Source organism: Plasmodium malariae (assembly GCF_900090045.1).
Source record: "Plasmodium malariae genome assembly, chromosome: 9".
NCBI classification, from domain to species: domain Eukaryota; phylum Apicomplexa; class Aconoidasida; order Haemosporida; family Plasmodiidae; genus Plasmodium; species Plasmodium malariae.
Genome location: NC_041783.1, coordinates 2141082 through 2245949, shown reverse-complemented (window position 1 = coordinate 2245949; position 104868 = coordinate 2141082). Strand labels below are relative to the sequence as shown.

General features: G+C 25.4%; 20 protein-coding genes across 20 annotated transcripts; 14 read left to right on the top strand and 6 right to left on the bottom strand.

Annotated features, from left to right (window-relative positions):
• Positions 1-2682: 2682 nt before the first annotated feature.
• PmUG01_09056000 (dynein light chain, putative) lies at positions 2683-3391 on the top strand (the record flags this gene model as incomplete). Its single annotated transcript, XM_029005275.1, has 4 exons — positions 2683-2812; positions 2923-2992; positions 3171-3234; positions 3338-3391. The coding sequence occupies 4 exons, from the start codon at positions 2683-2685 to the stop codon at positions 3389-3391; spliced, it is 318 nt and encodes a 105-aa protein (XP_028861880.1).
• A 4293-nt stretch (positions 3392-7684) lies between these two features.
• Positions 7685-17916, top strand: SLARP (sporozoite and liver stage asparagine-rich protein, putative; the record flags this gene model as incomplete). The annotated part of the gene is made up of 3 exons (XM_029005274.1): positions 7685-17061; positions 17211-17427; positions 17599-17916. The coding sequence occupies 3 exons, from the start codon at positions 7685-7687 to the stop codon at positions 17914-17916; spliced, it is 9912 nt and encodes a 3303-aa protein (XP_028861879.1).
• A 782-nt stretch (positions 17917-18698) lies between these two features.
• PmUG01_09055800 (protein YIPF6, putative) lies at positions 18699-20255 on the bottom strand (the record flags this gene model as incomplete). The annotated part of the gene is made up of 7 exons (XM_029005273.1): positions 18699-18808; positions 19002-19138; positions 19297-19416; positions 19575-19617; positions 19709-19790; positions 20089-20144; positions 20243-20255. 7 exons carry the CDS (start codon positions 20253-20255, stop codon positions 18699-18701), a joined length of 561 nt encoding a protein of 186 aa, XP_028861878.1.
• A 2250-nt stretch (positions 20256-22505) lies between these two features.
• PmUG01_09055700 (conserved Plasmodium protein, unknown function) lies at positions 22506-31846 on the top strand (the record flags this gene model as incomplete). Its single annotated transcript, XM_029005272.1, has 2 exons — positions 22506-23775; positions 24012-31846. The coding sequence occupies 2 exons, from the start codon at positions 22506-22508 to the stop codon at positions 31844-31846; spliced, it is 9105 nt and encodes a 3034-aa protein (XP_028861877.1).
• A 1602-nt stretch (positions 31847-33448) lies between these two features.
• PmUG01_09055600 (kinesin-like protein, putative) lies at positions 33449-36895 on the top strand (the record flags this gene model as incomplete). The annotated part of the gene is made up of 9 exons (XM_029005271.1): positions 33449-33713; positions 33894-34048; positions 34159-34216; positions 34374-34477; positions 34592-34639; positions 34729-34835; positions 34976-35044; positions 35162-35363; positions 35531-36895. 9 exons carry the CDS (start codon positions 33449-33451, stop codon positions 36893-36895), a joined length of 2373 nt encoding a protein of 790 aa, XP_028861876.1.
• An 822-nt stretch (positions 36896-37717) lies between these two features.
• On the bottom strand, positions 37718-42316 carry NFYB (CCAAT-box DNA binding protein subunit B, putative; the record flags this gene model as incomplete). Its single annotated transcript, XM_029005270.1, has 4 exons — positions 37718-37987; positions 38133-38185; positions 38356-38431; positions 38654-42316. The coding sequence occupies 4 exons, from the start codon at positions 42314-42316 to the stop codon at positions 37718-37720; spliced, it is 4062 nt and encodes a 1353-aa protein (XP_028861875.1).
• Positions 42317-44740: 2424 nt separating this feature from the next.
• On the bottom strand, positions 44741-45670 carry LRR10 (leucine-rich repeat protein, putative; the record flags this gene model as incomplete). Its single annotated transcript, XM_029005269.1, has 1 exon — positions 44741-45670. One exon carries the CDS (start codon positions 45668-45670, stop codon positions 44741-44743), a length of 930 nt encoding a protein of 309 aa, XP_028861874.1.
• A 2218-nt stretch (positions 45671-47888) lies between these two features.
• PmUG01_09055300 (conserved Plasmodium protein, unknown function) lies at positions 47889-48734 on the top strand (the record flags this gene model as incomplete). Its single annotated transcript, XM_029005268.1, has 1 exon — positions 47889-48734. The coding sequence occupies one exon, from the start codon at positions 47889-47891 to the stop codon at positions 48732-48734; it is 846 nt and encodes a 281-aa protein (XP_028861873.1).
• Positions 48735-50497: 1763 nt separating this feature from the next.
• Positions 50498-51499, top strand: PmUG01_09055200 (conserved Plasmodium protein, unknown function; the record flags this gene model as incomplete). The annotated part of the gene is made up of 2 exons (XM_029005266.1): positions 50498-50895; positions 51397-51499. 2 exons carry the CDS (start codon positions 50498-50500, stop codon positions 51497-51499), a joined length of 501 nt encoding a protein of 166 aa, XP_028861872.1.
• A 512-nt stretch (positions 51500-52011) lies between these two features.
• Positions 52012-53788, top strand: PmUG01_09055100 (conserved Plasmodium protein, unknown function; the record flags this gene model as incomplete). Its single annotated transcript, XM_029005265.1, has 8 exons — positions 52012-52137; positions 52231-52292; positions 52541-52635; positions 52901-52925; positions 53142-53172; positions 53393-53485; positions 53608-53677; positions 53766-53788. 8 exons carry the CDS (start codon positions 52012-52014, stop codon positions 53786-53788), a joined length of 525 nt encoding a protein of 174 aa, XP_028861871.1.
• Positions 53789-55147: 1359 nt separating this feature from the next.
• RSA4 (ribosome assembly protein 4, putative) lies at positions 55148-57130 on the top strand (the record flags this gene model as incomplete). The annotated part of the gene is made up of 1 exon (XM_029005264.1): positions 55148-57130. One exon carries the CDS (start codon positions 55148-55150, stop codon positions 57128-57130), a length of 1983 nt encoding a protein of 660 aa, XP_028861870.1.
• A 359-nt stretch (positions 57131-57489) lies between these two features.
• On the bottom strand, positions 57490-59996 carry PmUG01_09054900 (conserved Plasmodium protein, unknown function; the record flags this gene model as incomplete). The annotated part of the gene is made up of 11 exons (XM_029005263.1): positions 57490-57556; positions 57770-57831; positions 57930-57958; positions 58164-58246; positions 58450-58492; positions 58662-58702; positions 58831-58892; positions 59008-59073; positions 59217-59315; positions 59474-59805; positions 59975-59996. The coding sequence occupies 11 exons, from the start codon at positions 59994-59996 to the stop codon at positions 57490-57492; spliced, it is 906 nt and encodes a 301-aa protein (XP_028861869.1).
• Positions 59997-61477: 1481 nt separating this feature from the next.
• PmUG01_09054800 (conserved Plasmodium protein, unknown function) lies at positions 61478-65032 on the top strand (the record flags this gene model as incomplete). Its single annotated transcript, XM_029005262.1, has 1 exon — positions 61478-65032. One exon carries the CDS (start codon positions 61478-61480, stop codon positions 65030-65032), a length of 3555 nt encoding a protein of 1184 aa, XP_028861868.1.
• A 669-nt stretch (positions 65033-65701) lies between these two features.
• PmUG01_09054700 (bicoid-interacting protein BIN3, putative) lies at positions 65702-67012 on the bottom strand (the record flags this gene model as incomplete). Its single annotated transcript, XM_029005261.1, has 1 exon — positions 65702-67012. One exon carries the CDS (start codon positions 67010-67012, stop codon positions 65702-65704), a length of 1311 nt encoding a protein of 436 aa, XP_028861867.1.
• Positions 67013-68864: 1852 nt separating this feature from the next.
• Positions 68865-71351, top strand: PmUG01_09054600 (conserved protein, unknown function; the record flags this gene model as incomplete). Its single annotated transcript, XM_029005260.1, has 3 exons — positions 68865-70757; positions 70962-71104; positions 71324-71351. The coding sequence occupies 3 exons, from the start codon at positions 68865-68867 to the stop codon at positions 71349-71351; spliced, it is 2064 nt and encodes a 687-aa protein (XP_028861866.1).
• A 201-nt stretch (positions 71352-71552) lies between these two features.
• Positions 71553-74766, bottom strand: ABCB3 (ABC transporter B family member 3, putative; the record flags this gene model as incomplete). The annotated part of the gene is made up of 3 exons (XM_029005259.1): positions 71553-71596; positions 71781-71943; positions 72376-74766. The coding sequence occupies 3 exons, from the start codon at positions 74764-74766 to the stop codon at positions 71553-71555; spliced, it is 2598 nt and encodes an 865-aa protein (XP_028861865.1).
• Positions 74767-79034: 4268 nt separating this feature from the next.
• DYN1 (dynamin-like protein, putative) lies at positions 79035-82307 on the top strand (the record flags this gene model as incomplete). Its single annotated transcript, XM_029005258.1, has 4 exons — positions 79035-81331; positions 81519-81652; positions 81934-81980; positions 82281-82307. 4 exons carry the CDS (start codon positions 79035-79037, stop codon positions 82305-82307), a joined length of 2505 nt encoding a protein of 834 aa, XP_028861864.1.
• A 994-nt stretch (positions 82308-83301) lies between these two features.
• On the top strand, positions 83302-84351 carry PmUG01_09054300 (cysteine-rich PDZ-binding protein, putative; the record flags this gene model as incomplete). The annotated part of the gene is made up of 4 exons (XM_029005257.1): positions 83302-83362; positions 83671-83728; positions 83930-84004; positions 84273-84351. 4 exons carry the CDS (start codon positions 83302-83304, stop codon positions 84349-84351), a joined length of 273 nt encoding a protein of 90 aa, XP_028861863.1.
• Positions 84352-89183: 4832 nt separating this feature from the next.
• On the top strand, positions 89184-95843 carry PmUG01_09054200 (serine/threonine protein kinase, putative; the record flags this gene model as incomplete). The annotated part of the gene is made up of 1 exon (XM_029005255.1): positions 89184-95843. One exon carries the CDS (start codon positions 89184-89186, stop codon positions 95841-95843), a length of 6660 nt encoding a protein of 2219 aa, XP_028861862.1.
• A 4172-nt stretch (positions 95844-100015) lies between these two features.
• On the top strand, positions 100016-103177 carry SEC21 (coatomer subunit gamma, putative; the record flags this gene model as incomplete). The annotated part of the gene is made up of 1 exon (XM_029005254.1): positions 100016-103177. The coding sequence occupies one exon, from the start codon at positions 100016-100018 to the stop codon at positions 103175-103177; it is 3162 nt and encodes a 1053-aa protein (XP_028861861.1).
• Positions 103178-104868: the final 1691 nt, after the last annotated feature.

Genomic DNA, 104868 nt, shown 5'->3' with positions numbered 1-104868 from the left:
AATTGATAAGAACAAGATATGATATATAAAAAATGTATGAAAAGGTACGATACAATTGAAATTGTAAGAGAATAAAACAAAAACAAAACAAAAACAAAACAAAAACAAAACAAAAACAAAACAAAAACATAAAATAAAAAAAAATTTAACAATAAAAAATATAACCACAGAAAATATAACAAAGTTAAACAAAACATAGTAAATGAATATATAATAAAACTAAGCCTAGCTACTTCAAATTAATGTAAATTGTGGAATGCACGAAAAAAAAAAAAAAACCTTTTTTTTTAGAATTCCATGAACTTACATTTTAAAACAATTTTAATTGAATCTTATCTTAGTTATGTTTTTACGTCCTCAAAATATAGTTTTTGAAATAAAGACAAAAATATATGAAGCCTTATAATTTCCAACATTTCACACTTACAAATATATACATATACATACATGTTATGAAAAAATTTTTAATGTGTGAGAAAAGGAGAAAATAAGTTACATTTTTAAATATTGTACCTATTGATTGTTCGTGGGTCTTTCTTATCACATATGTAATATACTCATGATGAAGATTATTATAAATATGCGCAAATACAGAATAAGGACCTTGGGTACATCCTCAAAGAAAAGAGGAAAGAAAAATGATAAGATATAGAAAAATAGACGTGTACATACAATAATGTAATTGTTATATAATAATGTAATTGTTTAATTCAATGAAAATGAGAAAAAAAACAAAAAGAAAAATTGATTATAACTTTTTATTTTGTAAAAAAATATATATTCTATATGTTTTTATGCTAGATGTAAAATTAAACATTTAAGACACAAAAATTGAAGAACAACATTAACTTAATAGAAGTCTAAAGCCTATAAGAAAAAAGTTCAATAAAATAATATTACACCTGCATATATAAGTAGACCACTAAATTCTTACAAAACAAAAAGAAAATAAAAATAAGTTATATAATCTTGTTAATATATATATATAGAAATCACCATAAGAATTAAAGATAATTATTGCAATATTACCTTAAAAATAAAAATTATTTAATTAAAAATTTGATAAGAAATGATGCCTGCACTTTAGTGCAAAAAAAAAAAAAAAAAAGAGGAACATAAAGGAAAAATAAAATTTATAAAATATTTAAACCCAATGCATCAATATGTATATAACTTAATATATAAAAATATATATATACTTCAACACATATATTTACCCTTATTATAAAAAGCAAAAAAAAAAAAAAAATTATTTATAATTTTCACAAAATAAAGGAATATTTAATCTTAATTTATTGCATGACTGTTATCATATGAACTAGTGTCAAAAGCCCTGTATAGTCTTTTTTGGCATATATTTATACGTTATACTGAAGCTTCGTATACTTATAATTTATGTAAACGGTTATAAGCGCTTCTTCTAAAGGCGTTTCTGCCCTTACTTGTGACAATATTTATTTTGTAAAAGTACATTAACGCTCAAAAACACTTTAAAAATATTTATCATGTTTGTAAAGCAATTTCAGAAATCTAAATGTTATACACTTTTTTTTTTTTTTCCCAACTTAAATGGTATCACTAACAATCCTTTTACATTATAGTTTATCTTTAATACACAATGAGAGAATAATAAAAAGGATGTTTTTTTTTCTTGAAATTTAAGTGATACATTTTTTTGAATTTTTTCTTAACTTCATGCTTAAAAAATTTCTCCTAGAGTAAATACATGTATATTCATATACACATATACGCTTATACATACAATAGGCACAATTAAAGAATGTTTAAATTTTTTTTAATTTATTAAAGCTTTTTTTATAGCTAAATTAAATTTATGCTAATAAATAAAAAAAAAAAAAGGAAGAAAATATCTTCAAGCGCACATATAAAATATGTATTTATTAATTGTCCTTTTATATAAGTTTAATTATTTTTATGTGTTATATCACATGAAAAACATTAAAAATATATTCTACCTTTATTTCACTTAATTTCATATTTGACAAATGAACTTCAGTCTCCTGTTATGAAAGTTTATAATCATACTTTTAAGCAAAAATAAACCATACATACGTATATATATATTTTTTTTGTTTTTCTTTTTTTTTTTTTTTGTATATAATTAAAACTTTAATAATTTGTGTACATGTTCAGACGTATTAGTTAATGTAAACTCTTTTATTATATAAGAAAAAAAGCCAAAATAATTAAAAAAAAGAAAGTATAAAAACAACATACTATTGGTATACTCATTTATGTGAGCATACGTAATTTACTTTTACAAATGATATTTTAAACTGAATTACAAAAGAGAAAAGGTACTGGGAAAAAAAGAAATCATTTAAATATATTCGTAAAATGGATAAAAATAAGTAAAAAAAAAAAAAAAAAAAATAGCACTGCGCAAAAATAAGTAACGTACTTTCGTAATATGTATAATGTATACATATATATACATGGACGTATTTATAGATGAATGTATCTATATATAAAGTAGTTTTTTAAATGGAAGATTATGCATTTTGTAAAAAGGAACTATGTAATGTATTACAACTATTCAAGAATTGGTAGTGTGTATATATGGGTAAGGAAAAGGTTACCAAGTCATGGACAAAAAGGAAAATAGGCATAATTACATTTCATATTTCGTATATAAAAATTCATACATAATATTTCGTTAGGATGAAGATGGAAATTATCAATTCCTTAAAGGTATTAGTTAATAAAGATATAAAAGATAATTTCTGTAATTACAACAATAAGAAGGATATCACTAATGATATTTCAAATCTTATTAAAAATCACTTGAAAAGTAAAAAAAAAAAAAAATAATAAAATAAAAAACAAAGTAGTAGTTACATCAATGAATCCTAAAAAATACTTGAATTATAATTTACTAAATTTATATTACTAATAATTCAGGTTTAACTGCAAATAAATATAAAATTATTGTTGAAATTCTTCTAAATGAAAACAAAGAACAAGGAATTAAGTATACACAATAAAATACATTTTTTATTTAATTATTCATATATAGTAATACTATTTTAATTTCATTATGATATAATAATATAAACATTCAAAGTAAATGAAACTTTTGAAAGATTTTATTGTTAAGTAATTCATAAAATAATTTGTTTTTTTTTTCTCACATCGTATACCTGTAACAGCGTTTCTACTAGGTTATTTTACAACAAGCAATCTGATTTCCTTTTTAAAGAAGTTATTGATATTGTAATAATTCTAAAAAAAAAATTTTAAATAAAAAATATAAAATTTGTGAAAAGTTACTTTAATTAAATTAAATAATATATATTGTTGCGCAACAAAATTATAGATAACTCCAGAAAAATATTACAAAATATATTATAGTATAAACGTGCGTATATAAAGATATGATGAAAATACAACTTATTTAATATTAAGAAGGAATATATTACAAATGTACAAGCTAAAAAAAATTCAGTCGATGTATACAACAAAATAAAAAATATATTATGTACAATGCACTATGTATACTTAAGATTGCAAATATAAATATATGAATGAATATATAAATATATACATACAAATATTTGTGCACCAATTTTGGAGCAAAAACTTAATGCTTGTAATGGCATTTTTAGAGGCATACAATGAATTAATTTTTCTTTTTAAAAATATTTTATTCATATACTTCTAAAACATTTTTATTTAATTTATTTACAATATTTTATAGGATACCTATTATTGTTTAATAGTAGTTTATTTAATTCAACTATAATGCAGCATTGAATAGTAATTAATTAAATTACGTTTTGTGTTTGTGTAACCATTAAAGGAAAAAGAAAAAGGATATTGAAAATTTACAAGAAAATAGCATGCTTGTTTAATAAAGTGGGAAATAGTAAAATAAGATAAGATGTTTTAAGTTTATATGTATTCATGAAGTCGCTCTTATGTACATACTTACATTAGCTCACATATATATATATATATATATATATATATATATATTTTATTTTTTCTTTTTTTCATTTTAAATATACTTAATAAACACAAATAATAAAACTTAATGGAAAAAAGAAATTAAATATTTTGTTATGCTTATACTTAAATATTTTATTTGTTACTTTTACTATATTTAACTAACCATAATAAGCTTTTTTTATGAATGACATGGAAAGTATTTTCCCTTCATAATGTGTGTACCTACATGTATATTTACATATTCATATTTCCCTCTTTTTCACTTAAATACAATCATTAAATTTGTGAATTACATACCTCTATAATATTTAAATTAAAATAAGAAGAAAAAATTATATTTCGTCCATATAAACTCTGTGGAAATATAAACTTTTTTTATAAATAATAAAAACTGAACATCCTCCTTGATAAAATTTCAAAAAAGAAGTAATATATGTATAACGACAGCCAACATAAATGATAAAAAAAAAGAACTGTAAATAGTAAAAAAAGTATGACACCAAAAATAAAAAAATAAAATTTTGTTCAATTATTTTTTTTCAATTATATATAAGAGAAATAAAATTATAGAGAGCAATTCGTTAATTCTGAGCAGTTCTAAGAATGCTGACTGCACACTAATTTGCTGCCATATCATTTATCTTTTGCCCTTTTATATAATAATTTAAAAGTATAATTTATTCATAGATGTCACATATACATATATATATAAAAGTATGAAAATGAAATAATTTATGTTTTATGTTATTATTACCTTTTAAAAAATTTCCAAATGTATACCAGAAATAAAAAATAAAAAGGTACTATTCTTCGTAAGATGTAAAAAAATATCAAGTTACATAACTGTAACTCATATTTTTATATCTGTTTCTTTTAAATCATTCACACACCAAGTTAGGGAGCGATTGTACCATAATTCTCCATTTAATATCAAATATATTAAAAACAAGTTATGCTTTAATCCATATATTTGATTTTTTCAAATTTTCTCCATAAATGGCTAAATAAATTTATGAACTACGTTACTTATAAAATACAAAAACAAATAAAATAACATTATTTTCTTCTTTTCTTATTACCTTTAAAAAAAAAATAATTAACCATTACAAATATACAAAAATGTTGCAAAATTTCACTGAATGTTTAAGAAAAAAAAAATTGTAATTTTCACTGATATAAAGGCACAATAATACTGCTGCTATTCAGGGCTAATTAATATAACACTGCCAAATGGTTCATGGGCATTTATATTTTATCACTCAATGTAACATAACACAATTTATGCGGTTTAACAAAAAAACTTGAAAATTATGATTTTATAAGCTCGATATATTTAAAATATATACCATTTTATACAAATTAATAAATATCAGTTAAATCAGAAATAATTCTTTTTCGCATGCCTATTCATGTGTGCATGAATACATTATATTTTTATAATTGTTCAAATATGTAAATATGCTTATAAGCATATATGTAGTGAATTATGATCATATTTTTTTTTATTAAATTTGAAGTCTACAAAAGAAATTGTTAAACATGCAGATAATGCATAAATAAAAATTCATACACAAATAGATGCATCAAAAAGAAACAAATTTATATATAAACATAAAAATTGAACTCTTTAATGAAATATTTTAAAGCTTTGACGTTAACATTTTAATGTCATGTAGATGTAATAATGAGATAAAAAAAAAAAAAAAAAAAATATATATATATATATATATAAGTGGATTTTTCTGCATGTAACATTATTCTCTAACAGTAACATGTAAAAAAAAAAAAAACAATTTGTATGAAAAAAGAGACTTCAAAATGATCACAAAGCAACAACACACACAAACAAAAATAAAAATTATACACATAACATGTAGTAATAAAAAAATAAATATGTAAAATACAAACATTTATATCTTTTTAAAACTTTTCCCTAATGTTATTAAATTATTTTTCTTCATTTTTCATTGTAAATATTTAAGTGGTCTCACTTTCACATGCATATAAATAAAATAATTTTTTTTAATATTTTTATAGCTACATGCTAGATTAAACCTAAATACATTTTTAATAACCTTAATGCACCAACATATTATATATTTTTTTTTATGATTAATTTTTCACTCATAAATATATTTTTTGCATGTTGCAAATCATAAGTTCAGTTTGTAGATAAATACAAAGGTGTAAAAAGAATATCATATATTATTAGAAGAAATATATGCTTTAAATTTATATATATATTTACGTATAAATTCTATACCTCTTATTAATTAACGATATTGTAATTACAACGTAAATACGTAAAATATGTTTTAATATATTAAAAATATATATATATTTATTCATACATATCCATAATTTTTTTTCTTTCTCATTATAAAAAACAAGTTATATGAGTAATATTTTGAATATGTATGTATGACCATATAAGTATATAAGAGTATGTGTATACAATCTTCCAAATATGTATTTATCATACAGAAGTATTATTGCATATTCTTTAAAATTAATACAACATTTTATTTAGTTCTTTTTATTTTTTAACTCTTTTACGATATTATTAATTTTTAAGTTTTTATCATTTAGTAAATTTTTATTCATCTCTCCTTTTCTCCATGTAATTTTATAATATATTTTCCCTTTTTATTCATATATAATATTCTATGCTATTAAATTAACATAATAAATAAAAATTTATACATATTTTTATTAATATCACTATATCTATATATAAATAATTATTATTTAAATATAGATTAATAATTTATAAAATTTAATTTAATTAAAAATTAATAGAAGCATTAACAGTTGTTAAGATACCTCTTCCAAGAGCACAACTTTATTCTTCAGTGCACATTTCACAAAAATACACTAGCGGATATCTAAAATAATTTTAATCTATATAATATATCGTTTTCGAAACTTCCTTATTTATTATTAATATTTATATATATATCTATATCTATATATTTTTATTATTATATCCATAGCCCATAACCTGATGTTAAAACTGGAAAATTATTAGATGATTAAACAAAATACCACATCCATAACAGTAAATAATTTCCTATATGTCGGGTCATAATTAAAAATGAAAATATTCTTTTTACATATCTAAAGAAATGATAAAAAAAAAGTAAAATAATTTAAAATACAAGGGATAAATATATATATACGGGTTCATGGATAACACACATAAAAAAAATGAACATGTTTACGATATATGTCTATAGATATATATATACATATAAATAAAATATCCTTAATAAAAAAAAATATATAAAAATAAAGTGTATTTATGTTTAAAATTCATCTCATTTTATCCATATTATACATTAGAGTGAATAGAATGAGAAACGACAAAACAAGAACAATTATTCACACATTTAAAGAAGATTCAATACGTCCCTTCTTGCATTCATCGCAAATACATTATTTATTCACATATATATATATATACACAAATATATATGTATACGTATATGTATGGGTAAATACTTCTATATACTTCGAAGTATTTATACGCACGACGCAGAATCATCAATATTATTACATATACCCTTTTTCCCATTCATATGCATGCTGCACCCCTTCCAAATAAATTTTAACTTATACATATTTCTCCAATTTGTAGATTTGTATATGATCTATTTTTTCAATCTTCCACTTCTTTTCATTTCTTTTCTTTTTTTTTGTTTTAAAAAAATAAACAATGAGAAAAGGCAAACCAAGGCATGTACCAATGTTTTTGAGAAGTGAAAATAAAAAAATATTTTTTACATTTTTTTCATATTTTATGTCCAAAAATGACTTAAATTTTATTTTTGAGCATTATGATATTGGATTAATTGTTCTTACAAAAATTCACAACATACGGAAGAAATACGAAGATGAAAAAAATAATATGCAAAGAGAGGAGAATAAATTGGATATAGAAGAAACAGAATTATTTGACGAAAAAGTGAGAGCATTCTTCTTAAACTATAAAATAAATTCTACTAATGGCGAAAAAGTTGATGATAAAAAGGGAAAAAATGATAAAAATAAAAAAAACAAAAAGAATGATTTAGATAATGAAAAAAAACAAGAGAACTCAAATAAAAGATCCAGTATCCAGGATAATTCTAGTATTCATGAAAATTCAAAAATAGAGGAAAATAAATCACCTAGCGATTATAATGAATCGCATTATCTAAAGATAAAGGACAAAATAAATGATACAATAAATGACAAAAACTCCAGAAATCATAATGATAATAATGATATTCAAAGATCCGAAGAAGGTATTGATAATAAGAAACTGTGTATAAAAAATGTAAAATCAGAATTGGATAAATGCAATAACACAAATCATTCTTTCACGCAAGACAAATATGAACATTCAGACAACAGAAATGGAATTACTGAAAATAAAAATGCACTGTCTAACATAAATAATTTAACTCAAGAAATCTACGAACAAGTAGAAGAAAAAAATAATAATGAAAGAGTAAATGGAAATAATGTAAAAATAGAAAAAGAAGACAAAAACAAAGAGAAAAAAATTATGGTAAGTAGAGACGAAATATCCAAAAATATAAATGTAGAAAAACAGGAAAATGAAGAAATAGTAATGAACAAGGAAGACATTGACAAAAAACAACAAGAATGTCATCATGATCCAATACATCAGATGATACAACATGTTAAAAAGGAAAGTATTATAAATGGGTTAAACATAAAAGAACATAATAATAACAATATAAGGGAAAAGGATATAGATCAAGAAGAAATAAATATAGAAAAAGAAGCAGATGATGTTATCTTTCCTATAAGAAAACAAAATGAAACATACAAAAAATTTAGCAAAAGGATTAACAGAAAAAAAATAAATGAATTTATAGATTATCATGATGAGCACTGTTTTTACATTACTGATTTATGTAAAAAAGGTACGATGCTCTCATTAAAGAAAAATGAGTTAATAAATCATAAGGGCAATAAATATAAATTTTCTTTATACCCAAAATTTATTAATACATTAGGAACTAACCAAAACATCTCATTTAATAATGAACTGCAGGCATTAAATAACAGGTTCATGAATGCAAAACTATGTAAAAGACAACTTAACGAAAAAAATTTTAATGAATTAAATAACATACAAATGAATAAAAACAAAATATCCAGTCATTCATGGACTCCAATTAACGAACATATTACTGTACAAAACCTTTTACAAGCATATGATAACTGTAATAATAATGCTTATAGTAACAATAACAATAACAATAACAACAATAGTAATAGTAGTAGTAATAATAGACATGTATACAATTTAAATAATGTAGAAAACTTGCTATATGCATACAACCACTTAAACGGAAAAAGTTTACATAATGCCATTTATACTGCAAATTTAGAACAATCATATACGCGAAATCCAGTCATTGAAAATGATACAAGTTATATTAACTTAAACTATAGTAACGATAACTATTTTAGAAATCAATTAGAAGTAAATTCAGAAGAAAACAATTCCGATCTTCTCTGTAACTCTCCATATATTGTGAATGATAAAAGAAAATCCTATTTAAAATTCGAAATAACAGAAAACGCATTTCCAAATAAATATGAAAAAAAAAATAAAACTGAAAATATCACAAAAATAGAACATCAAAATGAACAAGACGAGGAAAAACAGTACAATTTTATGAATTATGAAACCAGTAAAGTCAAAAATGAACATATAAGCACAATTGGTAATTATAGTCAAGATACAACAAATAATGTAATCGATCGTAATTCTGATTCAAATGATATTGGAATGGTACAAAATTATTTTAATGAAGTGCAAAGTCTCTACACAAATGCTAATTCGGAAAAGAACATATACAATAATATTAATAATAGTAGTAACAATAATAGTAATAGTAATAATAGTAATAGTAATAGTAATAGTAATAGTAGTAATAGTAATAGTAATAATAGTAGTAGTAATAATAATAATAATAATAATAATAATAATAATAATAATAATAATAATAATAATAATAATAATAATAATAATAATAATAATAATAATAATAATAATAATAATAATAATAATAATAATAATAATAATAATAATAATAATAATAATAATGGCAATGGTAATTGTAATGATAATAATAGGTTTAACAGTAATAACGAATATGACCATAATCCGAGTTTCCAAGGAACTACAGAAACAAATGCCTACAGTAATGATAATACTAACGTTAATAATAATCAACTAATGAGCTCAGATAGTTTAAATTATAAATTTAAGAATATGAGAATAAATTCAAATGATAACAGCTCAATAAGCATACATAATAGTTCTAATATGAGCACACCCAGTAATTATGTAAAATATATGAATAATACTAATAATTACTGTAATACTAGCAATCACTTTGTTAATCATTTTGTTAAAGTAAACATGAATAATGAAATTTCTTTTAAAAGCAATAACATGAATTCTAGTTATTTAAGGAGCGCTATAGACGGAAAAATTTATTCACATAATAATTATAATTATGATGACCATAATAACCGTATTGATAACAATTTCAACCACAAATACACAAAAACGAATAATAGAAGTAATAGTTATACCAATGGAAATATAAATAATGCAATATATAGTGGTAGCAATGAACATGCAAACATACTTTCAAAACGAACTACAAAAAATAGTTCCCATGAAAATATATTTAATCACAATACTTCTAACATATTTGATAACAATACTTCTAACATATTTAATAATAATAATTCTAACGTATTTAATAATAATAATTCTATCATATTTAATAACAATGATTCTAACATATTTAATAACAATACTTCTAACATATTTAATAACAATACTTCTAACATATTAAATCAAAATCCTTCAGACATATTATATCAAAACACTTCTAATATATTTAATCATAATACGTCCAACATTTTTAACAATAATATGTCCAACATTTTTAATCATAATAAGTCCAATGAATTTAATAATAATGCATCGAACGTTTTTAATCATAACACGTCGAATATCATTAACTATAATGTATCTAACATTTTTAATCATAATATTTCCAATATTCTTAATAATAGTGACAATTTAAATGATTTTTCTAACAATATAAATACCGTTATGTATAGAGATCTCAATAATATAAATAACATTTTTAATATACAAAATGGTGATCAAAATGAGTTAAATTATCAAAATTCAGTATTTAGTAATAATAGTAAAATGCAGAATTCGTCTCATAATAATAGTAATACAAGTAGTATATATAATGAGCATTTTCATCACATAAATGAGAACAAGGTAAAAAATCAGTCTACTCTTTTAGAGAATGTAACAAACAACTATCAAAATATATATGAACAACAGATAAATAGATTGGAAACCTTTTTAACGAATGCCCAAAATAATAAAAATGTTATATATAGAAATAATGTATTTCCGAATAATAATAATTATTTTAGACATCAAAATTTAACCACTAATTGCATTAACTATGAAAATTCGTACAATAATAACACCAATAATAGCAATGATAACAGTAACAGCAGCAGTAGTATTAACCACTTAGAATATATCAAAACCCTTAAACAAGAAATAAAGGACCCAGATGATAATGCAGGAATTTTAAATCACGTATATTACATGAAAAACAATGATATTTTGGATAATCAAAATTGTAATAGTAATAGCAATGATAGCAGCAGTAATAATAATAATAATAATAATAATAGTAGTAGTAATAATAATAGTAGTAGTAATAATAATAGTATTAATAATAATAACAATGGTAGCAGTAATAATAATAATAATAGTAGTAGTAATAATAATAGTATTAATAATAATAACAATGGTAGCAGTAATAATAATAATAGTAGTAGTAATAATAATAGTATTAATAATAATAACAATGGTAGCAGTAATAATAATAATAGTAGTAGTAGTAATAATAATACGGAAATAATGCAAATTGTTCCTAGTAACTGTTCCCAACATATGGAATACAATTATGGTGTTTTTTCCTCAATTAACATTGACGAAATGAATCAAAACGTAAATTTAAATTATTTATTAAACAATTCATTAAACAAAGGAAAAGATAACCAATCGGGAATTTTACAAAAAGAAATTTATACAAAACAAGATCAAATAAATTATGTTTATGATGAAAATACACAAGAATATAATAATTTAAGAAATGCTATTAAAAATGAAAATACAAATATGTATGGAATGAATACAAACAACATAAATCCGCAAGATATAGAATTAAATGATACTTCTAATAAAAACATTTATAATATTAGCCCCATAGAAGACTCTGATATTTCTATAAAAAAAACAAATTATTTTTTGAATTATAACAATAATATTTATTATTCCACTTTAAAAAATAAGTATAATAAGAATGGGGTAATCCAAATTAATGATCAATATCAATATGAAGAAAATGATATAGAAAAAAAAAATAATAAAGTAATTCAACACATGTCTCACCATAAAAAATTTCCATTTTATCAGTTCAAAGGAAAATATACATTTGACGATGTAAATTCTTTTAATAAAACATATCAAGAAAATGAAAATTATCTTAATTACGTTGTTGATTCGAATAATTACGTACAACTACCTAATAACAAAATAAATGATAAAAGTTTGGATAATATCTATGAAAGAAAAAATCTATATTTCATGAATGATCAACCTCCCGTATTATACAAAAGCGAAGAATTTAATAAATACCTAACCTCAAATAATAATGAGAATAAAAATGGAACAGACCATAATGAAAATATAAATATCATAAACCTTAGAGAAAGTAATATGTATGACTTTGAAATAGATAATCCAAACAACATTTACGCAGAAAATTGTAATAAAGTTAATAATATTAACAAAATTTTAGTGGAAAATAGTAAAAGTTACATTATGACAAAAGAAAAAAACAATAGATATGATTATAATAATTATTATCTAATGTTACCAAATTACAATAATGTTCATACTCTGAATAATCACACAATAAATAATCACACAATAAATAATCACATATTGAATCATCACACACTGAATCAACACACAAACAATTTTCCACTTTTAATTAAAGATAATAAAGATGACAATTTTTATGGGGAAAACAAAATTTATAATGTTGACAACTCCAAAGATTTAATTAATAACAGGAATAATGGCAACACTTGTATTAACGACATCATCAACGGAAATAATAGAAACTGTACGAATATGTATAATAACAATATTACAGATACGGATGAAAGTTTAAATATCAGTAGAAATTATTTAAGTAACGATAATATAAATATTAACAACTCTATAATATGTGATAATTTTGCATATTTACAACATTCCAAAATTTATACACAGGAGGATAACAATGAAACACAACCCTTACCAGAAATTAATGATCATTATACATCAAATAGAATATTGTGCTTAAAGAATGGAAAAGATCTTCAGGCTAGTGATATTGAACTAGTGAAGGATATACAAAATAATAATAAAGAGATATGTACTATTAAAAATATAAAAACTAATTGTCTAGATGTGAAACGAACGCAAGATATTGATAATTATATTCCTAATAGTTATAATCATAATCAGCAATTTAATAATAATATCTCCTATTATGGTAAATTAGAAAATGTTAACCTAGTTAATGATGAGGAAAAAAATAAATATGAAAACTTTTACATAACAAATTATTCTCAGAATGATAACTATAATGCAAAAAATGATGACATGCATTATGATGATAACGTAAACAAAAGGTATAAAAATAATGTCATCGATACTTTTGCTTTTTATAATTCTTCAAATAAATTTGCAGCTGGAAATGATATAAACGATACAAATTATAAATATATAAAAAACGTAGACAATATGTCGTCTGTATACAAAAATTTTAATAATATGAATTTTTATCAAGGAATGTATAATGAAAATAATAGAATAACTACGGAAGCATCAAAAAATTTTCATTATTCTATACCTACTTTATATAAACAATGTGATAATAAGACAGATATAGAACCTTTAAACGAAAATAACCAAATAGATTATCAATATATTTTGAATAACAATTTCAATAAAATAAATAAAAGATATCTCCAAAAAAATATAGAGACTTATGACAGCATATATAACAACATACATAAAAACAATATTAAAAATAATTATACAAATGAACCTCTTTTGAATGGAGGTGATGAAAAGTATGATCAAACACTTAGTTTAACATCAAAAAAATCACCTTTTTATTATATGAATGTCTTAAGAGACAAGAGTTTTATACGCAACCTCAAGGTTAATGATATTAGTAAAAAGACAAATTTTAATAATATTAATAATGTTAATAATATTTGTACAATTTTTAATTCTGATGATATTATAAATATTTTTAACAATAACCTAAGACATACCTGTAACAATAATACTATCATGGATCTCAATAATTCCACGTTTAATAATACAGATAATTATAATTTCCATAATAATTTTAGCGTAAATAACATTAAGAATGAAACCAACATTCAGAATGCACAATATAGGAATAATGACGATTCAACCGATAGTATTACTAATTGTTATAATAATAGAAATTCCAGCAATGCCATTAGAAGTTGTACTAGTAATATTACCACTTATAGAAATAACATTAGCGAGTGCATTTCTTTTGATAATTGTAAAAATGTACCTTTGTACGACAATTTTTTCCTCGAAAAAATGAAAGACATGAATATAGGAAAAGACAATTATACGAATGATGTGCTCATTTTTAATAATTTAGTACATGATCATTCAAATGATGATAGTAGAACAAATAAAGGATTTAACAGAATGATTAACAATAATGCAAATAATAATTCTTTAAAAGAAACAAATATGAATGATTTTTATAAAAGTAAGAATGTAAATGAGGGGAATAATATACCGTACAACATAGAAAACAATAGTTATCACACACTAAACAATATTAACAATATAAATGATTCTAATTTGTATAGTGATGATTATAGATACACATACAGTGTGAATCACCAACAAAATTCATACAGTGATGAAAATAATGCTTACGAAGATAGAAATTATTTAAATTTCAAAAACACGAGCAATTGTACTGAGAATAATTCTTATATCCTTGAGAATATGTGCTTATGCATGAACAGAAATGTGAACCTTGAGCAAGTTGATACATTTAATACGTGTGATGTAATTAAAGAAGTTAGCAACGACGTGAAATATGATACATGTAGTACCTGTCATGAGAATACTAATAACAATAATAATAGCAATAAAAATCATAATAATAACAATAATAATAATAATGATAATGCAAAAATAAAAAATCAAATAATTTTACCTAATTTACTTGAAAATGGAACTTTTGAAAATTATAACAATAATTCTTCCTTAATAAATAACTTTAATAAAAATAAGTTCACAATTACTCCTCATCAAACTGATAACACAAGTACAAAGGATAAGTTAAGCAATAATATTCAAGAAGAATTTAAAAATTCAGCTAATCCTACAAGTAGTAAATGTTTACAAAATTTTGAAAGAAATACCTTGAACATAGTAAGTAATAATTTAATTAATTTAAGTGATTCAAAACATATTAATGACATAAATAATAATTTCAATAATTCAATAAATTTACAAGAACTAAAATCAAAAAATAAGTCTATCACAGATTATAATAAAAGTAATTGTAACACAAATAATGCAATTGATTTAAAATATATAAACGAATTAAATAAGTGTCTAAACGCAACTACCAAAAATGACACAAAAATGGATAATATAAATTCCCCGTTGGACAACGTTAATATGACTAATAATATAATCAATAATGATATTTTAAGTTCTTGCATAAGCAGTAATATAAATAAGGAAGATAATGCTAATAATAATAGTAACAATTATTTCGATCTTCAAAACTCTTATAATATTTTAGGTAATAATGGAAATCTTGCTATAAGGGAAAATTCAGAATTTGATACCAATGGTAATATGAATTCTTTAAAGAATAATAACGTAAATAGTTACTCTTACTTATTGAAACTTAATAGAGCAAAGGAATATTACAACTCCCTCAATAATAAAAATGTAGACGAAAAATTCAATTATAATTTAAATGCAGTATTACAACCAGACTATAATAACATAAGTAGAAATTACACAAATCAAAACAAATTAGAATTTGATAAAATATGTTTGCATTCATTTGATAATAATAATAATAATATTAATGGAAACAATGTTAACGCTAATGGAGTGAACTTAAATTGTGAAAAAGGCACGGACGTTGTAGGTAAATACTACAACCCCTCACTTTTTAACATCCAGACACATGATAAGGAAGCTTATTTAAATACATCGAAAAATAATATAACTTATAATGTAAATAATTATAAAGAATCACTTTATCCATATAACGACAAACTTTGCAATATAGATCCTAACAATAATGTAAATAGTGAAATTAATAAATATATTGAAACCTATCAAAATCAAATAAAACATATTAACAAAATTAAGGAAAACGTAATTAATTATAACGGGTATAATTTAAGCATTTCCAACAAGAACTGTTCCTCTAACAATTCTTTAGATTTACTAAATTATAATTCCTCAAATAATAATCCTATATATAAGAATATATTAAACAACATTTATTATGCCAATGATAATAATAGTAATACTCAAAATACAACTGAGAATTATAAGTTAACATTAAATGATAATAAAATTGAAATCATTAACAATATTAATAATATTAGTGCTAATGAATTATATCAGTTAAAAAAAATTTTCCAAAATGAAAATAGGATGATAAAAAAAGCTAATCCTGGGCACAATCCTTTAGGAAATTATTATAATTTACAGCTGTTATTAAACTTCCTAAAGGGAAAACAATTATATAATACCTATAATCAAGGTAATGTAAAAATAAATGATAATAATGATAATGAGGTAAAAAATGATAGTAAAAGGTGTTATTCCATATCTTCAGTAGGGTTCAGTAATAGAAGCAAGAGGTAATTACAAAAAGAGTATATTCACACCTATGTAAAGGACGCATTTATACATGTTATATGTATTACATATATATATATATATATATATATATATATATACATATACATTGAAACTCCAGTTACAACTTTTTGTTTCTTTTTCTTCTTAGATGGACTATTTGCCCTTCATACATATGTTGTAACAGCGCGTTGTGTAGGTTTAAGTTAACATGTAATTTCAAATTTTTACAATTTAATCAAGCCTATAATACTTTTAACATCCCATTTGCCATTTATAACTGTTACAAAAATATTATGAATAATTACAATTATTTCACGTCGACCTTATGTCCTCAACAAACATATTTATCGAAACACTTAGCTCAGGTAATCCCTTCATGCTTAGTTTGTTTTATTTATTTTTTTTTATTAATAAATATATACTATATATTATTTAGACACACTATTTTGTGTTTCCCACATACATAATGACTTATGTTTACATACAATAATATTCGCATTTTATTTTTTTTTTCATTTTGTTTCTTTATCTCTCAGGAACATGAAACTATATTCAACGTTTACTGGCATCTGTTAAATAAGGAAAAGTATAAATATATACAAAATATTATATTATTTTTAGATAGTAATTTATATACAAGAGCAGTTTGGCTATTAAAAAAAGGATATAATATGAACGATTTTGAAGTTCAAAAAGCGGAAAAGAAATTAATAAAATTAATGCTTTTGGTTTTTAAATTTACATATGATTATAAAAACGACGGTAGCAAATATGAGCATATAAAATCCTTTTTATACTCGTTAAAGAATACCCATGTAAATTTTGAAATTATGAATCGTTTCTTATTTTATTAGAGGACTTTAGCACACAGTATATATATATGTATATATAATTATGTATATAAGCATATGATATCAGTGAAATTGTTTTATAGATTTATCCAAAATTTTATAGATAATGAAGTAGGATTAACCATTCCCTCAGTGTTTTTGATACAGTTTTTATTAATTTCTCACACATATATATGCCAAATTATTCTTAATACCTCGCATCTACTAATTATTTCTAAAAAATATATGCACATATATATATATATATATATATATATTTATTTATTTATACATGCTGAGCGCTTATGTATCTACCCATACATATTTCTAATAAGTTTATTATACCCATGTCTGTCTTCTAACAACGCAATATCTCTCCTATTTTTAAGAATATAATAAAATATATCCATAAATATTTAACCATAAAAATTGTACTTTTAATTTTCAGAACAAAGAATTTCAAAAGTGGTGTTCAAAAGACATACATTGTTTTTATTCTAATACATAAAAGCGATACTTCTCTTACCCCCCTTTCATTTTCAATTTTTACCCAATTTCCACAATATTTGATTGAATTTTTTTTTTTTTTTTTTTTTTGTTACATAAGTAATTATAAAGAAATATTAACTTAATTTTCAGTTTAAACTTCTTTTAAAAATAGTATTTGATTTTTTTCATATAATTTTTTTTTTTACACACAGTATCAATTTTTTTAAAAATATACAAAAAAAAAAGTGTGAGCATCATGCAATACAAAGAATGTTATTTAAAAAATGGAAAAAACAAAGAGTAAGAATATTTTAATTTTATTTAATCAGTAATAAGGTTGCCAAAAAAAAATGTAATAAGCAAATGGGGAAAATAGAAATTAAAAGTCTATTGGGTTTTATAAACTTTGCTAATATAAGGATACAATCTAAAAGTAAAAGAAAAATAAAAGGAAATGTCATCAAAATAAGTACATATATATACATGAACACATATATATATGTGTTGTAAAAAACGCAAAACTATTAGTAATATATCAAAGCATTAAAGCATGGAATGCTTTCATTTATTTTATAATTAAATAATTTCTCAACTTTTTGATTCATTCGTTTTATTATTACTGTATGAAGACCAAACGGTGGACAGCATAGAAAATAGAAGCCTCAGCATTCGACAGGATATAAACATATTCATAACGGACGAAAATACCAGGGGGATTAAGGAATAGTTAACAATGCATAATGACTGGAAAAAGTGTCTACAATGAAGATAAGTATAAACATATATATATTCTCATATACAAAAAATTTTACAAGCTCCAGCTGCAAAAAGACAAATAATATTGAATATTAAATGATAAAACACACAAGATGAATCTTTTAATGTTAATATAACGAAGAAATAAGATCTTCTTACATATTTATATGTAGTAATGACAAATTTAAGGATACTAAAATATGACCAACAAGAAAGATGACGAAAAAATAGGCAAACGTATTTTTCTTTTCCTGAACTTCCTTATCTAGAAATATAATTCTATGAAAATAAACAAATCGAAGGATTTATAAGTATATGCCTATATATATATACGTACATACATGCGCACATCATGTTAAAAAAAGGAAAATTTTTTTGTTATATCTTTTCCAATATTCAAAATTATTGTTAAAAATATATCTATTCCAAAAAATTACACTGATAATGATATGTAAACAATAAAAGATCCCCATAAATCCCCTTGAACATAAAAAAAAAAAAAAAAAAAAATAATAAAGTAAAAAATATTCTACAACTTATTTTTCATATTTTTATCTTATTTTTTTATTACATTTTTTTATGGTATTGTCTCCATCGTATTGATGAAAACAAATATGTAGTATCTTTTGGTAAATACTTTTAGCGTCACGTATCTGAGGTGGAATTACAATAACAAAAGAAAAATATATTATAATGGTATAAAAAATAAAAATAGCATTGTTGGATATCCCTACGGTTCATGTTGCTTTAAAACTTATTACACAGTAAATAATAACAACGCTATGAACAGATAACAATGATATACCATTGTACGGTTGGCAAAAGGGGGTGAATAGTAATGTACATATATAAGTTAATATACATATATAATTATTTATATAAATATATTCAGAATTTAATGTTTTAAAAAGTCAAATCATTAATTTTTAACTTTTTGAATGTTATTCAAACCACTGTGTCCTTAATTGGCTCATCCATGGTGAACTCATAATTTGCGATATGTAAAGCTACATAAAATAAAAAATTTAATATATACAGTATTAGGTCTAACAGTTCTTTCTAAAATAGAAAAGCCCTTCTTCAAGGCTACGCTATTTATCTTTACCTTGCGTCGTCATATTATTTCCTTCTGTCATTTACTCCTATTTAAAAATATGTCCTTCCAAGAAATGTTTTCCTTTATAAGTATATATATACTTTTATTAATTCTTTTTCTGTTAAATACTTTGCACGTATATATTTAACATAATTTTCTTTTTTTCTTAAACCAATTTCACTTTCAATTTTACATTCTTTTTTTATATTTAAAATATAAATTTTTTTTCATTTTATTATGCCTTAACTTTTATAAATGTCCTCCTTATTTCAAAAATTTGTTCTTTCTTTTTCGTTCTTTAAGATTCCATTTATGCCAAATTTTACGTTCTAATAATGCTTTGTTTTTGTTTTTTTTTATACATTAACTTGTTCCTCTTTTTAATACCTCTTTATTTTTTTTTCATTTGTACCTTATGTTATTTTTATCTTATTTCTGGATCAAAATTTTCTTTTTATTATTGGGAACTTACATAATTTTAGTGACGAATTTTTCTTTATTTGGCATAAGGAAAAAATTATAAAAATTTTTTTTTTCTTTATTCATATTTATAAATACATATGGACATAAATAAATACATGCAGATATGTACATTTTACATATATACATATATTTTATTAAATTTTAAGAAAAAAATTAAAGTACATATTATTCTTAAAAATGATAAATACAAATAACCAGAATTAATGGTACAAAATAAGATTGTTATAAAGTAGAATTTTGTTTTTCTTTTTTTTTTTTTTTTCCTAATATTCACCTTGAAACAATTATTTTCATAATACGGAAGCTAGGCTTATATAAAATGTATTCAGCTGTAAAAATATATGTACAAAGTGTTCACATGTAAATATATTTATGTAAACAGAAGCATATTTTCTGTATTAGCAGATTTTATTTTATCAGGCTTTGATTAAAATAGTAACTTTTAGCTGTTTATTACGTTAGTGAAAGTCCTTACTTGTATAAGTGTTTATACACATATATACAAGTATTAGTGGGCATCATGTTTCCATATTTTTCCAAATGCAATATTTTACATATAGAAAAAACAAGGTAGATGCTCGTATTTATTTTTAATATAAAAAATTAGGAAAATCGTAATAGGAATAGGAATAGAGAATTAACTTTTGTTGTTTGTTGGAGAACTTAAAATTATGATACAGTTTTATAAGTACAAAATGATACATAGCTCGTTCATAAAAATCTAGATTAACATTAATTTCATTTATCATACTCTGTATCACAACAAATAATGCAATGTTCTTTGCTCAATTATTTAACATATTTGAGAAAAATTACTAGTCCTTTGACTAACAACTAATCAGTAAAACATAATGGAAAAAAAAAAAAAAAAGGGATCAAAGGTAAAACGCTTGTTTCGCTTGAATAACAAATTGACCTAAGGTTATTTTAATTCAAATGTATATGTAGATATACGTATATATATATTATGTTTTCAAACATCTGAGCAAAAAATTAAGAGGGTACTATTTCTTAAGAGGAAAGGATACATATTACCATATTTTATTTTCCAAAAGATCCTACTATGATGACCAAATTAATTGGAAAAGCTATATGATAATACGTTGTTATATTTTGAGCTCATAGTCATATTTTATTTTTTATTTTTTTTTTTTAGGTGTATATACACCTAACAATTATACACACATTTCTATCGAAGGAATAAAAGAAAATGTTTTAAAAATGTGTGAAGTCAATATATTTTTTTTAATAATATAATCTATTTTTTTTTTTTTTTTTTATTTGAGAAAGATTAAAATTTTCTTTAAGTGTACTTGTATTTTAAATTACAAAAAGATTTGTTTTCACCTTATTGTTTGCTTTTGTTTGAACAATCGCGGATACAGTGTAATTACGAAGATTTATGTGTATTAAAACACGTTTGGGCATACATATGCATATGTATGTTTAAGCATGAAAACACGTGGGCATATATTCATATTTATACTTTTCGTTTTCATTCCCTTTATAAAAATATCAAACCATTTCTATATGTTACAGAATGATAGGTTATATTAAATTTATATGAAATATAACATTTAGTATCCCATTATATTCACCTGTTAACATGTGTCTAAGTAAGAGCACATATATTACATATATAATTATTTATTTATTACTTTTATTTTCCTTAAAGAACTTTTTTACCACTCATACAATGATCACTCAGAGCTCTGCTTGATCTTGTTATATATTATTTTATTCTATTACTCTTTTTTCTTCTTTCTTCTTTTCTTTTTTTTTTTTTAAAATGCACTTCGAGGAAGAAAAAAACAAAAATGATAACCCAATAACAGTTTATAATAAGGGTGAAAAAAGGAACAAAAAAAAACTGTCCTTTTTTAACGGTTTTGATGATTTTAAAATTAATTATTCCTTTCGTAGAAAAAATAACTGTTCTGACACAATTAAAAATTCTCTAGAAAGTGATAATGATAGTGGTACTAGAGATAAAGAAGATGATATAAAAAAGTTAATTAAAATAATAAAAAATAGCAACATTGACAGACATTTTTATTTTAAAAAATTAAGTAAAAATGATTTGTATAAAATATTTGTCTATTCAAATTTTTTAACAAAATCATTAATTTTATATCCTCCTTTGATTCATCATTTTGAAAATATTATAGAGAAAATTAAAAAAATAAAATATGAAACAAATTTTCCAATAATAGATAATCAATTAATATTTCCCTCTTTATCAAGTATAACCAAAAATGAAAATCATCAAATTAAGCAAAATTATAATGATGAAAAAGATATAGTTGATAACTATTCTTTAACTAAAAATGAAAAGATGAGAGACCATTCGGGTGAAAAGAAATGTTTTTTAGAAATGGAAAAAACAGTATCCTTGTCTTCATTAAATAAATGCTTGAACGAAGGGGAAGATAATTGTAATAATAAAATTCTATATCTAAAAGAGCAACTGGATAGTACTTTTAGTAATAATATTGAACAATCGAAGAACAATGTGACGTTAAATGCTAACATTAGCCCAGACACTTCCCCTAACACTGAGATTAACCCTAACATTAACACCGATTTCCACACAAACGCCATGAACTATACGAACAATACGAGTGGCAATAATAATGACAGTAACAATAAAAGTAACAAAATAAAGAATGTGCTATTTGATGAACATAACTACTCTGGTAAAAATATTAATAGTTGCACTTTTGATAAAGAAATAATGATACAGGGGAAATGCCAGAATTTCTTAAAACATAATTTTCGTTCTAATTGCGAAAATAAAAATGCAGATAAACAAAATGTTTTTCAACATCCTGATATAAATATGAACAGTGCATATTCCATCAATAATATGCATGTCAAAGACCCAAACCGTGAATACAACTGTAACAGTTTAAATCATCCCTCAAATAACGATACAACTAATACGTTAAATGTATCGTTAGATAAAAATGTCCGTGTTTATAAAAACATAAATGAGTACGATATTATAGAACTGAAAATAAGTACCTCCTTCAACAATAAATACATATGCAGATACATAGGTAATCTTAATACTCTTTTTTTTTTTTTTTTTTTCATTTTATATATTCTCCTCGACTTTTTTTTATTTCTTTATCGTGCACATTTCAATCCGACATTTTTTTTTCATTATGAAGCACATTTTACTTCGACTTCATTGTTTCACAGTTGATCACATTTCACGTCCAGTTAATTTTTTTTTTTTTTTTTTCACCAAACGCATTCGTTAATTGCCTTATCATTTCTTTTGAATCTTCAGGTATTCATAGCGGTATGACATTATACAATATACACAGATGCATATGTATATGTTTAGGCATGAAAAAAGAGGATACGGATAATTATTTGCATGTTTTTATATTAAATAATGGAAATATATATGGCAGCGGGAAAAAATGCAGTGTTAGCATTATCAGAAAAATTCAAATAAATACTGATCGTCACATTACTTTTAAGCATATAATAAAAACTCCATTATATCTTTATAAATCGAAAGATGGAAATAATAATACTTTTAGGAATCAATTTCCTACGAATAATACAAATTCTTTCGATGCTAAAACCTTCGGCAATCATGAGCATCATTATAGTAACTTGAGCAGTGTAAACAGTAGTAACATGGACCTGAATAACGTAAACAGTAGTAACGCATACGTCAGTAACGTAAAAAACAATAACATGGTTAACATAAACATGAGGGACATAGGAATGAATGGCACAGCATCAAATGACATAAAGGGTTACAACTTAGAAATGGGTAACTTAAGCATTCATAATATACATATGAACAGTTCAAACGTGAATAATATGCATTTGAGTAATGACACTCATTTAAACAATTTAGAAACTATTAAACATTCAAATGATGCACAATGCTTTAACGAGTTAAATGGTATGGATGATAATTATGATATGGCAAATAAAACTAGAAATGTTGATAATTTGGATAATATGGATAATTATAATAGTATAAAAAATCTAGGATTCATTAAAAACATAAACAAAATATGTAACTTAAACGACTATTCCAATAACCTGATCAATAACATAGATATAAATATGAGTAATAACCATACTAATATCTCGAAAAGTAACTGCAGTGATGGTCTAAACAATATTACTTGTAATAATAATTTTTTTAACAACAATTACATAAATCAAGTAAATATGAATGAATATTTTACCAATAATTCATGTATAAACAATAGTAACAATATTAATATTTCTAGTTTTAATTACAAATGTGCATACAACCTAAACGTAAATAGAATGAATGTTGTTAATAACAACTTTAATCAGAATGAACATATGAATGAAAGTACCCCCAATAACAATTTTCGCATGAATGAATTCAGCGAATCATATTCAGAATTAAATAATAATAAAAGAAAAACAAATTTTAATTATAATAATGTTTTAAATGATTACCATGCTAATAATAATCGCTCAGATAAAGACCCACAAATATTAAATGATGTCACCATAATGAAAAACATGAGTAATAGCATTAAAGACAGTGGGAAAAAAGATTGTATAAGTATGAAGGATAAAAATGGCAGTAATCAAGGAGATAATAGTAGTAGTAGCAGCACAGTTAATGGCAATAATAACAATGACGAACCATCTTATGATTTCAATCCTGTTTCTAGTGAGTATTTCATAAAAAAACAAAATGATGTATCATCTAAAATGGCCGTATTTGATGGAAGTAGTGGCCCTTATTTCAATGGGGAAAATATGAACCATATGATTAATACTCCATCAAATGATAATATCCCACACAATAATATAGTTTCTGATAAGGCTGACATAACAAATAGTACCATTTATAGTTCAATTGATAATAGTATGTATAATCTACAACCAAATGATGTAAATAACCCCTCAAATAACATGAAAATAAATCATCAAAATCGATTTATAAATTCTGATATTAATTCTAATTATTGTTATTTTATAAATCCATCGACCACTTTTAACGATCATATAAATCATGACACTTTTAATGTAAATAATATAAATAATATAAATAATAAAAATGATTTTCTGAATAATAAAAATATGGAAAATTCGAATTATTCAACATTAAATAATAATAACTATTACACAAGTAAAAATTCATTAAATAATTCTATTTATGTAAATAATTCAAGACATCCCAATAATATACTTAACCTTTCAACGAATATGAAGCCTTTAAATACTTCATATACATCTTTCTATAATCAGAAGAATCATATTAGTGCATATACCAATCCCTTTAAACAAACTTACACGAATATAACGAATAACGAAAATAATGAAGCTTATGATGATACTAATAAAAATATCATGTATGGAAGTTTAATGAACAGTACTTTTAATGAGCACGATATTAACCTTTCCAATTGCTGCAATTCTTGTGGATTACTTGATGATACCTCCTCCATAAACAACACTTCTTATTTTAGTGAACATATGAATAACGAGGTTGTGAGTGACCCAGTTGTAAGTAGCCCTACTATGAGCAACTCTATTATGAGAAACGCTAATATGAATAACCCTATTATGGATATCCCCATAATGAGCAACCCTATTATGAATGGCATAAAAGTATTTAATACCCAAGACATAAACGACTATTTTGGTAAGGTAAAATATGAATCTTTTAGTCCAGATAAAAATATGAAATCTAAAGAAAATATAAGAAATGTTCCGGAAATAAAAAACAAGGATGTTCCTAGTACTCGTATGAGTACCTGTACTGTAAACTATGATGATGTCACAAATAAACTACTTAATGATAGTAGAAGCATGAATAATATAGATAATATTAATAATGAGAATAATAATTTCCCTTTGCAATTACAATTAAATGACTCTTCTAAGGTAGAAAATATGAATCAAGAGAATCCTCGAAACAACAGAAAAGAATCAGCTGAAGAGCAAAGAGCACAAGAAATCAAAAATTCGAATGAAGATGACTTAAATCAGAATGGTAAAATAGAATTAATGTGTGAACAAAAACTAGATCTAAGCGTAGAATTTAATACAATAGCCCAAATAAAGGGGATGAACGAACTGAACAAAAAAAATAAAATCGAACAGAGTGCTTCAAAAGAGTATTTAATTTTCCATGATAATGACCATGCGAATTATGAAAAAGAAAAAAATAATGATGATGAGACTGCGGAAATGGCATGTGAAAATGTTTCGAATTTTCCTGAAGGTGACAAATATATCGAAACAGAACTTTATGGTGAAATAAAAGATGAAATAGCTCAAAATGACGATATAGCTCGAAATAATGAAATATCTCGAAATGAGGGGGAAAAAATTAAAAAAGGAGAACTTCAAGAGGAAAATCAAAATTTAAATTCAAAATCAAATACGATAAAAAGAAAAAAGGAGAGTACTAAAATTATGGAAGACTACAAGGGGCATGTTTTTAAATGTAAGAATATACCCTCAGAAGTAATTAGAAATAGCGGAAAAAGTGATAAATTTGATTCATTCGATAATTACAGTTGTAGCCATGGCAGTTGCAGTGACAATGAAAAAATGAATACCCTATTGATCAACAATACATGTGAAAAGGATCCCAGTGATATTGAAAACGGAAACATGATGTATTGTGACATAAATACAAAATTTGAAAATAAAGCAATAAACAGTATCTATTCAGATAAAAATTTGAAGACCCTATGTGATACGTATGACAAGTATACACTTGCAAACACAAAAGTAAACAAATTTTCAAATATGGATGATACATATAGTGGTACTCCAGAAAAAAATAATTGCGATAAAAGCTTTCATCGGCTTTCATATAATGATTCCGAAATTTTCTATATAAAAGAAAAAATTATTGATAATCATTATTTTCCTTTTTCAGAAATAGGAAAACAAAAGACTTTAAACAAGTGCATGACAACAGAGATAAGTAGTAACAATTCTACTATTTTGGATTCATTACGAAATAAAAAAATAAAAAGAAATTTTACATATAACTACGTTCAAGAGATAAGTAACGATTCACTTTATGTTGTCTCTGAGGGGAAGGAAGTGGATGTAAAAACGGACATGTTCCAAAAGACGAATGAAAATGTAGCTAAGACGGAATTATATAATTCTTCCCATTTTAATGATATAAAAATTCAAAATGAATTAGATCCAGCGAGTGAAGAAGACCTCCTGGAAAAGGCGAAAAATAAGGACATGAGAAATGATAACAAAAACGAAGACGGATGGAAAAGTGGAAGTAATAACGGAAGTAAGAACGATATCGAAAATGAAGGCAAAAACGGAAGTAAAAACGGAAGTAAAAACGAAAGCACGAAAAATTCCCACAAAAATAACAGTACTCATTACGTTGATAAACTGATTCTTTTCCCCTCATTTCAGGGAATGAATCTTCCTTTAAACAGTTTTAATGCAACAAATAATGCAATTTTAGATGAAGAATTAGACTTAAATAAAGAATTTAACGGTCAAGAAGATGATCACCTTATGAATGAACGGCAGATATATATTAAGTGTATTAACAAATATATCACAAACACAAATAATGTGAATTTCAATAATAATCATACATATAACATAAAAAATAGGAATAATTTATATAGTACAAAAAATATGAATTATTATAATGATCTTGCTCCTAATAAGACAAATGGACCATATAACACAAATGAATTTCCAACATTAGAAATAGAAAATAATTTCAATTATGATAAACAAGAATATATACAAGAAAATGGTCAAATTGGAAGTTCTAAATTTTGGAGTGAAAATTATTACTTAGGTAATAAAAGTAGTGATATAGGTAAGACCAACCATATCGTTCCATCATCATTTGAAGATAATACTATGCCAAAAGAGCATTCTGAAAATATAAATAATACGAATTTGTATTTATATTATAATAATTACAATAAATTTACTAGTAATATACACGATGATAACCAGAACGCATTTAATGCACAAAACAAGCTTAATTTATATAATAATTCATCATTCTATTATAGAAATGAAAATAGCCAAGTAAATTCACAATACATACATATAGACAATTGTGAAAATAATATAGGCAGTAATAGTAACAATTGTCAAGGTTATATAAACAGCTATCGAATAAACCAGCAAAATGGCATAAATTTTGATAACTCAGGTAAATACTTCGTAGGAAAAAGCAGATTTCATACGCCTTCCAACAGTTTTATGACCACAGATAATGCTGTCGATAATGTTATTGATACTGTTGTTCACACAGATTTCGATACAACTGTTGATACGGTTGTCAGAGACATCGTCAACCCTTCCCCTAATACCTTTAATCATACGTATAATGATAATTTAATTGAAAAAATATATCCTTTTTATATTTCTAATTTTAATTTTACAGAACCAGTTAGAGAAAATTACCAACACCCTTATAATAATATTATACCAAGATATAAAGCAGCACAAGAAGAGGACGTATATTTCACTGATCCAGATAATACGCATAAAGAATCTGTTGAAGAAAATTACAACCACCCATTACATGAGTATGATGTTAAAAATAAAATAGAGAAAATGAGTATTGGCTTGAACATCAAGGAAAATAATAATTCAGATGTTGCACACAGTACCAGTGTTAGCAATAACGGTAATATTAATGGAATGCTTACCATGAGCAATAAAAATTACTACAGAGCAACTACTGACATTAGCGCTGTTAATACTGAGAATTCTTCCAACATTTATATGCCACCTAGTAGCACTAGCACTGGTTATAATAACGACTACAACAATAGTAGCAGCTATGAATTATTTATTACTCAAAGAAACAACCAATACAACTTATGTAATGATCTATGTAATATATCAGGAAACAAAACTTATCTTTCCTCTTTAAAAAATGAAAATATAATAAACAATTACAATGATTATGCATGCAATAATACATCATTCATGATGAACGAAAATGTAAATGATGATTTATCAGGGAAATGTACTATTAAAAATATTTACAATGTAGGTAATAACTTCAATCAAAATTATTATTATAATGTAAATTCAGGAGGTTATTTAAATACGAATAATTCAAATCTGGGTGAAAAAGATTTTATAGGTAAAAAAGAAATGGAACAAAAATGTTTCATTAGCACAAATGATATAAGCTCAAATGATTACGTGAAAAACGATGGTATGCCTAATTTGAGAAAGGATGATAAGCAGATAGATAATGATAATAATATCAATGATAATAGTAATGGTAGTAGTAATGGTAATTATAACAGCAATAGCAGTAATAATGATAATAATAACAGCAATAGCAGTAATAATGATAATAATAACAGCAACAGGAACAATAATGCTGACGTTAATAACCACAATGATGAAATTAATAATGAAAATAATGATGACAATTATGATGAAAATAATGATGAAAATAATGATGAAAATAATGATGAAAATAATGAGGATAACAATGAGGAAAATAACGAGTATAATAATGAGGATAATTTAAAAAATATGCAAGAAGATAACAGCACAATCAATGATTATTCAAGTTCCGTTGATATAAATGAAGAGGATATAAGCAATTTCGAAGAAAATAAATCAAGTTTTTCTATGTTATATTTGTTTGGAAAAGTTAAATTTTATATTAGTATTATTGACATTATTCATAATAAAACCAATTCTCATGATCTTCTTTGGGTACCTAGATGTTGTAATGGTAGCTATGGGACATTTTTAAAAAATAATTATCTAAACTCTAACGAGATAAATAAGTATATTCCTGAAGATAATATTGACATTGATTGTATAAATCTGAAATTGATGGAAACGAGGTTTAGTAAAAATGTTGCTAGCTCAAGGACAACAAAAAGAAAAAGAATGATTGATATTGATAAAACTGTTTTACATTTTTATAAAGAACATATTAGTGAATTTTTCAATAATAAAAACAAAATTATTAGATTAACTAAAAAATTATGCAAATATAAGAAAAAAAGAAAATATAACAATAGCCATAACGAAAGTAGCAAAAATGGAGTACACCACAGTACCTATACTTATGATAAGTGTAAAAATATAAGTAATTCAATAAATAATGCAACACTATATAAGGGGAAAAAAAAAAAAAATCAAAATACTGTTTCTAAGGGTTCTCTTAAGAGCACAGCGAAGAGTGCAGCAAGAAACTCTTCTATTAATCCTACTAATAATACCTCTATTAATACATCAATGAATGGTACTAACAATGTCAATGATACCAATGATGATAACGACAACTATGACAATTATAAGGAAAATTACAGTAACAATGGTGAGGGCAACAGAGATGACAACAATTACGATAATAATTATGGTAATAATGACGACAGCAGTTGCGACAGTGGAGTGCCTAAGCCAAGTACCCTCGAAGGTAGCAAGGTTTTGAATCAAAATTTAATTAATAACAATGGTGTTATTAATGAAAATTTAACAGGAAATACAAACAACGCTATATATAAAAATATATGCAACAACCACAACTTATTTAACGACAGTTTTGTTAACAGCAGCATGCATAGTGTTGTAACAAATAGAAAATTGATTGGAAATAATATTTTGTCTAATATTATTTGCCAAAGTTTTAATCAAAATGATGAACTTATTATCAATCAAAATATGACTGAAGAAGAACCTTCTTTTGTCGATCATGTCTCAAATAGTAGTGCATCACCTAATACTTGTTATATGAATTTCAGTAATAACTACTACTGTAATGACAGCGGTAGTAGTAACTGTAATGGTATTAATAATAATTGTAATAATGGTTATAGTAGCAATAGTAGTAACAATAGTAATAGTAATAATGGTAATACTTCAAACTCTTTTAATCCAAATTATTATAATAATCCAAAGAACGGTAGAAGAACAAATGATATCAAAGCTTACACGAACTCATATAATAAAAACACAAGTACCAACACCTCATTAAATATATCTCAATTAGTTGAAGGCAATAATAATTTTATAAATATTTCCAATACATTTATCAACACGAATTTTGCAAAAGAGTTTCGTCAAACGAATGACTTACTGTTAAAGCAAAAGAATTTCGATTTAAATATTCAATAGAATAGTATTACTTTAAGTTAGTGTTTACACAGTAAAAAATAAAACACATTAATATAAAATATAATAAAATAAAATATAATAAAATAAAATATAATAAAATAAAACAATATAAAATATAATAAAATAAAATATAATAAAATAAAATATAATAAAATAAAACAGTATAAAATAAAATAAAAAATAATTTTTTCGTCTTTTCAGTGTAATCCATAATTTTGAAATAAACACTAAAATATGTATGGGCATTTCTTTTATATATAATAATTCCCGCACGTATTACGTTTGTTTTATTTTATTTATTTCTTTTCGTTTATTTTATATCATTTATTTCATTTCATTCATATTATTTCATTTTTTGTATTTTGAGCAAAACTAATTTATTTTATTCAATAAAGGCCGTTAGTCTTCACATCTCAGTATATTTATTGGACTTATGGTGCATCATTAATTATGCCCGCACAAAATTTACAATCCTGTTATAGATACATATACATTATTACGACATACATACGCACAAATATGTAATACGAGTAAGCGCGAGCACTTTATATATAGTATATAAATACACATATTTTAAATTACCTTAGCCCCTTATATGTAGGAAAAGTTTTAAATCTTATAATTATCGAGGGTTTCACTAAATAAGTCAAATATAACATATTTTCAGAATGCAATAAAAAGGGAAAACTGCAATGCTATACAATATTATTATTCGACAGACCTGAAAAATTATGAACAGTGGAATGTTTTAGGAAAAGCTACACTTTTAAAATATCAATAAAAAGTTATTTATTTGAACAGTTAAACTTTAATCTTAAAATTTAATAAATTAATATATTTTTTAAAATACATTAAAGCTGTTTATTAACATATTATTATTATTATTATTTTTTTTTTTCCCTACCACGAGAACATTATTTCATGAAATTCAATAAGACATACTAAAAAAAACAAAAGAAATGAAAATATATTTAAATATATTAAACTGTATAAAAGTAAATTAAAATGTACGCAAACACATTAAAATGTACGCAAAAATATTAAAATGTACGCAAAAATATTAAAATGTACGCAAAAACATTAAAATGTACGCAAAAACATTAAAATGTAAGCAAAAAAAATTGAAATGTTTGCAGAAAAAATTAAAATATATGCAAAAAAAAGTAAAATGCATTAAAAGAATATAAAAGAAAAGGAAAAACACTTTAGCTAATATAAAATGCACAAGGTACATAGGAATATTGTATAAACTAGCTAGGTTTGTAGAATTAGTATGTTTTTTTACACATTTTATTGTCTAATAAAATTATATGCAGCTTCTACCGAATTAGTGTTAACAACAAGTCCTTTTCTGATATTACGCTTTTACACTTATATGTTCACATGTTTTAGTTTATGTGTGCATATTCATATATATAAATATAGATATGTAGATAGCTAGATATAGATAAATATACAGATGCATGTTGAATGAATTCTTCTCAATCACTCCTTGTACAGTACCCTCAGTCTCTAATTCGTCTTGTCCCCTTTAATCACTAATATAATTAAGGCCTTTATGAAAACCATAAAATTATAGCACAAAGATAAAAACCTTTAAATATGCAGGAAAACATTAAGGTTTTTCTAAGAATTAAACCTAACGTGGAAAATTTGTCTGAATTAAAAAATGAAGATTGTGCAATATATAAAGTTAACAATAATCAATTACATTTATTCGAAAAAAAAAAAAACTACAATGATATGAATGAAGTGAAAACTAAAATTTTCAATTTCAATCATATTTTCAATGTTGATACTAAGCAAAATGATATATTTGATTCATTGGGAAAAAGCTTAATAAATAACTTTATTAGTAAGTATCCATGTAAATGAGCGTGCACAAGTTAGTATATATATATATATATACATATATATATATGTGCTTGTGTAAGTATGTGTGTGTACATGTATGTATGTATGTATGTATAGATATGCACGTACGTAGACATATAAATTATACTCAGATTTCACAGTTTTCGCCTATATCTGCGTTTTTTATATTAAGACGGTTATAACAGCTCCATATTGGCTTATGGAAACACCAATAGTGGAAAAACATATACAATATATGGTGATGGATCTAATTCAGAAAATAAAGAAAATAATGGACTAATTTTCTTTTGCATGAATTACTTTTTTGACTTGAAAAATATAAGTAAGGTGTGTAAAACATATAACTCTTTTTTTATTATTGTAGTGTATAGTATTGTATTTTTTTTTCCTTTTATTTCTTTTTTCAAAAAAGATGAAGCCTCATTTATTATTTTCAGAACGCCGAAATTTCTGTGTCAATAATTGAAATATATCTAGAAAAAATTAGAGACTTGGGTATGTACATGTGCCCAAACAGAAACATTTATATTCGCACATATACATACATACATACTAAAATGTACATGAACAATACAAAGACAAAGTAATACAAAACAAAACAAATATGAATTGTATTTATAGATCATTGCGCATTTATCCCCCATTCTTTCAGGAAAAATATTTCAACTTTCTCAGTTATCAACAACCACTGATGACATAATCAAGTATTATTCTCAATTTCATGATAATATAATTAGAGAAGATGAAAAGGGGAATGTTAAAAAGAAAAAAAAAAAGAAAAAACAAGAAAAAAAAAAAAAAAAAAAAAAAATTTTTTTTTTTCATATTTTAGCTTATACTATTTTCTATTGTTTCCTGCAACAATTGTAGACATATGTGGAAAATATTACAATGCTACCCATAAAGAACATTGATGATGTAAAAAAGAGATTATTATGAAGATTTCATTTTAACTAATATATTATGACAATTTATCATGACTGTTTTTTCTTTCCATTCACTTTTAGGTTACAGATATCATTAACTTATGTTTTAAATATAGAAAAACTCATGCTACAAAAAAAAATTTGGTGTCCTCGAGATCCCATTGCCTTTTGACTGTTTATCAACACAGGTGCCTCAAATATAGTGGCTGCAGGATGGATGCAATTATAAGTTCGCCTATATGTATATGTGCATATGTACACATACATAATATATATATATGTATACGTACGCGCTTATAAATTCTAACATATTCTTACATTTTTTAAGGGAAAAGCAACTTATTTCTCAAATAAATTTTATCGATTTGGCTGGATCCGAAAAATTTAACGATATAGAGTTAGGATTATTAGAAAAATGAAAAAAAAATAGCATGGCGTTAATAATAAAATGTTATTCATATATGCTAGTGTACATACACTAATACAACTTTTGTGTCTGTTCTTTCTACTAAAGGATGGTTAACAAAAAGGAGCTGATAAATATCAATAACACTCTGTCTGTTCTAAATAGAGTTATAATTGCTTTAAGTACAAAGAATAGAATCATTCAAAATATGGAAAAAAAAAAGGAAAACGAGATACTAAAAAATGAGGCCATTTGCTCTGCCAGTGTTCATGTCCCGTATAGAGATTCTAAATTGACAAGACTGCTAAAGGTGCTGTCTTTTTTTAAAAAAAAAAAAAAAAATTATAAAACTATTCTAAAGTAGCAAAGTTAATTTTTATCTTTTCTTGTTATATAGTTTGCTATAGTTATATACAACAAACATACCATGGCATATACACCGCTTCCTCACAACTCTCATTACATCTCCCTTTTTAGAACAGCCTAAATGGAAACTCTTTCACTTACATTTTAATTTGCTTAAATTTGAATAGCTATAAAATAGACGATTTTATAAATAGCTTAATTTTCGCAAAAAGATGTAAAAAGATTAAACAAAGAATTAAAAAAATTAGTAGAAGTAAACATTCATCAAAGTCTGAAAACTGTAGAAACGACTCTTCTGATGATAATAATACTTATGAAAGTTTTGATTCGAATACTGAGAATTTTCAATTTCTGGTAGATGAAAACAAGGGTGATGACCCCCAATTTTTTGAAAAACATCTTATACATAATAAAAAAAGAAATGTATTAAAAACGTTAAACCATACTTATAATACAGTTATAAATAAACTCTTAGTATTATTTACTCATGCTATTCGAAAGAAGTTTTCTGATATAGTTAAAGAGAAACGATCCATCATAAACAATTTAATTAAAATTATTAAATCTGAAGAAAATAATAAAGAAGAATTAAAAAGATATAAAAATTACTTAACCAAAATATTAAAAAAGAAAAAAAAAGATTTAATTAATAATGAAATATATTTAAATGATCTTATACATTCAAAACGAAATGAAACGGAAACAGGTATTCAAAATTATTATCCTCATCAACTATGTACAAATAAAAGCTTATCAATATGTCAAATAAAAGATCATACATTAAACGATTTAAGCAGGTTACCTATAGATCTCTGTCAAAAACAAGATTATTCGTCTACTTCTAACAAAATTGAAGAGGATGAATTTACGCGTACTATAGAAAATAATACATTAAAGCAATACCCCGAGATGAGTGCATGGGTTGATAATGCACCTTCACAGAAGAATATCAGCCGGGGAATTTCTCAAGATATAAGTTCAAACTTTATATCATCCAAAATATTAGAAAAGAACGAATTAAAAGATGATCCATTTTTACTCCCAATGTATAAGACAATTTCTATTTATGATAAACAAACAAAGGATGAACACGACATTAAACATGTCTATTTAGATATTGATGAGATATACAAAATAGAATTAAATCAATTAAACGAAAAAATTAAAATCATGATAGAAATAAATTTACTAGCCATTTCTTTATTTACAAATGTAGAAAAACTAGCCAAAATTCTGAAAAACGTGTACAAAAAAAAATATAATGTTATATTAATGAATGGAAAAAAAACATTAAATATACCTAACTATAACTATAAAGAATTCAAAAAAGTATATGATTTCAACCATCCCCAATTAGAGCAAAGTAGCCAAATGGACAGCCCTTGTTTATTAATAAAAGATATGGATAAAAATATAGTTTCTTTGTATCAGAAAATAAATGAAAGACAAACATTGCATAAGAGCAAGAAAGGTTAAGCTGCATATTATCCCTTTCCCCGTAAAAAATATTTGCACAACATTTACTATGTTTATATGGTGTTTACAATGTAAATAATATCCATTTTATGCTATATTACTCCAATTTTCTCCGTTTTACTCCTTTTTAATCCTTTTCATTATTTTTTTAATATTACATTTTTGAAATTCACTATAGCACATCTTTCCATTTTCCGAATTTTATCAATGCATAATATTTTCATTTTGAATTAAATCGACTCTTTCTTTGAAAACCCTTGGAATTCCTTTATCTTATTTTGCACACTACATAAACGTAAAAATAGACACTCCCACATTGAGCAATTTTATATCAAACTAGTTGTTTTTCCATATTCACTTATTAGAATACTGCAATTCTGATTATTTTAAAAATAAATGAAAAAGGGAATTATGCTTATGCATATACATATATATGTACATATATATATATATATACGTACGCAAGTTTGATGTTAAAAAAATAGAGAAGTTTTAAATAACAATGAGATCATAATTAAATAAAAATGTTTACAAAAACATGGGCTCTGTTGCGATGTTGCATTAAAAAGTAAAAATATATAAAAATAAAATAAAATACAATGAAATGTGATATAATATAATACAATTTTTTTAGATTGATAAAATATAGGCCAAAAATAACAAAAATGTGTTAAATGAAAAATTAAAAATAGAAAACCATAAATCATAAGTTTTTTTTTTTTCTTAAATAAATTAATAAATACTTTTATGCATTAAAAAATAAAGTTAAAAACAAGTATGTGCGCATTCCTACGCACTTGCATAGATATATTTTAAAAAATATCAAGCCCTGTTAATGAAATCATTATCTGTAGAATTAGAATAGAGCTGATTCAAATTACTGCTAAAGATCTCATTTGGATTACTGTAAACCGTGTTCATCAAATCATGGTTTTCCTTAGAGTACATGTGCTCCCCGTTGTTGTTAATTCCATTGTTTTTTGCATTACCTTCGTTTATGCTGTTATTAAATATACAATTCTGGTCTTGCGAATTCCTCAAATTCTGAAATTTTTTTTCATGATTACTACTAAGATTGTTCAGTCCCTTAAGCTACGTAATGCATAAAGTTTCAAAGCAAAATTTATTTTTAATCATTATTATGTTCATTATGTATCATTTTTATCATGTATCATTTTCAATTACAAAAAATTATATTCTAATCCTTTTTGCATTCTTAAATGATTATCTTTCTTACTTGTTTCCATTTGTTTAGGTATTTAGATAGGGGCTCGATATAATCGCTGAATCCTTTTGTACGAAGAAGGAAAGATGAAACGTAATTATATATTTCTATGTATACCCATAAATATATATGCATATATATATACATAAACATGTAACCGTAAAAACAATAATGAGAAATGCTTTCTCCAAGAAAAAAAAATAGAGTAAAGAAAAAAAAAAAAAAAAATTTAAACCTAGTTTTTCCATGGAAAATAAGATATCTTCTCCGCTGATAGTTTTCCTCCGTTCTCTTAAACATCTATCACTTGCCTATTAGGGTGGGAAAAACAAAAAAAAAATAAATAAGTAAAATAGGAAAATGCGGAAAACAAATATGTAAATAAACAAATAAGCAAACAAAGGATAAACAAATTTATAGATGAATCCTTCAAATTAGCAACACAAATATGCAAATAAATGAACATCACATCACTATTTATTGCCACCACCTAATTGTGGCTACAATTTTTTTAACTACATTCATTTTCTTACTTCGCTAGTTAGAAATTGTATGAACTCAGTAACACATTCCCGTATTATATCTTTACTCTCTTTAGCCACTTTTGCTGATGCAGGCAATATTCTTTTCATGATTCTGCTAATATTTGCTATTGGTAATAGTGTCTCATTGTCTAATTTGTTTTTTTTTTTGTCATTTAAGTCAGAATTGTTTAGATTTTTCTTTTCTGAATTATCATCGCTTGAATTCTTACAATCATCTGAGGCATTGTTATTCTCGTTGTCTATATCTATGTATTCATCATAATTTGCATTTGAGTTTTTCGTTGACAATTCTATGTAAACTGAATTGTCGTTTATATTATCCCTAATTACACTCATATGGTTGTTGTTATAAGCATGATTATTTCCTCCATCATCGAAGTAGCTTCTATCATTACTACCATCAATGTTGTAGCTTCTATCATTACTACCATCAATGTTGTAGCTTCTATCATTGCTCCCATTAATGTTGTAGCTTCCATTATTACCACAAATGTCGTTGTCGTTACCATTCATGCCACTGTACATTGCATTATTAATATCCTCATTTACATCTACGTTATCTCGCATTCCGATTCTGTAAGCATTTCTATAATCATTGTTATTGTTTTTATTTATATTTCCATCATTATCTAATATATGAGTATTACCATTTATACCACAATTCAAAAAAGGTGCATTACTTCCATTTTGCAACAAGTTATTTATCGATTCACTATTTCCATTCATTAAAGTAAAATTATCATTGGGATCATTTGATGTGTTTATTTCATTTTTACTTAAATCATTAGTACTACTCTTTAAATTAATATTTTCCATAATTTTTGTATAACTTTCATATTTTATTTTATTTACTTTTGTTGTCATATTATAACTATCATTGTTATACTTATTATAATTCATTTTTATATTGTCATCACCACATTCATCCACCGTTATGTCTTCCATATTTAATTTTCTCTCCTTTCTTGTTTCATTGCTAATAATACTACTTCTTCTCCTTTTGTTATAATCATTACAATTACTCATTTCGACGTATGATTTTTCTCTTTTGCATTCATCTGTTTTCTTCTTTAGTAGATTCTCTTTCTCCATTACATTACTTACATTTGCATCATTCTCACTGCTAGCAAAGTTATCAGTACTTCCTATTTTATCACTTCCCTCATTATTTATCATCTCCTCTATAGCATCATCCCCCTCGGTACATAGATAAGTCTCATTATTGTCATCTATTCCATCTGGGGAAATTAAATTAGGTAAACTAACATTATTTACATCATCATTCGTAACATATTCATTATTTTTAAGATTACTTTTGTTTTCTTCACTAGGGAAACAATGGTCACTACTTTTGTTATTATGACCTACATTATTAATATTCGCCCCTTTTTCATTTAACCATGGCATATCATTATATGATAATTCAATATTATTAATACATGAACTGTCATCTAAATTTAGAAGAACTGACTTATTTATATCATTGTATAATGCTAATTTTTCAAATTCATTATTTATATCCTTATCCATCGCTGTCATTGCTTTTTCTTTACTATTTTGGTTACCATTATTATCATCATGGAATGAATTGCTTTGCATATAATTATTTATATTTTTATCTTCATCAATTTTACATTCATTATTAAAATCTTCCTTTATCTTTTCTACAAGCTCAGTTGATAAACTGGAATTTCCTATGTGGGTCTTATTTAGCTTATAAGAATCAGAAAAAGAAGTTTTTGTACTACTAAAATTTACGTCATCGTACGTGTGATTGTGCATATTCTGATAGTCGTCACTATAATTGACATTGTCATTCTCGTTGCAATTTTCATTATCATTATCATTGTCATTGGCACTGACGTCATACTTCTCAACCTCCTTATGAATATTGCTTGTACCATCGTTATCGTCGCCTAAATTTCCGTTCTTCGATTCATCAAAAAAGCTCCTAAACATATTACCTAATTTGAACTTCATACCAACCCTGTTGCTGTTACTGCTACTTTTGTTATTCATTCCCCCTTCAATCGTATTGTCTCCGTTTGATTTTTCTGTCTCCATAAAAGTATTTTCTTCATATAAATGGGCCACTTCATTTAATTCTGCTTTTTCTTCATATACATCATCTTCTTTATTTACGTTACTACAACCATGAAATTCGTTTTTTTCATCTATGCTTGTCTTTCTATTTACATTTTTAATTCCACTTACATTATAATTTTTATTTAAAATAATATTATTACTATTTAAGTTATTACATTTCCACAATATATTCTCAGATTCTTCAAAATGGTTGATATTTGAATTTGACTCAATATCAATATGATAGTCTTCATAACTATGTACATTCGTGATGTTAGTATTATCATAATTTGTAGCAGCGGAAAATGAGTTAATCTCATTATTTTTTAAATTCGAAAAATTTGTTTTTCCACTTTCATGCGATTGTGGAAGTATGTTCGCTGTAACATCTTCACCATTTTCGTTATTTTCATCATTTGGTTCATTTGCATCATTTGCGTCATTTTCGTTACTTTCATCATTTTTACAGTCACTAGGACTTGATACCTTTTCTTCCATGGAGTTATTTGACGAAAATGAAATAACGTCTGCATTTACATCATCGTTTTCATTGCCAATTCGATCGTCTTCTTTCTCTATTACTCTCTCCCCTACTCCAAATGGTTTATGATTATTACTATACTTTTCATCCCTATGCTTACTGTTGTATAAACTTTTTTGATTTAATATTAATTTAATGTCTTCTCGATTCAAAATATCTTCATCAATCTTTTCTCGTTTATCAAAAAAGGAATTGTCATTTTCATTTTCTTCTATTATTTCCTTATAATACATTCCATTATTATTTGAATTATCATTGATATTTTCCTTCTCAACATTCGTGGAATTGTTTATGTAGTTACTCTCGACTTGTATATTTGATAAGTCAGAGCAGTTGTTATAATTTTTTTTGTTATTATCTCTTTCCGTCTTATTAATGCCCTTATAACTATGTTCATTAATGTCTCCGTAATTATAAGTCCCCTTGCTATAAGCATCTGTATAATTATTTGAATTATCACCATCGTAATTATTACCAACGCAGCGGATGTTGCAATAACTATTATTATTGCTATTACTATCGATATTACTGTTGCTTTTACTATTGTAATTACTACTGATATTATTATTGTTGTTATTATTACTAACACTATTACTGTTAGTGTTATTACTTAAAGATTCCTCTCCTTTTATACTAAGAAGACTATCATCCCCCATATAATTAACTATGAGTGAGTTCTTTGTACAATTCATATTTGTATTTTTAGCTTCCTCTGAAATACTTTGTAATGCATTATCCTCCATAATATCATTATAACATTCATAGCTACATTCATCACTTTGCTGATTTTCCAATCTTATTGTTGATATATTTTTATTGTTAAAACTATTATCCTTATCAATTATTTTACTTCCTACGTTGATATTTGTATTATCCATATTTTCATTTTTCTCATCAGAATTATCGTTAAATATTATTATTTCAGTATTTAAAATAACGTTTTCTTCTAAATTATCATCTGAGCTATTTAACACATTTTTATCATCGACATTTCGAGATTTAGCGTAACTTAAATCATTCTTCATTTTTCCTTCTTTTTAAAAAAAAAAAAAAAAAAAAAAAAAAAAAGGCAATATAAAACATACAAAAAGAATGAGAAATATAACGAGAAAACGAAGGATTAAAAAAAATAGTATGAGAAATAGTAAGAGCACGAATGAAAAGCAACAAATACAAGAAGATGAAAAATGATAAAGACAATATATTTGTAAAGCAAAGAGTTTACATAAAAAAGAAATATATCGTTATCTAAACAATTAATAAGTAAACGAATAACATAATATATACACATACATGCATACATACACATCCGTAAATATAAATTTGACAGATAAGATATAAATTATATCTGTGTGTAAAAAAAAATTTTACAACGTTTTATAAAAAACAGTAATATCATGAAATGGAAAAAAAAAAATTAATGTAAGCGAAAATAAGAAATGATTAAATAAAGACTATATAATTTTGTTTATAAATTTAACTCATTAAGAGGGGAATAAAATAAAAAAAAATATATTATTTATATATACTTATATACACTAATACATACGTAAATTATAATCAAAAAAAATTTAATGAAAATTATTTTTTAATTTTTTTTCTTCCCCTCTCCTTCCATACTTCATATCTATATTTGCTCACTTTTTTGTTCACTTTTTAGTTCATTTTTCTGTTCAATTTTTTGTTTACTTTTGCTCATTTTGTTAACTTTGTTGTTCATTTTTTATTATATATATATATATATATTTTTTGTAATTTTGTTATTTCGTTTGCTGTTATTTGTTTGCTACTATTTGTTTGTTACAATTTTGTTTTTCCGTGTTTTCCTTTTCTTTCCCCTTTTTACTTCTGCTTCTTATTCTTTTTCAAATTTCAGTTTTAATTTACAAAAGAAAACGAACATTTTGTTCATTGCATGATTCCGTTTTTCATAAAACATAAATTTTTTTTCTTTTAAGCAAAATTGAAACACGGCAGAGTTTAAAAACTAATTGAAGGTACAAGTAAGATATTTACACACGTATATATAACAAAAATTAAAATTATATGCATTCGTTTTTTTTCTGTTTTATTTTTTTATCTTCTTTTTAATTGTGAAAGGTGTGTGTATTCAAAAGTATATGTACATATTCACGTATACATATATATATATACAGGAAAGTATATACCTCTTTACATACCTCTTTATGTATCTATTTATATGCATACTTACACATTTATTTATATTATATTTTTTATAACGACAGTATGGTAATTTTCACTTATCACTATTTTTAATTGTTTGGCAAAATTGAGATATATATATTCTTAGCATGTTCAGGATATGTTGTAAAAATTGTTACTTATACATGTATAGGTATTTTTTTTATTTTTTTTTTTTTACTTGCTACCACTGTATTGGGCTAATACACAGTCTGTACAAATGAAGCTAAAGAAGAACATTGGTTTTTGCATTTGTGCACATCTTTGTTTACCCTCATATTTACGTATTTTGAGATTTAAAAATAATAATGTAAGCTTACTAAAACAACAAAAATAAATACTTTTTTCATATTTCAGAACAGTGGTTATCATTTTTTTTTTTTTTTTCTTGAAGAGACTGATTTATTTTTTATACAGTTTCTTAATATTTTTACTGTTCTTTTACTTTAAAGTATTAGAGATAAAAAAGAAAAAAAAAAAAACTTAGAAAGCTGTCTTACTTTTTTCTTGTAAGTATATGCTAAAAAAAAGAGGTAACGAAAAAATAAACTAAAATTTTTAGGAAAATTGCTTCACTGTAATTAGTAATATTATGATGTTTCTACCATTCTGCCAAAGATACCTTATGAATTGTTTTAACATATCCTTAAAGGTCATGGGTTGATACAGCGTGTGCGCATACACCCACCCATCTACATGCATGCATACCTATATATATACCAGTAAACTCATACATATCTAAGTGGATATATTCATGTACACCCACGTACACAAGGAAGTACAAAAACCTGAGAGTGTTTTCCGTGCTTTTTAATAATATCTTGTTTTGTTATTTAAGCGCTGTATGGTTGAAGAGGAGTGAAATGAAAAACATTTTTCTATGCCATAGACCCGTTTATGAAATTAAACAACACTACTAGGTAACTTTTCCTTTATCATACATTTTTTTCATGCATACTATTATTATTTCCTTGAAATGTAAAGGCTATTGTTTAAAATTTTTGCTTCCTTTTGATTAATTTTTTTTTTTTTTTTTTTTTTTTGGTTTTATCCACAAAGAATAAGCAGCTTCATGGGATGTAAAAAAAAAAAAAAAAAAAAAAAAGAAAAAAAATACGGTAAAATATGTATATATATATTTATGTATGTATGTGCTAAAAGAAAAAGGAATAACTTCTTAGATGTTCTTCACTAGAATAATCTTGCATGTGCTGGCCTCCTCCCACTTCTTTATTTTCGAAGCATTATTAATTTTTCATCATTTTGTTGACAATACGATTGCCATTAAATGTTAATAAGTTAATATCTTTGGTATTTTCTAAAAGAATTTGCTTTACTTCTTTATATGATTTGTCCTTGAAATAGAGATAATTTTCCATGTCTAAATGTTTTAAGAATTTAAGATTATTTAAATAAATCAACTGGTTCATTTGTATAGTAGAATTATTATTTATTTTTAAAACATTTATGTTGGGTGTATCTTCATAAAATTCTAGATTTTCAATAGGATTAGAAGATATATCTAAGAATTCTAAATTAGGTAACATGTTTTTAAAACTTAATTTTTTAATATTATTATTAGATATAATTAATTTTTTTACTGTATAAGAGATGTGTATGTCTAGTCTATCTATATTATTATATGATAAGTCAAATTCAAGTATGCTTTTCAATTTTACGTCTTCCACATTTTTAATTATGTTATGAGACAAGTTTATGTATATACAATTTTTTAAAAATGTATTCTTTAATTGTCCTATATTTTTAATTAAATTATATGATATATCTAAAAAAATGACGGAAGGTAATTGATACAAATTTGTAATATCTTCAATTTTATTGTGAGACATATTTATATACTTCAAGTGTATGTATTTTTCTATTTCTTTTGGAATAGAGCTCAGGTTTTTATTTTTACAAATTAGATTGCTGAAGGCATACCCCTTACCACATAGTGTTTTTTCTAACTGCGTCAATCCTTCCTTTATGTTAAATAAAGGATCATTTGCATTCTCATCACTACTGTCATATTTAACATCACTATTATTCTTACTAATATAATTTTCATCGTTAAATTCTTTCACATCTTCACCATTTATCTTCTTGTTTTCATAATTATCTTTATTGCTTATCTTTTTCGTATTATTTATGTTTCTATTTTTACTTGACTCTTCCATTTTTCCTTTTAAATTTGAAGTTAATTCGATATATGAAAGCAGTTCATAGCAGAAGCGCGATCCTTTTCTTTTTTTTCTATTATTTCTATTTCATTTTTTCTTTTCTGTCTTGCTATATTGTTCTTACTTTCTTTTTTTTTTTTTTTTTACTATTTTCCACTTTTTATAATTTTATTTTTTATATTCCACCTTAAAATAATAAATGTGGAAAAAATGGAAAAAAAATATACGTAATATTCCAAATAGATATAGAAAAAATTGTAAAAATAATAGCAAGCAAATAAGCATAAAAATGCAAGAAAGTATAGAAAAAACAGCAGCAAAAAATAAAATAAACAAGCTCTACGTAATTTTAGCTACATGGAAAATTATAACTCCCATTATTAATTCATGAAGCATTATTATATCAAAATATTTAAATAAAACATTGCGAAGGATTTAATAATATTTTAATATCTTAATATCAATTATGTCATATTTGTGATATATATCAAAAAAATACCAACATCGACCTATAAGTCTTTTAATATTGTTTAATTATAGGAATACATGTATACATTTCCTCCTTTTTATAGTTACGTATATTCTAAAAACCTCTGTACACACAGGTGTATGTTCCTAAATTTTTATATGCATGCATATATATTTACTCTCATGTATTTCCTTTTCCTATGAGCTTCATTTTTAACGCTACCTCTAACCGCATATATAAAGTTTTTGTTTTTCGAATAATCAAAGGGTGTATAACTTTGCGTCATACATTTTATTGCTATTTTTTAAAACACTCTTATTTAACGTTTAAAAGGATCAGTACATATAAAAATTCTTTTATTTTTAATCTTCAATTTGTCAAATATACATATGTGTGCACAAGAAATGTTTGAAAATTTTATAAAATACCCACATACAATAATTAGAGCTTATTTTAATTGTAAATAAAAAATTTTTCCTTTCTTTTTTTTTTTTTTTTTTTTATTTATATCTCTATTTTTTTTTAATTTGTAATTTTTATAAATGTGCATAAGGTTTAATATTTAGACGTTCAAATGTACATATACTTACATTTTTACATATACTTATGCATTCATGTGTATTCATTATATACAACTGAACTTAAAAAATGTTTTAAATATCATAAAGAAAGGTATATTTTCCTTGTAGGTATTAATTGTCTATTTGAAAACCGCTTCTACATTTTAAGCCTAAAAAAGTAGCTATATATTTACACGTTCCTAAATAAGTGTTTCCATAACATTTTTTTTTTTTACTTGTTCTATTTTAATCTGTTTTGTTCTCTTAATATGTAGAAATAAACATACATTTGCAACCATTTATTTGTATATAGATATATATACTTAAATGCTTTAGGAAAAAGTATAAATTACTTGTTTAGCTTCCAAAAAAGTAGGTGCCTTTAATATATTTTTTATTTTTAAAAATTAAAATGCACCCCTTTATAAGCCCAAAAAAAAAAAAAAAAAGGAACAGAAAAGAAGGCGGGAAAAGAAAAAGAGGAAAAATGGAAAAAAGGAAAAAAAGAAACAAACAAAAAAGGAAACAAACAAAAAAGGAAACAAACAAAAAAAGAAACAAACAAAAAAAGAAACAAACAAAAAAAGAAACAAACAAAAAGATAAAAAAAGAAAATTAAATGAAAATTTTTATGGAAAAATAATTTGGACTTTTCATGTACATTAACATTTATAAGTACATCCTGCTTATACGTAAACACAAATGTATATAAATGCATACATGAATGATATATATATATATATATATATATATATATATATATATATAGATAGATACATACATACATAAAGAAAATTCTGTTTTGCTCTGTTGGGTTTTTCCTTTTTTGCCTTTCTTTATTTCTCATTTCCTTCTTTTCTCTTTTTTTTTTCTTATAAGTTTACTTTGAGGTGTTTATTTAACAAAAGCCTTTTGGAAGCGTAAATTATAGCATTATACTTAAGTTTATAAACTCACACAAGCATATATAAACTCACAAACACACACACGTATATATTTACATATACATATTCGCCATATATTTTAATTCTTTGTATGTATATTTGTCGACTTGATCTTGTGTTACATTCCTATTTTTAGCGTACACACAAATTATAAAATATATTAAGCGGCAAAGACCTGCAATTTTTTTTTTTTTTTTTTCCTTTTCTCTCTTAAACTTATAACATATTTTATACTTAACAAAATGGAAAATGTTACAACAGCTAAGCACTCCGAAGGAAATGTGCTAATTAGTTTTTTCAAAATTTTCTGTTCATTCCTTTATAAAAAGATAAACAATATAATAGATATAAGTGCTAATTATACATTCAAATTTACAAATAAATGGAAGCACTTAAAAGAAAATAACGAAAAGCTACTATATATCATAGTAATTAATCTTTTTATATTCTTATCTGTCTGTTTGTTTATAATTAAATACACAGGAAGGAACAAAAAACAAAATCCGCCAAACATATCTACTAATGTTGCATATAAAAAAAAGGAAAAGGAAGAAAAAAAAAATATTCCCAAAAGAAAGGGATCATCGAAAAAAAAGGAAACTCAAGAGACAAACAATAAAATGGAAAACATAAAATATGATGAGCAGCAATATGTAACGGAAACAATAAATGACTCAGCTAACGATAGCAACTATAAAAAAGAGATTAGTGAAAGTGGAGAAGATTATAAATCAAAAAAACCAAAAAAAAAGGGGAAGAAAAAAGTAGAAAAGAAAAGGAAAAAAAAGGATATGCCTCTTACAAAATCTTCAACGACAAACTCAATGCCCTATGTGGATGTACCACTTTCCAACTTGAGTTTAAAACAAAAGGAAAAGGAGAAAGCAATATTAGATCAAAAAAAAAAAACGAAAGGGAAAAGGGGAAGAGCTAAAAAGAATCTAACTGCTAATGAAGAAACCGATGAACCACATAGTAGCAGGTTCGCAATAAATACCACTTATTTATTAATAATACATAAAAGTGTATGTTCCTTAATTGTTATTCTATTTGTTCAAATTATACATTTTTGCATAATGCCCCTTTAAGAGATGACGCTTTTTTCTTTTCTTTTTTTTTTTTTTTAATTAATTTATTTATTTTCTTTATTTTCTTAATTTTCTTTATTTTCTTAATTTTCTTTATTTCCTTAATTTTCTTTATTTTCTTAATTTTCTTAATTTTCTTAATTTTCTTAATTTTCTTAATTTTCTTAATTTTCCTAATTTTTCCTTTTTTATATTCATTTATTTATTCTTTTTCTTTTTCTTTTTTTACTAATTTTTAGAAGCCGCATGACGACACGCAAAAGAAGATAAATGTGCATAAAGAGTAATTATGACGAAAAAAAAAAAAAAAAATTTTTACAACACAAAATGCAGACACAATATTAAAAAAACATACCTTCCTTATCTGTCAATTAATAAAAAAAGTAAAATCTATATTATTATTATTATTACACTTTTTTTGTTGCCATTTTTCCATGCTATTTTGTTTTCTCAAAATTATTCAGAATTCAATAATTTATAAAATATAAGCACATAAATGTATACATATATATACATATTTTATAAAATTCTCTTTATAATTTTTACTTTTTAGAACTTTTCATCTTGAAAAGTACATCATATTTGAGTTTCATTTATTATCATTCCTTGTAAAGTTTGCATTTCATTCTCATATATGGAATTCTATATATAATTAAAATTATATTCGTATGTAATTGTCATATATACTATACAGTTGGTTCCCTTGTGACACATAAATTTTTTTTTTTTTTTTTTCTAACAGTTTGTCGTTTTTTTAACTTAATTTTCTAACCTGTCAATTTTCCAGCTTATTTTTCCTATTTGTCATTTTTCCAATCTTCCTTATTACATTTCTCCACCGCCCCACCTCCTCCTCATTTTGTCAGCTTAATTTTTTTATTATTTATAATTTTCTAAAATTCTTCTTTTTTCCTGTTAACCTTTCTTTCTTTTTTTTTTTTTTTTTTAACCATTATTGTTCTAACATTTTTTTTCAGATTTACGCACCTACGTACTTGAATATATAAATATATATACTTTTGTTAATAACCCTTATATTTTTTCCTCTTCATCATTAAATTAAAAATAAAGAAAAACTCCCTTTGCAATAGTTTCCCTTGGAATAAAGTAGAAACAACCTTTTATAAAAGAAAACTAGTTCATTTTTACTTAACTACTTTTTAGTTGTTATAAATATTTGTACATTCTAAAATAGTATAATATATATTTATTCACAGAGAAAAGTCATTAACACTCATGCTCTTACCAAAATTTACTATGCTGTACGTGTTTAACGTATTATTACCATAATATCAATCAATAGATAATATCAACGCTTCTATAAAAAAAAAAAAAAAAATGACGTTTATAAATTGAACCAAATAAAATACATCACGTCAAAATTATTAACTTCTTCACTCTTTAATTATAAAATTCATTTTGGTGTATTACCATTACATTTTTATATTCTACAACATATTAATAATAGAAAAGTTAAGATCTATTATTCATATTGTTATCAAGGAAGAAGAATAAAATAAAAATAAATAAAAATTCAAATTACTATGTTTGCAGTAACTAAATTTATCTACATGATATATACGTAGGAAGGCATATCGCAAGTAATACAACCCCTTGTTATTAGCTTTTGTGCTTACGTGCTCATGTTAAACTGTTTACATGTTAATGGGGGCGCATATGAGCAATTTAAATAAATTTACACATATATATATACATATGCATATATATATGTATGTATGTTTATGCATATTCTCCCCTACAGGATGAAAGAGAAATTGCTAGAATCAGACGTTTTAGAAGAATACAGAAAGACTCACAAACAAAATTATGAACAAAGAATATTAGAGGAAAACGAATTAATTGAAAAACGAAAGACTGAAGATATGATAAATGAAATTATTAAAAATGAGAAAGTATATAAGCAATTACAAGTTGAAAAAGATAGAGAATACTCCATTCAATATTACAATGAAATAAATAATATACAACGCTCAAATACATTAAATGGGGATAGCGATTTACCTATATTAAATAGTTACACAGAGAGATTAATAAATACACCATATCACGCCTACATGCAGAATGACACGACTAATACGAGAAATAACGACTCATATGCTTCTTCCTTTTCACGAAGAATCGGAGACTTTTTTTTCAGAAAGTAACAAAACAAATTTTTTTACATTTTCACTTGTTCATGCTCTTTAAATATATATATATATATATAAATGTATATATGCATAAATGTATATATGTATGAATGTGTATATGTATAAATGTATATATGTATGAATGTGTATATGCATAAATGTATATATGTATGAATGTATATATGCATAAATGTATATATGTATGAATGTGTATATGTATAAATGTATATATGTATGAATGTATATATATATAAATGTATATATGTATGAATGTGTATATGTATGATTGTACATACGTATAAATGCATGTACGCGAAAAATTATAAATTAATATAGTTATACGTACATATATATATATATATATATATACGTATGTGGACTATGCGTAAGTTCATTCGTAACTTCACGTATATTTACCCGTTTCTTAGTTTATATATAAGTTTCACATACTCCATGTATAATTAAGTCATATAATGTTATATTTTTATATTTTTTCTTTCCACCTTTTCCAGCTATACAAGGCAGTACTTCGGATGTAGCACATTTCAGGCTATTTGTAACATTTTTCTTCTAATTTTGTTAATTACATTTATAGTTATTTTAGTTTTCTTATAAATTATGAAAACGTTATGGGGTATGTATTTTTAATTTTAGTTATTACCTGATTGTATCTATTTATTTTATTTGTTTTTTGTTGTCGTTCTTAACGTGAATCTTTCTTAATACATATCAAGCTTCGCTTTCAAAAAATATAAATATAATTTTGTTAAAATAAAAATTAAAACAAAAGAAAAAAAAAAAAAAAAAAAAAAAAAAAAAAAAAAAACTGTATGTACATTTTAAACAAACATACATAAGAAAAAAGTTTTAAAAATAAAAAATTTATTCCTATTCCGAAGGGCAACAAAGTTCTAAAAAAATATATTACGTATGATTGTAAACTTATGAAGGCTATGAAAAGGGAAATATAGAAAGAAAAAAATTATATACGTATATATTCATTAATTTACATAAGTACAGCCAAATATATAAATGTACATCTATACATATATATATACACGTATATGAACTCATAGGTTTTCCCTATTATGCTGTTTTTCTCTCACTATATTTGAAAATAAGATAAAATGAAATTTTTAATTTTTTCCTTGTCTGTCTTTTTATCTTTGGCTTATACTTTTTGTGCAGCACAAAATGACCCGACATTTTGTAAAAACACTCATAGGGGAGTTTTGAGATATCATCAAAAGAAAGTATTAACTAAATAACATCAGTTAGTTTTATATATTTGTTAAGTATATACTTATTGTCAAAACACTTGTTAATTTTATTACATGTTATGATAGGATAAAAATGGATACTTTACTGTGTCAGCTGTTTTGAAAAGTGACACTCTGGAGTTATACAAGTACCTACTTATAAAGTTGTACACATGTATATATAGGTCTATGTATATATATATATATGTACATATGTGTATGTATAAGCTTACATATATATATATATATATATATATATATATATATATATATATATATATATATATATACATCATTAGTAAGGTAGCGCAACAACCCTAATTTATACATATATGGTTACAAAATAAAAACAGTTCATATATAAGTAAAATTTACCATACGCTTCTTCTCTCCTTAGAGGATCTAAATTTTTCGATAGCATTGATCTGACAGAAGTAATAACTCCGCTAACGATTTTTTCAACAAGCCCTGAATGTTTGACGATTAATATTAGTAGGTGTTAATAACTTAAAAAAAATAATAGTAAAATATAAAAAATGGAGAAAAGGAGAAATAGAAAATGCGTATATTCTTATTTTTCGTGCATTTAATTTTGTGCTATTTGTTAAATTATATATTTGCTTCATAAACTTTTTATATGATATAACAATATAGTACATGAAGGAATTGATATAATATACAAAAAAATTCACGTATTTTCTCTTTTTCTCAATTATTTCAATTCTTTTACATAATAATACATTTCATTTTTTCATAGTTAACAAAAACTCAGTACTTCTATGGTTCGGAAATAAACTAATTTATGGTGTTTTTCCATGATACCTCTTTTATTGGCTAGAATGGAAATAAAAAAAAAAAAAAAATATATATATATATATATATATATATATATATTTTTATTTAAATATTGCACTTCATTGCTCCATTTTTCTTTCCTTTGTAACTCATTTTGTTCCATGTTACTACATGTTTTTTTTTTTTTTTTCTTTCCTTGTAAGCTGTAACACAGATGATTGCATAAATAACTGGGTAGGTGTAATTTTCACAATAGGGCAAGTGTATATATGTTTGCCTCTATAATAACAGACATCTACACACATGCATATACGTGTACGCACATATATGTACACACTTGCTTATACATATACATACGTTTATGTATAAGTAGTTGCTTGTATACTCCTTCATTACAAAAATGATAAAAAAATAAAATGGAAAAAATCTATAACCCCTTTTTTTTTTTTTCAAGTGGCTATTCTTAACAAAACAAATCCTTTGCCTTAACCAAGGAGATATGAGGAGCGAAAATGAAGACAAAACAATCGAAGATGAACAACACAATGTAATATAGAATAAAATGATAGACAATAAAACATATCACCATCTTGTTCCTACATTTTTCTTTTTTTCTTTTATTTAAAAAAATATATTTTTAAATAAATAATACATATATTAAAATTTTAGATCTTAAACAATGACAATTTCGATGGAATTTCCGTTAATATACAACAAAATCTTGAGGATTTTCCAAATGGTTAAAAAAAAAAAAAAAAATTAAATGACTACACAAAAGAAAACTATTACAAATATTTCTCATTATGCTCTATTATTTTTCTTTATAGTGTCCATAAAAGCGCAATCATAAAAAGTTTTCGCAAAAACTTATTTCAATTTTAAAAGATTACAAGTTTAATAATTTTGTGTGTTAAATATCTTCATAAATGTTTTTCATTGTTCCTTTATTCTGAGGATTGTTCACGCTTTTGTCCATGCAATTTCGTACTAAGAAATAGACTAAATTTATATCTATCATATATATATACATACATATATTAGTATATAAATACATTTCTAAATTGTTGTGCTCAATCCTTTCCGTTGAAAAAAAATTGTTTAAAGAACATGCAACTATGTTTCGAAAAACCCATTTACATATACTTACAATTATGATCGCATTTTTGCCTCGTAAAAAAGACCCCTGGGAAAATATTGCGTAATTAGAAAAATACGAAGCATACAGTTTTAATATGTATACGGCATTGCCTTATCTGTATATATGTTAAATTTTCAACTTTATAAAACTTACAAAAAATGATGTGGAGCTGTTATATTACCTTTATTGCCAAGGTTAAGGAAAATCACCTTGAATAGTAAGGTTGAAAATAATATGTATCCTTCTGCATTCCCACAGTAATATTGTTTAAAAAAGAAAAAAAAGATATTTAAAAAGCTTAAAAGCTATAGGAAAACTATAATTACTGCAAGAAGCCAAAGGTAAACAAAATATAAAAAATGTAAAAAAAAAAAAAACTCTGAAATATATTATGCTAAAAATTAAAGTATGAATAATAATTGAAGATGAAATTTACCAATTTAAAAATGAGAAAGAAAAGAATCTCAAAATTTATAACTGTTTCCGATGTTATGTAACCTTAATTTGTTTTACACTATTTTGCAATAATTTTTTTTTTTTTTTTCCCAATATATTGATCAAAATTATAGCGATTACTTTTTGCTATTACCTTTTAGGTAGAAAAATTGCAATTTATAAAAAAAAAAAAAAAAAAATAGAATATACTTATAAAAATGCATTATAATGTGATATAATACTATATTTTGTATTATATCGTAGTACATATATATAGTACTATGTTTATATAGTATTTTCATAAATATTTCCAGTATAATATTGTAAGTACGTAACAACATAAAAATAAATGCAATAATATATATGGCTTTTTGGCTAGAGAATGGGAAAAGAAGAATAAGGAAAAATTAAAAATATTCAATTTACTTATAAGATGTTTCATTATTCTTTTGCTTTTAATTTTGTTGATCTTTATTCTTTTACAAAGAGGTATTTTTTCCATATACCGTTTGTTTGTTAGTTAGTATGTTTGTTGTATGATTTTTTGTTTTTGTTTTTTTGTTTTTCTATTTTTTTTCTGCGAATTTTGCTCTTGTTTTCCCTTCCTCTTACAACTACCGAATTTAGTAAAACACAATGGAAGTTGACAGTAATAACAACGTACTTACAAAGGAAATACTAATTCAATTTGTTAATCACGAAAATAAAGCGACAGGGCCTGTAATTAATGTACCCCTATCAATTACAAAAGATAATTTAGATGAATTAATAAATGACCTTAAGAAAAAAAAAGATGATTTCATTAAAGAAGATTTGGAAGACATTAATTACTCATTTATGATAAATGATAAATTGCCTATAAAAAATAGTTTATATGATGCTATAAAAGATAATAATATAAGTAGTGAAAATGTATTATCCATAAAATATTTTCCCTTAAATATTTTTAAAGTTAAAAAAATTAATACTTGTTGTTCTACCTTGCCTGGACATACAAATTCTATTCTTTGTTTAGCTTTTAGTCCAAATAGCTTGCATTTAGCTACAGGGTCAGGTGATAATACAATTCGTCTTTGGGATATTAATACCCAAACTCCAATTGCAACATTAAAAGATCATACAAATTGGGTGCTAGCCGTTTTGTTCTCACCAGATAATAAATTCCTAGCCACAGCAGGAATGGATCAAAATGTTTGTGTATATGACACACACACAGGGAAATTATTAAATATATTAACAGGTCATAAAAAAGAAGTAACTACCTTATGCTTTGAACCCCTACACTTGTTAAAGGAAGTCAACATAAAAAAAAATAGTAATGATTCGATGAAAAGAAAAAAATCGCATGGTATATACAAGCAAAACAAAAGTGATGATAACAAAAAAAAAAAAACGAAAGACCAAAATGAAAATACATCCAATTCTTATGAGAATAATGTTAAAAATGGCCCCATCAATGGGGAGTCACCTGAACAATCTAGCGAAAAAACAGAAATAACATGTAAGGAAGAAAAAAACGGAAATAACGAAAATAGCGAAAAGCACAACTTCGCAAGTAATAAAAATGATATAAATGAAAAGAGATCAGCCTCAGAATTTTCAAATAAAAGGGACTCCTATTTTGTAAATAGTAGGTTAGCCAGTGCAGGAAAAGATGGAATTATAAGAATAAATAATATTCTTAGCAATATGGTTGAAAAAACGTTAACAGGTCATACGGATACAATAACATGTATATTATGGTCAGGAATAAATGAAAAAAACAGCAGAATTTATAGCAGTTCAAGAGATACAACTGTTAAAATATGGAATGTCAATGAGGGTTCATTAATTTATAATTTTATAGGTCATAAACATTGGGTAAATTGCATATCATTAAATTCAGAAAGGATATTAAAAAATGGTATATATAACCTAGACGTTGTAATAAATAAAACTCATATTGAAAATTGTATTGAAAAGGCTAGAATTATATATCAGAATTTTTTAAAAAATCAGACTAATGAAAAATTTGTAAGTGGATCAGATGATGGCACTTTGTATTTAATTGATTGTTTAAATAATGATACTTATAAAAGTACAAGATTGATAGGTCATCAAAAAACAGTTATACATGCACAGTTCTCACCAAATGGAAAATTAATTGCATCTTCTTCTTTTGACAAAAGTATTAGAATTTGGTCCGGCTTAGATGGCACATTTTTAGCTGTTTATCGTGGGCATGTTGGACCTGTTTATAAAATTGCATGGTCAATAGATAACAACTACGTTGTTTCATGTAGTCAGGATAGTACATTAAAATTATGGAAAATAAACCATCTATTTGTTCATTTCAAAAAAAAAGAAAACGTTTCTCATTTTAAAGAAGAAGAACAAAAGGAGGGAGGCACTCTCCTTAATGCAAACGGTGCAAACGATGTAAATGAAAAAGATAAAAATTTAACAAAAAAAAAAAAAGACGAAAAGGAACAAATAGAAAAGAATAAAAAAACAGTCAAAATCTTGCTTGTAGACTTGCCTGGACATTCAGATGCTGTTTATGCTATTGATTGGTCGAATGATGGGAAATTTGTTGCTTCAGGAGGAAAAGACAAAATTTTAAAAATTTGGACACACTAATTAGAAAAAAAAAAAAAAAAAAATACGTAAAGAACGTATATTTATTTTATTTTTTTTTATTGTTTAATTTTTTTAAATAATATTCCATCTGCAGGATAATTAAAAATGCTACAAATAAAATGTGGATACATATAACATGTAATTAATATCAATCTTTAATTTTCGAAATATTGTTTTTTGTCAAAATACCTTTCGTTTGTGGCATTTTTTGCACACAGATTCTTAAAAAAAATTTCAAGTAACGTCAGATAACATCTCAGCAATGTACATACAAGCATATTCATATAAATATATATGCCTCTGTATAAGTATGTGTGAGAAATTTCATAAAAGCAAACCCATTTGGAACAAAACTCTTATCATAACATTCTTTCCTCCATATCTTTGTATTCCTCGAATAAATCTTGCAACAACTGTAAGTGCTTTCTACAAGGCAACGAAACGTAAGATGCAAACATACAGCGTAAAATTAATAAAGCAAAAATATCGAAAAAAGGCAAATAAACCATAATTAATGAGCCACTATAGATATACCAACGGATAAAATTTTTAGATGCCTAATAAGGACCATAGAAAGATCATAAATTAACCATAAATTATTAACGTATTAATGTTTGAACATATAAGCGTTTTTAATACTTTTCTATGTCGCATAATGCTTCTAGTCTTTTTTTCATGATATGTTCCCCGTCCTCATCATTCTAAGTAGTAAATGTTATAAAAATGTAAATATAAATATACATATAACTAAATATTTCTGGTTGGTATTATTTTGCCCTTTTTCGATGGATAGTATTACAAAGGCGATTTTGCGCTCCGCTTCCCTTCCTTTGTATTATTTGAAGTTCAAGGTAGGTAATAAAAAAAAAAAAATAATCATATATGCATATATTTGCACACATATATATATATATATATATATATATATATATATATATATATATATATATGTGTGTATGTATGTTATGTATGTAAGTATGTATGTGTAAGAGCTTAGTCAATATATATGGAAAAACAAGTAAAGAAAAATAACCTAGTTCATCCTCAACCACAGTTCGCCCATTTCTGAAGTTATCTAATTTTCTTTTAATGACTTTTACTATTTCATGGTAAAATCTGATAATATCAAAAATGATGAAAGGCAAAATTAATTCATTTACTATAAATACCATAATATATTTAGAATTTGTGCTTATTTCCATTGGATTTAATTACTAACAAATATTATTACATTATTTTTATTACTGTTTTCTTGTTTTAGTAATAATGTAATGAATGCACATATGCAAATGTATATGTGTATATTTGTATATACATACTTTTCATATGGGTTCAAGTTCTTGCTATATTCCTTTTTATTATCTGTCAATAAAAAGATTCATTAGCTTGTTTTCTTACTTGTTCGTATACTTTAGAATCTATATTATAAGCTAAATTATTTCACTCAGAAAAAATTCAAAAAAGTGCAAAATAATACAAAAAATTCATATGAAAAGAGGAACAAAACTAAACAGCGCAAATAAATGCGCACTTTTATTCTTTCCACAAACACCCTTTTTTAAGACGTTTTTCCTGAGTTTAAAAGGTTAATGTATAACAGTCATTTTACATATATATACATATATCTATATATATATTTTTAGCCAAAAAAATACAAGAGATTAACAGTAAAGCTGTTTTTATTTTCCTTTTTCTTTAACTCTATATTATTTTTGGTATCTTCTAATTTTTTCTTGCTAGATTGTATTTTATCCATAATATTCTGAAAGGCAGTGAATATACAATGTAATCGATAAAAGATATTTTAGGGGATGAAGAATTTCAAAAAAAAAAAAAAAAAAAAAAAAAAAATGAACACATCAGCAAGAAACATTTACCGATATATCTCTGAAATTAGAGTGAATATTTGACTTAATCTTTCCGTAATTCCATGTGGATATGTCCTGATCATTGAAAAAAAAAATTACAATAAAAATATATCTTTATTTATATTCAAAATGTACCTTGTGTATTTTCAAAAATGTATTAGCATTTATCCTATGTGTATACTTCTTCAAACATATTAGTAGTAATTGCATATGTATACTTGCTCATATTGGAAATGCTCTTCCACACAAGAACAGGGCTTGGCCATTTCGCATATGTAGCAGTATTCGTATTTTACGAGTCCTGTAGCATTTTTCTCCTAAAACATATATACGTATATACAGATATAACGTAATATAAAACACATAATTATGCGTAAACATATACACATATAAGTTTGTACAAATAAGCATACATGTATGTACAACAAGATGCTTTTCTCCCGATAGACACATTTTTCTTTTGAGCCCCACTTACAACATTACTGTGACAGATAAGGGAAAGTTTCACATTTTCGTCTTCTGTTGATTCGTATTCTTTTATAATCGCTTCATTATGTTCGCTACTATTTTCGCTAATTACATTTTGATTACTTTCACTGGAAACGTTTTTAATATTCTTATTAAAATAATCTTTTTGTACAGTCTTATTGGAAGAGGCCTGAATCTCCTTATTAATTTTATTCTGTGTAATCTTATTCCAAACGGAGTGATTATTTTCTTTATTTTTTAATTTCGAATTATCATTTTCTAATATTTCCCTTTTGATATTAAGCATAGGCTTATTAAAAACAGCTTGTTTTATTCTTTCTAATGTAATTAGTACAATTAAAAAAAATAAAATAATAAAAAAATAATAATAAAATAATAAAAAAAAAATAAAAAAAAAATAAAAAAAAAATAAAAAAATAAAAATAAAAAAAATTTATTCTACTGAGCACAAACGTGGGTTTATGTCAATAGGTAAAAAGACATATACTATATTCTAGTAGCGGGTTCATCTTTTCAAATATATCCTTTCTTTTCTTATGGCGCATCTTTTTCTTTTTTTTTGCATATTTCTAGTAAGAAATGAATTGCTCATAAAACTGCAATCCTCACAGGTATATATACAAACATATATATAAAGTAACCAAAAAGAAAAAAAATAAAAATAAATTAAAAATTTAAATGTTAAAACGATATGGACAACATCTCATTCTAAATAATCCTTCATATATACGTTTACATAATTTTTACTGAATACTTATGGACTTAAAGGAAAAACGGCCGCATACAAAAATATAGATTAAAAAGGTGTACTTTGTGTCCATACGGCAATACAACATGTGCATATTATATGTACATTCATATTTTACATATGTCCTTATAACATATTTGCAATATTGCAGCACGAACAGAAGTAATAGGGACACCTTTAAATGTGGTCTATATGAGGACTTAAGAAATAATTCTAACTCGCTAAATTAAAAATGCTGATCCCATATTTTTGTTAAATTATCTTAATTGTTTTATAGTCTACAATATAAAATACATTGTTTAGTGTAGTATTACTTTATATAAAAAACAAAAAAAAAAAAAAAAAAAAGCTTCACGTTTTAATATATATATTAACGTTCTCATTTTAAAATTATGTATATTCATGTACAGGCAATAATTTTCATTAAAAGTTTTTTTTTTTTTTTTTTTTATTTATTGCGAATTATTTATTTTTTTGATGTAACGAATTTCTCACTTTTTTCAATGTAATAATTTTCTTTTTTTTTCTTTTTTATACATTTATTTCTAAATTTTTTTTTTTTCAGTTTTGAACCATTTTTACTTTGTCACATTACCTTATTTATGTGATAAATTACCGTATATTTTGATAGTAAAAAAATTCACTGTTCATACTTGTAAATATGTAGCCATCTTATTTATGTGAGACGCATGTACGAACTGCTAACCAAAACAAGTTTAGTTACATGTTTATGTTGATACAATGTTATATGCCCTTGTGATGCCCACACATTAAAACAGCATATATATAACATACCTACATGCATTCATACATTTGTTATCTGCTGGATAAGGCTGATTTATATCTCGCATATTGATGTACATTTATGTAAAAATGCTCACGTAATAATGCTCACGTAATAATGCTCACGTAAAAATGCTCACGTAATAATGCTCACGTAAAAATGCTCACGTAATAATGCTCACATAATAATGCTCACATAATAATGCTCACATAATAATGCTCACGTAATAATGCTCACGTAATAATGCTCATGGAACAGAAGTTATACATTTAAACTAACTGAATTCTCGTTATTTTTCAAAACAGCGTTTTACGACTGAGCTCCTCTTTATAAATGCGGAGTTTTCCAGTATTCTAAATTTACCTCTAACCGTTTGAATGTTTGCTTTATGGTTCATGTACAATTTTAACTGTTTTTCCTGATTGTATTTTTATAAAAAAAAAAAAAAAAAGAATATAATGATAAGCAACGAACTAGATTATCTAAAGTTCATAATATGTGATGTATTTGGACATACTTGCAGTGAAATAGTAGAACTAATTTTATTATATGGAAATAAATTAACCATTAACGAAATTATTAATTTATCCAATTATGAGTTCAGTATAGTTAGAAATATTTTGTTATATCTGTTGATCCACAATATTTTAGATATTCATATAATTTATGACAAATCAGGGGAATGTAGCCATATTGCCTCCAAATATGGAAAGAGTAACACGACCTTAGGGGAAAAGTACAGCAAGGGCCTTCATTCAAATAAAAAGAAGACGTTAAAAAGAAACGAAGCACAGGTAGAGGAAGCAGGAGTAACTACAGGAGTAACTTCAGAAGTAAACACAGGAGGAAACGCACGAGCAAGCACTAGGGAGGGTCTCAATTTGAACGAAGAGATTATTTTATTACCGGATCACGAAAATTATAAGTACATGAAAGGATGTAAGTGTGCCTTGTGTATTTGCAAAATAAAAAGAGTAGAATATTTTGTTATAATTAAAAATATTTATGTTCTTGTGAGATATGCCTCTATATTTTATTACATCCATCCAACACATATAAAAGAAAAGAATGAAGATAACCTAGAAAATATGAACAGTTTTACATCTTCTAGGTCTTCATCTACTATCAGTTCCAACGTATGTTACAATTTCTTTGTATCGGATGTAATACTTGACGATAGTTTAGCATATTTAGACGATACCAAGAACAGTAGTAATAGTAATAACAGGAGTAGTAGTAATAACAGGAGTAGTAGTAATAACAGGAGTAGTAGTAATAACAGGAGTAGTAGTAATAACAGGAGTAGTAGTAACAACAGGAGTAGTAGTAACAACAGGAGTAGTAGTAACAACAAAAATAGTAGTAACAACAGGAGCAGCACCAACAATAGAAGCAACATCCACAACAAAAATAGTAGTAACAACAGTAGTGGTAACACCTTTGAAGAGAGCCCAGAAAGAAGAGACATAATAAACTTTATCGAAAAGGTACTTCTAATGAGAGTTATTAAAAAAGGTAGAATTACCATGGAAAATTGCTTAAAGAACATCAGACAGGATGATTATGTTGAGGTGTGTAAGAAAGAGATTCCAAATTTTAGCAAAAAAAAATTAAAGTTAATATTTTTTCAATTATTAAAAAAGAAATTTATAAAAAAGTGTAAGTATTTTAATGAACATATTTGCGAAAATAATAAAAGCATAAGTGAAAATAATAAAAGTATATTTGAAAATAAAAATAGCATATGTGAAAATAATATCATATATGACAGTACTATTAATTATTATACTGCAAATACTGATAACTTATCTTGTAATTGCAATAATGACACATCAGACCTTATTAAGAAAAATAAAATAAAAGATGGCTCAAAGAATAAAGATATAAATTTTGGTCATTTAGAACCCTCATATCACTCTAATGAGGTTAGTCTTCACAATATTAACCCTAGGGAAAGCAAAAATAGTGAACCAATTAACATATCAGAGTTTTCAAAGAATAAAAACATTAGTATTGACAATAACATAAACTGCATTAGCGGCATGGAAAGTATTAGCAGTGTGAACAATATTAACCACATGAACGGTATTTCTGTTCATCACAAAATGCAGGAGACAAGCAAAACGAACACTCACAATGTAACAAAAAAGGAGTTAACAAAAAAGAACAAAAATAGCAGCATCATATCGAAAGAAATGATAAACACGATAAGTAATGTTAAAAAAAGAAAAATACATGACAAAAAAGATAATTTTCAAAATGATAATAATTTGAAAAGTTCAGATAATATAGAAGACATACTTTTCAATGTACATAGTGAACAAGAGAAAAATGGGAATAGCAAATATAAGAAAAGGAACCAGCAAAATAGTTTTAGTGATACTATTTTTTGTGGTAATAATAGAAGTAATGATAGTATTGGTGGCATTACTGGAATCAGCGAAAACATCAGCAGTAATAAACATAGTAATCAAGGCGCACAAGAACTACATTATAATGATAAAGAGGATGAGGGGGGAAAAAATGCCATAACAATTTTGCATAAAAAAAGAGAGGCCTCTTGTTACATGGACAACTTTTCATATGATACGAACAAATTTTTAAATAAAGGGAGCATGCAAAATAATCTCTTTGAATATCTTGATAACCCATTCATCTACTTCCAAGCAAATAATGAAGTATTATCTCTTTTATTTCTAAAACAAGAATGTTTTAATTTTATAACAAACTATTTTAACCTGAACGAAATAGGAAAATGTATATTTTTCTTTTTATTAACTAATGTTCAACTTACTTATTGTGCAGAGGACAACACATATAGGGATAATCCTTTTTATTGTTCATTTGAAAATATAGAAAAATATGTAATTGAAAAATTAAAAAAGAAAAAAATATTTATTGATAAAAATACAGTGTTACAAAATTTAAATATACTGATAAAATATCCTGAACAGTTAATAAAAACACAATATAATAACATAATTACATATTCTGTTGATTTCACAAATATTAAAACAATTTATAAAAACAAAATAACATCTAATGTAATAGAAAATATGAATGGTTCAGATGCATTAAGAATATGGAGCTTCCTCATGTCAACACCTGAGCAAAAATTGAATGATGAAGTTATCAGTGAAAATGTATTAATACCTTTGAATGATGTTAGAAAAAAATTATATAATTTATTATATTATGGATATATAAAATGCCATGAGTGTAACAATAGTAACAATAACAAAACTTATATTAAGCATTCCTTGTCCTTTTCAACAAATATTTATTATACAAGTAACAAAATAAGGGAAAACTTATATGCCATAGCTAAAAATATTTACATTAGGAAATTCTACGAAAATAATGAAATTAATAACCTCCATAATAGGTCTAACATGTGTATCAGCGAGAAGGAAAACTACAGAGAAGTGGATATATGCAACAACATAAAACAAGTTAGTACCATCACTGCCACACTGAAGAACGACAGAAATAGTAGTGATGAAAGATTCGTTTACAACGCTAGAAGTATAAACAGAGATAGAAGTATAAACAACGATAGAAGTACAAACAATGATAGAAGCATAAAAAACGATAGAAGCATAAACAACAATAGAAGCAAAAACAGCGATAGAAGTATAAACGATGATAGAAGTATAAACTATGATAGAAGTATAAACAACGATAGAAGTATAAACAACGATAGAAGCATAAACGATGATAGAAATATAAACGATGATAGAAGTATAAACAACGATAGAAGCATAAACGATGATAGAAGTATAAACAACGATAGAAGCATAAACGATGATAGAAGTATAAACATTGATACAAGTGCCAATAATAATAGTAACGTTAATAGAAACACCAACAATAGCAACAACAGTAGCAGTGCCACCAACCTCAACAATATAAACAAAAAGGGCATAACTTTAACATCACGGGAATATGCGGTAGATTACTTAGAAATAAGTTTGATCAATTTAGACAAGCTAATTTTCATTTTTAACATCTGACCTGAGTGCTGCTTCGCAATCCTCGCTACATCTCGAGTCGCCCTTCACACAATGCCTGTAGGTGTGTAATTCAATCTTTTAAATCAACAGAAGAATAGATTTTGTAATCGCCTGAGCTTCAGGGTTAATATTGTTATTCTATCTCTTAATTATTCATATATGTATACGTACATACATATATATATATGTTTTTTTTTTTTTTTTTTTTTTTTTTTTATAATGTGTCTGTCTTATTTTTCATCCTTTTTATTAAAGTAATTTGTTTGGGCGCACGTGTACATATATATACGTGTTTGTCTTTTAATTCGAAAATTTATTATTTTATTTTATTTTATTTTTTTTGTTAACTAGGTTTTTAATATGTACACATATAAATTTATTATTAAAAACTGTTCCAAATTTTTGAAAAGAAATATTAATAATATGAAAAAAGGATAAGTGTACGTATAATTGTATGTATATTTATATGTATTATAACAAAAGTGAACACAAAAAAAAAGGAGTAAAGTAGGCCCATTAAACACCAAAATGTACGCATACGTACATACATACACACACATATATGTATATATATATATATATATATATATATATATACATGAATGCATACCCCCAATTTATATACATACGTGAAAGTACATGCTGGGATACAAACTCAGTATGCGCCTCCTACACTTTTCGATAAATGCAAATAGTTCTGTTAAACATGCCCGATCCTTTCTTTTTCCGTTGAATATCTCCCTTCCTCTCATTCTCTCTAAAATGTGTTTTCTCAATAAGCACCATTTTATGTGTATTGTGACATGTTCCCTGTACAAGGTCGTCAAAATTATCATAATTTAGCTTCGTTTCGTGTTTATAATATTTCTTCTCATTTGATTTTATTTTATATTTTATTTCTTTATGATATTCTAATATGAAATATCCTCCTGATTTTAACATTTTATGGACTAACTTAAAAAAGAGAACTAAACAATCATCCCCATAATTTAACTGTATCCATTTCAAAACAGAAAAACAAATTATTATATCGTACATACATTCTATTTTGTCAAATTTTTCGTCAAAAATGTTAGAGCACAAAAAGTATATATTAAAAGGGAAATAGTATTGGTTTGCTCTATCCTCTGTATTACTCGTTTCGTTAACAAAGCCCAAATTTTTATCAGATAATTTACCCTCATTTTTTTCACATAATTTGCCTGCATTTTTTACAACTCCTGTTCTTATGACTTCATACTTCCTTTCAACTTTTTCATTTGTTTGAACTGTCACGGCACCCCAATCTTTAAGTTCGTTTTTATAATTCCTTAGCTCTCCTACTTGCTTCATATGTTCATATAAAAAGTACAGATCAAGAAAAATATCTTTCTGAATTTGAAAAAGATTTTTATGATTTAAAAAAAATGGTATCATATGCTTTTGACTGTTATATATTAAAACAAATTCAATAAATAATTTTAATAAACCCACGTTCTTATTAATTATGGAATAATCAATATCTATACCATTTACTCTTTTGCACTTGTATTTTAAACTTAACAAAAAGGTAGTAACACCACAATTACAACCAATATCTAAAATATCTTTTCCATTGAATATATCCTTAATTAAATTATTAACATATGTCAATCTGTAATCATCAATATTTTCTTTCTCTTTCTTATTCGTTTGCTCTATTATATAGCAAATCCGTTCATTATTTTTATATTCTTCTTCCTCCTTCCATGATTTTGCGTCTCCCCTATTTATTATCACCTTATTACATACTGTTCTTTTTTTGTATCTTTCGTAAAAATAATTGGGGTAATTGCCATGCAGGCAAATTCTTTTATTTTTCCCGTTTTTCCTATTTCTGCAGTTTTTGCAATTTTTATTTATTATTTCGTCTCCATAAATTGCATCAATTGACTTGATTTCAAAGAGATCTTTTAATTTTGCAATTTCTCTATTTTCACTATTTTTAAAAATGCAGGTCATTGCTCAATTTGCATTCTTCGACATGGACTAAGGTTATTTTTTTTCTTTTCTTTTATGTATTTTTCTTTACCTTTTTTTTTCGTTCTTTTTTTCTTTTTTTATTTTGTTCTTTTTTTCCTTTTTATTTTGTTCTTTTTTTCCATTTTTATTTTGTTCTTTTTTTCCTTTTTTATTTTGTTCTTTTTTTCCTTTTTTATTTTGTTCTTTTTTTCCTTTTTTATTTTGTTCTTTTTTTCCTTTTTTATTTTGTTCTTTTTTTCCTTTTTTATTTTGTTCTTTTTTTCCTTTTTTATTTTGTTCTTTTTTTCCTTTTTTATTTTGTTCTTTTTTTCCTTTTTTATTTTGTTCTTATTTTCCTTTTTTATTTTTCCTTTTCTGTTCATTCAAAATGCTGCATTCTCTGTTTTGTGAAGTTCGCTTATTTCTTTACCTCCAGTTGTCTCATCATAAAATTACGAGTATATAATACAGTTAAAGTTAATAATATAAGAACGCACATAAAACAGTTTTAATTTGTTTATATAAATATATATGTAATACAAAATGTGAGTGCTCATTTTTCAAAACCCTAAATTAAAAATAAATAAGCAATTGTAAGTGTGAGTTTATTTTATTTTTTTTTTTCTTATTTTTTATACAATTTGAAGAATAATAATTCAAAATTTTATGCAATATTCGATAAATTTAAACTTTATTGAATTAATGAGCAATAATGAATTTTCAACATATTCTTAACGATAACTCGAAATACCAAGGAATTGAAAAGCGTATAAATACATTTATAAATAATCATACATATATCCATATATAAACATATGTAAATATACATACATATTTACATAAACATATAGATATATATATGTACGTATATATATGTTTATTTGTATAAATGTAACTTATATGCAAAACCCCAATAATACTTTTTCCTTAGTTTTAAAACATTCACTCTGTTTCTTATATAAATCTTCCAAATGGTATTGAAAAAAAGGTAAAACACTGCAAAACGCGCTGTGAAAAATAAGTCATTAATGGTATACAATAAGGCTGTCCAACGAAATACGTATACATATACAAGTATATATATAAGTATGTTTGTGTGTATGTATGTAAGTATATACATATGCACACATTTATCATACTTGTGTATCATTTCGCGTGTTTCTATGTATTATCCTTACTTTTGCGTGAACACGCATACGATACACAATAACGCTACATATACGAAAACAAAATTTCTTAAAATTTTATTATATGCTTACATTTTTTCGCTCAGGTCAAAGACATTTAAGCACAAAAAAAAAAAGAAATAATAAAAAAAAAAAATTAACTTGAATAAACATCACAACAGCATGATATAACATTCATTACCTGTTGTAGAGCACGACATATTTATTCTTTTATCTAAAAATATCCCTTATTTTTTTTAAAACAAGCATACAATAAATTGAAGAATTATATTATATTATAATATATTAGATTACCATTTTCTTATGCTCTCATCAGTGTTTCACATAGCGTTCAGTACATTCGTTGTTTTGCACTCTTATTAATATTTTAATATTTTATGGTACGTTATATTATGTTTTTTTTTGTTTGTTTTGCGTGTTCGTGTGTGTCTGGGTAAATGATTGCTTCATATTTCTTTTTATAATTAAATTAAGGACATATATCTTTTTAGCTTTTGTTTCTATCCTTAAATATCTTATGGTATCATCTGCTTCTTATTTATTTCTTCATTTATAATTATTTTTTTTTTGTTCTTGTATTTGTTTTTATATTGTTTTTTATTTTTTACTTTGACTTTTCTTTTTTTTTTTTTTCTTTTTTTTTGTTTACTTTGCTTGTTCAGAAAATGTATGTTCAGCATATTTCTCTTATATCTAATAGTAACACTTTTTTACAACAAAAAAAAAGAAAATTTGTTACTATAAATAATTCACTCATAAAATACTTTATGAAAAATACTTTGTGTTACAACATTCGTTTTAATGAACGTCATCAGTTTCGTCAATTAAGTAATTTTTTTCATTTTAAAGAAAATAGAAAAAATATGTACAGCTTTTATACCTCGGATAGAAAAAATATGTTTATGGAGAAACGAAAATATCATACAACTCCTAAGTGCCATTTACAAACTCAGATAATAACAAGTGTAGTTAAAAATAAAAAACAGAATTTTTGTTTAATTAAAAGAAAAAAAAGGAAAGTACATAGTAATTATTTCAAATACGGGATAAACATAAGTAAAGAAAAGATAAACGGTGTATATTTATACCAATTACTTAAATTTTTACAATGTAACAAAATTGAACTAAGAAAATTTATTAAAAGTAACAAAATAAAAATTTATCATGTTTATTTATATAACAAACTTAACAGTCTCAATAGTATAGAACGCAAAAAATATTCTAATATTTATTCTTTTCACTCGAAAGTTGTAAAATGTAATGAAGATAACAACGAAAAGGGGAAAATTCCGAACTGCGGAAATGGGTTAGTTATAGCTGTGAAGGAACAAACACAAGTGAGTGCTGCATCGAATGAACCAACACGACTGAATGACGCAGCGAAGGGATGGAAACATCAATCGTTCGACCAAACAGATGAGCAAAAAAAAATCTACGGAAGTAGCAAATCACATTACACTGTTCTGCAAAACTCCAAACGATATGAAAATAGTCAGGTAAAAAGTGACCCAAGTTCCAAGTTGGAAAAAAAAAAAGAAAAAAGTAGTTACATTAGCGAAGCAGACAATATTATACAACAAAAAGTTTTAGAAGAATCATTGAAAAATATGTATACCATCGATAATGCTAATAACGTCAACTCAAGTAAAAAATACGATCAAAATGTATTTAAAAGGGTGGAGTACAATTCTAAAGATTTTGAGAAACAGATTGATGAAAAGAGCCATGAAAAAGGAGAAATGAATATAAAAAAACATGACCTAATATTAGTAGCACTCTCTGGATGTATTCCTTTTATATGTTTCGGTTTTGTTGACAATTCATTTATGATAATATCAGGTGATTTGTTCGATTCAACGTTTTGTATTTTTTTGGGCTTTAGTACTATGGCCGCGGCGGGTTTAGGAAATTTAACTAGTGATGTTTTAGGTATATTTATTGGAGGATATATTGAAAAAATAATTGCTTATGTAGGGTTTCCTCGAATTAATCTAACAAATAAGCAATTAAAAATGAACAGAACTCGAAGATATTATTATATAGGTAGTGCTATAGGAATCGCTATTGGTTGTTTACTTGGTATGATACCTTTATTATTTATAGATAGTAACAAATTAGAAGAAAAAAAAAATAGAAGAAAAAAAAAAAATACTAGTAAATTCCCGAATATTGATAAAACAATTTTTAATTTTGTGTCAAGCAAATTACCTAGTTATATAAATTCAAATTATGCATTTTTATTTATCCTTGATAAGGCCAACAATAATTTTTATTCATATATTGACAATCAATTAGTTCATTTTCCACTTAGCGATGGTATTATTGGAGAAGTATACAAAAGTAAAAAAACTATTAACTATGAAAGTGGTAGTCTTTTGAAAAACTTTATCCATTTGAATATGCCTATAAATAATCAAGAGCAAAACCAAAAATTCGAAAATGATGATCATCAAAAGAATGCAACTTCCTTGAAAATTAATAAAAATGCAAACTTATTTTTCGAAAAAAAGAGAATCAATGTTCACCAGATTATGGCGGCCCCTGTCTTCAGTCTAAACGTAAGTAAAAAAAGGAGGGAAGCTACCAAAAAAAAAAAAAAAAAAAATTCAACGAAAAAACTGATGGAAAAAAAATTAGAGAAAACATTTCGAGAGAACAGTTAAATTTAAAATTAAGAGAAAAGTGACCAAACGTTACAAAACCAGAAAATACACACAGACAGTATATCCTCTTTTAACTCCTTCTCATTTGTCTCTTTTTAGGAAACCATAATCGGTGTTGTCGTAGTAATAAATGCGACGAATAAAATTTCTTTCAATGATAAAGATGCTAACTTTTTGAACATGTTCTGCTCGCACATCTCGCAGGAGATAGAAGACCAAAAAGGCCTTGATGTGTCATTGAAGTAATAAATTAAGAGGGAACAAATGAAAAAAGGAAAAAAAAAAAAAAATAAAAATAATAAAAATAAATAAAGTACATAAACAAAACAAATGACGTTAAAAAGAACATATTTGTGCCTAAAAGCTACTACAAAAATGCAGTTCAAAAACTTATTTTCATAACAATTTTACAAAAATAATAAAAAAAAATTGTTTTTTTTTTTTTTTAATTTGTTTTTCAGGTTATGCAAAAAAACAGTATATGACTAAAAAAAAAAAAAAAAAAAAAAAAAAAGAGCCAGGACGGTTAGACGATTTGCTTAAATGTTCAAACATGGTGAATTGTATTATTATTTATCTTTATTTATATACTTAATTTGCTTCCTCGTCTTTGTGATATTCTTTTTTTTTTTTTTTTTTTTTTCATGTTTTTCCTTCTTTACTCACATTTAACTAATTTGTGCAATGTACTTATTTATAACTTAAAACACGCCTTTGTCTAGTTATGTATCCATCTGATAAAAAAGGAGAATATGTATACGCGTAAATTCATATATATATGTATATATATATGCATATGTATGTATATACATACACTTACACATACGTGCACATTCGCCTACACTCACATTAGCGCATCAATGAATACACTGCACGCGGACAAGGTTCCTTCTCAAAATAGAAAAACGTTGTACGTACCTTTCAGAAGGAAAATGTTGTCCGATAAGTCCAAGTTGGCCTTCTTGTGAGTTATGCGAATTATTGTTAAATTTTTAAAAGTGGGATTTCTCTTTATATTTTCAAAAATTGCCCTTTCGTTTTCCGTGTCCACGGCTGAGGTTGACTCGTCCAGCAGGAGTATCTGCAAAGAGAAGAAAAATAAAAACATACATACATATACATAAACACGTACATATGTACTAATATATATAAACTTCAATGTGTCACATGGGGAACACAACTAAACCGGATAAATAGTGCGGGCAGAAAAGTTTACTAGATGTGTGGTATTTCGTTCAAAAGAAAAAAATATATATCCTTCATATGCGCATATGGATAGAAGAAGAAAATGGACGCATAGCCCATTATACGTCATTACATGAAATGTGAAATGAACAATATACAATAGTAAAAAAATAGCTTAATTCACTCTCAGATTTTGTTTAATAAAGTTACTACAGCTGTGCAAGCTCCTTTTGCGCAATTCTTTTTTTTTTTTTTTTTTTTTTTTTTGTGTGCTTTTCTGTCAAGTTTTTTCCTTTAATTTTGCCAATTTTTTGAAGACGATACGTACCTTCGGATACTTGGATAGCGCCCGGGCGATGCAAATTTTTTGTTTCTGCGATGATGTTAATAACTCCGTTTTGTTAGAAATGACGGTCTCATACCTCTTTCTTAATCTGCATATGAACTCATGAGTGGTACAACATTTCGATATGTTAATTAAGTCTAACATATCAAATTGATTACTGTCTATAATACCATAAGTAAGGTTTTCTTTTATAGTTCCTTTCAATAACTTTGAGTGCTGCTCAACATAGGTAATTTTATCAAATATTTCTCGACTTGAGTAATTATTTAATAGTTTATTGTATAAGTATATTTTTCCCTTCGTACATTTGTATAAATTTAAAATTATTTTTAAAAGAGTGGACTTCCCTTCACCGCTCTTACCTATTATTACATTATTAGAATTTTTGTAAATTTTCATGTTAACATTTTTTAAAATATAATTATCGGGGTTGCTGTTATATTTAAAAAACACGTTCTTAAAATTAAGTACTACATCATTATCTTGATAATCTACACACTCAAATAGTAGTGCACTTTTTTTTCTATTAATGATCAAAGAATCATATTTTTTACTTTTCTCTTCATTCCTACTTGTCTTACAAACTAAAACATCTTCACTAGTGTTATTATCAGTACTGTGATATGTAGCTATATGATTAGCTTGTCCCATTTTTGAAGGCATATTGTTGTTTTCATTATCGTATAAGATAGAATCTGCGTTATTACTCTTGCCAAATGGTAAACCTTCATTTTGTACTGCATACATTTTGATTAATTTAATTACGTAATGATACTGATGAACTATATCACAAATGTCAATGTAGTAATCTAATATATCAATATAAGAATATATGTTATTTATATAAAAAAAAAAGGAAGTAAAGATTTTTTTGTCCATCTGTTTACTGCTCAATAGATAATTACCATTTAACAATATAAGCACATACGTAATAGTAACAAACAATTTATTTAATATCATATGAAGTAAATTAAATCGTTCCTTCTTTATTTGTAAATTTAAAATAGTATTCAAAGAAGTTGAGTATTTGTTATACTCATGCAGTTCTGTGCTAAATAATTTTATAATATTCATGTTATTAAGTGATTCTAAAGATATTCTAGCATTATTGATCTTCTCTCTGTTAATTTTTTTTATTCTTTTCTTTTTCATTTTTGATGACATTAAAGTCAGGAGAGAAGAAAAAAAAAAGCAACCAGCAATAACCATCGACAATTTCTTATTTAAATAAAAAATATAAATAAAATTTAGAATAATAGAAAAAAAATTTCTTATAAATGGATTTATATAATAAGGTATGATATCTGAAAAGTCATGAGACTCTACTGTTACTTTATTTATAACTGTGTTATAATCAACCTTATCATAATATTCATACTCTTTATTTAAATATATATCAAATAAAATTCTTTTCACTTTTTTCAAACAATCTGAACTAGTAATCATAAATATATAATTTCTTAGTCCACATAAACACATATTAACAACACGTGCTAAAATACAATTACATAATGAAAAAAAAAAATCATCGAATTTTCTATTTGTTAAATCGTTAAAAATTAAATTATCAAATCTTGGAATAACTATACTGATAACAGCACTATGTATCATAACAAAAATTGTTAAGAAAAAAATACTTCTCTTCCATAATACGTTTTTACATACCCATAGAAAGTTCATCATATTGTCTTCTTTCATGTACACTCTTACCCTATTTATACCTTCTTTCACTCTACTATATATCTTTTGAAAAAATAAACGACAATACTGCTTATCCAATTCAACTACTTTAGTATCTTTTCCCGTAATATTACTTCTGTACCCCTCATGTTCACTAAACAACCTATAATAAATACGACGAGGAACTGGCTTTATCCATGTCCCGCATTTTACCCCATTACTAATTAACATGGAATTACATTTATTTTTTACATCCATTGTGAACTCCTTACGCTTACCCCTATATATATTAACAACAAAATTTAAATTTTGAACAAGTGTATTTGTATGATACAAAACCAATCCTCTACTTTTCTTAACACTAACTAAACCATCCATTTTATCCTTACATGTTGTATATGGAGAATATTTGTTCATCATTTCCTTTCGTCTTAATACATTTTTGATACAACTCAAATCAGAAAGTTTTTTCTTTTTCTTACAAGCATTGCCATACTTTGTTACATTCTTAACTAAAATTCGGCTTCTCACATAAAGACTCTTGTTCAATATGGAAAAGGAAAAGAAAAAGTAAAAGGAAAAGACAAAAAGGAAAAATATAGTTTTCAGTTTTGGCATTTTCAGTTTTGGCATTTTCAGTTTTGGCATTTTCAGTTGTGGCATTTTCAGTTGTGGTATTTTCAATTCTAGCATTTTCAATTTTAGAATATTGAAAGTCCTTCTTCCTTTCTCCTGTAACTTATATACGGTTGTAATGACTGCTGAGTTGAAGAGATGACAAGTTAATGATAAACTGTCGAACTAATGAACTAGTGAAGTTCTCATTCCTCGAAACAACATCGCATATGTTCTCTTATCCTAAAAATATCTATTTTTCTGGCTTGTTCAGGCATCTTCTATACTATTGTCTTTATACGTCATCTCAAAGTAGGCAGAAAGAGGGGGGAGTAGGAAAAAAAAAAAAAAAAACCCATCAGTTGGTAGTAATATGTATATATATATATACACCCACACGAGCATATATATATTTATTCCACTACCCAAATGGTTAGAAACCTATTTAGAGCAATTACATAATTATGAAAAACAGATTCGGGTAAAATTGACATAACTGTGTATCTTCTAATATCACGTAAGCTTAATTTATTCCTCTTGCATAACATCCCCAATTATATTTCCTACCAACGTGCAAAAAGAAAACGATACGCTGCTATTTTTCTTTTAGCTAAAATGCAAAGGAATAACAGAGAAAAAAAAAAAAATAAATAAATAAAAAAAAAAATAATAAAATAAAAACAAACGAGCAAACAAGCAAACTAACAAACAAACAAAAAAAAAAAAAAAAAACTGCTATATATAAACAGAAAAATATAAATAGGATAAATTAAAAAAAATAAAGTGCGTGCATACTTGAGATATATACATTATATTGCGTAAAGCATTGTATATATATATATATATAGATATAGATATATATATATAGATATAGATATATAGATATAGATACATAGAGATAGATTCCTTTCCGACCTCTTGATATAATCACACTTGTGTGTTTCTGTCGATATATGAAATGATATGTATATATTATAGCTATTCACTGCCGTTTTATGGCACCCCACCCATCCATATCTTTTTTTCGACTACTGTCATTAGAGATTACACTGATGAAATGCTCATAACATGAACCTGAACGTAAGGCATATTTTTAATTATTCCCTAAGGGCAATTTTAACATAAACTTAAGTGATAAAAAAAGGGGATACAGGTAAAAGGAAATGGATGAACTGAGAATGTATAAAGAAGATGGAAGAGAGAAAAAGGAAAAAACAACAGAATAAAAAATAGTACAAACAAACCGCTATATAACTTCGAAATATTTTTCCATCCTTTAATTTCTCGGAAACAATCACGAGTACTACCTTTTTATCTGTATATTTTCCTGACGCATTACACTTGGCCATTCTTGCTACTGCTACTACTATTATTGTTACCACAGCTATTTTTTTTTTTTTTTCTTTTTTATTATCAGAGTAAAAAACAGATCACTAATGCATATTTTTGTTATCACATGATTGATAGCTAAATAAAAGGAAACATAATTATGAACAGGCAAGAATTTAATTACCGTATGACAGAACTTTAAATTCTTAATATGCACATGAATCTACATGCAAACATGTAAAATTCACATAATACAATCCCCCCAGTTCTCAAAAGTTATCAATAACAATAAAAATAAAAAAAATTAAAAAAGCCTTATACAGAGAGTTCGAAACCTAATATTATATATTTATATTTACGTTAAAAAGGGGCAAACTTTTTTTGGGTAATTAAGCTCATATTTTATATGCATGAAGCTGGTTAATATTCAAAATTTTTGCAAAAATTAATAAAATTACAAAGAAAAATTTGAAATATACAAAATGAAAGAAGTGCAAGAAATATTAGATATATTAGAAATGGAAGAAATACAAGAAATACAAGAAATGCAAGAAATGCAAGAAATGTTAGAAATGAAAGAAATGCTTAAACGATATATACTATACCCAACTTTGTTGTCATGTGCTAGTTCTATATATGCGGCCTTTTGGTAGTAAATTTTTTCTCCTTTTTTCTGTACACATTTTATGGGAGCATTTCCGCTTTTCATATGTTTATTGCAGATGCATAGTTAAGCTTATGCATACGTACATACAAACGTAATACATTTATGTGCATATTTCTATAATGGTACATAAAAGCAACTCGAAAATTATATGCCTTTCCGAAAATATAGTTTAGTAACACGAAAAAAATAAAATATGTAATAATAAAAGTACTATTATTAATATGAAGAAATATAAATAACTATACGCACGAAATAAAAATATTTTATTTTATTTAAATAGATCTATTATTTTTTTAATTTCAAATGGCATTTTCTTTTTATATTTGCCAGTAAAATGACATGAACAATATTAGTTTTAAAGCGCATTAAAGAGTACTTAATTACGCAAAGCATATAGTTTTACCTAGCTCTTTTAAAATTATCTTAAAAATAGTGATATATAACATAGCGATACACTCATAAAGCAGCTATATATTAATATTATTATATATATATATGTATTTATATAAATATGTATATATGTATTTATATATGTATTTATATATGTATTTATATATGTATTTATATATGTATTTATATATGTATATACTTATATACATATTGCATACTCGTATTAAAAAAAAAAAAAAATTAATTTATAAAGGGTAAAAATACGAAGCACGACCCAAAATCTATGATTAAAACAACTTTAAAATAATGAAAAATAAATTTAAAAAAAAAAATAAAAAAGATAAGTAAAAATAAAAAAGCTGTATTTCTGCAATGCATTATTTTTAAAGCGCATTTTATGCTACATTGTTATAATGTTCTACTGTTATAATGTTCTATTGTTATATTGTTATAATAAAATATATATTTATATATGGATTTTTCTTTTTTCTTTTTTAATACATTTGAATATTTTGTAATAGTAAATCCTCGTGAGTTCATCTTTCAACTTAAAAGAAAGAAAGTGTTTTACCGTGTATTGCTGCCACAAAATCGCAGGCCTTGCAAGTGTATAATAAAATATATATCAACCATTTTTTGTTAAACTATTTATATATATTTATGTATATTTATATATACATATACATATATACTTACACTCATGTTTACACATATATTTATACATACATTCATATATATATACATATATACTTACACGTATATTTACACGTATATTTACACATATATTTATACATACATTCTTATTTATATACATATAATATATATATATAAATGTAATGTATGTATATTAACAAGTGTGTACTTGTTTTCCTTTATTTTCTTCTACCTTTCTTTCCCTATTTTTTTTTTTTTTTAAATAATTAAAATGAACATTTTTAATAGACATATATGTACACTATAATATCGCATGAACATACCTGCAAGTTTATTTATTTCTCTTTAGTATATACGAAAAAAAATATATATTTTAAAGGAAATAATAAGAAGAATTAAAATATATTTTAGGTGTTATATATTGTTGTATATTACACTAGAAAAAAAAAAAGCGTGCGTGTTTGTGTGATAAATGATGAGTGACAAATTAGTAGCCGAACTCTGGTATGCATTTACAAACTGTTAGTTTATGTTTGTGTTTACATATGTACATTTGCATATGTACATTTGCATATGTACATTTACATATGTACATTTACATATATATATGTACATGTTTGCACTTTTTGTGTATTTTTCATGCATTCTCGCCTATATATGTACACTTACTCAATTATTTTTTGCCTTTCCATTTTAAATAGGTTTTTTGGCATTGTATGTTTTTCTTTTTTTAATTAGTTTTTTTTGTGAAAAAAATAAAATAAAATAATTTAATAAATAAGTGTTCAAATAAGTAGTCAATAGGTATGCAAATTGCCTTTGTAGCAAAGATTGAAGGAGCACAGTAATACGTTTGGTGAGCCCTTGTTGTGTTTGCCTACTTGATCGTAAAAAGTAAAGTGAGAGTAAACATTTAGCAACAGATCTGTATCATCATTCTATGAGGAGTACCTTTTAGACGTAGCCTACGTTCATCTGTATAAACGTATATATATATATATATATATATATATATATATATATATATATATATATATATATAGTATCATATGCATGCACGTGAAAAAGAGGTTACACTAACAGTAACGCCTATACTTAGACACCGACACACGCACGAAGAACATAGGTAATTAAGAGCAGTATCCCGCATTGTGTGAAGTACCTGTGTGATACGCAAAACGTAGGCTTTCGCTTGAAGTGCACTTGATTATTACTGCTTCCTCATTTTTTTGCCATATATTTTCTCCCCCTTTTTTCTCCACCCCCCTTTATGTACCCTTCGTCGAAAAACTAATATCCCAATAAAATGGAATCATCCATGTATAACAATTTGCGTAAACTGATAAACATCATTGACGAGTTAAGAGATATAGGTTTGCAGAAATATATAAACTTACCACGTATATGTGTAATAGGTACACAGAGTAGTGGAAAAAGTAGTGTTTTAGAATCAATTGTAGGTTTGGATTTCTTACCTAGGGGGGAAGGAATAGTTACAAGGAGGCCTATAGAATTTCGATTGATACATATAAAAGAAAATAATGAGCCAGAGCATTGGGCTATATTTGAAGACGAAAAGAATAAAAAGTTTACGGATTTTAATGAAGTTAGAGATCATATAAATAATTTAACTGATGAATTAGCAGGAACAAATAAAGGTATTGTAGATGAACCGATAGTATTAAATATATATTCTACCGGTTGCCCGGATTTATCTTTAATAGATTTACCCGGAATTACTAGAGTGCCACTAAAGAATTCAGATCAGACAGATGATATAGAAAGGTTAACTAGAGAAATGGCTTTTAGATATGTAAAAGATCCAAGGACTATAATTTTGGCAGTGTTACCAGCAAATGCTGATATGTCTACAAGTGATGCTTTGCAAATAGCCAGAAAAGTGGATCCTAAGGGATTAAGAACAATCGGAGTAATTACTAAAATAGATTTGATGGATAAAGGTGCAGATGCAAGTAAGATGTTGATGAATGATGAAATCACATTACGATTAGGTTATACAGGTGTCGTAAATAGATCAATAGCTGATATTAGGAGTGGGAAAAGTATAACTCAATCCTTAAAAGATGAACAAGAATTTTTTCAAAAACATCCAATATATAAAAAATTATCTCCAAATCTGTATGGTATTAATTCACTTACAGATAAATTAACAAAAGTGCTACTAAGACATATTAAAAATTTTTTACCTGACGTCAAAATAGAAATTAATGACAAAATTAGATCAATAAATGATAAACTATATGAATTAGGTACTAATGTACCACTTGATGCAACTAAAAAAACTCAACTTCTATGGTCTATGATAACAGATTATTGTGAAATTTTTAAAAATACATTGAAAGGAAAATATGATAAAAGATTACAAGTCTTTATTGAAAACAACGATATCATATGTGGACTTAAAGTTAGAAGTATATTTAACGAATTTTTAGATGAATATGTAGGTAGAAATGTAACAACTGAACTGAGCGACTACGATATTGATGATGCTATTTGTCTACATGAAGGAGATAGCTTACCTGGCTTCCCATCCCCAGATACGTTTGAGTTTTTAATATTACCACATTTAAAAAAAATATATGCCCCTGTTTTTAATTGTTTAGATAAAGTTAGTCAAACGCTTGATATTTTATCTCAAAAAATAGCTAACCGTGTTCTCATTAGATTTCCAAAATTATCTGAGCAAGTATTAGACTTATCTCAAGCAATTCTAATGAGGGAAAAGGAAAATACACACAACATTTTAGAGAACTTTATTGAAGCCGAAACAAACTATTTATTTACTAATGATTCGTCGTATTTAATTGAACATGGTAGTATTATTAGTTCAAATGAGGAAGATCAGAATGATAATGCTAGTGGTGCTGGAGGAGCAAACCAGGATTATAGCAGCAACCAACAGAGATATCAGAATAAAAGACAACAATCCAATTTGTCCAATTCAAATCAAGATATTAATATTATTAATAGTAATAACAATAATAATAACAATATGCAGAGTAAATACTATTCAAATATTTTGAGTGACCAAGAATATATTACAGGGAAAGCAACGAAATATATTACCAATGCACAGAAATCAGTTATGAGTATGTGGAATGGAAAGGATAAAAAAAAAACTAGATATAATGCTCAGTTTATTCAAGAAATTAGACGTAGGTTAGATTGTTATTTTAATATAGTCCTTAGAAATGTTAGAGATAGTGTACCTAAAATTATAGGTTATTTTTTAATAAGAAAATTGCAAGAGAAAATGCAATTTGAATTATACTCAGATTTAAATAGTGAGCAAAAACTTTACGAGTTATTAAATGAACCCCCACATGTAGTAAAAGAAAGAGAAAATCTAAATAAACAATTAGAAATTTTGAAAAAAGCAAACCAAGTTCTCTTAAAAGATCCAAATATCACTTCAATTAATATAGATTTATTTGATGCAAATTATGAACAAGATCTAATTGAGTTTCAGAAGAGCTTAAAAAATAGCAACATACAAAGTACCCCTCAAAACTATAAGCAGAATGTGAGTTCCTCTCGAACCAACATTCAAAATGTGAGTATGAATGACAGCTCCGTCATCAGGTAAAAAAATAAGAAAACATCCCTCGGCTCGAATATCCTAGTGCGTATATATACGTATACGTCTGTCAGCCATTTGTCTATGTATGCTTTTTTTTTTTTTTCCTGTGTGTGTTTATATTCTCATTAACGTACGTATACTTGCCGTATATCAACATACATGCAACGCTGCCTATTTTTCCCTACGTAGCAAACGGAACCAAATGCCAATGCAAAACCGAAACAACTCCCCCAGTTCGGTAAACTCAAACATCATGAAACAATCAAGTACCATAAATCAGAAAATGGGAAATTCTTCTTATATGCAACAAGGTCACATGAACGGTAACTGCATAAATGTTCATATTAAAACGTGTGCTCCCCCTACCCTCCTTGCTCTATTATTTTCTCATATCGTTTGTTGAACAATTTTGAAAAAAAAAAAAAAAATCTATATACGTATATATACACATATATATATATATATATGCTTCATACGTTGTACAAGCAGTTTTTGTCGAGAGCATTGTTTCGCGAGTACATGTGCGCACGAATGTACTTATGTACAACACTGGCACATGAGGAATTTTTAATGTTAACTTGATTTTCTCCTTTTTTCTCTGCAGATTCAAAAGGAAAGCATTTATTTGAAAAGGAGCCCATGAAGAAAAAAGTAATTCTTTAATTTTCCACTTTTCTGTGTACGCGTTCATAAAATACGCATATGTACATATACATGAGCATACGTATATACATATATACATATATATATAGAAGGTCTTCTCCACGTGCTCACAACTTTTGATGAATTTGCTTCAAGCAAGCCGCGGAAGGACATCACACACGTATAATACATGCATATATATATATATATATATATATATGCAAATACACCTATGTACTTATATCCACCCTTTTGTACATTTATGTTGCTATGATTTATCCCCGCATATTGATTCTTGTTTATTTTTAGGTTCAGTACAACCCCTTGTTGGATTAACATTGCACCACAAACCATGATTGACGGTTGAATAGTAAATATTGAAGGAGTGTTTACACCGAATGAATGATAGTACACATGTGAATATATTTTTATAATTATTTATTTTATGAACTAATTTGTTTAATTCACATAATCATTTATTAACAATTATTTACATTTTTTCATTTTTATTTTTCATCCTTTTTGTTTTTTTTGTAAAAATTGTGTAATAAGTAAATATGAGTAATCATAATAACGCAGTAATATGCGCAAGTTAAATTATTTTCTCCCATGCTTATGGCATATATGTTTATATATTAATGTGTATATACAAATGTAGGTATATAAAAACGTTTGTATATGCAAATGTATGTATGTACAAATTTATGTATGTACAAATTTATGTATGTACAAATTTATGTATGTACAAATTTATGTATGTACAAATTTATGTATGTACAAATTTATGTATATACAAATTTAGGTATATAAAAACGTGTGTATATTCAAATGTATGTATGTACAAATTTATGTATATATAAATGTAGGCATATATGTATGTGTTCATGAATATATACAGTATGCACGTTCATATATATATATGTAAAATATATATAAACAAGTACCAGGTGCATTTCACAAAGGTTTATACTTTTTTAACATATTTTTTTTAATTTGTTCATTTTTATACATAAAATTATCCTGATATTATTTAAAAAAATTAAAAAATTAAAAAAATTTTAAAAAAAAAAAAAACAAAATTTTTCCCAATCAATTATATTAAATGATAAAAATATAACAATTGACATGAAAGAGAGTGAAGCAAAAATTTGTGAAAAAGAAACAATAGAAATAAAAATTTTTTTAAACTGAAAATAGAAAATGTAGATTTTTTTCCTTTTATTAATACAAACATAATAACATAATGCATATTGAATAATAAGCAACGCAATTGTTATAGGGAAAATTCATTCCTTTTTAACTTTAATGCGAAAATATAAGGTAAATAAAAATGCCATGTGAAAAGTGCGAAAAGAAGTTGAAAAAATTGCCAACACCTGATGTCAAGAATAGTAAAAATATATATATGCAAAAATATATATATAAATATATATTTTACGAACCTTTTTAGCATTATTCCAATTTAATAAGGACATTCGACTATTTGTATATATATATACTTAATTATATGTTTATATTTTTTCCTTTTTAAATATGCGAACCTCCTTTTTTCATTAGAATGTGTATTTATATTTGTTAAAGTTCTTCTGTTAATATAAAACATATTTTAAATTAAGAAATTTTAACCTTTTTTTTTTAAATAACGTAAATATAAAACTTTGTAAAAAATAATCATATATGCAACACTTTTCCCCTTTAGGTTCAACAAGACCAGCTGGTGTTAATAAATTATTGGAATATCACACTACCAAGCAAAAGTATTTTTTCCAAAATGAATATTTAACACATTTTAGTTTTTCTTGTTTTATATTATATATATATATATATATATATATATATGTATATGTATGTATGTCATTTTAATGATTTAAAAAATTTCATTTATAAAGATTACAATATTTTCTTTTGTATTCCTATTTTCCTGTTTTTTCCCTTTTTTTTATATATTTTTTTATTAGATTTAATCCGAATAACAGAAAATGCAAAAAGTGTAGTAGTCAACTGCATTTTGATGGAAAATATTGTTCAGTATGGTAATATATAATAACAAAAAGGCTATAAAAAAATATTTGTATTTACAATCATATAGTGTTAGTGGACATTCCTTTTGAAACAATATGATGAAATAAAAACAAAACAAAAAAAGAAAAGAAAGTAAAAGAAAAGAAAATAAGAAAAAATATGATAAAATAGGATAAAAAATGATAAAAAATGATAAAATATAATAAAATATAATAAAATAGGATAACATATAATAAAAATAAAAACACACTCCAAAAACTTTCGCCTTTCCTTTTTCAGTTCTTATAAATTAGGAAAATGTAATTTATGCGGTAAAACCATAACAGATACTTCCTCCCATAACATGTCAATAGTTTAAATTATTCTGAATACATAATATTATAATCATGTTAAAAATATGAAAAAAGAACTACCCGTATAAAAAATATAAAAAAAGAGAACGCGCAAATTTTCGATTTCATATCAATCGTAAGGCATGAAAAAATTTTCTTACCTTACTAAATAATATATAGTATCCATCAATTAAAATGTGCATGGGAAAAGGATAATTTTGTTTTTCACAAGATAACTATATTTTAGTTTATACTTATATGTATATGCTTACATTTGAATTATTTGAAATGCTTGAATTTTTTTTTTTTTTTTTTAATTTACTTAACAATATATTTTAAGAGAAAAACTTAGAATCCCGAGTAAAAATAAAAAATGATTTTACTTCCATTTTATTACATATAAAAATTTTTCGTTTTAGCATTTAAGCTATGCGATGGACCGTGAAAACGTGCATTTTACTTTTTCCACCTTTCCATAATAACTTGTATTTCGTTCTAAAGGTATACTTATATGAATATGTACATATATGTATATACTCATGTACCCATATGTACTTTTATAAATTAGTGCTTCTTACTTAATCGTTACCAAAGGACGTACAATTTTAAGTATCTCATATGTTATAATATGACCAGATGATCCTGCAAAAACATATATGTATTGCATATATGGTTATTTATGTTATTACATTCTTGCGTACGAAATATTTTCTTTGATACATATCATGTTTTTCCTTTGAATGTAATATTATTATTATTTTTTTTTTTATAGTTAGTCAAGAGTCCTATAAAAAAAATATACTAATTTTGAAATAATGCATTAATCTTCTTTTTTTTCTTTTTTTTTTTAAACATCTTGGTTGCAGTATTTACTTTATTTTTAATTGAAGATAATAAACTAAAAAAAACTACTATAGTATAGTAAATATTAATGTTATTACAATTTATAAACACAAAAACAAAACGAATAATTAATTGTATATATATATTTATATATATATATGTATATATATATATATATATATATATATGTATACGTATATGCATATATAAGCACATATACATATGTAACTCATTTGTGCTATATAAATGTTTTATGGTTCATATGAAAATTAGCTAATAGTTTTCCAAGACAATAAAATGTGAAAAATATTCATAATTTTATAACTATAATATATTTTACCTTTAGATTATATATAATTCTGATTATTTTTGTAATTTGTTCACATATTACTGTTGTCTTAAGATTTTAAAAAGAGCAAGCTGGGTGCACTAGATAGCAGTGTATAACAACAGTATAAATGGGGAAAAAAAAAAAAAAATTAAAAGATAATAATAAATATAACAAAAATGATAATGATTATGAATATGATTGTCATTATGGTGAATAAAAAAGAAAAAATCAAAAATGGCAAATAATAAGAAAGTCTAAGTTTATTTCAAAAGTTTGCTCCTGCATATAGCAATACTAACAAAAAAAAAAAAAAAAAAAAATACGATTCCTGTGGAATAAAAAATATGAGGTATTTTCACTAATAGCAAAAGTTCAAAAAAGAAAAATTCATCAAATAAATAATATGTACATTTGTATTATATATATATTTATATACCTGCATATACACAGAAAATTATGTACATATACATTCACCTACGTCACATGTATCACATACACTCACATACATCCATAATTATTAACCACCGTAAAAAATGATTACCATTTTTCGAATAAATAAAAAAGTAAATATACACATACATGCATATTGACATATATGTAAATACACATAATAATTATATGTGCATATTGCCTCATAAATAAATAAATATATATATATATATGTATATGTGTATATGCATATATATGTGTATGAATAATAAGTATACTTTATATATATATATATATATATATTTATATATATGTGTACACTCATATGCGAATGCATATCCATAAACATGTGTATATATACACACAAGTACATTTATGAATTGCTTATTTTTATTATCACACTAACGCATTTCTATAAGAAAAAAAGATGAAAATATTTCTGTGAAGAGTTATAAATATATTAAGCTGTACTTACCAACAGATACAAAATACGCAAAAAAAAAAGTTGCACTATAACCATTTAGCAAATAATTATATGATGAAAAATGAAAAAAGAATAAATAAATAAGTTCATCTACATGTTGCTGTTTCAGTGTTTTTTGAATATAAATTTACGCTACGAAAAAACCTTCATGTGTATATGCAAACATACTAGTGTTTATGTGATTATCTATGTGTTCGTACATATATGTATTTATACATACGTACGTATTAATATATATACGTACATATTAATATATATACGTACATATAAATATTTAAACGTATGTATAAATATACATATGTACATATACATATATATATGTGCATAAGTACGAATAACATAATGAGAGTATAATGTCGTATATAATGTAGTGTAGAAGATTTTTTTTTTTTTTATTAGCCAAAATTAAAAGTGTAAATATTGTCTGTTGTAAGTATTTTTTTTTTTTTTTTTCCCTTACATTTAACGGCCAATTCTTTCATATAAGCTACATAACTATAATTTTTATGAACATGTGGAATACAAAATATGCATAAGGAATAAATATTAATGTGTATTTCAGTATTATATAGTTTATTTATGAACTGTTCAGAAAAATATATAAATATAACAACATAGGTAAAAGCAGGAATGAGCAAATCAATAAGCATACACTCGTATATATATATATATATATATATATATATATATATATATATATATATATATATATACATACATACATATATACACATATATATGTATATGTAAGCCTTCATTGTAATTCTATTCTGTTGCAAACAATTACAAAGTATTTTTACGCTAAGAGAAAAAAAATATACAAAAAGACAATACAAAAATTTGTGATACTATAAAAGAGAATACGTTTAATTCTTCTTTTTTTATGATTTTTTTTTTTTTTTTTTTTCTTTGATAATTTTTAATTAGTATAAAAATATTTAATTACTAAATAAAATAAAAAAAAAAAAAAATAATATGCACACATAAATTTTATCATTTATGTAAAATGACTTCTTATTAAAATGATCTTTTTTTTTTTTTTTTTTTGACCTGTTTTTTTTTTTTTTTTTTTTTGCTGCAGCAGTACGAACATTTGTTTTTAGATTATGTAATATAGATATAAAAAGAGAAAGAAAACTGAACCATAGAAACAATGAAAAAAAAAAAAAAAACAACAAATTCTGTTTATTTTAATCACGTTGTAAAGAAGTAACATTTGTGTTGTTTTATATATATGTACATATATTTATATATATGAATATTTATATATATGAATATTTATATATATGTATATGAATGTATATGTTTATGAATGTATATGTTTATAAATGTATATGTTTATGAATGTAAATTTGTACATGTGTATACATATTTACATTTGTACATGTATTTTTGCGCGCGTAGACCGGAGTTAACATTCACGATTGCCAATGGCTTATACAAATATTTGATTATTTAATAATAGTGAAAAAATGAAATACTTAAATTAGAACTTCTTAATTACTGTTATTTAAAATGAACCTGCATTTGTAACCTTATATATTTATATATACAATAGTTTTTATTTTTACCTTCTTTTTTTATCATTTTTATATTCTATTTTTTTATGCAGATGTAACACTTATAAAACGTCAATTGTATTCACGCTTACAACTTTTTATGTTGTCCAGTTTTACGGAGTTTGTGATTAATTTAATTTTTAATTTGCCTCTAATGTTTATTTTATTATAGTTTATTTTTAATTTTTTTTTTTTTTTTTTCTTCCTTTTTTCTTTTTCTTTTCTTTCTTAGAAATATCTACATCATATAACAATATGTCAATTGTTTATCTACCAACAATTTTTTGTCTGAACTTGTATTAATTTGTTATGATGTGTCTATATACCAATTTTTAAGTTTGTTTATGAGTTTCCTCTTAGTTTTATAAATATTATTAACATTTCTTATTTTTTTTTTTTTTTTTTTTTTTTTTTTGTTTATGTATGATCATTTTATTAATTTGACTAATACATTTATTGATTCCATTTGCTTATCTGCATATATGTAGAAATCATATCCTGAGGAGGATAAAATAGAAAGAAAAAAATATACACATCTACGTATACATATATACATGCAAATTCGCCCATATCCACATACGCATGCATGATTATATCTAAAATAAAATAATTCTAACTATTAAAATATACTGAATGAGAAAGGAAAGTAAGCAAGTACATTACAAAGAATCGAAAGGGGTAGTAATACAACACAGAAATATATTGTTAAAGAGTACAAATACAGAAGCACTCTATGGACACTTGATTACAGCATCAAAATACAAAAAAGAGTACAAGAGTTATGCTAATATTTTGGTTGAATGTTAAATAATTAAAAGTTGTAATATACATATATTCATGAGTCAGAAAAATTACAGAAATAAGGTACAGCAGAAGCAGAAGTTACAGTAATAAATGCGCATATATGTATGTAATTATTTATATATGTAATTGTTTATGTACATATATATGTGCGTGTATGCGCGTAAGTATTTAGAAAGGTGCCCATATATAACGGAAGAATTTATTTAATAGAATAAGTATAAATATATATATATATATATATGTGAATGCATATGCGTCTGTTCGCACATCATTACAGGTATTACGCAATTCAAAAACGTTTGCAGCGGTAGACGACTGGACAGTCCGTTAGTGCTAACAATATAGAGAACACTTCTTGCAGCAAAAAAAAAAAAAAAAAAAAAAAAAAAAAAGAAAGGAAAAAAAAATATGGATTTTTCAAACAAAAAAAGTGTTAAAACGTTAAACAATAACAGTTACAATAATCACAATAATATCAACAACAATACTATTAGTATAAATAATAGTACCAATAACAATAATATTAATAATATTAGTAACAACAATGGTATTAACAACATCATGAATAACAATGGTAAAGAAAGCGACGAACATGCGGAAAAACTTTACAAAAAAAATCACATAAAAAATAGGAAAACCGATGAAATAAAGATAGGCTCTAACTTGTCGAGCAACAATGACGTTTTGCAGTTACCAAGTGTGTTACATAATCAGATAAGAATAATAAGAACAAATGATAGTTGTTTTAAAGATTATATAGTGTTAAGTAATTTAGGGAAAGGGACATATGCACAGGTATGGAAAGTAAAGCATAAAATAACAAATGAAATTTTCGCAGCTAAATTATTACAACCAAATCAATTCCCACAAGAATCATTTAATAGAATAGTAGAAATGTTTACAAAAGAGATAATTAACTTATCCATATGCCAATGTCCAGGTGTAATAAAATTACATAAAGTGATAGGAGGAAAAGAGGGATGGATACTTATACAAGATTATGCGAATGATGGTACATTATGGAAAGAAAATTTGTCCAGTAATATGAGTGAAGCCTTTTTATATTTTATACAACTACTACAAGGAATGTGGTTTATTCAAGATATGAATATAGTTCATAGAGACTTGAAACCAACAAATATTTTAAGATATGATAATAAAAGAATTGTTATAGCAGATTTTGGATGGTCTGAACATATTGATTCTTGTAATTTACATCCAACAGAATGGCCAGGAACTTTAGAAATTAATCCTCCTGAAGTGTTAAGAAATACAGGTCCTATGACTGAAAAAATTGATAATTATGCTCTTGGTATGAATATGATTTTATTTATATCTGGTAGATTTGTATGTAGACAAAAAGGTATAGAATGTTCGAAAATTGCACAAACTATTTTAAAAACAGTGCATAATTTAAGACATTCTAAACCTCCTAGTAGATTTAGAGAAAACTTAAAAGCATGGGATTTATTTGTTAAATTAACTTCATCAAATCCTAGTGGACGATTAAGTTTACAGAATGTGTTGGACCATCCTTGGGTCACTGAAATGTTAAATAATTTTAGTTTGCAAAATTCGAAATTTTTATGGCATGAAAAGGTAAAAAGTAGGTGGATTTACTTGCTATCAAATAATTGGAATTTTTTTAAAAATATCTCTTCTATTTCTAATGGTAAAATTAACAGAATTAATGAGCTCGATAGGGAGGGCATTGCTGCATCTAAAATGAGTAGTAGCGTTAATGGAGTAGCTACCTATGGTATAGATAACAGTGAAAGTGAATGTGGGAATGGAAGTGGAAGTGGTAACGGTGGAATTATTAACAATGGGATAGGCAATCATGGGCTAGGAAATCATGGGATAGGAAATCATGGGATAGGAAATCACAGCATAAATAACTGCGGAAGTGGTAACCAAAACAAAGCAACTGTAGTTACAGGTGTAGATTATCAAAAGGACAAAAACAGCAAATATACGCATTCTTGTCTAAAAAACGACTATGAAATTCTTTATTATATGATGAAGAACAATTTTAAAAATAGAATTAACTGCTGCTCCATGAAAAAAAACGATCCGCCTATTAGCAAAAGTAATGACATGAAAGCTACTCAGGGTAGAGATAGCAGTGGTGCACTAAAACAAAACCATATCAATGATGACGATCGTAATAATGGCCGAAGTAATGGTCGCAGTGATACAGGCTATAATATGTGTTGTAGTAATAATTCCAATAGCGTGCTTCCCAAGTTTGGAATTATCACTAGCCCGAACGACGGAGAAGCAAAAAAGGAAATTTTTATTATTAATGATAATTTTGAAAATGTTAAGGATAAATGCTGTAGAAAGAAGGGAGAAAAAATCGTTATGAATAAAAACGACGCTATTATTATAAATGATGAGGATGATGTTATTAATATAAGTAGAAAATATGGGCGTAAAAAGAAAAACGGAAACTTGCTAAGCGGTAAAAAGGACGAAACAAAAAATATTAACTTTTTAGATATTAACAAAAATAAAGATTTTTATACTGATCTAGGGGAAAATAAGGACAAAAATGAGGAGTCTGATTGGGGTAAGGAACAAGGGGGTAAAAATTGTGTTATTATGGATAGGGTGGAGGGGGTGAAAGATCCGGTAGAGGTGGAAGTTGTAGAAGATGACTATAACGATGATAATGATAACGACAATGACGACAATGACGACGATGATGATAATGATGATAATGATGAGGATGACGATGAAGAAGAAGATGAAGATGATGACGAAGATGATAATGACGAAGACGATAACGACAATGATGGTAATGACGAGAATGATGAGGACGACGATGATGACAGTAGTAACAAAGAAGAGCATAACAACGATCAGACCTTAGATAACAAGAATAATCATAGTATTTACGTAAAAGATAACAAAAATGTTAACAGCAAAAAAAAAAATGACGACGTTAAGAATATTCGAGATAAATATTACAGTACTCGTGTGACAAACAATTTTGTGAATTATAACGAAAAAAAAAAAAAAAATGTACATCTTTTTAAAAATATTGAAAATATTAACCATTTATTGAAGAAAGAATTAACAATTAAAACTGATAGAAACAAAGGTATTAACAACACTAAAGAGCTAAATACTTTTACAAAAAAAGACTTACATGCTTCAGTTAATAAGGTAGAAACAGAGGAATACTTTCGAAAATGTAAAAATGAAATTGATAATAAGATGAACAAGTTATTTGGAACAGAAAAAGATCAAGAACAAAAGAAACAAACGCAGTTGTCACTGAATAACGTGGAGGTGAATTACTTAGAAAACATTGAAGATACCTTTCTTAATTTTAGTGAGTCCAGAAATTTAAGTATGCCCAAGGATCTAATGAGGAACAGCCTAATAGAGAAAATAAATTGGATGGACACAACAAACAAAGTTGGACAAATGAACGAAATTGGTCAAAATGAAAAAATTGGAAAAATTAGTGATATTGGCAAAATTAACCAAATAGGTGAAGTATACAAAACGAACGTTCACGAGAAAGATCCTCACACGAGTAGTACAGTGAAGCAAAGAAAGAACTTAACCAGAGGGAAAAGTGAAGGGTATAATGAAGGGAAGAATATAGGACAGAATGAAGAGAAGAGTGTAGGGCAGGATGGAGGGAAAAATAAGGGGAAAAGTGAACAGTATGGAGAAATGCACATTGAACAACCGAGTGACGATGAAGGTGAGGAGGAAAATTATATTAAAATATATACCAAGAACTTTAACATTAACGAAAAGTTAGTTCAAAATAAAAAGTCCAATAAGCAGAAGGACTCCTTTTCAGACGAAATACATTCGTTATTAGAAAATTCGAAAGAGTTAAAAAAAAAGTTAAAGAAGAATTTAAATAATTTGTATGAAATGAGTTTAAGTGAGATGAAAGGAAAGACCGTTGGTATTTGTAATAGTGGATATTGTAACCACTGTGGAAGTGGCAACAGCATTGGAAGCAGTAACAACAGAGAAATCGTTAACAGTAGCAACTGTAATGTAGTGGAGGAGAATCAGAAACACAGATATGAAGAACTTCTCATCAAGCAAAGTGGTGCCATTCATAATATCAACTTAAATATGGATAAATTTCCAATATACATAAACAATCAAAAAGGAAAGCATTCTGTTAGTAGTTTGGAAAATTCTTTGGACATAAAATTAAAGGAAAAAATTGAGAACAAAATAAATAAAAAGAAAGGAAAACTATATTTTGATAACTCACTTACATATAAAAAAAAGACTAACCCTTCCTGTTTATCTGCATATAATGAAGTTGATAAAACCGATATCCATCACAAATTAGAAGCCAATACCAGTAATGATGAAAATACTTTGTTAAAAACTATAAATAAAGAATGTACTTTTTTACGAGGTGAAACGAAAGTTGCACAAGGGGTAGGGGATGGCAACAATGATGATGATAATGATGATGGTAATGATGATAATAGCAAGTTGAACACCTTGGCAAACACAGATATGTATGATGACCATCTTCATAGACCTAATACAAATAAAAACAGAGAATCTTTGGATTTTGTCACCATTCATCCGAAGACTTATATCAACAAAAATGATAAGAATGATGATCTAGCTAGCTGTTCTAACCTCCAAAATTTTGATGATGTTTACAAATATGTATTAGAAAATGGATCTAAAAAAAATTACTGCAAAAATTACATCAATAATACAGAGCTCTATCAAGATAATACAATAAATGACCATATTAATAATAGAAAAGAGGAAATAATGAAAGATAAATTTATGAATAAAAAGAAAAATTATTTACTTGACCAGAAAGATAGTGTAAACCTGAAAACGAAAATAACAAATAAAGCGTTTAATCATGTTGGAAATATTTTCCTTAATTATAAAATGGGTATACTTAACAATAATGAGGTAAAAGAGTATATAAGGAAGAATCTAAAAGGTGAGGATAGGAAGATTGCCAAATGTAGTAAGAATACTAAAGATAGAAACAATGATATAGGCCAACATGTCAATAAAATTTTAATAAATAGTAGAATCGGAACAAAAATACATTCAAATAACATTAACAATAACAAGAGTATTAATTACGGAAATAGAGGAACTACGAAATATGATATCTGTGATTATAAATTTTCAGTATTGACCAAAAAAACATCTCCGAGTGAAAATTATGTCGTCAGTGATATGGAAAAAGAGGGTGTTAGTAATGACCATTCGGAAAAAATAAATATCTCGTACAAGAAGTGCATTAATGATGAAAAGAGCAGCAATAAGGATAATAACAATAATGATAATTGCAGTAATAACAGCAATGGTTTCTGTAGTATTAGCAGAAATGGTAAATGCAATGGCAAATGCAATGACAAATGCAATGGTAAATGCAATGGCAAATGCAATGGCAAATGCAATGACAAATGCAATGGCAAATGCAATGACAAATGCAATGACAAATGCAATGGTAAATGCATTGGCAAATGCAATGGTAAATGCAATGGTAAATGCATTAGTAACAGCAACAGCAACAGTAACAGCAACAGCAACAGCAACAGCAACAGCAACAGTAACAGCAACAGTAACAGCAACAGCAACAGCAACAGTAACAGCAACAGCAACTATAATGGCAGTGGTAAGAAGAATGAGAGCATCCGGGATGCGTGCAAGAGTGAAAATTCAAAAAAGTTTATAGATCTGTTAAATACATATGAAAAGAATAGAGACTCGTTAAGAGATCGCCCCTTATACTACCATCTGAATAATAGTAATAACACCCATTCGGACACAAACGATGTTATTATTAACAACTTTATGAACAACACAAGGGGGGGTAATAGTGGTACTAACGATATTGGCAGTGGAAATAGTGGAATCAGTATTGGAAATAAAGGATTCAGTAAAGGTAATAACAGAATCACTAGCGGTAGTGTTCATAGTAATGGTACAGACATTTCAAACTTAAAATACTTCGACAAAATGGACCGTGACAAAGCAAACTACAACGCAAAACAAAATGTATTTATTAATAAAAAAAAATGTTTAACCAATGAATCATATGTAGGAAGTTCATTAAGATTAAGTGAATTATACAATGACAATAGGGAAAAGGTTGTCACCTCGTCCTATGTTGCTACTTGTGATACCAGCAATGAGGAAAACATCAACAATGTAAGCAGTACGGTTGGAAGCAGACATAACAGTAGCAGTAATAATAGTAGTAAAAATGACAAATGTAGTTATACCAATCGCAGTAATAATGAAAATAGCTTCACTAACAGTAGATGTAGGAGCTATGGAAAGGATGAAAATACGAAATTTATAAAATGCGTAAAGTCGTTTAACGATTTAAACAATGAAAGGAAAAAAAATACAATAGAAAAAAATATAATAAATCTCACAAATCCTTTTCTAAAGTTGAAAGAAAAATTCGAGAATAAAAATGGCATACTTGAAAACTGTACTTCCAAAGAGAAATTATTAAAAAGTAAAAAGCTGTTAAGGTGTATGAACAGTGATGAAGATTCAATGAATGTACATCTGGTAAATAATCAAAGGAACCAAGATGTCTTTTTGCATCTCAATAGAGCGGAGCAAAAACTATTTAATGAAGAGAAAAATGAATACGCTGTAAGTACCCACACGTGTTTAGAAAAGAACAGTAATTGCTGCACTAATACGAATGATAGCGACGATAGGAACAGTACTGGTAATACTGATTTAAGTGGTAACACAAACAATAACAGTAGTAGTAACAGTTATAATAAGGCAAATGTCATTCACATTATGAATAATAATATTAATAATTACGCAAAATTGTTAATTCCATTAGATGGGAATGTTAAGGAAAATTTTATAAAAACGTCTAGTTCTACTACGTATGATTATAGCGATTTTGATCTACACTATTACTCCTCTAATAAGGATAACATTGTCGACTCTTTTAATACAGAATATAGATTAACTTCACGAGATAAAAGTACATTACAAAGGCATCGAAAACAAGAAAAAACTAGGTATATCCAGACTAGTGCTAAATTTCAGTTAACGAATTAGTATTTTTAAAAAGAGGTTACGAGGAGGAGAGGACAAAAAAAAAAAAAAAAAAAAAAAAAAAAAAAAAAAAAAGCAAAAGCAAGAAAAAGCAAAAGCAAAAGCAAAAGAAAAAGAAAAAGCAAAAGCAAAAGCAAAAGCAAAAGAAAAAGCAAAAGCAAAAGAAAAAGCAAAAGCAAAAGCAAAAGCAAATGCTAATGCTAATGCTAATGCAACTACAAAGACGGAGTGACGATTGTACCTACTGAAGAGCTACGTATGAATACATGCACAACGTTGGAATAATTAGCGTTATTCATTTATTTACCTCTTTTCCTTTTTCCATACTCGTTGATTTATATTGTGTCTTTCATATTGCTAGAAGAGTGTTCAAACGACGTGTTCAAAATAAAAGGGGAAAACAAATAAACTTACATACGTAGATACATACATGTGTACATATATCCAAACATATATATATGTACATACATACACACATATTTGTATGTATGTACGTATATATGTAGTTACCCCTTTGAACGGAAATGCAAACAACTGTACATATAGCGTTTTTCCCGACCTTTCACATCGTATACATACCTACGCATCTTTATTCAAATAAATGGTGATACTAATAGCTGAAACATAAAACACTTAGAAGATGATACAATCAGAAATAAGATAAGGAAAAAAGGATATGTTTTTTTAATTTACCTTTTTTCTATTACAATATGTTCTTCATTTTTCATGTGTGTGTACCGTTACAGCAGCGTTGAAGTGGAAAATAATAAATGAATATCATATATGTAAGTATATATATGAGTGTTTTGGTGGGCGGATGTGTGTACGTATGGTTGTGTACGTTTGTGTGTATGTATATTTACGCGCGCAGACCAGTAACCTCTTTGTAATAAATTTTTTTTTAAATGTTTCTTTTTTTTCTTTTTTTCATTTTTTCTTTTTTACTTTTTTTCCTTTTTTCTTTTTTTCTTTTTTTCTTTTTTTCTTTTTTTTTCTTTTTTTTTTTTTTTTTCTTTTTTTCTTTTTTTCTTTTTTTTTTTTTTTTTTTTTTTTTTTTTTTTTTTCTTTTTTTTTCTTTTTTTTTCTTTTTTTTCATTTTTTTTTTTTTTTTCTTTTTTTTTCAAATTTGTTTGCTTAATGAACTGTTTCTACTCAAATATAGCAAAAAAAAAAAAAATTTTAATGGGTATTTTATTATTTTATGGATAAATATTATTTGAAAATAAACATTACACAAATTTATTTCAGTTGAGCCATCTCACAATTAATATGATTTGTTTTTTAAATTTATGCATAAATTATATTATGTGTATGTGTACCATATTAACTTAAAAAATGTGAAGGATTCGCTTTGCTAGTTCGTAGGTAATCTGATTTTCCTATGTGCGCAGAATGAAAAATATGTTAAATAAATTTTTGGCTACATGTTTGCCTAAATTTTTACTTTTTTTTATTTATTTATTTTTTTCCCCTATTCGTTCCATCTTAAAAATACAGTACTAAACAAACAAGACTAGTTCTATTTAAATTGACTAAATGTGTTTTCTGTGTAGCTCTTTTATAGATAAAAAGATGAGGAAGAACAAAAAAACTTGTATGCCACAATGTGTAGTATCTGTTAATTTTGCTTACGGTGCATACATATGCCCATATGAGTAAATGTACACAAATATACACAACTATATGCACATACACACACGTACATATACACGCATACACATATATGCACACCTTTAGTCACTTATTTGTTAAGTGACTATGTATAAATTATGGACTAATTGGTCCATTCAGTTTAGTCATTTATTTGTTAAGTGACTATGTATAAATTATGGACTAATTGGCCCATTCAGCACAACGGTAAACGGATTCCTTATGCGATGATAACTTCGTTATGTTTATTTGATAACAGGGGAGAAAAAAAATATAACACATTTTTTTTAAAATAAAAATTAAAAAAATTGAATGGCCCTCTAAACTTTCCAGTTATGTATTTATACAATTTTTCTGCATCTCTTATTTTATTAACGTTCTTCTAACACTGTAGTGATATCATCTTATTTTATCCAATACATTTTAAGGTAAAATTATGTATGTGAAACTATATTCTTAAATTTTAAATTATTACGAATTGTTCAAACGATGAGGAAAGAAAAAAAGAAAAGAAAAATATGGGAGTTACAATAAAGTTCTTACAAAATTATTAATTTTTATAGTAAGAGAAAACATCCAACACGTTCTTATATATATATATATATATATATATATATAATATACATGTGTACTTATGTATGCATTTATGTATACGCGTACAATTTATATGTGTATCATAATTGTGTACGTGAAAATTACGCGAAGAATAATAAAAAGGGGAAAAATAAAAAGAAAAAATAAGATGGAAAAATAAAATGTAAAAATAAAATGGAAAAATGAAAAAAATAAATAAATAAACATAAACTTATATATATATATATATATATATATATGTGCATATATATTTATTATAAACACTACAAAAGATACGCTTCGTAAGACGATGTTTGTAAATGCGCCAAATGAACTCACAAAAAACAGTACTAAAAAGAGGAGTGTAAAAAGCATTTGTACATATATCCACATGTACATATATGCAAATGTAAGTGTATACATATATATATGCATATACGTTTGTTCGTATGAAGGTCAGGTTATAGTAAGCAAAAAGGAAAATCCGATAAAACCAACATTGCCAATTTGCATACATTTAATGCGTATAAATCTTAAGGTTAATCAATTTTACTAATCAAAAAAAAAAAATAAAAAAAAAATATTAAACCATATTTTAACCGTACTAAACCATATTAAACAATATTCGTAGCTTAAAAATTAAAAAAAAATGATAAATTCGTAGTAATAATTAAAGAACTGCTGAACGCGTTTTATAAAGATAATGCTAGAACGTTATTAAATTAATAGTTTAGAAAACATGTTTACGATTAAACGTAAAAAAAAAGAATTTTCCACTGATGAAAAGTATATATTAAATAGGAATAATGCATTTTATGTGAATGACGAGTAATCATAAGTGCATGTATGGGCTGATACATGAACGTACTAATGTATTAATGTACAAACGTATGAATATATATGCATATATATATATGTGCATATATGTACATAACGCTGTATATGTGTACATGCGAACAAGCAAATTTAAAAGCACATTATGTATACCTTTACGTAGTTGAAAGAAAGTAAAAAAAAAAAAAAAAAAAGATAAAAAAGCATAGCTCCCCCGAAGTGCATAATACAAACTGCACGCAAAGGGAATACCCTCCATCGCGGTTGTTCTTTGGTTTTAACATATAAATGCTTCTTTTTTTTTTCTTTTGTTATCATTTGATGTATTTTTTTATCACATAAATAAATACACATACATGAATTTACATACATATACGTACATATACATACATGTACATATATATATATATATATATACATACTAGTACATACATATATATATGAACCTTGTTTGTCATCGGCACTGTGCATATATTTGTATGCAACGAGGATAAAGTACCATAATACCTCCTGAGTAGCCCGGTGCGTTTCAAATTACTCCCTATTCGTGGTAAATTTTTGCAAAAAGAATAGCTAATAAATGTATAATTGTAAGCATAAACGCTCCCCTAAACACGCGCGCTTGTTATAGCACATGCATATGTGAGTGCTGCAGTGCGCTAGTGAGGGAACATGTATTTAGGTTTATGTATCCCCACATCCATATACACAAACATGCTCACACATAATATATACAGACATTTACAGACATGTACAAACATGCATATACATATATACACACATGTATAGACATTTACAGACATGTACAAACATGCATATACATATATACACACATGTATAGACTTTTACAGACATGTACAAACATGCATATACATATATACACACATGTATAGACTTTTACAGACATGTACAAACATGCAAATACATATATACACACATGTATAGACTTTTACAGACATGTACAAACATGCAAATACATATATACACACATGTATAGACTTTTACAGACATGTACAAACATGCATATACATATATAAACTTATGTACATACATGTGCCTCTTTTCCACCCCGTTTACAGTTTCAAAAGGTCAGCTCGAACTATCGAATTAGTGCAAAAATGCTAAAACCACTTATCATGAAAGAAAAATTGCAAAGGAATTTGTTAAAAGACTCAAAATATGAAGATGATAAATCATTTTTGAATCCCCATGAAGGGGACAAAGCGAGTATACTACAAGAAACAAGAGTTTTCTCAAGTTATCCATTAAATACACAAAAATGTTTACAAATTTTAACAAAGATATTATACTTAATAAATAAAGGTGAAGACAGTTTGACACCTCAAGAATGTACAGATATATTTTTTAGTATCACAAAATTATTTCAATCCAATAATGAGATATTAAGAAGAATGATTTATCTACTGATAAAAAATTTGCCAGTAAATGACAAGGAAATATTTATTGTCACAAGCTCATTAACAAAAGATATGAATTCTGCCAATGATTGTTATAGAGCTAATGCTATAAGGGTGTTGAGTAAAATTATTGACTATTCCATGGCAACACAAATAGAACGATATTTAAAAACAGCTATAGTTGATAAGAATCCTTTTGTTTCTTGTTCAGCATTACTTTGTGGTTTAAATTTATATGCTAACACATCTTGTGATATAGTTAAAAAATGGACAAATGAAATTAGTGAATGTACTAATAGCAAAAATGCCATGATTCAGTTCCATGCCTTAACCTTACTATGCTCTATAAAATGTCAAGATAAACTTGCTTTAGAAAAAATAATTAGTACTTATGCTAAGGGATCCAATAACCCTTCCGGTTCTTTAGCTAGTTGTCTATTGATCAAATACGCATCTTATTTGATATACTGCACGGAGGTGGAGGGTGATATGGGCAATGCTAGTGGGGTGAACAACATAGGAAATGTTAGCAGTGTTGGTGCATACAGTAGCAGTAACGCTCATAATAACATCACCATGCGTAGCAGTAGTCCCATGTATAATATACATGACTACACAAAAAACAGCAAAAATCAGTTAATACACCCAACGACGAAAGTATGCTTCGATTACTTAAAAATATGTCTAAAAAGCAAAGATATAATAATTCTTTTTGAGTGTGTTAAGTGCATATTTGATTTGGCTATATATGATATTGCTGGAAGAAACACAACTACAGTATTTAATATTGATATATTGAATGAATGCATAAAAATATGTCAACTGTTTTTACTCTCTACAAAAATTGTAGATAAGTTTAGTATAATAAGACAAATAAATAAATTAGCTCACCATAGACCTCTTGTTATGTCAAAGCTTAATTCAGATATAGAAAACTTACTAGTTGATAGTAATAAAAGTATATGTGTTCTAGCATTTACTACATTATTAAAAACAGGAGATGAATCAAATATAGATAAATTACTAAATCAAATTAATAATTATATGAGTGGTGATAATAGTTTTTTTAAAATACAAATTATTGAAGAAGTAAAAAATTTATGTTTTATTTATCCTAGTAAATGTAATATTATTCTAAATTTCTTATCAAATAATATAAGAGATGAAGAATCTTATCAATTCAAATCAAATACAATTGATGCTATTATATTAATAATAAGTCAAATACCTCACTCAGAAGAAACAGCTATATTACAGCTATGTGAATTTATTGAAGATTGTGAATATAACTCTCTACTTCTTAGAGTTATAAGATTTTTACTATTACACATACCTAAAACTAGGAACCCAGCAAAATATATAAGATATATTTATAACAGACTCATTCTTGAAAATGCTACTATTCGAGTTGATGGGATGTATGCCTTATTTCATATTGCTCTAAAGTGTACTGAAAATTGTAAAGATATATTGTTTTTACTAAAATGCTTATTAGCTGATAATGATGATGAAGTCAGGGATCGAACCAACTTTTTCTATTACATGCTGAAGGAGAAAATTATAGATTTGGAGTTGGCCTCTACTACAAACGTTCATGGTGATAGCAATCTACCCGGTAGTTGTACGGATGAGCAAATAACCCCTCAAGAAAAAGAAGCAAATGCAGTAAAAGAAGCAGATGTAGATGCAGCAGAATCAGAAAATATGCAGCAAAAAGACAAACAAGCCATACCATTGATAGACGAGCTGCTATCGAACGAAGAACCCTCGAATGTAGAAGCTCTCCTCTACTACATAACCAATCACCTAGAGAACAATAAGAATGAAGAATTTCAGTACGAAAATATAAAAGACGAAATAACTAAAATGAATGATACAAATAAAGATGCTCTTTCGTCTACTCACTCAAAAAGAAAAAGCTCATACTCAGAAAATTTAAATAATACAAACACTTTAACAAAGAATCTTGAACAAACAACAGATTCAGTATATTTAGAAAATGTATCACCTTTTATAGAAAAATATAGTATGGGTAACATAAAAATTATTACAAAGTCAACTGCTTTAACAGAAAGTGAAGCAGAATACACGGTTTCTGTAAAAAAATATATATATGATAATCATGTAATACTTGAATTTCTTATTCAAAATACACTAACTGAACAAATTTTATCAAATGTAAACTTACAAATAAACACTTATGATAACAAGTGGATCATTCTTGAAAAAACAGCAATTCAAAATTTATATTATAATTCCCCCCAAAATTTATACGTCCTCCTGGGAAAAGGTTCTTGCTTTACTCAGGCAGAAATTATTAACTATAATGGAAGTAACGACAATGGCAATGATAATAACAGTAGTAATTTCAATGGCAACAACGAGCCAAACGTTTATAATGTTACTCAGATTTTTCAAATTTCTTTGCATTTTCTAACCAAAGACAACGAAATGGATGAAGGTTTTCCAGACTCATATTCTATTAACCCATTTAGTATACAAATAACAGATTTTATTAATCCCAAAATTTTAAGAAATGGTGAATTTAAACATGTATGGGAAAGTATGGACAATTTAAATTCTGAATCGGTCAGCAAATTTAGCCTAAATTTTGAAAATATCCAGCTAGCTGTGGTAGGATTATTAAATACATTAAACATGATGGCATGTGACAACACAGATATTGTAGAAAATAACTCAACAAATCATAATATGCTCCTATCAGCCAAATTTTTAAATGAATCGAATGTTTTATGTAAAGCTTCTCTAATACTGTCACAACAGTATGGATGCTTGTTGAAAATTATATGTAGATCTAAGAGTAGGCAGCTGTCAGAACATATCTTAAAATCCCTCGAATAGTTTACTTTAATTGTTATCTCTTTTAGTAAGTGGTTATATATGATGTATGAAGCCACTGGGAAAAAGTGTACGTATGAGTTTCCTTGCTCACGCATATGTACTAATGCATGAATAGATAACCCTAGGCTGACACATGTATAGTAGTTTGAATACGTGTGCATGAATATGTGTGCATGAATATGTGCACTGGTATATGCATTGGTGGGTGTGTATATATGCATGCTAACATACGTATATATATTTATAAATATAATCGTATTAATATACACACATGCTTTCTGTAATATGTACGCACTTTCTAACAACATATGACGCCAACTATTCATACCCCCTTATTAGCACAAGCATACAACAGGGACTTCTTTTTTTTTTTTTTTTTTTTTTTTTATTTGTTTTTAATTTTAAAGTTTGTAATTTCTCCATTTTAAATTTATATAAAAGAATATTGCAAAATTTTCTTGATATAATTTATATTAATGTGATAATTTTTAAAACTTGTGTAAATGACTATATTCCCGCTTAATGAAATATTATAATAAAGTTTAAAATATCTTTTAAAGAGCAATTTTATTTTTTTTTTTTTATTATTATTTCATTATACCTCTTAACTTTTTTCCTTCCTCCATATTATTAATTTTTTATTTTTGCCATGCTACATTTACGAAAGAATTCATCTTTGTTCCTTCACTTCGTAAAATATATAGTATAATACATAGACGTATATATATATATATATATATATATGTATGTATGTATGTATGTATGTATGTATGTATGTATGTATGTATGTATGTATGTTGTTATTTTATTTTTATTAAGTGCACACATAACTTTACAAAATGTGTCAAGTACTTATGTGCATGTGTATAAATAGTTATATAGAATATTTTGTTTGTTTTTCTATTTTTTTTTTTTTCCTTGATTTTTACATATTTTATTAGGCATATATGAATAGACTTACATTCTCATGTATTTCTTTGTTTTCCTTAGCACACGTATATGCAAATGTTTACTTACCCTTTTTTTTTTTTTTTTTTTTTATACCCACTTTTATTGCATTTATTTTATTTTTTTATCAGTTCCTCGAGGGAATATATTAGTCAAAACAGTCCTCATCCAATTATAATTATGACAACTTAAAACACATAGATTTGCATAAACCCAGTAGTGTTGCATTAAGAAAGAAATAAATAAGCGAAGTATTAACAAAATTAAATGAAGAAATATGTATAATGCAAATTGGAAGAAAGTAAATTCTAATTTCTTATCACATACTTATTTTCTTTTTCTTTAGCTTCAAATCTTTTGTATTAATTTTACACATGTGTATGTTTCATAAATGAGTTTAACAGATTAGCAGTAACACAATGAATCATTTTTTCAGAATTACTTGTATAACATTGTACATCACTGCGGTCTCGTTATAGTCTTGAAAGTAAAGTGCTGACTTAGTACAGGGTACCACTGCATTTTTAAGAGAAAAGAACGGTAATACTTATTTTTTATTATTATTTCTTTTTTTTTTTTTTTATGTATGTATGTATGTGTATGTGTGTGTGTGTGCAAGTGGTATCCTTATAAAACAGTTCAAATTAAGAACAAAGGGCATTGTAGAATTTGTAAAAAATAAAATTTTTAATTGGTCCTTTTTTGGTAAATGCATTGGCAGTACTACGTACGCTCAAATATAC